This window comes from Sminthopsis crassicaudata, chromosome 2 (assembly GCF_048593235.1).
Source record: "Sminthopsis crassicaudata isolate SCR6 chromosome 2, ASM4859323v1, whole genome shotgun sequence".
NCBI lineage: Eukaryota > Metazoa > Chordata > Mammalia > Dasyuromorphia > Dasyuridae > Sminthopsis > Sminthopsis crassicaudata.
This window is the reverse complement of record NC_133618.1, coordinates 45,567,004-45,711,182: the sequence shown is the minus strand read 5'-3', so window position 1 is coordinate 45,711,182 and position 144,179 is coordinate 45,567,004.

Below are 144,179 nucleotides of genomic sequence, written 5' to 3'. Positions count from 1 at the left end.
AAAAGTCAAATAAAGATAAAAAGAACAGGTAAAGTTAGATATTTGATCTTGGAGGTGATAGGGAGCCACTAGACTTTACTGAATAATCAGATCCACACTTTTTAAAAAAACAATTTTACTTTGGCAATTGATAATGATGATGATGAGAGCTTGCACAAGTTAAGATTTTTTAAAAACATTTTTCCAAGGGACTTTCCAAATATCTCATTTAATACTAACAACAACCATCTTACAGATGTAGAAATGGAGGATGAGAAAATTTAAGCAACTTCTCCAGGCAGGCAGTTAATGAATATCTCAAGTGATGCTTGGATGAAGTTTTCGTAGGTCGAGGATTTCTTAACTTCAAGTTCACCACTCTAACCACTGGCCAAAACTGCCTCTCCTATGAACAAGGACTCCTTTTGAGACACGGTCCTTTGGCTAACCTCAGATGAGAATAAATTGGAAGAAGCGGAGTGTGACATTCAGTAGAGAGGTAGCCCCAGTAGAGAGAGTCTTATACTTGGAGTCAGTGCACAGGTTTGCCTCGAATACTTACTATCTGTGTGACCACGGGCGAGTCAAACTCTTTGAGGCTCATTTTGAAAAAAAAATCTATAAAATGAGAGAAATGATAGTTGTATCTGCCTCACAGAGATACTGTGAGAATGAGAAATACTTAGGAAATATTAAAGTGCTATTTAGAAATATTAGAATATAGGCTCCTTGTGAGCAGGAGCTATTAGATTTTTATTCTTGTGGGCTTAGTCTCAGGTGCAATTTATGCTACAGAGGTGATTAATAACTGTTTATTGTTATTCAATTGATTGTTATTTTTAATTATTAGTGCATCCACTTAAATTTCACATTTGATTCACATGCCTATATGTATTCATTAGTATTTTTGGATTTCCATAAGAGGAAACACAGCATAGGAAAGGGCTGGCTGTAAGATTTGGGTTCAAATTCTGCCTCTCTGGTTTATATTGGATGTGTAATGATGAGTTAGTCATTTACACCCTCAGTGCTCCAGGCAACCTTCTAACACCATTAATTACAAATGAGTAGCCCATCAATCTGCTTCATTGGAGGGGATTTCCACTCCAATAGTTCCCTTCAGGGATGAAATCACAGATCTGGACCCTTCCTTCTCATCTACCTCCCACTTCTCACCCCTCATAAAGGAATAGTCCTTAAGCCTTTAAGGCTCCGAAAGGTTCTTTCCTAAAGACAGTGTATCTCCAATGCCTTTGTTAGGATCCTATAAGTTTATTTAAGAGATGTCACCAGCTATCTATTATTATTCTCAAGAAAGGCAGGAAACAAGGAGACGTTTGCTGACTGTAGTTGTTCATCATTGCCATGGAGGGTGATCTATTTAGAGTCCAAACAAACAGAAAAGGGATTCTCCATGGATGATATGGTCTTTGTGTGCTCCTGGTTGAAAATGAGATTGTTTTGATTGCATCAAGTCCCAGAATACCACAGTGTCTCCTCAATGACATCCATAGTCACTCAAAAGAGATCTGATTAACAACTCTCTCAGGAAGGGCCAAGTGACTGAAAAAGACCCAGAATGTGATTTGTAGTTAGGGAGTCAGTGTACTGAATAAGTCCACCACCTCACATACTTTGGGACAATGAATTGAATAGGTGGAATAATAATTGCCAACATTTCTATAATGCTTAAGAGTCTGTAAAATATTTTACAAATATTATCTCATTTGATCCTCACAACAATCCTAGGACATCAGTGCTATTTTTATCCCCATTTTACAGATGAGGAAACTGAGGCAGATAGCTGTTTGATGACTTGCCCAGAGTCACAGAGTTAGTAAATAGCTGAGGCAGAATTTGAACTCAGGTCTTCTAGACTCCAATTGTAGCAGTCTAATTACAATACCATCTAGCTGCCTGGGCAAGCAGGACTGCATGTTAGAAATTGTATGATAATTTTTAGTGATCCCAAGCTTCCTGTGACTCCAAAACTCATCTAAACACCAATATTATCCTGATGATACCAAATGTCTGTGAATCATAGAATGCTACAGATTCTATAGAATCAAAATCTTTCCTACCACTTAGGACAGTGCCTGGCACATAGTAGGTGCTTTAAAAACACTTATTGACTGATTGCCTGGCAACATAGTAGATTTTAATGAATGATTGTGGATTGGCGTGGATTGGACTGACTAAAAGTTGTGGGTGACACCAAGGGCAATGGAGAGAGGCATAACGGGTATGAGTAGTCTGCCAGTGATGACTTGAATGCAAAAGGAGGCACTAAGTATATTCAAGAACTCTGTGACTGGAAAATGAAGTGGGTTGGTCATATGATGAGGGAATAGGATAACTGCATGGGAAGCTTAAGTAAAAGACCTAGGAGAATACCACCAGCATGTTGGCTAGATCCCATGGGAATATCAGAATCATTCAGTATGGAAAGATATGTCCTGTGGAAAGGCATATCCACAATAATGAGATCACAAATATGATGATCAATGATGATAGTCTTGGTTCTTCTCAGCAATTCAGTGATCCAGGGCAATCTCAGTAAACTTTGGATAGAAAATGACATCTGTATCCAGAGAGAGATTCTTATGGAGACTTAATGTGGATCAATGTACATGTTTTCACCCTTTTTTATTTCTCATGATTCTGATTTTTCTCTCCCAACCTAACTCATATAGAAATATGTAAAAAAATAAATGTACATATATAACATAAAAATAAATTAAATTAAAATTTTAAAATGAGATCACAAATACAGTGAAGGCTGGAGATACATTCTCTTAAATTCTGCTCCAATTCCTCATTATCATATGCATCCTTGGTTCTTGAAAGCTAGACCAATGGATCTTAAGGTTTGGGACATGATACAAGGTTGGAAGAAAGTATCGCCTGCTTTTCAAAAGCAAGCCTGCTCCAAAGAATTGCCTCACTAAGTTTAGAGAGAATTATCACTAATCTGGCTTCCCAGTGATCAATTTTTTGACCATTGCCATTCTGTTCTGCCACTATCAGCATTGCCATCACAACCACCGTGACCACTGTTGTTGTTCATCCTTTGTTCTTGAAGAGAGCCAATGGCACACTGAAGGTGGTGTCTTGGCTTATGAGTAAGTTTGTATTAAGGGAGGCAGAGCTGCTGAAAGTCATCAGTCTCACTCTCTCCTCCAGCATCATCAAAGTCCAATGGTGAGACAAAAATCAAGATGGCTGGCTATGGCTGACATGACCAGTATTCATTTTCAGGGCCCCTCAGCATGGAAATGGAAGTAACATTTTTAAGTTCATGTAGCATAGGCCATGATTGAGTTTGGATTCTTCTTTGAGCAAATCATATAATTATATTGGTACTACTACTCAATGGATATGGGTCCAAATATGCTGCTATAGCGTCTACAGTATTTAGAGCTGGATAGATGACTAATGAAAATTAAAAGTTTGAGCACTTCTGGAGGGCTAGGTATTGTGGAAGATATTTCAATGCTTTAAGGACCTGTGATCAATTCACTGTGTAAACTCCCTCTGTTGATGCAAATCATTCTCCCTCCTCCCTCCTTCCCTCCCACCCCAACCCTGGTCAATCTCTGTTACTTTCCATGGCCAAGAAAAATGATTCTATGAAAACAATTAGGATTATGTTCCTAGTTACTTAATGGTGCAAATACCATGACACAGCAATAGCACTACAGGGCCTAATCCTAAGGAGCTTAAAGAAAGAGGAAGATGATCCATATGTACAAAAATATTTTCTAATAGATCTTTTTTTGGTATCAAAGAACTGAAAACTAGGGTGGTACCCATCAATTAGGGAATGACTGTATAATGTAATAGAATAATATGCCATAAGAATTCATGAAAGAGATGATTTCAGAGAAATCTGGAAACAATTTTTGGGGTGATGCAGAATGAAGTAAACAGAACCAGGAGAACAATTTACATCAAAATGATAACACCATGAAAATACACAATTTAAAAAGATTTAAGAACTCTGACCAATGCATTGATAAATCCTGATTGTAGAGGGTTCACTATGAATCACTTCCTGCCAGAGAGATGATGCACTTAGGGTTTGGAATAAGACATATTTTTTTAAAAAGGCCAACATAGAACTTGTTTCTTTTTTGTGTGTATTTGTTAGAAGAATTTTGTTTTCCTTTGGCATTTCAATAGGGGATAGTGAAAATAAGAGTTTTGTTAATTAAAAAAAAAAAGAAAGAAAAGTCATCCAATAATAGTAAACCTTTTGGTGAAAAGCATCCAACAACTTAGACAGGATCTCTGTTAAAATGGCATCTATCACAGAGCTGTCTTTGAATCCTTTATAGTTTCATAGGACATGATAGATTTGTGCTCTTTGGTTATACCCTTCAAGAATCTGGGACTGTATTCCTGCCCCATTGAGGAATTGAAGCAGAGGCCATGGAGTAGTAATGGACATGTTGTTGCTTTTAACAGCCTCTCCCTCAACCCCAATATTCACTCTTTTAGCAAACTGTTGGCTCTTCCTCCACAATAATTCTTTCAATTCTTTCAGTCCTCTATTGGCAGAGTCTGAGTTGTTTTTCATCTGTGTATCTCCAGCATCTATACCAGTGTCCTGCACAAAATAGATATCAAATAATGTCAATTTAATTGTCAAATAAACCAAACAATTAAATTGAAATGCTCCCTGCCCTTAAGGAATGGCACTCCAGTTATTTATGCCACAATAATAACAATAATAGCTAGCATTGATACAACTAAGGTTTGTAAAATTCTTTATACAAATTGTCTCCTTTTGTCCTCATAAAATTTCCTGACCGCCACTAATAGACAGGTAGGCTCAGGAAGCCCTCATCCTGCTTCAAACCAACCTTCTTAGTCATTACCTAAGGCTCCTTTGAAAGAGGGAAGCCATCCCTATCAACTGCATTCAACGGCTACTAATAGTCCAAGCAAGCCAGCAAGAAGGAACTCTGAAGGAGGGATAGAAGGCAATGTACGCCAGTCAGGTTAAACTATCATCTTGACCGTTATCTCCCTTCAGACCCTGATAGAGATAGCTCAGGAACCTGAACCCAAGATTCTTTGAAATAGTAATGTTTCCAGTTCAGTATCTATAGTCATCATCCTGGGAAGTGGTTCCTATGGCAACTACTCCTGCAGGTGCTCCATCCACATCTATTGAAAATTCAGAACAGAAAGTTCTTGCACCAAAGCAATCCCTTAGAGCTATCAAATGGTTCAACATAAAAACAATGATCTAATTCTATTAGTGGAAATGAAATTTAAAAAGAGGCATTAACATCAGCTTTCCCTCTGCATTCTAAGGATTGTGGGACCTTTTCAATATGACTTGTAGATGAAATCTTCTATATTTATTGTCTCCCTCATAAGAATGTGAGTCCCCTGCATTCCCACTCCTTGGCAGAGTGGTTTGTTTTATAGCAAGAGTATAATAACTGCTCCTTTCTTTCATTTATCTGTTCTATAACAAGTGATATTTGGTGGTGTTATCACTATTCCCATTTTACAGATGAAGAAAATGAAGATCTTAGAGATTAAATGACTTATCCAAACTCCAACAGCTAGTGTCTGAAACAGACTGCAAATTTATTTGCTAGACTCCAAATCCTGCCCTCTAATCATTGATTTTCTGACTCTGAGGCTAGTTCTCCATTCACTATTATACATGACTTTTTGAACAATTGTATATCATTATAAAATACTTCAAAAACAAGTCAAAAATTATATGTTCCATAATCTAATAGGGGAAATCAGAAAAGATAAAATTGGAGTAATCTAGGAAGACTTGATGGAGGAGGTGGAACTTCCCCTGGGCCTTGAAGGATGAATTATATTAGCCTTTTAACTGCTGAATTCAGAGATGTTCCCATAATACTCATTGCCATTAACTCTCTTCAAAATTAATTATGCAGTGAAGTTTAAAGCCCTTTCCACTCTTAAAGTACAATTTTCCCTCGGGCCTTTCTTTCTTTTTTTCTAATCTAGGAATAATCTAAGCCTGGCAAAAGTTCAGGAGCAATCTGCCTCCCCCAACCCCAAGTCTCTTCTCTGCTATTATAGCACTAATAGATGATTTTTCAAAAATTCATGATTAGGGACTTTCCTGATAATGTTCCAGCAGTGAGTGAGAAGCGGGAATAGCCATCAGGGAGGCGAGCAGAAGGATGGCCTCCAGACATATACCAGCTGGGCAACTGGGGACCAGCCACCTAACCTCGGAGTGTCCCCAGGTGAAGGCTCTCTTCTTGAGGGCAGGGGCTGCCTCACTCTGGGGTTTATATACCCAGCCCTCAGCTCAGTGAGAGTGCTTAGGATAGATTCTCAAGCCAAGGCAAGATGCAGCTCTCAAGCATTTGTTGTGATCAAGTGTTGGAGCCACAAAGAAAGGCGAACCAGCCAAAGCCAAGACACTAACATGCAAACAACTACATAGAAGCAAGATATAAGATAACCATGCAAACTATATAGAAGCAAGGTATAAGATAAGTAAGACATAAGTGAAGACAATCACAGACAGAAGGTCCAAGGGTTACCTGGGACTCGGAAAGTCCCAGGTATAGGAGATAGGATTTTACCTAGGACCAAAAGGAGGCTCCACGAGTGGAAGGGGTTTCTGGTCAGTTCATTGACTATTTTTAAGTATTTATAATGCTCCCAAGCCCTATGGTAAGCACTGGAGACATAAAGAAAGGCCGAAGCATCATCCTTACTGCCAGCAGTAGTTTCCTACATCAGTGACATCATAAGTCATGATCAAAACTAAGAGAGCATCCATGTGCTTGTAAGCCTGATGTCCTACTACTCGAATGGATTTATACTATATATGTGTGTATACATATGTGTGTATAAACGCACGTACATACGCTTACACACAGTCACATATATATATATATGTATATATATATATACATATATATATATGTATGTATATACACATATTGCTTTTGTTCAGTTTTTCTGACTCTTTGTGACACTGGGGTTTTCTTGGCAAAGATATTGGAATAGCTTTCCTTTTTTTTTTCTGCTTATTTTACATGAGAAAACTGAGGCAAATAGGGTTAAATGATTGCCCAAGTGTCACACAGTTAGGAAGTGGCTGAAGCTGAACTCAGGAAGAGGAATCCTGATTCTAGGCCCCGATGCATATCTCTGTAATATTTCTATGCATCTCTATATAATAGATGGGTTTACATATACATGTATCTATGTGTCTCTGTATCCCTATCCATATGTTACATATACATGCAGATCTATCTTTTTACCACATCTCTCTGGTCCTATGGGATCATACCGAACCACAGATGGGATGAATCATCAAATGTTGTGATGCGTTGGAGAGCTGAAGAATTTACGGCCGTCCCTTTGACCAAGTGCAGGGAGGCCGGGGTGATTAGCCCAGGTGAGACTGGGTGTCCTGCATGATGCACATGTTTGTCAATTACTGGCTCCTCTCTGCTGGGATTTTGAAAGCTTTTAATGGGCCTGGGAGAGCTGCAAATCTTGTCAAATGCTTTTCCAGTTGCTGAGCTTTCTGATGTGGTCCCAAGGTCAGAATCATTTTCCTGTCTCACCTTGTCACATGAGCAAGTCTTTGGAAGTGGGGGGAGGTGAGGGTCCTTTTGGGGGCTGAATCCTTGTTACGGTTCAGATTTAGGGTCTGATGCCCCTTTGTACCTCAGAAATCTCTCACATTGTCCCTCGTCTTTTTTCTCTCTTTTCTCTGACCGATTTTCCTTGAAACTTGCAGGCCAGATACAGAGCCCCGTTTCCTATGACCTGGCTGCTCCTGCTAGAGATAATACTAGAGATAAGTCCCTGGGTGCAGGAGGTGAAACCCTTGAGGACAATGGTCATTAAAAAAGTAAAGGAGCCTTCCCTTAAAGCCCAGGCCTCTTCCTGGCCGTGGGAAACAACTCTGTGCCTCCTTGTTCAAAACCTGACCCTGCTCTCAGCTCCTTTTTGGATTGTCCGAGGCCCCTCTCACTGTCAGGAGCCTCCTGAAAAGGGGCCATCAGGAATGACTCTAGGTGACTGTATTCCCATGATCGTGATAGTTTGGATTTTAGAAAATAAAATCAATTTAATTAAAGTAGGACATATGTTTTAAAGGCCAGACACTGATAATGTTTGAATGTTCTATCCCTCTTGGCGTTGAGGAGTTTAGAGTATCACCAAGGTAACTGATTCATTCATCCCCTGCAGTACTCTGGCTAATGCATTGTCCTTCATATTGTGTACAAGAATGGCTTTAGCAGGGCATGCACTCTGGACTGTTTATCTAACAATGGGGATTGATTTGTGTGGAGCCTCGATCTTCAGTCTCTTTTTCCCCCCGGACTTCTTGTGGCCAATGGTACATTTTTGCCGGATGACTGATAAGGGGGTAAGGGTGCAGCTGCGGGAGGGTGGGGGCACTAGAAAAATGAAAAAAGCATACCGGTCTGATTGGATGCCAAACCTATGTGCTTCTCCTTTTTGCTAGGATGCCCTTACCAGATTAGCTACCCAACTGTGGTAAGAGGTGAAAAGCAAATCTCCATTGATTAGAATACTAATTACTGATATTCAAATACTACTTTGAAGTTTCTACATTTTCTCATGCACAAGCCCCCTGTAAAGTAGGCCAGTGGATCAAAAAGCATGTATTAAGCTCTTTCCCTGTGTAGGACATTGTGCTAAATCCTAGGAATATAAACAAATGGAAACAAGTCCTTACTTTCCAGGAGTTAACAGTCTAATGGGAGAAAAAACATTCACATAACTAAGTGCAAACAGGATAACTATAAATACAGATTATAGATGGATGTGTTTCTATATTTCTACATATTGAGATAATAAATAAAAGGTAGTCTCAGCAGGAAGGCATTAGCTTCCTGGAGGACTAGAAAAGACTTCCTGCATTTGGTGGGATTTGAAAGGTGAGAATTTTAAGCTAGGCCAGAAACTAGAAGACTAGAAGGAAGGAATGAGAGTGGCAAGTCTTAGAATGGGGGGAATAGAGTGAAGAGCAAGGAAGAAAAAGGAAGTCGTAGCTGAATTTGTAGAGTAGTGAAAGATAGGAAGGAGCCAGGATGTGAAGGATTTTAAAGGCCGAGTTTTGCTTAACTTTCCAAGCGGTTTCTTAATTGTGGCTGGGGATAAGGGAGAGAACCTAGAATTCAAAAATTTTAAAGACAAATGTAAAAAAGAAAATGTTGTTTTGAATGTAACTGGGAGAAAATATTAAATAAATAAAATAAAACAGATTTTAAGGGCCAAACAAAGCACTTTGTGTTTGATCCTGGAAGTAATAAGGAGCCAGTGGAGTTTATTGAAAGGGGCAAAAGGCGGGAAAGGGAGGAAACCCAAACTTTAAGGAAATCACATTAATAGCAGAGTGAGATGTAGATGGGAGTGTAAAGGCTTGAAGCAGGGGAACTAATTAGAGGCTCTTGCAATGGACCAGGTGAGAAGTGATAAGAGTCTGCTCCTGGGCTTTGTAAAGAGAGAGGGAGATGTAAAATTGGTTGTCAAAGTGAAAGAGACAAGATTTGACCTCAGATTGGACATGGAGGGGGATGAGAGAGAGTGAAGAATCAAGGATGAAACCAAGATTGGGAACCTGGAGAAAAGGATGGTGGCCCTCAAAAGTAATAGGAAGAAGGGGAACTGGGGAGGTTTTAGAGGGAAAGATGAATCCTGTTTTGGATGAGTTAAATTTCAAATATCAATGGCACATCAGAGGGAGATGTTCAAAAGCCATTTGATTATGTGGACTAGTGCTTTAGAGAGAGGTCAGGGCTGGATATATAGATCTGGGAATTATTTGCACAGAGAGGTTAACTGAATATATGAGAGCTGGAAAAGACAGTCCAACAAAATTATGTAAAGGGAATTGAGAAGAGAGGATGGGGTACACTCATAGTTATTAGATGTGACATAGATGGATATCCAGCAAGGAAGACAAAGGGTGAATGGTCAAATCAGTTAAAAAAAAAAAAAAAAAAAAAAAAAAAAAGAAGCAGAAGAAGCAGAAAAATACAGTGTAATTTCTGAATAACGGCAAGATCATGGGGTATATACCTGAGACAAAGCTGAGGTCATAGGGACTGAGTATATTGAGAGATTGGGAATTTGGGTATTTGAAAAAAATATTAGTATTTAAGCTGATGTCCCCAGTCAGGGAGCAGGAGTTGGGAGTGGGGAAAAAGACTGAGATAGAAATGGAACTCACCAAGGAGAATGCCCTGGAGGTTGTATATAAAAGCTGGGCGAATCTGGATTGAGCAATTAATTTGTATCCTGTAATAGACTTTCTGGCAAGGCTGGGTTGACTGTCTCTGAAGAGACTTAAGTTGCTAAGAACATGGGAGTGACCAGGGACCCCAAGCTATTGAAATATTTTATTTGGTAGCACTCCACTTCCTATAATGACTTTCAAAGACTTTACCCACTTGGTTTGAATCACAGCTAGTATGGATGTAGCATTTTAAGGTTTACAAAGTACTTAATATATTATGTTGGTTCATTTGTTTCTCACAACCGTCCTATGAGGAGGGTGCTATTTACAAATGAGGACGCAGGCACAAAAAATGTAATGTCTTGCAGGACCAGGCCTTCCTGATTCTGAGTATCCCATCCTATCTTTTACATCACCTCACGGTAACGTTCTTATCCAGTTAAGATATCAGAGCAGAAATGAAGTGGATTGGTTTCAATCATACCTTTAAATACGCATGAGGATGGGTTTTTTGCCCCTTTTGTTCTGATTTTTTTTTGTACTACATGACAAATATGGAAATATATTTAAAAGAATTGCACAATCTGGGTGGGGGAGGGAAGAAGGAGGAAAATTGGAAAAAAGGTTTGAAAATTGTCAACGTTATAAAATTACCCATGCAAATATCTGGTAAATAAAAACTATTATTATTTAAAAAAAAAGAATTGCACCTATCTTAACATATCATTGCACATATCAGATTACTTGCTGTTTTGGGGGAAGGGAGAAGTAAGGAAAGGAAGGAGAAAAATTTGGAACACAAAGCCCTACAAAAAATGAATGCTGAACACTATCTTTACATGTATTTGGAAAAATAAAATATTATTGAATTTTTTTTTAATGGAAAAAATAAATATATGAGGAAACTAAGTTCTAGATAGGTTCATATATCCAGAGCTGGAAGAGACTCCAGAAGCTGTCCTTTGTCCAATTGCTCCATTTTACAGATGAGAAAAATGAGGCAAAGTCAGGGTCAGCAGCTTGCCCAAGAATACAGGGATAGGTTTAAGTAACAAAGCCTCTGCCTCTAATTCCAGTATCCTTTCTCTGGCCTCTCCTGCATTTGCTCCTGTGGGTGCCGTTCAATTCGTTATGAGTCAGAGGAAAGAAACTTGCTTGTGATATGTGTGTTATGAAAACAAACAAATCTGCCCTTACACTTCAGCTAAAAACACATACTGTATAATTGGATGCAAATGCAAAAAGCACACATTTGCCCCTGCCTGTTTATCCCAGCTTTAATCTTCATCTAAACTGTGACATTAATTTCTAGTCAGAATTTCACAACATTCAGGGATTTTTTTTTTGTTATGGAGGAGGGGGAGTGAGGAGGGTGGAACATATAGTTCATTATTAAGATGCCACTAAAGCAGAGGTTCTAACCTTTTATGTGTCCTGGCCCTCTTTAGTGGTCTGGGGAAGCCTTGGACCCCTGCTCAGAATAAGACTTAAAAATTAATAATTGAAGTAAAAGCTAAATTCTACTTAGAGGTCAGTGAAAATAAAGATGTAATTTTTCCCCCATACAAGTTCATGGCCCCCCTGAAATCTATCCATGGGCCCAAGGTTAAGAACTTATGTATTTGAAAGTGAGAATCTCTATACTTATGGCTATGGAGGTTGGCTAGGGGCCAAAGAGCTAAGCCACCTTAGAGGATTGGCCTTTAATAGTTAGCGTCTTTAGAAAATGGTGTGGTCCTTCTCTGTTAGATTGGATAAACGACTTGGTCACTTTCTCTGCTTCTTTTCTTTTCTTTCTTTCTTTTTTTCTTTCTTTCTGTCTGTCTCTCTCTTCCTTCCTTCCTTCCTTTTTCTTCACCCTCCCTTTCTTCCTCCCTTTTTCCTTCTTTCCCTCCCTTTCTTCCTTTCTCCTTCTCTCCCTCCCTTTCTTCCTTTCTCCTTCTCTCCCTCCCTTTCTTCCTTTCTCGTTCCCTTCCTTTTTCTTTCCCTTTTTCTTTCTTTCTTTTTCTCTCTCTCTTTCTTTCTTTCTTTTTTTCTTTCTTTCTTTCTTTCTTTCTCTCTCTCTCTCTTTCTTTTCTTTCTTTTCTTTCCTTCTTTCTTTCCTTCTTTCTTTCTTTCTTTCTTTCTTTCTTTCTTTCTTTCTTTCTTTCTTTCTTTCTTTCTTTCTTTCTTTCTTTCTTTCTTTCTTTCTTTCTTTCTTTCTTTCTTCTCTCTCTCTCTCTCTCTCTCTCTCTTTCTTTCTTCCTTTCTTTCTTTCTTTCTTTCTTTCTTTCTTTCTTTCTTTCTTTCTTTCTTTCTTTCTTTCTTTCTTTCTTTCTTATTTTTCTCTCTCTTCCACCCTCCCTCCCTCTCTTCTTTTATTCTTCACTTTCTTTCTTTTTTCCTTCCTTCCTTCCTTCCTTCCTTCCTTCCTTCCTTCCTTCCTTCCTTTTTCTTCACCCTCCCTTTCTTCTTCCCTCCCTTTCTTTTTCTTTCTTTTTTCTATCTTTCTCTCTCTTTCTTTCTTTCTCTCTCTTTCTTTCTGTCTTTCTCTCTCTTTCTGTCTCTCGCTGTCTCTCTCTTTTTCTTTCTTTCTTTCTTTCTTTCTTTCTTTCTTTCTTTCTTTCTTTCTTTCTTTCTTTCTTTCTTTCTTTCTCTCTTTCTTTTTTTCTCTCTCTTTCTCTTCTATTCTCCCTCCCTCCCTTCTTTTATTCCTCCCCTTCTTTCTCTTTCTTTTTCTTCCTTCCTTCTTTCCTTCTTCCCTTCCTCCCTCCCTTCCTTCTTCCCTCCCTTTCTGCTTCTCTCCCTTTCTCCTTCCCTTTCTTTCTTCCTTTCTGCCTCTCCCTCCCTCCTTTCCCCCTTCTCTCACTCTGTCTCTTCTCTCTGTGTGTGTCTTTATCTCTCTTCATTTCCTCCTTCTTTTCTTTCTCTCCTCTTTCTCTCTCTCTCTCTCTCTCTCTCTCTCTCTCTCTCTCTCTCTCTCTCTCTCTCTCTCTCTCTCTCTCTCTCTCTCCCCCTCTTCCTGTTTCCCTCCCCCTCCTTCACCTCTCTCTCTCTGGAACCTTCTTTCTCCCTTGACAATCCTCCTAGACACAGAGCTGACTTCAGGCCAGAAGAGATTCCTGGATTCTGGTTTGGTACCTAAAGGGACCTTGAGGCAGGGCAGCTTGGGGGACAGTGGGACCTGGATTGTCTCAATCAGTGAAGGGGAAGCGACATCCAGGGAATGACATCTTTGTGGCGCAACCCGGAAAGTGTGCTGGCGTTTCATTATGTCGATCTTAACTGGCATGAGTAAAACTTGTGGACAGGCCCCAGCAGAATGGAAGAGGGGGGAGGAGAAATGGAAGAGGGGGGAGAGGCAAGCCACAAATTAGGATAATAACTGTATGGACCACCAAACAGTGCACACTTGTATCACAATCCCAGACCCCTTAATAAATAAATCTCCTCACTCACTGTGACTTATGAGGTTGTAAGAATCCTTATAGTCATGATTTCTGTACCAGGGTGTTATCCTGTGTGTGTGTATCTTTGGTAATGAAGGGCAAAAATCAATATTGAGCCTTTTGATTCTTTTAATAAGCAGAATCAAATGCTGTTCCTCATTCCCCATCTTTCAGTGCTCAGCTGGAAGTAGTTTCAAAACCTATAGATGGTGGTACTGCCTTTGGGGCTGATTCTTCCCTCTTCCCTGTCCTGTTTTTGAGGTCTAGAGAGCAGAAATGTGGTAGTTCTAATTTAGCCATTTTTCCCTGTGATCTCTTTTCTTCCTGAAAGGAGCAACAAGGAGACTCTTTCCCTCACTCTCTCAAGGTATGTGGAACAGCGGTGTTGCCTCCCTCATGTTAGCTGCCTAGGGCCTGTGTGAAAGGGGTAGGGGTGGGGGGGCAGAATAACTAACTGGTTACTTGGGATAAGGAACTCCTGGTGGAGGCGAGCTCAAAAGCTCATAAACAGGAAGGGGGCTGCTTTAATAGACAAGAGCTCATGTTTGAGGAGAGTAGCCTTTTGTCCTTCACTGCCCTGGAAGGAAGCTCAGATCCAGGAATGCTATAGAGTAAGAAGAACTCTAAGAAACCCAATAGCCAAGTTTGGAGGGCAATGGAGGGAATAATGTGTCTGAGTGAAGTTCTTTGGGTCTACTGGGGCCCAGGGCTGTGCTGGTTGAACAAGTGAAAGGGTTAACCCAAATGGTCTTTCCCTCCAACAAAGTGAAATCTCTGAAGGAATCCATTTTCGGGAATTCTTTTAAGTTAAGAAGTCCCTAGTTTAGACATTGTATTTATAGAACTTGGCATCTTGGAAAGCTCTGGATGAGTTTTCTCTCTTTATCCCAGGAATATTGTTTTTGTTTTGCATAAATAGTAGTAATAATTACACCTAGCATTTATTTAATACTTTCAAATTTGCAAAGCCCTTTGCAAATATCTCATTTATTCTCACAGCAACTCTGGGATAGAAATGCTATTCTTACCCCCATTTTACAGTTGAGGAAGCCGAGACAGATAAAATAAGTTACTTGCCCAGGGTCACACAGTTAGTAATGTCTGATTTAAGATTTAAACTTAAGTTTTCCTGATTGTAAATCCATGGCTCTCTGTACTATGCCACTTAAGTTGTCTATCTCACTGCTCAACTGCTATGGATACAGAGAATGAATATGAAAAGGACAAGGAAAGGAAAAATCCAGAGGGAATGAGCTTTGGCTACTTCATCATCACCATCATCATCAGTAATACTTCACAATTCTTAGAGGAGTGAAGAGAGGGAGAGAGAGACAGGAGGGATGGAAGATGTGTTGATGGAGGACAGTACCACATTGTGAATTTCTTGTACCAAGAAAATCAAAGGTCTAGACCAAATAAAATACTTCACAGTTTCCATATACTTTCGGGCAGCTAGGTGGTGCATAGTGTGCTGGGCCTGGAGTCAGGGAGACACACCTTCATCGGTTTAAATCTGGCTTCCAACACTTCCTAGCTGTATGACCCTGGACAAGTCACTTAATCCTGTCTGCCTCAGTTTCTTCATTTGGAAAATGAGCTGGAGAAGGAAAGGGCAAACCCCTCCAGTATCTTTTCTAAGAAACCCCCAAATGCAGTCACAAAGAGTCTGACACACTTGAAATCATTGAGCAACAAATAACTTTTATGCACATGGTTTCAATGATATCATGGAGTAGTCAGGGAAGCTATGCCCACATTTTATTGATGAGGAAACCCAGATGGAGAGAATCATGGGTTGCCCAAGGTGTTTCCAGAAATGCAACTCCTGCCATAGCCCTCTGTGCCAGCACGACATCCAGTCCATTCCCCAGAATTGATTGTCCGATGTATTTCCCCGAGCACCACAATCAGACGGCAGGCTGGCTCATTCGCACTGAGACTTGAGAACTCTAGCCATCTTCCAATACAGGACCCTGTAGACAATTTCCATTTCAAATAAGCTCTGGATTTTGTTTTTTCCTCTCTTTTCAGCAACCCAGACACATGAATATTGTACCCAACCAGCCGAACTCCACATAGGAACCATACTGCCTGCCCCTGGTGGATACCTTAAATTGAAAAATGTCCCCAACCTTCTGCCATGAATTTGGATGATACATTTGAAGGGTGAAAACATTGATACCCAACAGAAGTACTGAATGCCCATTACTTTGGCCCACATCTGACTCTTTTTTTTAAAGACAGGAACTTATTGCTTCATTTTTGTTTTCTTATTCCTGGGCTAGTGCTTTCTTAAATTGTTTCTGTCTTACCCCTACTATTTCCTGAAACTGTTTTTATTCTGTTTGTTGATTCTCCAAGGGATGCTCTGCCTCTCTCTTCATGTAACTGGGAAGCTCTGGGGTAGGTTCCCATCAGAGCAGCAGGGCAGGGGTTAAAATCATTTCACCCAAAGGATTTCACAGAGGAGCTATGATCCATTTTTTCTGGTTCCCCTCCCCATTCTTTTTATGTAGTTTCCTGTTCTCTCCATCCCCCCCCCCCCTCCAGCTTTCCTCCAAGAATGCATTAGCTGGGACCATTCCCTAACCAATCAGCAGAAGGGCCATGACCCTCCAGCTAAGCTCACGTATGCTGATGCCCTGTCACCAGCTCCAATTACGAGAGCCAGCTATGGCAACTCCAGGTCTGCCCGCCTTTCTCCTGTGCACGCTGCTGCTCCATCCCAGCTCCTTTCAAAGGCACTGGCCAACTTCTCAGTCCTGTCGACATCTTTTTCCCTCTGTGACATGTGTACTCACTCTGAAATGAAATCTCCAAAGCTATTCTTGGGCTCCCTTAACCGCAAGCTGGGGTTTTCCACTGCCCATTCTGATCTCTTTAGGAGATGGGATCTGAGAGGGATTCCTATGGAGATTGGGCTGTTTCCTTGATGCATTGGCAACTTGGCTCCCATATATTGCTGGTCGCTCCTTGTCAGAGTGTCCCTGCTTCCATCTTCATTCCCAAATTAGCCATGGCTATGGAAGTATTCCAAAAATGGTGGTGTTATCTGTGTGTGTACGTGTAGACACATATGTGCATGCAGTATTAATATGTGCTTGCATACAGTAAATCCATGCGTCACATGTCATGTATCTGTGTCCACATATATGTCTATAATCACTGCATAACATATGCACAATATATGCATATATAACCAGATATGTTTGTATAGATATATAATCACATGTGTGTATATAACTAGATATTTTATGTTAAATAAAAGACACCAAATTTTGATTCATGTATACATAAGCATATCCCCCCAAAGATTTTGGAAGAATATATAAATGTATGCAGGTATGGAAAGAAAGAGAGACAGAGAGAAAAAGAGAGAGAGAAAGGGAAAGAAAGAGGGAGAGATGAAAGACAGACAGAGAGAGAGAGAGAGAGAGAGAGAGAGAGAGAGAGAGAGAGAGAGAGAGAGAGAGAGAGAAAATGAAAATTGGGTTAAGTGACTTGTCCAGGTCACACAGCTAGGAAGTATGAAGTGTCTCAGATTTGAACTCAGGTCCTCCAGACTCCAGAGCTGGTGCTCTCTCCACTGTGTCACCCAGCTGTGTGCATACACATATGTATTGATGCTTATATAAACAAAGATTTATGTGCATACATACATATATGTGCATTTGTGCATATGCATAGATATATCTTTATGGTATTTTAGTCAAATATTTCTTTCTAAATAAAAGTATTAAGAATGAAGAAAATCCCTTTCCAACTTCTTATCTTAACTGTAACAGTAGCCATCATCATAGCTGGCATTTACACACCGTTTTAAGTTTTTTTTTAAAGCCTTAATTTATGTGTTATTTCATTTGATTCCCCAAACAAGAAGGCAGCGAAAGGAATCAAGGGAAGTTACTCAGGGTCACCCAGTGCTATCTGCAGCCAGATTTGAGTTTATCTGGGCAGCGCTCCTGGCACTGCGGGGCCATCTTGCTGCTGGCTATGTAGGGAACATTTTGCTACTATGTAGATCATTATTTCAGGTGCTCGGAAGGATACAGTTAAAAGATGTAGTCTTTGTTCTCAGGAAGCTTCTTGTCTAGTACAGAGAACAGGTCCCACAAGGAGCTGAGATACGAGTGTGATACACATACTGTAGGAGGCCAGCTTCTGTGGAGGAAAAAGTATCGTGGTTATTTTCTCTTACAAATGATGCTCTCCTCTCTCCAGATTCTCGGTAAGTGGTCATATATTTTCTAGAATCAGACATCAGTGTGCAGAAAATGGCAAAAAAAAAAAACAAAACAAAAAAACAAACAAACAAACAAACAAAAAAAAAACCACAGTGGGATAAGACGCTTTGAACGCCACTGAGTCCATTCCCTTGTCTCAAGATATACTTAAATCATTCCGGGAAGGTACTGATCAGCATTTGTCTGGAGAACTTTCAGAGAAGGAGATTCTGAATTCCCTAGTACAATTAGAGAAACTATCCAAAAATTATTAATGAAATAAAATTAACAAAATCCAAAAATCCAACTATGGTGGGAGAAGTAGTTCCTGCTTCTATCAGTAAACAAGGTTAGCCAAATGAGAAGAGCCCTTTCCATTGCAGCTAGGAAAACGTAGGGAGATCCAATCTCAAAACAAACAAAACAAACAAAACAAAACAAAAAACCCTCAAACATCATTTTTTTCTCTAAGGTTTCTTCACCTCTAAACTGTTATTATTTCTTTTTGTTGTAGTTGTAGTTGATGGCAGCTGGAATTAATGACTTGCCCAGGGTCACACAGCTAGTAAGTATCAAGTGTATGTGGCTTAATTTGAACCTCAGGTCCTCCTGACTCTAGGGCTGATGCTCTATCCACTGCACCCCCTAGCTTCCCCTGTTATGATTTCTTAATTTAAAAAATATCCAGTATTTCCCTGTGACCTATATTAGCATGGACCAGCCTCCCTGAAGTTAATTTCCCCCCTACAGCTAAGTATGTGTATTTGTTGCCTTTCTGCTCTGCACACAATAAGACACAACTTTATATAGCAGGAACTTAATACAGTGTTCACTGGATTCAACCAAAGGTGAAGAAAAGTTTTCATTCTTTTATTTAACCTTATTTTTTAAAAGGTTATTTACCATAAATATTCTGCTCTTCAAATATATTAAATCAAAAATTTGGAAAGACTTTTGCATTCTCTATCAGGTTCATGATGAGGATAGTTTTCACAGAGTTCCTTCTAAAAATCAGAACAAATCTATTCAAAACAGGTCATTGATAGCAAGTCTTCCTACAAATGTGGATTAATCCTCCACATGAACATAAGATGGACCAGTAGCCAGTAGTGACTACAGGAACTGGCAGCTCCTTAAATTGTATGACAATAGGTGGATTTTGTTCTAATCAAAGTGTCCTCAGAGAAGGCAGACCAATAATAAAAAGACCCCATCAAGACCAGATGCTTTGAGTACTTGCTCTTATTTAATAAATTACACATCTTGCTCCCAGCTGGATCTACATCAGAATGGGTCACTTCTTTCAGTTTCCCTTTGGTTCTCCATAAAGCCAACGGATTCTGGTTTGGAGATCTCATCTGAGCACATAGATGAATTTCAAATCTGAGATTGTGTTTAAAAGGTTGTGCTGGGGCAGCTAGATGGTGTAGTGTATAGAGCACCAGCTCTGAAGTCAGGAGGACCTGAGTTCAAATCTGGCCTAGACATGTAATATTTCCTACTTATGTGACCCTGGGCAAGTCATTTAACTCCAATTACCTAAGCAAAATAATAATAATAATAAAATAAAAGGGTTGTGCTGTATTGTTAACCAGGCAAACTAAGAGAAATGTGGAGATATAGTTTGATTAATAGGAAATCTCAACTTTGGGTACACAACTTAGATGTGGAGAAATTGTGGAGGCATGTTCTTTTATCCATTTTACTAGGAACAAAAGAGGCAAGCGGCCTTAAAATCAGCAAAAGCCAGATTCAAGGTCTTCTTCTGACTTATTTTAGAATGTGACACTGGACAAGTCATTTTCCTGGATAACTTTCTAAGTCTGCAAGTTAGCTGTGGATTGCTGCTCTGGGTCAGGGATGTGTGTGTGTGTGTGTGTGATTGTGTATGTTTCTATCCAGAGATTTCTATACATGCATGAGTTGTAGACCAAAAAGATGAATACAATATTTAACTCCTTTTGCATTTTGAATGTTATCCAAAGCAGAAAATATCTATTTTTGTAGTGAGAGAAGTTGTGTGTGCATATAAAGGACACTTTAAAAAGTATCCAATTATTTAACCTTTTCCCCATTAGGATGTAAGTTGTAAGCTCTTTGTGAGTAAAGATTTCTTCCTTTATCTTTTTTTTTTTTTCCATCTTGGTACCCAATACACAATAGGAGCTTAGCAAATGCTTGTTAATTCACTAATTGATTGGCTAGGGAATTGTGCTTTATAGATGAACCCCATAACAACCTAATTTTATGTCCAAGTCAAGAATATAAAATGATATTCTCCTTCCCATCCTAATGGGATAGAAGGTAAATATTTTACATATTTTTCTGTTCCCTTTGCCTTGAACAGGGACCTCACTTAACTTACCTTTGATAAACTATGTTCCAGAAGATCTTGTTCTGATTGTTGAGACCTATTAAATTTCTTCTAAACTTAGATTAGCAAATTTCTAAGAATTTGAAGATAATAAAAAAAACAATATGCTCGACACAAGTCTACTGAGTATAATTCAGCATAGACTTTAACCTCTCCTTGATGATTCAGTATCCTCAATATAAACATCAGTTATCATCATTCTGGTAAATCCTGGATGCTAGTAAATGGATGGAGCACAATACCATGGGGGCTCATGTGCTGACCTCTTATCCAGTGAAAATTTCCACGGTTGATGGTAGCGGTTTTTGACATGAAGGAAAGCAATACATGGTACCTCTGATTCTGGGTTCATTGCAGAACCCCACTGGCTCTATGTTTCCCAGGATGCATTGCTCTCACTCCAACTGCATCCTCCTCTCCACATATATTTGCTTTTCTCCCTTCCTTTTACTTTGTGACATCTAGCTAGGTGAAAAAAAAAATTCATTCAGTTACTACTTTCTGAGACTTTTCCACTCCCCAGATAGATGTGGAGGAACACCAAGCAGAGAAAGAGAGAGACTGATCTCATCTTTTGGTCTCTGAGCTTAATTTTCCTTCGAAGGCTAGGGACCAGGCAAAGGGAGGGACTAATAGATGTATTTTAAAACTGAAGGAGTGTCTCTGAGCCCCCTCTATGTTACAAAGCATCATGGGATGAATAGCTCTGGTGGCAAAAAGGTGACCACTGTCCATGTGCTGGGAGGACAATGTCCCAGAAGAAATTTCTGATCCCCCAAAGGCTACCCCTGCCCCTCCATCTCTTTGTTATTATTGAAGGATCTCAATTCAGACCCAGTTTTCCAGTGCTTGATGAAAGCTGTAGCCTGTTTAAATCACTTTCCTGTGGCCTTTAACCTAAAAAGATTACATTTTGGGGGGAAACTGCAGAGGACAAGCCTGCTGTCAGAGAAGAAAATCAAATTTTTTTTGATGTGATGTTGCTGCATTAAAAGGGCCAATCTTGTGTCATGTAACACGTGAATAATGGCTCTACCATGTGATGTCAAAATTTTCCACCCGCCTCATAAATAAATCCAGTCCTGCCCCTCCCCCCCAACTACCACCAAAAGGTCATCCATTTTTGAACCTCAGCTTGCATCCCAAATTAAGAATGTGTTCAGAGTCAAGGTTAAAGGTACAGTATCCCCTTTCAAAAGGCGCATGTCAGTGTCTCTGCTGAGAATGATAAATAACATTTGAAACAGGCTATCAATTTCCAAGACTCTTCTATTTTTTTTTTCTTTAACCTAACTTTGCTGAAGGTCTGATCCTCAGGAAAGAATAGATACTGCATTAGACCAGGACTGGATGAGATTTCTTTAATGCAAACCATTTGAGTGAAGTCTTCATGAAAATAAAAATTATAGTATAGAAGATTTGGCTAGTGCCTGTGCCAGGATACTGTTGAATGGATGAGTGGGCTGACAGCAATAGGACTCAGTAGAGGCCAGCCGGATAGCTGGACAAATGCAGTGCCTCTTAAGAAGAGAATTTCCTGCATTTTGAGTAAGTTGAGGTAACATGTACCATGTGCTGACAGTAGCCAGAAAGTCTCAGCATTGACATTTTTCCTCCCTCCCTTCCTTCCTTCCTTCCTTCCTTCCTTCCTTCCTTCCTTCCTTCCTTCCTTCCTTCCTTCTTCTTTACCTCCCTCCCTCCTTTCCTTCCTCCCTCCTTCCTTCCTTCTTCTCTTCCTCCCTTCCTTCTTTCCTCCCTTCTGTCCTTCCTTTCTTCCTTTCTTCCTTCCTTCGTTCATTCCTTCCTTCCTCCCTTCCTTCTTTCCTCCCTTTCGTCCTTCCTTCCTTCGTTCCTTCCTTTCTCCCTTCTTTTCTTCCTCCCTTCCTTCTTTCCTCCCTCCTTCCTTCCTTCCTTCATTCCTTCCTTCCTTCCTCCCTTCTTCTCTTCCTTCCTTCCTTCCTTGCTTCCTTCCTTCCTTCCTTCTTTCCTCCCTTCCGTCCTTCCTTTCTTCCTTTCTTCCTTGCTTCCTTCCTTCCCTTCTTTTTCTTGCTTTCCTTCTTTCTCAAATGAAATTTTATCCATTCAGCATCTGCCTAAACCTATCTTGGGCAAACGTCTCACTTTTAGAGAGAATAATTATTTTTCAATTAATCCCTCATGTTTGTATGATGCTTATTTAGATTTTACAAGATACTTTTCTGTTAATCATCATCTCATTTTATCTTCACCATGACCCAAAAGACACTTATTATTTTTCCCTTTCTTTATGGGTCAGTTGTATTTTTGTTCTTCCATGTTGCTTTGGGTCTAGAGAAGGGAAAGAAGCCGAAGCATAACAACGGGGAGCCAGAGCAAAGATCCAAGATGAGGTAGGAGGAATTTGGCTGAATTTTCATATAGGCTTAACATCCTCCCGTCTGTCCTCAATCCTGCCTTCTCCTGCCTCTCCCCTGTCTCCCTACCTCCCAAACAAAAGCAGCATCTCCCTCAGATAATGCCGGCATGTGTCAGAAGCTAACATTCTGGGAATGCGCATGGCGACCTGTTCTGTGTAACAGACGTCAACCCCAAACTATACAGAAGTAGCTACATCTGTTTTGGCTTTGTTCGCAGCACAGAGGGGAGGGGGGGTGCACTCTATGGTCAAGGGCCAAACTACATGTCATATTTCATTACCTTCATTAGCTACCACAGAAAGCTGCATTAAAAGAAAAGGTTGGAGTTAACTCTTGAGCCCCCAGCCTTTTCCAATATGCATCTCTCTCTCTTTTAAACCTTTATTTGTCTGGCTTCTTTCCACTTATACATGCCCTGGTCCTCAGTTTAGCAAAACTGTAAATCAGCCTCCATGCCCATGGTTTTGCCCTCTCTGTATATAGTAAGTAGGCTACTGTTCCATCCTAGGTAGCTACTTCCAGAATGCCTGCACATCTGGAACCCATTAGAGAAAAACGTTATTGTAAACCCAAAAAGGAAAGCGTTATTTAGCATTAATAAAACTTTCCTTTCTTGTTTTGTCCACAGTTGTCTTTTCCTTTCTTCCTTCACATTATTTCTGTGATTTAGTATTGCTCATTCTTCTGGAAATGCCTTTGTGCCTCCTGCATGAGGTGGGCTCCCACTTATTAACAAGGCTCATTGTTCTTTAGGGCTCTTTTTGAGCATCTTTGGTCAAATGGAATTTTCTTGATTTCTTCATTTTGCATCAAGAAAACTTGCTTTCTCATATTTGGGGAAATGTGTTTATTGAAATATGTCTTAAAATATGAAAATATGTGCAGCTGTCTACACAAAGTGTGCCTTTATTGAGAATGTTAATGAATGTGGTCATTTTCAATACTTCATAGTTAAGGCTTCTTAATCTCATTTGAGATTCTTTCTGTCTACATCCTATCATAACTTCTTTATAGATGAGACTATTATAAAGAATAAACAGATAAGAAATATTTAATAGGTTTAAACTTTATTTTGATTGTGGGAATTAGAAATCTAAAATAACGATACCTCATATTGGACCTACTATTGATATTTTTCCTTTCTCTTCCTTCCCTTCCTTCCTTTTTCTTTACACAAATAGTTTAGTAACACAATTTTTTTAATTTTCAAAAAAATATTGATACTTTTTTATAAAACAAAATGATGCCTTCATTTCCCAACATTCCTCTCCTCATTAACACCTAGACAACCATTCCTTATAATAAAAAAGAAGAAAGGAAGAAATGTAAGAAGGAAGGAAGGAAAGAAGAAAGAGAAGGAGGGAGAGAGAGGGGGGTGAGAAAAAGAAAGGAAAGTAGGAGCAAGGGATGGAGGGAGGAAGGAAAGAAGGAAGGAAGGAAGACAGAGAGAAAGGAAAAAAGAAAGAAAGAAAAAGAGGAGAGAGAGAAAAAGGAAGGAAGGAAGGAAGGAAGGAAGGAAGGAAGGAAGGAAGGAAGGAAGGAAGGAAGGAAGGAAGGAAGGAAGGAAGGAAGGAAGGAAAGAAGGAAGGAAGGAAGGAAGGAAGGAAGGAAGGAAGGAAGGAAGGAAGGAAGGAGGGAGGGAGAGAGGAAGGAAAGAAGAAGGAAGGAAAGAAGAAGGAAGGAAAAAGAAAAGGTACTTTAGCAAAACAAACCCACTCATCAATCATGTCTAATAGTATTGTAATTTTTGACACTTATAAAGCCCTGTCTTGGAGGAATTAGAGGTGCAAGAGAGAAAAAAAAATGATTTTAAGAGCACTTCTGAATCCTCACAAGATATCTTTGAGTTTACTGACTAGATTTATTTTCTTAAGGACCAGGCCTTAAACCAAAACCAATCTGATTCTAATTGACCTTCGATAGATCCTAGGCCAAGCCCCACTTGATCATTGTGTGGGTCCTGATTGAATATAAACAGTAGTCATTTCTGCTTTGGCCAGAACTGAAGGTCTTTCCTTCCCAGATTCATTCATTCATCCATTCTTTTATTTATTATTTTGCGGACCAGGCTAAAGAGGAGATTCTTTGCCTTGATTGCCTTCTAGTTTTAATCACTGAATGGCTGTGACCTCAGTCAAAATGAGATCTGTTGAAGATCTTAGCTTAAGACATGAATGTCTCTCACTGCATCCAGGGCATTTAGAGTTTTATAGTTTCTTTTTGAGATGAAGAGAGACACCGTTTAAAGAGCAGCTGCTTTTTCCTGTGACCTTCTACCTTGTGTGATGTTGGGCAAAATACTTAAACTCTCTGAGTCTTGGTTTCCTTGTCTGTAAAATGGGAGGAGATGGAGGTAGATATATGGCTTCTAACATCCCCTCTAATTCTAAATTTATGATCCTCTGATCTTTACTTCTCTGTGACTCTCCCTTCACCACATCCTCCTGTCTCAAAGTCATTGGAAACAAAATAAATCAACACATTGGCAAAGGATAACATTCTGCCACCATCGTCCAACATGGGTCTGTCCAGCAGTAGGATCTTCTATTGGCTTTTCATTACTATCATCTTCATCACGATCACTGGAATACATCCTATTTCTAAAAGGGAACATTGCTTTGAAAAACACATTTGCAGCCATCATGTGATTTGACACATAATGACCTCATGAGGTAGGCAGTGTAGATAGCATAGCCCATTTTTTAAAGAGAAAGCTAAGAACAAGAGATATTAAGTCACTTAATAATAAGTGATTAATAATAATAATAATAATAATAGGCAGGGCTGGAATGTCAATCAAGGCTTTCTGATGTCTTGTTAGTTTTGTAGTTCCATGAGATATCTGTAACTCTGAAGATGGGAAAATGAAGTGAAGAACACTGTTTAAATCATAAAGTAACTGTATTAACACAGGAAGGACTTTATAAGGCAGAATAATAGTTTGCATATATTTATATACATATATGTAAATATAAGTATAAATGTATCTTTTTATCTATATGTATGTATATGTAGCTAGGTGGCTCCATAGTGGATAGACATGTTGAGTCAAGCTGATTCATCTTCCTGAGTTCAAATGTGGCCTTAGACACTTACTAGCTGTGTGATCCTGAGCAAGTCACTGAACCTTATTTGCCTCAGTTTACTCATCTGTAAAATGAGTTGGAGAAAGAAATGGCAAACCACTCTGTTATCTCTGCCAAGAAAATATTATCTTTTTTTTTTCTTAACTATTCTGAGAAATAGTATTATTATCCTTTTTTCAAAGATGAAGAAACTGAAGTAGATAGAGGTTAATGACTTGGGGTGTTCAGGAAGACCGGCATCTCTGTTGTGAAGGCCCGTAGTTCCAAGAAGCTGTACATAAACCATCTTGACAGATGGATGAATCTAGGTAGAGGACAGCTGACCGGCTTCAAACCTGCTTCACTTAAATCCAATTCACCTGCAAGTCAAGACATCATCCCAGGATGTCATTGGTCCGCTACAAAAAATGAAGGATGAGAAACCCATATAGTAATTATCTTGATACAGAATTAGAACTCAGATCTTCCTGACTTCGGGTCCACAGCTCTATCTATTCAACCAACTGCCTCTAGTGGAATTATTTCATTTTAAAGTGATTTGAAAGTTTCTGTTAAGTGTTACAGATTAGTGCTGAAATGAAACTATTTTCTTTTCATCAACATACAGCCACAACACTTAGCTTTTTATGCCTAGAGTCCAAGAGACCGAGCCACAAAGCTCCATCAATCAGATTGACCATGGTTAATTGAAATTTCAGCATATGACAGCATTGGCCTTAAAGTTCTGTTATCCAAGGAAAGCTCTTAGACTTGCCAGGAATATAGCTACATCTACCTGCTTACCTGTAAAATCTAATCAAATATCTAGATTCTAATCTACTCCTCTTATTTTATAGATGAGATAACAGGTCCCAAGAGATCAAGTGAATTTCCCAAAGTAACATAAGTATTGATATTTGCTTTGGATCTACATAAAAATGACCTATTTGGTGTTATTAGCACATTTAAAAATAGGTATATGTAAAATGGTATCAAATACTTGCTTTTAGCAGGGTTCTAGAACATTATAATTGTATCATCAATTGAGAATCATTAAAATGAAGCTAGCAAAGTTTATATTTGCATATACAAATGAGCACCACAGTGGTGCAAGAACTGTCATAAGTTCTAGCACACTTCTCTATTGATTTGGAGAAGCCATGAAAAGTTGTTATTTTGACAAGTGGACTCTACAAGGATGAGAGAAGGAAATTAAAGGAAAAAGAATACAATATGTAAGTCCAAAGTTACTGAAATTGATTTATCCAGACATGTTATTCTACTGAATTTTTCCTGAAATTCTCTAAAATGAAGAATACTCTCTCAATGGCGAGAGTACCGATGGCCAACCCCGTTCCTCCAATTATACGGATCAGTCACAATGTGTGAAAATTGAAAATGTAGGAAAATATGCTGTGATTTGGCCTTTCATATAAATTGGTATTTCATGTTACTAGGAGCCCATGATATATATTTCCACTAAGGCTCTATGGGAAGTTTGCTCTTCTTTAATCTCCATAAGATCCAAGACATATTCTGGGTTTAAAGGAGGGACAAACACATACAATGGCTTTTTCATTCCAATTTATAACTGTAGAATGGCCAATCCATTTCTCCTCCTCCACACCCCCACCCCCACCCAAATTTGTCCCCAAGTTTGATCCCACAACGAGACCTTTTGCATGGCAAGTTCCAGCCTGGAGCAAATTTTTATGGCTAAATTATAAACCCTTGAAAATAGGGGTTTATAATGGAAACGCTGACACAACCTTAACTCTAGCGGCGAGAGTGCAGTGTGATAATAAATGAGGCAGAACAGCAAAGTGCTGCTTTTAATTTATCATTTAGTAGTAGAAAAAAGCTTGTTTACTTCTTCTTTTTCATCTTCTTCTCTGCTTCCAAGACTTTCAACCATTATTTTGAAATGTATTTTATAATAAAACCTCAGTGGTTATGTTGCCTAGGGCTTGAGTGTCCATTTTCAGGGAAAAGGGAGAGGGAAGGAGAGAGGAAGGGTTGTTTTTTTATTTTTTTAGACTTTAAAAGAAGCATATTCTGTTGACTGATTGTATTTCAGCTGTACAGTTGCTGCTTTGCAATGTATTTATTATGGCAGGGATTTTTAAAAATGCTGTTGGCTCCATTGAACCAAAGAGATCCAGAAGTACCTACAGAAGAAATCCAATTTTGACAGATTTACAACAGCAGGCATTAGGGCAGCAGCCTTAATGATGATAGTGATGATGATGATGATGATGACAATTATGATGATGATGATGATATTTGACAAGTCTCCTAACACCTTCATTTGAGATGCTCGGAGCACCTTTATGGTTGCTGATTAGAATTTTCCAAGTCAATTATCCATTCCATGATGCAGGTTAGTTCTTCTCAAGCAAATATTCTTCTTCTCTCCTCCTTCCCTCCTCCTTATTTTCTCTTTATTTCAGAGAAACCGGGGCTAGGGTAATCTCTCCTAAGTCACTTAGAATACTTCCCTTCACAAATTCCAGGGTTAAGGCCAATCTGGCTTTCTTAGTGTTCCTCACATCAGTATTCCATTTCCCACCACCATGTCTTTGCAGAGGATTCTGCTGTGTTTGGGATGTATTTCCTCCACATTTCTACCTCGTTAGAATCCTGAATTTCCTTTAGGATTCAGCTGAAATGTCATCTCACATATGAACATTTTTTTTTTGATCTGCTTATGTCTCCTCCCACAATTGCCTTGGATTTATACAAGTATATAAATTTATATGTACATATATGTGTATATAGGCATGTATATGTATATACACATATTATAATACATTTATTATATAACATACATGCACATACATGTTGACCCTCTATCTCCTGCCCCAGTAGAATATACATTCTTAAAGGTTAGGGATTAATTCATTTTTTTCTTTAGATGTCAAATCCAGTATTTTTCCTACTTCATCAGGATGCCATTAAGGAGTTAAATCTCCTTTGTGCCTAATTTTCTTTCTTTCTTTTTCTCTATGAAGCTTTGTACAAGCCTTTATTTGTTAGTAGATATGTAAGTGTTCAAGTTCCCTATGAATACATGGAAAATGAGGGCACACATTTATACCTACATAAGAATACTCTTTAATGAGACAGTGCCTGTCATCTGACAGAGGATTTAGTAGCCATTCCCTAATAAGAAGTGGTCCAAAGTTTTCAAAAAACAGTTTTCAAAAGAATTATTGTTTTCAGTCATTTTCAGTTGTGTTCAACTCTTTGAGACCTTATTTGAGCTTTTCTTTACCAAGAATGAGTTTTACAACAGATGAAGAACTGAGGCAAAAGAGTTAAGTGACTTGCTTAGGCTCACATAGCTAGTAAGTGTCAGAAGCCAGATTTGAACTCAGGAAGCTGAGTTGGTTTGCCTCCAAATCCAATACTCTACCCTCTATATTGGGATATACTCTATACTACCTACTATCCCACAAAAAAAGAATTACCATTACCAAAAACCATATGAAAACATGCTTCAAATCAATAATGGTGATAGTTAATGGTGTTAAGTATTAATAATAAGTATTAGTATTAAGTATTAATAAGAATAGCATTAACATTATTGATTACTATTAAATAACAGTATCAATGCTATTATCAATTGATTATTGGGAAATAAGAGTATTGGTGTTATTAATTATTAATGAATACTATTGATGATTATTAATAGTATTAATAGTATCTCTTAATAGTGAGAGGTGAATACTGAAACATGCAAAATGACACAAAAATGATAAGAGATCAGAATAGTGAATGTTAGTTGAGTTGTGGGAAAACAAGCATGGTGATATGGTTGATAGGACTGTGATGTGGTCCAATTGTCCTGGATTTAAATTTGGAATTATGCAAAAAATAATGACTAACCCGATCTCACTGTTGGGTATATCCCCCAAAGAGGTCAAAGACAGAAACAAAAGTCCAAAAAATTCATAGCAGCTTTCTTATTGTGGTAGCCAATATCTGGAAACAAAGTTGATGCTCAGAGACTGGGGAACCAATGAAAAACATTAGCTGTGAATATAATGAAATATTATTATCTAATATGAAATGATGAATTTAAAGAATTCAAAAAACAAGGGAAAAATTATGAATCACTGCCAAGTGAATTAAGCAGGCCTGATAATGCCATATATTGTTAACTGCCACAATGGATGTGTAAAGAGAACAGGTCATGAAACAGTTTTCTTCCTTTATGGAAGAGAGGTAATGGACCACCAGGCCAGCATTTTGTATACTATGTCAGATATGGCCACCACCATATCAGGCATTTTTGTGCAATTATTTTTCACTGTTGAAAATGAAGATTCAGGGCAGCTAGGTGGTACAGTGGATAGAGTACCTGAAGTCAGGAGGACTTGAGTTCAACTCTGGCCTCAGACACTTAACATTTCCTAGCTGTGTGACCCTGGTCAAGTCACTTAACCCCAATTGCCTCAGTTAAAAAAAAAAAGAAAAGAAAGAAAGAAAGAAAGGAAGGAAGGAAGGAAGGAAGGAAGGAAGGAAGGAAGGAAGGAAGGAAGGAAGGAAGGAAGGAAGGAAGGAAGGAAGGAAGGAAGAAAGGAAGAAAGGAAGAAAGGAAGAAAGAGAGAAAATGAGGATTCATTTACTATAATGTAAAGCTAAAAAACATCCAAAAAGTTGTATGTTTCAATCATACATATCCAACTATTCATAACCCCATTTGGGACTTTCTTGGCAAAGATATTTGCTATTTTTTTTCTCCAACTCATTTTACAGATGATGAAATTGGAGTAAACAAGATTAAGTGGGTTGCGCTGGGTCCTATAGTTAGTAAGCATCTAAACCTGGAACTTGGGTCCTTCTGACTGAGACTTTTTGACTGTAGACTATCCAGGATTCTCAAACTAGGGCCTGCGGGCCACATGCAGCCTGCTGAGGATGGTTATGGGCCCGCTGGGTTATGGCAAATGGGCTGAGGGGCAGAGACAGAGTGTGAGCTTTTGTTTTTACTTTAGTCTGGCCCTCAACAGTCTGAGGGACAGTGAGCTGGCCCCCTATTTAAAAAGTTTGAGGACCACTGCATAGACCCAACATTTTGTTCATTATTTGCTATTTCACCTAACTGCCCTAAATTTAAAAATAAAACAAACAAACAAACAAATCAAGATAAACGTAGAGGTCCAGTTAGTGTAAATGTGATATTTTTGGGTAAGTCATATCTGAAGACACTGAGAGTCCCAAACTAAATATTCCATCTATCACAGAAAGCCCAAGTTCCTGAAATTTCATCAGGTTTACATCATAATAAGCTTTCATTAAAATGAAACTGTATGAAAACTTATTCTTCTTATTTCCCAGAGCTAACAAGATACTGATTGAATATGAGATGAATTGAGTAAGACCCCAGCTCAGTAATGCTGGCATGAAGAGAACTGTCAATTAACTTGGAATGTATTTTCACATCACGGCTAAGGAGTTGAGAGAGATTTATTGTAGGGGGGGTTGGTTTTGTTTTGTTTTGTTGGTCGGTGTATCCAAAATGGGGCTTGTGACAGTGACAGGACATGGTCCATTCTTCACATGCTGATGAATAAATAGGTGTACCCTGGGATCTTCCATACTGATTCCAAAGGGTCTCTAATTGCTCTCAACCATCTGTACTGGAGAAGGATTCACACATTCAGGTTTCTTTTTTCCTCTCTAACAACTATCTGTTGTTTCATGGATGCAGGGCGATTATTTCTTTTGCATTTCAGAGGGCAAAGGCCATTTGTCCTTTGTGGATATGTACATTAAGCATAGGAATGGGGTAGCTGGTCAGAGAGAGCTTCTTCCTATGAAAACAAATGTTGGAAAAGAGATAACATGAGATTTTTTTCTTGTGGAGGAAACAAAAGATCCTTCTGGCCTTTCTCTCTGCAGTCTTATCTTTTTATTTTGAGATTTCATACAAGGAAACTCTCTTTTCCCCAACTCTGTCTTTGAATCTTTGTACATGACATTTCTTCTCCTAGAATGCCTTTCCAGTCTCTCCTCTGTCAACTTGTATCTCTCGGTTTGCTTCAAAACTCAGTTCAAAACAAGATTTAAACACGAATGACTTATTTTGTAATGGAAAATCTGTCCCTCTAATTTTGTCTTAGTGATATGATACAAGTCAATAAGCATTTATTAAATGCTTACTAGTTGCTAGTCATCCAAATAGAATAAAAGAATTCAATAACATTATTAAGCACTTAATATATTAAGAATACTTTGACATGAATTGGGAGAGCTATAAAATTTAGAGGAACTCCAATATATTCAAAAAAAGGAAAAATAAGATATTCTATATAGCATGTGATGTTTTGGATAGGTACAAAATGAAGTGATATACATAAAATATAAATATAAGTAAATAAAAGCTTTGCAAATGAACAAATAACTAAATAGATGGATGAATAAACAAACAAACAAATAAATAAAAAGCTATATAAGATCTAAGTGACGGAAACTTTCCTAGAGGAGTAGCTTTTGAATTATACTATAAAGCAGAAGATCTTACTATTTTTGTGTTTATGGCAAATCAGTAAAGCATACCATGGATCTCTTCTTAGAATGTTGTTTTTAAATGCATAAAATAAAATGTATGGGTTGACAAAGGAAATAGATTATATTGAAATACAGTTATAAAACTAATAAAAAGAAGCATGTTTATCAAGGGTAACTTAAGAATTCCAGTTAAAGAAAGGGAGGGAAGACATTTCAGACACAGGACACAGCTGGAACAAAAGGAAGGAGATGAGAGAGTATGGTATGTGTTTACGGAGGAAAAATTATATGGTTAGGAAACTCATGTGATTTGTTTGAATATCTGTTGGATAATAATATGAAATAAAATTAGAAAATTAGGGTATTCTCAGCTTGTGCAGTGTCTCCAACACCAGGCAGCAGGGAGCTATTGAATATTTTTGAGCGGAAGAGATTCAGGAGCAGCTCCAGGTCTAAGAAAGTTTGTTCTGACAGCAGCAGAATACATGATGGATTGAAGGGGAGGCAGGAAGAGCGATAAAGAGACGAAGAGACATATATACTTTACACTCTAATACTCTGAACTACTTCTATGTTCCTGCTATTATCATTTATGTCTTATTCATGTGCCCTGATCTTTCCCTCCACTTAAATTATAAGCTACTAGGGGTCAGAGGCTCTCTTCTCTTGCTCCTCTGGGCAGCCTACTCACACACAGCTTCACTCAATAAATACTGTTGCTGCCTACCTGCCTGCCTTCCTTCTGCTGGGTCATGGGACCCAGGGCACAATTCATCAGTATTAGCAGCCCTGAAATCAAATATTTCGTGAGGAACAAGAGAAAGCAGTTTGTTAAAGTCCTCCAAACATTGCAGGCCCAGCTCAGCAAGAAGCAGACCTCCTCCACCCTGTTCTGGCCCCAGGCAAAATTGTAAAATTGACAAAGTTTTCTTTGGAACCTTCCTGCCTCCTGGTGTGTGCCTTTTATCCACTTTCAGCTGCCTGGGCATTCTAAAACTTTTCCTCCCTCCTTAACCTCCATCCCCCCACTCCAGCCTCCACCCCATCCTTGATGCTTTCCCCAATGGCCCAGCTTCTCCCAGCTAAGAGGAAAATCACCTGATAAATTCATCCACATTGAGGAGTTGGGGAATCACAGGTTTCTCCTCTCAGCAATAGTGTTATTTTCAAAGACTTCTATCAGGAGGGTTCAGTTTCCAAATCATTTGTTTATATATAGCATAGTTTATTTTTCTGTCTATATCTCATTTTTATTATAACCATCTTTGAACATTATCTATGTACCAGGTATTCTTCTAAGTCCTAGGGATATATAATCAAAGATTAAAAACAATTCTGGTCCTCAGGAAATTTGCATTTTAATGAGGGGAATAGTATGTAAATCACACAAATCTATATCTATATATCTTATCTATAGATAAGAGAAAGTATATCTGAGACTGGGAAGGCTTTAGGAGTAGGGAGTTGGGGGGAATCAGGAAAGAGCCTTTCAGGAGCCCAGGGAAGCCAGAAATAGAGGTGTCAGACAAGCCAGGAGGTAGAGGTGGGCATCCTAGGAGACAACTGGTAGTCCAATATAGCTAGATTGCAAAGTGAGTGGAAGAGAATAATATTTGTAAATACAAAGTAAGGTAGAAAGGGGCAATGTTGAAAAGAATTTTAAATGACAGAGCTCTTGTGCTTGGAGATGTTAGAATAGTTGGGAAATATTAGGATAGATAGGAGATATTAGAAAATATTAAACAGTAGAGTGTATTGACTAACGGGAGAAGACATGACTAGATGTGCCCTTTAGAAGCCAAGTGAAGGGTAAATTGGAGTGGAGAGAGACTTGAGATAGGAAAACCCATTAAAAATCTATCTTAATAGCTTCTCTAAATAAGGAGTGATGAGCATCCATTCTAGGGGTATATGAGGAGAGAAATAATGTTATGAAGATTTAAAAGAAACAATAAGAGTTGGCAGAGGATTAAATGTAGGAGCTAGTGAGGGTGAGCAAGTGAGCATGACCCAAAAAAGAAGTTCACCTGAGTGAATAGAAAAATGGCAGTGACCTCAGTGGAAGAAGGAAGAATTTTGGGGGAAAAATTATGAGCTCTGTTTTGGATGTGGAGAACTTGAGATGTCTTTGAGACATTCAATTCAAGATGTCCAAAAGGTAGTTGGTAATGTGAGATTGGAGCTCAGGAGAAAGACTAGGGCTGGATATACAGGTCTGAGAAACATCTATATAAAGATTACAGTTGAACCCAACTGATGAGATCACCTACTAAGGCAGCACAGAGGGATAAGGGGACCTCGGTTAGAACTTTGGAGACTTGGAGAAGTGACATCTATGATGAATCAGTATGGGGGACTTTGTATAAAGCAGGCAGGTAATAAGAGAATCAGTGGAAAGCAATGTCACAAAAACCCAGAAAGTGTGACTAGGAGTAGAAGCTGATCAATAGTGTTAAAGTCTCCAGAGAGATGTAAAAGAATAATAGAGAAAATACATTAGAATTGACAATTAAGAGATCATTGGTAACTTTGGAGAGGTTATATCTATTTGAGACATGTAACTGTGAGATTGCAATGAGTTTAAAAGAAACTGAGAGGAGAGGAAGTGGCAGCTAAATTAAAAATAAAGGTCAAAAGGGGAGAAAAGATGCAGAATAATAGCTTGTGGGAATGGCTCAATCAAATGAGAGTGTTTTGAGGGTGGGGAAGATATATTTGCAAGCATTAGGGAAGGAGCTAGTAGATAAGAAACAGCTAAAGATCAGAGAAAGAATTAAAAGTTTACAAATAATAATAGGTTCAATCCACTAAAGAAGACAGAAGGGGATGGGAAAATATTACATGAAGAAGAGTTTGCTTTGTGCAATGAAGGGCTACCTCTTCACATGAGACTCTAATGAAGGAGTTAGCGAGTAAAGCTGTTTGAGTGATATGAGGAAAGAAGGAGGAGGAAAAGTGAGCTCTGTGAATTACTTAAATGTCCTTGGTGAAGTTTGAAGGGAGATCTTCAGAGAAAGGTAGGTTTAGGTAGAAGGGAAATGAAAAGTTTTGGGATGATTGCTGTGCAGAACAGAATAGCAATTAATTAGGGAGGAGTAGTAGGTTTGTTTTGTTGAAGGGTGGGCCCACTGAAGATAAGATAATATGAATTTATAGTTGAAACAGTCTTCATGGTTCCATTTAGCAAAATTGAACTTGAAGGAGGTGGCTGGTGGGAATAATCCAGATTAGGATTTAGCTAGGCAATGATTGGTGATGTTACAAGGAAATAAGAGATTTGAGAGAAGAAAATAATATGGAGTTGACCTGGATTACACATTGGTAGAGATGAGGCAAGAGGAAGGGTATAACCATTGATGGAATGATGGCCAGGAAAGAATTAAGGAGGAAAATATATGGTCATCATAAAGATGAAGAAGGTTAAGAGTTGTAAAGCAAAGGGAAAAATAGGATGATAACATTATGATCAGATAAAGAAATTTCCTGAGTTCATGAGCATGGAAGTTGAATAATTGTGGATGATGACACGATCAACGTTGTGTTTACTTCTGAGTGTGGGTAAAGTTAATAGGTGACTATGGTAGAAGAGTAGATCATGGAAATTTAATAAATTGAGGAACTGGAAGGTCAGGGTGCTTGAGGAGACATTCCGATGTCTCTTGAAATTCCCTAATATGAAGACGTGGGTTGAGATGGAAATATTGTGTATTATTGAAGAAGGAAAGAGAGTAGTACAGAGTTCAATAGATAAAAATCACTGGAAACTGAATTGAGTTGTTAATTTGAATCATGTTAGGGGAGAAAATTTAGAACAAAAGGGAAAAAACATGGGAGAGAGAAAAAAACAGAAAAAAGAAGGGAACATAGCCTGTGTTGATTTACATTCAGTCTCCTTAGTTCTTTTTTTGGATGTGGATGGAATCTTCTATCCCAAGTCTATTGGGATTGCTTTGGCTTAATGAACCATTGAGAAGAATCTAATTTTCATAATTGATCATAGCACATTCCTGCTGTTATTGTGTACAATGTATTCCTGGTTCTGCTTGTTTCACTCAGCATCAGTTTGTGTAAATCTTCCCAGGCTTTTCTAAAATCAGCTTGTTCGTCATTTTTAGAACAAAAATATTCCATTACCTTCATGTACCACAACTTGTTCAGCCATTCCCCAGTTGATAGGAATCTACTCATTTTCCAATTCTTGAGATAGCATAAATCTAAAAAAAGGAGAGATTGAGCAGTCAAGGGAGACTCTGGAACTAACATTGGGGAGCAAATAATATTTTGACTTTTGTATTGTGACCAGTGAGTTGAAAATATGAAAAAAAAAATGTAGCCTGTAGGGGAGAAGGTCAAAAGGGCTATAGTGTCATTAGGAGAGATTCAGATAAGTCACAGTGGATACCAGCTAGAAGAAGAGAAAAATGCTAGAGGTTTAGGATGAAAGAATATTGGGGGTTTGTTAATTATAGAGTAGTTTTTCCAAAAAGAGACAAATTTCTTATTTGACAGATGGCAAAATTGAGCAATAACTTGCCCAATGGACACCTTGATTCTTTTTCCATTGCACCACAAGATGGAACTCTATTTTCTTGGGTGTATGAATAAAAGAATGGCAAAACATTTCTTAAACATTTTCTTAAGATCTTTCTATTTGCCAAATTCTATGCTAAACACTAAGGGAAATAATAATAACAAACAAAAGTGAAGATGATTCTCGGGCTCAAAAAGCTATTTTCTAATATGAAAGACATCATATTTAAGGAAGTCATCATTGATGGAGGGCGGAGCTAAATGAGAGTAGACTGAAATACCCTTTTTAGGGTTTGTTGGATTATGGTTTTGGAACTGAAAATCAGGGTTAAGTGAAGGTATTTCTGGTTTTGGTTTTAGATACTAGTAGTTGCTCAATTCTTCAGTCTTTGATATTCTCTGGGAAGGATAAATGAGCTGGCTGATATCTTTGCCTCCCCAGAAGGACACTGCATTGTTAAGTATTTAGCTCTCCATGTCCCTTTGCATTGGGCTTGCAAATCCCTCAAACAAAATAAGTATGAGACCTAAGAGAGGAAGAGGCAGGGCGTAGGAAGAATGTTTTTTAACTTAGGTTAATTACTATGCAGCTGGATAGAACTGAACCTGGAATCAGGAAAATCTGAGTTCAAATCCAATCTCAGACACTTAGGTGTATGATCTCAGGCAAACCACTTTATCTCTGTTTGCCCAGAGAAGAAAATGGCAAAGCACTACCAATATCCTTGCAAAGAAAATCCCATAGACATCATTGGTGTTCTATGAGCCTTGGAATCATGAAGAATCAAATACAACTAGATGACCAAACTGGTTCCTCGATGCCTGTGTGTTAGGGAAATTGTTTTAAAATAAAGGGACTGGACAAAATAATCACTGAGGTTGGTGTAGTCATGTGACGAGGTTGGAGAGCAAAGATGAGGTGCAAGGAGTGTGAAGAATCCCAATGATGCTTTCTCACTTTTATTAATGAATAAAGGGCTTAGAAGAAATCCAATTATGATTTTGTGTCATACTTTGGGAAGGGGTGATTTTTATAGACAAAAGGCCCCTTTCCAGGAGAAATCAGAAGAGTTGTTTTGGTTGAAGGATAAGATTAGGGAGGAGTGGGGAAAGATGCTTGAAGGATAAGCTCAAGGATGAGTGATTATGGATACAAAGGAGGGCAAAAACACAGTTTGGGAAAACAAAGTCAGGGGAGATTTGGAGGAACAATTTCAGAATGGATTAAGGAATTTTGGTCTTAGGTAGAGAGCATGGCAGGCTTGAATTCTCATCAAGATAACTTCCTGCTTAAAACTCATTTTCTAAATAGTGTCTGTGGACATAAGGACATGTTTCCAAGGGCTTTTGCTCTGAATAATCAATTAAAGAGAAATTAAGATTGAAACAGTGATTAAAATAAATATATGTTATGGTAATCAGGTATACATATGACATCTAACAGTTGCTCAACCAGCATTTATTAAGTGTTTATTATCCAAACACTATGCTTCTAAGTAGAAAAAAAAGGTAATTCCCTCCTCTCAAGGAGTTTACATTTCAATACAAAAAGCAACAAATTAAAGGAATAAGAAAAGGGGATAGGGATGTAAAGATTTACTGGGAAAGATCCTGAATTCCATGAAATGTGGCTGTCCTTAAATGAGAAGAGTGTTGTAATCAGAGGGAGAGGCTACAGGGGTAAAGGGATCTTTCAATATATGAATTCCTGAATGGGAATGAGACTTCTGGTTGGAGACTTGGGGTGTGATGAAGGAAGTCTGAAACCCAGCCTGAAGAGGAATGAGGAATATTCTATATGCTTATAATCTATTCTGCAGAAAGAGAGTAAGATCAGGAATAGGGTGGGTTTATGCAGGGATCTCCTTTACATTAATGGCAGAGGATAAAGAATGATCCCAGTTCCAGAACTCGGCTTGTCTGCCAGCAGTTGAGGATTGGCCCAGTTCAGTCGAGTGAGGTACAAGGATGTAAATCCGATAATGTCATGCCTTAAAGTAAATGAATGAATAAATAAATAAATAAAGCCATACTGATTGCCTATATGGACAGCTGGCACACCTTAAGAAGTAAGAAAGGTTCTGTCAGGAATATAATAAGGCCCAGAAAAGTGGCAGCATGAAAGGGATGACCTTTATTTGCAATCATAGCTGAGATTTACAGTTTATTACTGATAGCTTTTATAAAGAGCCATTCAGTTCAGAGGTGAGAGGTTTGTCATCTGGAAATGCAATTAACTTTAGCCTTATCCCAATCCCCCTGGTCTTAGTGTGAGAGCTGCACTTCAGCACTTCAGCAATATCATGATTTTCCCCTCTAATTTCATTTTTGTCTATTGCATCCCCAGCTTCCCAGGCTTCACGCTGTTGCATATTTTTACTGTTATTATTTTATTATTATTGCCATTCCCTGTCATCAGTAGCTAAAAGGCACTTGTGATATTTTTTATTAGGTTTAAATTATTTGATTTTTGAATGAAGAGACCTCAAAGTGCGAAGACTTTTAAACCTAGGGAGAACTAGGGCACGTGAGGAAGCAAGCCCAGCTGTCATAGGTCTTGGGGAAATTAATTACAGGGATAGAGGGGCTGAAATAAAGGTGGGGTAGGGCTTTTTTTTTTTTTGGTTTGGTTTATTTTGTTTTACATAAATTATGAAACACCCAGAGACTGAGCATCTCACACAGTCTCCCTGCCCACAGAGACACATCTCTTCCATACTGGTTCAGGGAGAGACTCATTCTCCCGACGTGCACCCGCAGACTCACTGGGGTACTGAAGAAGCAAACACAGTTTGAAACAAGAAAAAATGAAAGAGAACTCAGCATCCCTGCTGTGTGTGTATGAGAAGTCCCAGAAGGTCTATTTTTGTTTTGCAGGTTCCGTTTTATGGCCCTCTCTTGTCTGCTAAGTCAGGTCTGTAGGAATTTAAGAGCCAGACACAAAAGCAAAAATTTAGTACTTTTTGCCAGTTGGTTTAGGGTTTTTGAAATATAGCCTAGTATATAGCCTAGTATATTTTCCACAGTAGGCTGCTGCCAGATATATCAGAGGAGAGAAGGGGATCCAGAGCCCATGGCTTCAGATTTTAACCTCTTCAGCCTGGAGGAAAAGAAAGCAGATCCTTCTTAGAATCTCATCACTAACTATGGTTGATGGTAGGTTTGGCAGGCTGGCTTTGCCTCTATGCAGTTTGGATACTTGTGCTACAAGCTGGAAAGATTTAAAAAGAAATTCATCTAGGTCCTAAATATTACTTAGAGTGTGTGTGGGGTGGGAGAAAGGAAAGTAGACCATAATTCTTATGATCACCTGTGTTTTTGTCCCAATTTTTATTGTGGCAGTTATTTTCTCCCAGTGTTAGAAGTAAATATCCCTAGTTTTCTCCTCCAGAGCCTAAATCCAATGGGGACTCAGTTCACACTTAAATGATATTGAGGGAAATAATGTACCTTCCCAGAATGACTTGGATTTGTCCAAGTGAAATGGAGGGACACTGGTCTTTTTTTCGCTCCACCATTTTGGCTCCAGGATAGGAATTACCCTGTTGAAGTTTACCCATATCAGAGAGTTTTAGACTTGAGTTGTTTCTTTGGTCAGTGGATGAGGACCAAGGGAAAAGATCCAGAAGGTGAGAAGAACAGGAAAAGATGGACTAATGTATGGCCCACTCAGTTCAAAAAACAAAATCCCCAATATTTTTTCATAGAAAAGGAGGAAAAGTGAAGACAAACCTGTTTAGCTAATCTGGGTAGGCAATCCCAGAGTCACCTTGTAGGCTAAAATGTTAGATTTCAAGAAATCAAACTTGCCAAAAGAATAAGCCTTTCTTTGAGAATCCCTCCTAAGAGATTCTCTCTTTAATTATTCTCTTTCTGATATATTCTCAGCTTATTGTTACCCAGTAGATTACTGAAACAGTTGCCTAGATGATTTTTTTGGGGGAGGGAAAAGGTGAGAAACCAAGATTTACATCAGTAATTTATATACATAAAATGTAAGGTATTTTGAAAGCAACTTACACTGTATAAGCAATTATCAACTCTAAGCAATTACCTGAATGATTTTAGGCTTCTAATCATTGACTTAGAATTAGGGAAGATCTATTCCCAAATGCCAAGATTTGGAGGCAACTCTCCCATTAGAATGTAAGCTCCTTGAGGGCAAAGACTGAATGATCAGGGGGAGAGAGGGATATGTATGGATAGGAAATCTTTTCTCTTTGTTTAACCTTTGTTTCCCTAGAGCCTGATGCAACGTCTAGACTGCAGGAATCTCTTGATTGATGCTTCTGGAATTGAATCTGTTGCCATCTCCGATCATTCTGATCTATATCTTTGCCACTGGACCCAATGGCTCTGGAGAAGAGTGAGACTGGTAGTTTTGTACAGCCCTCCCTCACTGAACCATCCAATTCATTTGCTAAACATAACATCAGCTTCCTGTTGTCACAGTGCTCTTGGAGCCTGAAGGGCAAACAACTACAATTTGACCAACATCTCTTTTGGTCTGACTTAAATGACAACTCCAGCGCTTGCCTGGGCAGATGTGGCCACTGGAGAAATATAGAAGGGCCTTTTATGGCCTAGAGAATGATGTTTTATATGGCTAGGTTTTATGGTTCCTTGGTAGGAAGTTAGGGAAAGTCTGCAATTGGCAGAGATCGTTACTGTGTTGGACAGCGACCAGCACTGGCCAGCCCTTTTCCAGTCCTTAATCTTTGTCCTTTTCCTTTGACAATCCCCTTTTAGTCACTTCTATAGTTTGTACCTAGTTGTTTGCATTTGTTTTTTTCCTATTATGTTGTGAACTTCTTGAAAATATCAACTATTTTTTTCTTTAGCTTTTCCTCCAATCCCCAGTACTTAAAATACCTGGTACATAGTAGGAGCTTAATAAATGCTAGTGGATTAACTGACTTTAGAGGAAAGGGAAAGGAGAAGAAAATAAACATGTATATAGCTCCTATTCTATGTCAAGAACACACACACATATATATTTTTTACAAATATTATTTATTTCAATCTCACAAATATCCTGTGAGGTAAATGCTAATATTTCTCCCATTTTTACAATTAAGGAAATTAAGGCAAATTAGAACTTGGGTGACTTGCTCACTCAGCTACTAAATGATGGAGATCAGATTGCACTCCAGATCCAATACTCTATCCAATGTGTCACCAGTTCAATAAACACTTTGTTGTTGTTGTACAGTAATTTTTTTTCAGTCATGTCCAATTCTTTACTTCTCCATTGGAGATTTTCTTGGTAAAGATACTGAAGTGGTTTGCCATTTTCTTCTTCAGTTCATTTTACAGATGAGGAACTCATTAAGTACTGTTAGAAATGATTATTAAAAACCAGTGATTTAGGGAAAGAGAGTTTTTCCCTTCTTCTTAAATCCTGTAAGAGTTCAATCTGAAGAAAATTACTGATACTGAAATGGCATTAACTCTCCTCCATCTAGATCATATCCTACCCAGCCTTGCAAGAAATCTAGGGTGGGGAACCTTTTTGTGATCTATTCAAGTCTGGGTGGAGACAAAATACTTTTGTCCTGATTGTTGTGAGTGTTTTGAGCAGATATAATTTCTCATCAAACTGCCACTTTCAGCTTCCCCACTGAAAAAAGAGATAGATACTCTAAAACTATGGGTGGTTTGGTGTGGAGACATTTTCCCTATCCAAGAGATAATTAACCCTTCATTTTAATATAGACTACCCCCAGTCCTGTTAACCAATTAGATTTGATTGCTATTTGATGTAGTATTTACTGTTTTGAAGAGTATATAAATTGTGCGTCCATTGCCATGATTGTCTTTGGTTTGAGAGATGGCCAAACACCATTCTTTTATTAATAGCCTGCTGGCAAATGATTAAAGTATCCAGAAATTATGTTTCTATCACAGTACCTCTTCTAGATGACAGACCTTGTACTAAGTGCTAGGGATACGAAAAGAGGCAAAGTCAGTCCCTGCTCTCAAGGAGCTTCTGATCTAATGGGAAAGTTGCTTCCTAATATTGGGGATAGATCTTCTTTGAGTTTGGGTTAATTATTAGAAGCCCAAGACAACTGAACAAAGCAGAATGATAAAATGGAGAGAAGGCTAGATTTGGAGAGAGAGGATTGGTTTGAAGAGTTTCAAATTTTGACTATGACTTTGGGCAAATCTTTTCAAGAAAAAATCTAGGTGGTAGAGTAGGTAGAATGCTGGCCTTGGAGCTGGAAATACGTATTCAAATCCCATATCAACTACTTAATAATTGTGTATCCCTAGGCAGATCACTTCCCTGCTGTCTGCCTCAGTTTCCTCATTTCAAAAATTGGGACAAAAACAGCACCTATTTCACCACTGTTCTGAAGACCAAATGAGATAACAAAAGTAAAGCTCTTTGCAAATGTTGAAGCTCTCTATAAATACTAATATTATGGAGATTATTAATTATAAAGCTGAAAACTACAAAAAATGGGCATGTCAAAAGCACAATTTCTGACCAGAGGCAAAAAATAATCTTTTTTTTTTCTTGAGAAACTATTCAGCTTATTATTATTATTGTTGTTGTTATTATTTAGCACTTAGAAACATCTAAAAGAGAGAACCCAATTTTCCATAGGTCATCTTTGAATATTTATTCAGTCTGCACCATGAATCTCAGCTGTCATGAGCCCCATGGAAAGGCGTGAATTAATTCAGGTTGAAAAATGTTGCCTCCATTTGTGATCAGAAATCATTTCTGTTTGGGGTCTTGAAAGTGATAAAAAGAAAAACTGTTTCCAGCATCAGGTGAGTCCTTAGTTTAATGTGCTGCTTACCTGGAATCCTGAGCATTGTAGATAGATTCCAAAGTCCAATCTTTCCCTTTGGGAAGCACTAGCCCTGTAGGGATTTGCTGCAACTCTGGAATTAGCTTTGGGTTTGTGGGAGCCTAATAATGAACAAGTGATGCTCCCTGGGTATTCTTTATCCCCATCAATCACTCAGATGACAAATTCACAAATGGTTCCTTTTGGAATGAATTGGGGTCTTACCATAATCCTCCAACAAAGAATTAGAAACCCAGATAGACTCATGGAATGGAGATATATTCTGAATTAAGTTCACTAGAAGTAAGACTCAAGAATAGTTGTTGTTTGTTTTTTTTTAATTATATTTTATTGAAATTTTAACTTCCATACTTCTGGATAGCCTCCTTTCCTTGAACAACCCATGAACCCTCTGCTGTCAAAAACTGACACAGTAATCATATCAGATAACATGTGCATCTGTCAGCTCCCATAATCCTCTTTAAGGAATGATGAGGGACAGCTGGCTGGTACAGTGGATAGAGTGCCAGGCCTGGAGTTAGGAAGACCTGGCTCACTGTGTGATCCTGGGCAAGTACCTTAACCTGTTTGCCTCATTTTCCTCATCTGTGACATGAGTTGGAGAAGGAAATGGTAAACCACTCCAGGATCATTGCCAAGAAAACCCTAAGAGAATTGGAAAATTGGAAATGAATGAACAGTAACAAAAAGAAAAGATGAAGGCACATGTGGAATACAAACATATACAAACATAGGCTTGTCAATTCTAATGTTATATATCTGGAAATGACCTCAAAGCCCATATAACCCAGCTTTCCCATTATATAGATGAGAGGCTGTGATTTTTCCAAGGTCACACAAGATGCCTGAAGAAACAACAAATGACATAGAAAATAGAGAATGGCTTATATGTGTAACCATGTTGCAGAACCTAATGGTCATAGTGGGTGACAAACAATAGCTTACATTTATACAGCATTGTATATGCAGGAGAACTAGGGGATACAGTCAATGAGTGCTGCTGTGGGGCTTAAATTCTACCACAGACACTCACTATCTCTGTGAGTCTTGGCAAAAAAGTCACTTAATCTCTCTCAACCTCAATTTTCTCCACTTAAAAATGGGATGGTAATATTATTACTTCACAGGACTGTCATGAGCATTGGATGAGATAATATTAGTGAAGTGCTTTGTAAACTTTAATGGCTACATAAATGTGAGCTGGAATTATATAGGGCTTTTTACACAGGGCTATCATCCTACTTCTATGAGGTGAATAATGCAAGAGTTATAATCTCTATTTTAAGTTTGAAAAAACCAAGTCTTTAAGAAGTTCTTGTGACTTCCCCCAAATCACAGAATTGGTAAGTAACAGGATTGGGACTTTATTTAGGCATCTATTACTGATTTTTATTATGTATTAATCATTTATTATTTATTATGATTTATCAGTAATTTATTATTAATATGTATAAATATACATGTGTATATCAATATGTATACATATACATGCATTCATACATTTATTATGTTCACAGTACACAGGGTGTCCCAAATGGCACTAAACTTTATGGGAAACTTTGTATTTCTTTGGATTGGAGCTGCATTTCATTGATGAAGGTGGCTGTCACGGAGTAACTTCTACCAATGGAGATCTGTTGATCTGTTTCTGCTCCATAATGTTAATGTTAGAGACATTTGGGGACTCTGAGAGCTCATGACTTGCTAAGGGTCACACAGTCAGAAGTGATTCTTGAATGGGGATCTTCATGACTTTGACGTTGATTCTTCACCCTTTATGCATTGGCTCTTATTTATATAAATACTTTCTGAGTCTACATGGAAGAACTGTAAGGAAATGTTTGTGACATATGAAATGTGAGTCATGTGTTACATGAGTTAGAAGAGCCATAGAAAACCGTTGGAAAGGCAAAAATTGCTCTTCTTGTTGTTCAGTTGAGTCCAACTCTTCATGCCTTTATTTTGTGGGGTTTTCTTGCCAGAGAGACTGGATTGTTTTGTCATTTCCTTTTCCAGCTAATTTTTCAGATAAAAAAGCTGAGGCAAATAGGATTAAGTGACTTGCCCAGGATCACACAGCTAGGAAGTGTCTGAGGCCAGATTTGAACTCAGGAAGATGAGTTTTCCTGACTCCAGACCCAGCACTCTGTACCCTCTGCCACCCAGGGCAAGAATTAAAACTACTTAAACCATCTAATACATAAAAAGAAAGGCTAAATAAAGTCTCAACCATTTTTCTTTGAGTATTCCAAATTGAACCCAAGTTGAAAGTGATGAATGGCTGCTTTCTATCTCTACTAGGGTCAACAAAAGGAGATAATAATAATGATATTTTGCCTTAAATAGTACTCTATAATTTGCATAGTGCTTTGCTCACAACAGACCCATCATGTAGGTTTATAAAACTGCCTAGTCTCTAAGTGACTTCACTTTAATATTACTCAATGTTAATATTTGCTCCATCCCCATGAGCAAAATACTCATGAATATTTTGTGTCCTATTGGTTGGGTGATATTTCAACCAAGTGATATAGCTTGAATTGGTAATAAATTCCATTACTTCATTCGTTTTCATCCATTTTGTTTGTCATTTAATAGACAAGGAAACTGAGGCTCCAGAGATTAAATACTCATCAATACCAGGATGGAAACCTAGAACTTAAGACTGCAAACTGATTGCTCTTTTCATCACATAGTGTTGACATGTACTAATGGGCTAAAACTCCAATCCAAATAAGATCAGTCTATCCTTCCAGAGAATCAGTAGAATCAATCAATAAACATTAATTAAGCACCTACTATGTTATATGTTCATAGTAGCAAGCAGAATTGGCAGGATTGAATTTTGTAAAAGTGTTTGAAAAGGATGGAGAGGCTGCATAGTAAACTTGCTCAGAAATACAAGAAGTTGGGAACAGGTCTTGCTTCTGACTGGCAGGATGGCCAGCTAATCTCTCAGTGCCCTCCAACAAGGCTCTAATCCCATTAGGAGCTGGAGAGCAGATGCTTATCTGCATTGGGACAGGGAGCTTTCTCACTGAGATGCCTTTTACCAATAAAATCATGGGTTCCTTTAAAAAGATTATGTAGAATGAAAAAAGATCAGGCAGATAGATGAGAGATAGATAGAAGGTACTTATTAAGTGCTCATTGGTAGGCAAGCAGATTTCTAGATATGTCTGTCGGCCAATGGAGCAATAATTCTTTGTCTAGAAGTCAATACTGGGCAGCTACGTGGTGCAATGAGTAAAGTGCAGAGTCTAGAGTCAGGAATACCTGAGTTCAAATCTTCCCCATTTACCCAGACAGATGGAATAGTAGGAGATAGAATTCAGGCTTTATGGACAGAAAGTTTTAATTGTATTTTAGAGAATTACTATTTATATAGGTGATGCTATACATAAAGCACTGGGCCTCGAATCAGGAGCCTCGGACTCTGGCTAGTTGTGTGACGCAGGCAGGTCACTTTAACCCTGTTTGCCTCAGTTTATTCATCTGTCAAGCGAGCTGCAGAAATAAATGGCAAACTACTCCAGTGTCTGCCAAGAAAACCACAAAAAGGGTTTGACTGAATCACAAGGAAAATAAAAGAAACTATTTCAAGGATAATGTCTATAATTTAGAAATGATTGACAAAATTGGAACTTGTGAGTTAGGAAGTCCTGAGTTCAGAACTTGCCTGATGTCCTTACTCGCTATGTGACCTGAGGAAAGTCACTTAATTTCTGCCTGCCTCAGTTTCCTCGTCTATAAAATTGAGATAATAATAGCACCTACCTCATAGGGCTGTTCTGAGAAATCAATGAGACGTGTGTGTTTGTGTATAAACATGTATGTATATGTGAAGAATCTATGATTCATTATCATGGGAACTCCAATACAGACTGTGATCCATTTATGATTTAGATAAGTTCTAGAGAAAACTGGAGCATAACAAGGAGATTTCCCCAGAGTCACACATTGTAACCTCAGAAAACCAATTCGAATCCATGTTTTTCGATCTCTAAGCAGATCCTTCTGCCTTTAACCTTGCTTGTAGTAGCCTCAATGTTGAATTGCATTAAAGTTAAGAACTTCTGTGACTTAAGCATCAGACTGAGAACAATATTGTAGGGTAATATTTCACCAAATATGCAGAAAATGAGGAAAAAATCCTTCTTGACCCTTGTACTGAATGAACTCGATGATGGAAATTTCTCACCCTACACCTTGTTCCATATGATTTTCTATTGTATTTGACTTATTCTCTGCTGTTGCCGGGTTGAAGGTGAGAGTGTAATTTTTTGTAGTTCTTCCTCTGAAGGAATTGGATCATTTGGGGACCATCTAAATTCTTACTTATTTAAATATTCACTGGTCTTGCTGCAGCTAAGTGGATAAAGTTGTCTCTATACTAGCAAGTAGAGTGAGAGTGCTTTGATTTCCATTGGTAGTTGCTCCATCTCAGATGGGCCTCCCAGAATGATGTTTCAATAGGGAATATGTGTTATATCTCTGCTGAGCACTACATGGAAACTCATTAGTTATTTGACCTCTGCACACCACAGAATCATAGGATATTTGAGGGCATATTGTCCGGTATAGACCTGAAAGAGAATCCCTTTTAAAATATATATCCAGGTGATCCTCTGTCATTCACTTGGAAATCTCCAATGAAGGAAAACTTACTCTCTTCTATTAGTCCAACCTATTTTGAGAGAACTCTGCTTGGTAGTAAATTTTCCTTAGCCGAACCAAAATCTGATTCCTTGAGACTTCAATCAATGAATCACCAATCAACAAGTTAACAACATTTTGACAGCCAAAGAACCTATAGTAGATAGAGCTCTGGGCTCAAAAACAGGAAGACCTGAATTCAAATCCTGCCTCAGAAATTTAGAAGCTATGTGAGCTTGAGCAAGTCACAATTTTGCCTGTTTTTGTTTCCTCAATTGCAAAATAGGAATGGATATACCTCCAAAGGTGGGTGCAGAAATCTAATAAAAAATAGGTGTAATTTGCTATTTCCATCTCTCTCTCTCTCTCTCTCTCTCTCTCTCTCTCTCTCTCTCTCTCTCTCTCTCTCTCTCTCTCTCTCAATAGAATGAGTTTCCTTTGTGATCCTGAATATTTTGTTTTTTATCTTTAAGGGGAACTGTAAACTTCACCAGACTGCAAAAGGAGTCCTTGACACCAAGGATAAAAAGAATTCCTACTTTAATAACTTGCCATTCAGTTATTATCATAGGAGAGCATTTACATGATATGAACTGCAAACATTTTTTCTTTACATAAAGACATTATGTAGGTCTTATCAAAATGTTAAGGAACTGTAATTTACTTGGCAAAAGAATCCCACTTTGGGAACTACCTCCACTATGATAGATTGCAAACCATCTCAAATTGACTGTTTTAGAGCGTTCTTTGAAGCACAAAGATGTTGTCATTCATTGTCAGTTAAGTATTAAAGGTGACATTCGAACTGAGGTCTTCCTGAATATAAGACCAGAACTCTTCCAACAAACACTCCCAAATGTGGCTCAGACCAGATGAAAATACAATGGGAAAAAGAATGAATCAGTTTTCAATAGAGCACTGATAATGCTAGTATGTGGTTTTTCTAAGTCAATATGGGGCTTGCAGGGATCCTTATGTATGGATTAATGGCTTCTATTTCTACCTGAGTTTGACACTAATGCTCTCTAGCCACCTACCTCTCCTGGTCCCAGGATTAGGGGTCCCATGGGTTCCTTCCTGGACCCTCCTCTCTATGCTATTTCACTTGATGATCTCATCAGCTCTCATGGATTCTGTTATCATATCTAATCTACTAACCTCTCTCCTTATTTCTTGCCTGCTCTCTCCAATTACCTATTAGACCTCTTGAATTCAACTTGTCCAAAACTGAATTCATCATTTCCTCCCTGCTTCCTAATTTCCCCATTAGCATCACTCTTTCTTTGGGTTATTTGTTTGTTTGTTTTTAAGGCAGTTGAGTTTAAGTGACTTGCTTCACATAGCTAGTAAATGTCAAGTGTTCATGGTCACACTTGAACTCGGGTCCTCCTGACTCCATTCCTGGTGCTCTATCTCCATTGTGCCATCTACCTGCCCAGGGGTGCCACTATTTCTTCCAATCTCCCAGGGTCACAACTTAAATGTCATCCTTGACTCCACCTGCTCTCATTCCCCATGGCCATTCTTTGCAAAGACCCGGTGATTTCACCTTTCCAGTGTCCCTTAAATACATTCCCTTCTCACCTCTGACATTTCCATCTCTCTGCTGCAGACCTATCTCTTGCTTGGATTATTGCAATAGCCTGCCAGGGGGTCTGCCTCCCATAAGTCTCTTCCCACTCTAACCCATCCTCAACTAATCTTTCAAAGTGATATTCCTAAAGTACTGTCACTCCCCCCACTCAATAAATTTCAGGATCAAATCACTTCTAAAATGAAATATAAATCTTCTTTTTGACATTCAAAGAGCTTCATGACTTTCCCCCCACTCCTTCCACTTTTCTAGTCTCCTTACATCCCTCCTCTCACTATATACTTTGCAAAAAAGTGACATTGCTTCCTCATAATTCCTTGAACAAGATACTCCATCTCGTAGCTCTGGGCATGTTTAATGTCTGAAATCCTTTTCCTCTTTCTCTATACCACTTGAATTTCCTGGATTCCTACAAGTCCCAGCTAAAGTTCTATCAACTACAAAAAGCCTTTCCTAACCACCCTTAATTCCAATTCCTTCCCTCGGTGGATTATCTCCAATGTCTGTAGTTTATTTGTGGAAATTTGTTTATATGCTGTTACCCTCATTAGACTGTGAGCTCCTTGAGAACAGGAGAATGTTTTTTTACGTTCTTTGTATCCCTTACCCTTGGCACAGTGCCTGGCACATGGTAAATGCTTAATAAATGTTTATTGATTGACTGACGTCTCAACTACTCCAGAACTCAATATTTATTATACTATCCATATAACACATACTGTGAGCACCCACTATACCCATCCTCCTTATAACTAGTGTTTGGCTAGGATGTTTCAGTTGGAAATATTCACTGTTCATTTTTCCTATACTGACTCCATTATATCTCTGTATTCTGAGTATGCAGTTAATTTTTGCATGTATGTGTCAATTATCTCAGCCAATTGTTCTTCATTTGGGTCACTTGGTACAAGTGGGATTAATCATTTTAATAACTTGATTGAAGAATCAATTTGATCTGATATTGCTTTGAGCATTGTGGTATTGAGCAAGTATACCCAGTCTTTTCTAAACTTAGTAATTTTTTCTTCCCTACGGACTTACCTCTCATCCTTCTCACTTGTACAGGTCTATATTCTGGGAACGGATTTAATCCTGTTGTTCTTATTGTGGCATATTACCCACTGCAATATGGCGTTTCCTTTAAATATTACAAACTCATTTTGAAATCAGCTCACTTTTTGAGGTGTGCCTCTTTGAGGGAGGGTTTGTTGATCAGCCTTCCTAAATCCATTCATGGAAGCCTTCAAATATTTGGGACTCCATGGAACATTGGAAGAGCCTCTGACTGTCCATTCATAGCCGGTGCTAGTTCATCCTTTGTCATCTCCCTTTTTCATTCCGGACTCTCTCTCCATCTCCTGATACATCAGCAGCAGGAACCTCTCTATTCATTGGCTAAGTCACAATTCTCATTGCAGTCCTGTTTGATGGCATCAGTTTCAGTGTCAGTTAGCAGGCGTCCTTTCATAATGTTCCAACACCACTGATCTGCGACATTTTGTTCATTTAATCTAGTTGTCAACTCGGGATGTCTGGTGATCAGTTGCCAGGACTTTTCTTATCTGTCACATCATTCTCTAATTAGATAACTTCAGAAAGCCAGAGTATTAGTGTCTGAGTTATTTAAATACCTTGTTTTGGTCAACATCTTTCCTGTTTAAAGACAAATTTTAGCCATCAAAACACTTGATTCTTGTGGTTTGTCATTAATTTTCTCATACCTTGTTACCATATAAGTCATTACTTTTGCTATTATTTATAATGATCACTATATATCAGTAGACATTTTTAAACATATTATCCTATAATTAAACAGCATAATGGAGTTGAAATAATGATATAGAGGAATTAAATTCAAAATCTTCTCATTGTCATTTACTAGCTGTGTGACCTTGCACGAGACACTCAAACTCTCTGAGTCTCATTCACCTCAGCTGTACATTGAGAAAATTGAATTCAATGTTCTCCAAGGTTCCTCCCAGCTTTAAAACTAGAATGATAGGATAATGTATTGAGACAAATGTGTAATATATGATCCCAAATTCTTTGTAATAAAAGAGATGAGAATAGTTCCTTTGTGTGTCTCCATCTCTCATTTCCCCCTCCCCCCAACTTCTGATTTTCATGTTGATATTATATGCTAGGGAGCAGGCTTTATTGAGTTTTGACATGTGAGTGATGCTGCAGGCAGGAATGAGGTAAAAGATGGGGTTTGAGCACAATGACCTTACTGAAATCCTGCAATCCTCCCCACCAGGATCCTCAACTCTGAGATGCTGAGTATTTGATAATGTAATGTAAGAGCTTTGCCCACATGTTCATATCACATAGTTTGTTTATGTATTAGAAAACCCCAGGGAAAGTATTTTTAGGGAGAATACTAAATCCTCTTTTCAACAACGGAATGGTTGAATGAAAAAAAATTAGAGATCCTTATTTTAAAACATGTCACTATTCAATAATAATATTTTAGGGGAATCTCACTGAGTTTCTGTCTGAATAGAAAACCAAAATATAGACTTCCAAATGCAAGGTCCCCAGTCCTCCCTCAGATTCACATATTCATATATATAGATGATCCATTAAAATTTGAATTCTTATTCAAGACTAGCAGTATAAACTACAAAACACTTTCTACACAAAGAAAGTCAGATCTAATCAATTGAAAAACAAATTAGAAAAGTGCTCATGGGTAGGCCGAGCGAGTATAATAAAAATGACAATATTACCTAAATTAATCTACTTATTCAATGCCATACCAATCAAACTCCCAAGAAATTATTTCACAGATCTAGAAAAAAATAATAACAAAGTTCATCTGGAAGGACAAAAGGTCAAGAATTTCAAGTGAATTAGTGAAAAAAATTGCAAATGAAGGTGGCCCAGCTGTGCCAGACCTAAAACTATATTACAAAGCAGTGGTCATCAAAACCATTTGTTACTGCCTAAGAGAGAGAATAGTTAATCAGTGAAATAGGTTAGGTTCACAGGATAAAATAGTTAATGACTATAGCAATCTAGTGTTTGACAAACCCAAAGACCCCAGCTTCTGGGATAAAAACTCACTATTTGACAAAAACTGCTGGGAAAATTGGAAACTAATAAGGCAGAAACTAGGCACTGACCCACACCTAACGCTGTATACCAAAATAAGGTTGAAATGGGTTTATGATGTAGACATAAAGAGTAATATTAGAAACAAATTAGAAGAACAAAGGATACTTTACCTCTTATCTGTGGAGAAGGAAGGAATTTGTAGTAAAAGAAAAACTGAAATTATTGAACACAAAATAGATAATTTTGATTATATTAAAAGGATTTTACAAACAAAACCAATGCAGACAGGATTAGAAGGGAAGCAATAAGCTGGGAAAACATTTTTACATTTAAGTGTTCTGAAAAAGGCTTTATTTCTAAAATATATAGAGAATTGACTCAAATTTATAAGAATCCAAGCCATTCTCCAATTGATAAATGATATGAACAGAAAATTTTCAGATGAAGAAATTAAAACCATTTCTAGTCATATGAAAAGGTGCTCTAAATCACTATTGATCAGAGGAATGCAAATTAAGCCATCTCTGAGGTATCACTACATACCTCTCAGGTTGGCTAAGATCACAGGAAAAGATAATGATGAATGTTGGAGGGGATGTGGGAAAACTGGGACACTGATATATTGTTGGTGGAGTTGTGAAATGATCCAACCAATCTGGAGAGCAATTTGGAAGTATGGCCAAAGGGCTAGCAAACTGTGCATACCCTTTGATCCAGCAGTATTGCTACTGGGATATTATCCCAATGAGATCTTAAAGGAGGGAAAGGGACCCACATATGCAAAGATGTTTGTGGCAGCCCTCTTTGTAGTGGCCAGAAACTGGAAACTGAGTGATATCCATCAGTTGGAAAATGGCTAAATAAGTTATAGTATATGAATGTTATGGAATATAATTGTTCCATAAGAAATGATCAGCAGCATGATTTCAGAGAGGCCTGGACAGGAACTGATGCTGAGTGAAATGAGCAGGACCAGGAGATCACTATACATGGCAACAGCAAGATTATATGATGATCAGTTCTGATAGATGTGGCTCTTTTCAACAATGACATGATTCAGGCCAGTTCCAATAGTTTTGTGATGGAGAGAATCATCTGCATTCAGGGAGAGGACTGTAGGGACTGAATGTGGATCATAACATAGCATTTTCACTCTTTTTGTTGTTGTTTGCTTGCATTTTATTTTCTTTCTCATTTTTTTTTCCTTTTTAATTTTTCCTGTGCAGCATGATAATTGTGGAAATATGTATACATATATTAGATTTAACATAATTTTTTACCATGTTTAACATGGTACTTGCCATCTAGAGGAGAGGAGTTGAGGGAGGAGGGATAAAATTAAATTGCAGCATTTTGCAAGAGTTAATGTTGAAAAAGTATCCATGCATGTGTTTTGAAAAGAAAAAGTTTTAATAAAAAAAAAGAATAGTAGTGTAGTACTATTAATTCTGTCGTGAATTTGTATAATATGCTGTACATTATATTTTATTATGGTGTTATAATGAAATTTCATGATGCTGTTCTCCATGACTATTTTTAATTAGTCTGAAATGGAGTTGCTTCATGTGATACCAAGAGAATCTGTAATCTGTGCTAGGTGGTATACAGATTCAGTGAAACAGAAATAAACCTTTCCATTAAAAAACTTGTGGTCTAGCACATGGAAGCCCATTTTCCTTCCTTCCTTCCTTCCTTCCTTCCTTCCTTCCTTCCTTCCTTCCTTCCTTCCTTCCTTCCTTCCTTCCTTCCTTCCTTCCTTCCTTCCTTCCTTCCTTCCTTCCTTCCTTCCTTCCTTCCTTCCTTCCTTCCTTCCTTCCTTCCTATCTCTTTCACAATTGGGGTTAAGTGACTTGCCCAGGGTCACACAGCTAGGATATATTAAGTGTCTGAGATTTGAACTCAGGTCATCCTGACTTCAGGGCTGGTGCTCCATCCACTGTGCCACCTAGCTGCCCAGAAGCTCATTTTCTAAGAAGATTAAGAATAGCTACAGTGGGCAAACACAATCCCTGAGATACCATAACCAATCAATTAATCTCCAAATATTTACTGAGTACCTACCTGATTCTGCACTTAAGTGCTGTTAATATTAGTTATATATCAGCATGGATTTCCAAATTCAGGGCCACCAATCCTCCACTCAAATTCACATATTCTAAAGAATGAGCCCCCAGTGACCAATCCCCCACTTACAATCTTCAACTCTTACTTCAGACATATATTAGCTGGGTGACCCTGGAATAGTCACTTAGAATGCAGAGACTGTCCTTGATGGGCTCTGAGGTTCTTCCTAGCTTTAAATTTATGATCCTATAATCTGTGCATTAATTGAGTGCCTGAGGGCATAAGTTGAGAGTGGGATCTGAGGCAGGGTTGGGTTGGTGAGATTCAGAGATATTAGAAAGGAATCAAGAAACACAAGAAGTTCCAAATTCAGTGCTTTTCAGTCTATTCAACGAAAAATATTTTAAGAAAATACCCTGAAAATTATCCTCTGGAGAACGTTGCTGCCCAGAATGAATGTCTCTATTTTACATTTTTGGAGACTATAGAATAGAGAATGTAATGTCTGCTTAATGTCACTGCAGGATTGAGAAATAGAACAAAGCATAACCTCCACACTCTTATTCTTCCACATCAGTGCTTTCCAAAGTGAGGGTCCCAGCTTGGTGACATGATCCTAGGGGATGTGTGATAAACCAGAGTCCTACCATCCTGCTATCTAACCCACTTTCAGTAGGAGGAACTTGCTTCCAATATAACCACACCTCCCCTTCACCCATTGTCACCCACAGTCTCCTGTTCCACCCACTCCATTCATTGTGTAAACTCCCAAGCTCTCCTTTTTTTGCACAGAGCAATATAGCTCTCCAGGGGAGTAATGATCCATGCAAGGTAGCATCTATGAGACTGCTATTGGAAAAATTCCTCTTCCCTCCATCCTATAATGTATCCGTTCCATGATCCCCCTCAAAGTCATCCACATGACGTGGTTAAGCCCTTTGGGCTTGGTCCTCTGGGCCAATGATCCATGAATAAGAATCATAACCGTCTCACTTTTCATTTTGGGTGAGAGAGACTGAGTCTCACAGGATCAGCAGACATGGTCAGTTTGGGGAACCTCCATTGCAGTTCTCACAACATTTTTCCTCCTCCCAGCCAGCCTGTATTCCAAGCTTCTCTACTTCCATCATGAGCCCAAGTTTCCTTTCAGTTGCCCAAGTTTATGACCTTTTGTGTGATAATCGATTCCTTCTTTTCACACATCATTTATTTCCCTGTAGTTGCCAAATTTTATTTTTTTCTATCTTCACATTTCTCAATTCTCTTTTTTCCACTCTCATAGTCATCATGCTAGTTTGGTCTCATTCCTAGGACAGCCTATTGCCATAACTTTTTTTTAAATTATGATTTTCTTTTTTTTAAATAGAACTTTATTTTCCCAAATATATGTAACAATAATTTTCAACACTCATTTTTGTAAGACTTTGTATTCTAAATTTTTCTCTCTCCCCAAGACAGCAAACAATCTGATATGGGTTAAACATGTGCAATCCTTTTAAATATTTCCACATTTGTCATGTTGTAATGATTAAACCAAAATGAAGAAAAAAAAACATGAGAAAGGAAAAACAAACAAACAAATAAACAAAAAAGGTGAAAATACTATGCTTTGATCCATGTTTAGTCTCCATGGTTCTTGCTCTGGATGTCTACGGCATTTTCCTTCTCAAATCTTGATACTGTCCCAGATCTCTGCATTGCTGAGAAAAGCTAAATCTATCATGGCTGATCATCACACAATCTTGTTGTTACTTTATACAGTGTTCTTCTGATTCTGCTCACTTGCCTCAGCATTAGTTCATATAACTTTTTCCAGGGTTTTCTGAGGCTTGCTCATCATTTCTTATAGAATAATAATCCATTACATCCATATACCACAACTTATTCAGCCATTCCCCAATTAATGGCGATCCACTAAATTTCCAGTTCCTTGCCCACTACAAAAAGAGCTGCGACAAACATTTTTGTGCATGTGGGTCCTTTTCCCTTTTTATGACTCAATACTGAGACTGCTGGACCAAAGGGCATGCACAGTTTGATAGTTCAAATTGTTCCAAATTGTTCTCCAGAATGGTTGGATCATTTCACAACTCTACCAACAATGCATTAATGTTGCCATGACCTCTTAATTAGTCTATCTTGAGTCTCTCTCTACTACAATCCATACATAATTCCATATAAGAATCTTATGTACAATATGCAACTGCCAAAATGATTTTCCTAAAGTACAGATCTGATCACTTCACTTCTCTAATCAATAAATTTCAATGATATTCTCTACGAGCAAATATTATTCAACTTTCACTGACCCTTTTTAGTGACTATTTTTGTGTATATTTGTAAAGTACACTATTATTAGTAAAATAATTTCATTACTTTAATAATTATTTTTGTGACTTTTAATCTAATGACTTTTTGTGTATATTTGTAAAGTACACAATTATTGGTAAAATAATAAATTTGTAAAAAATAAATTTTTGAGGGCTCTCTGTCTTTCTGTCTCTTACTCTGTCTCTGTCTATCTTTGTCTCTGTCTTTGTCTCTCTCTCTCTCTGTCTCTCTGGCTTTTTCTCTCTCTCTCTTTCTCCCCCTTACAAATAAGGGTATGCAATGAAAAAAAAAACACTTGGTACCTCTGCTTGAGGTAATAGTAGTTCTCTTCCTTAGATTGCCTTTCTTGAAACTCAGTCAAGTTTTTCCTTTAAAAAGGAAGTTTACTCTATGCACCATGAAGAGAATCTTAGAAGGGCACTGCTTTCCTGACAAGTAGTATAGTTCATTTAGCAAGCAATCTGATAGGATATTTCATTCATTTATTCAATAAGCATTTATTAAGCTACTACTATTTGCCAGGGGCTTTGCCAGTTATTAAAGGATAAGAAAAAAAGAAAACAAAACAATCCTTCCCTTCAAGAGACTTACATTCTTTTGTGGTAAATAACATGCACACAGATAAATAAATACAAACTATATGAAAGCAAATAGAAAGTAATTGGGGAGTGGGAGAACACTAACATCTGGAGGAATCGAGAAAGAATCACTGATCGGTCATACGGTGAGTTCTAGTCCATTGCTTCCATCTCTGAGGTTTGGTTCCCTCAAATCCCTCTCATGTCATCTTGTTTCTTTCACAATGATTTTTCCAGTGATAAAAGAGAGAATTTCAGCTCTCAACTTATAACCTTGCCTGCAGACACTATGATAATGTGTTAATGCTGCAATTGCTTTTTCTTGCCTCCTGCAATGCATATGTCTGGTAATGTGTATGCATATGGGTTAACATGTTTGGATGACTGTCTACAAAAAACCTTTGTTCTAATTCCAGATTTTCAGCCTTTTTTCTCCCTGTTCTAGTCACCAGGGTGGGTTGATGGTGGAAATAGATATGCAATTCAGCACACATTTATTAAACTCTTCCTGTGATTATTATAATTACAGCAGCATCAAACATTTATAAAACAGTTTAAGATTTACAAAATGCTTTACAAATATCATACCCAGGTTCCAGGAACTGGAAGGCATGATAAAAGTGAATGGAGAAAGAGTTAAAGAGAGACATTTCCTCTCTTGTAGAATAGATAGATCAGTTTAAAAATATCTCAGAAATGTTCTTAGCCTTTTGGGTGTTACATACCCCTTGGGAGTCAAGTGGATGGATCCATTCTTAGAATCATATTTTTAAGTGCATAAAATAAAATCCCTAAGATTACAAGGGAAACTGGGCCACTAGAAGACAGTTGACATTTTTTTTTTAATTCGTGGGGTTCCTTGCTTTAGACCATTCCAAAAAGATTACCACTATTAAGATCATCTCATTTCAAGAAGACACACATTAAGAGAGAGGGACAGACAAACAGATACACAGAGAGATAGAGACAGAGAGATGGAAACAGAAAAAGAGACAGAGATAGATACATACAGATATATAAAAAAGAGGTAGAGAGAAGAGTTGTTTGAATAATGAATTTTCAACATTTAAAGTAAACCTAAATTCTAGAATTTATGCAACAAAGGATTATATTGGTCTATTTCTATCAATCAATTAACCAATCACTAAAATTTATTAAGTACCTAATGTATGTTTTTAAAAAAATACGGCAGCAAAAGGCAGCCCGTAAACCTCAACCAGCTTCCCATTTAATAAGGAAGACAAAATGCAAATAAATAGAAAATAATAAATAGAGGGAAGATATTGATATTAAGAAGGATTGAGGAAGATTTCCTGTAGAAGATGGGATTTTATTTAGGATTTTAATTAGCCAATAGCTACCAGGATTTTGATTTGGGGAGGGAGACATACAAATAGCATAAACCTTAAAGGAATTGAAATTCCTGAGTGACAACGAAAGGGAAAGAATCTGGAAGTAGCAATGGGGAATTGGGAGTGTTCCAACTCCCTTTCTTGACTAGCGAACTGAGGCAAATGAGTGAAGCTATAGCCAGTACAAGAAAGGGTGTCTAGAGAAGTTATGTCATTGAGGAAAAATAGATTTTAGTAGGTACTATAACAGGGAGGGGGAAAATTTACAGTAAAGGGAAATTTGTTACTTGTGAAATCGGTATTCCAGAGGGCAACTGGAAGGACTGATTAGAATGAAACTAATTACTTAATCACTAATGGTGATTAGCAGGACCACTGTTTTGAGCAGAAAGATTTCAATTGTTCTCTGTTTCAGAGTTATAAGTAATGTTAAGGTCATTTGGACTTTGCCCTGACATATGTCCCCCATAGTCTTTTAGCAGATAAGAACTGATCTTACTACCTACTTAGCAAAAATAATTCATTAAAGAAGTAGTTAGAGAATCTTCTGTCCTTCCCCTAACTTCCTTTAAAACCTATTCCCAGCCTTCCTTCTCCCGGGTTCATTCCCTTAGGGCATCCTAGCGTCCCTAATATCTTAAAGTCTTAAATCTAGGTCTATACCATTCCCTCAGGGTTTTGTTGGCTTTTGTTCTGAATCGATTTTGTCACACTTGTTCCAGGTTCTAGAATGGCTATTTTTGCTTGAAGATATAAAGAGTAGGTGTCTGCTTCACTGAGAGAAAGGAGCAGTTGATCCAAGATTTGGCTAATTTTATAAAGCTGGGTTTTGCATTTGGTGTGACAGTAGGCGACCAAAGTGACATTGAAAACATAGGCTTTTTTCATAAGGGAAGCTTTCTGGGAAGGGGTTGGAGTAATGTTGTGACAGTGCAATGTGTCTGCACAGAGAGATGTGTCAGAAATATAGGCAGTGTTCAGTCAATCTATTTTATTTCCAATTCTTAAACACTAAAAATATCATAGCAAAATTACCTTAAGAAGGGAATCATGGGCCTGTTTAGCTTAGGTTCCTCCCTTGGAGCAGCCTATTTTATGTGATCCTGTTTAACATGACCTCTGGAAGGAAGGAATAGAAGGGAATAAGCATTTATTAAGCACTTATTTTATGTCTAAATATAATTTGCTAAAAGCTTGGGAAGAAAACAGAAAAAGGAGCAGACCTGGCTAAATTAGCTTCCTGTAGCAAAACAATTTCCTTCAGTTTTGACCTTCTTTCCAAGGCAATGGGGACAAAACTTAAACCTGACATTTTTCATGAAACTCAAATGAAGCCTTTCATTTCCATGTCTTCATTGGGCAAACCATTTGGACAATCTTCTTCTGGTCCAATTTTTGAAATTGTTAACTGACCTTTAGTCAAAGTTGGACAGCATGATTTCAGTCGCCGATGCATTGGAACGGGATAGTCATTCAGTTCAAAGTCCAAGGTCCCAGAAATACTAATTTCACCTCCTTCCCTTCTCCCCCCATCCCATCCCTTCTCCCCATGAAACAGATGAAGAGAAAGTCTGAGAATTGAAGACAAAGAAATAACCTTTCTCAAAAACCATAGAAGGCACAGAGAAAATGAATGGGTGAAAGAAGGAATAAAGGAAGTGGAGAATAACACCCTGGAGAGAAATATTGAAGGAGTAGCTGAGTGGGGTCAGAGGGTGAGTCATGGAGAATGATGGCAGAGAAGAAGTTCTTAGAGAGGTAGAAGGGAAAGCAGAAGATCTGCTCACTCCCATCCCTTTATTATCACAGCTGATTTTAGCCATTCCCCCCCTACTCCCACCTCCCCTTGTCTGACTGGTAGAGTTATGCACTGTAGCTGGCCAGCCTTGGCTTTCAAGCTCTAAGCTTCTCATCTACATCTCGAATGGTTTCTTCTCCCCTGATCACTCCTCGACAACGGATCCCATGTGGGCTGAGAAGCCCGGGAGAATTCTGTTTTCTGTTTCTAACCTAAGACTGAGGGATCTTTTGTTTTGTGGAGGGAGTGTGAGACATTAGCGTTAATCAGTTTTGCCAGGCACCTGACCTAATTTTACTTCTGCAATAAGATCACTATAAATTCACTACTTTCCCATAGAGGATAAAGCTCTATCCCCACCTTCCCCCAAACTCCCCATCTTTCTTCATAATTGAAGTCAAAGGATCTGGCCGGGTCCTTTTTCTTCCACACTGCATCTCTACAAAAGCAAATTTATTTATACATTAAATTTTTTTTTAAATCCCTCACAGGGAGCCACAGATTGAATCACATGCAGAAACCTGATTTGAGGTTTACAGCTGAAAAAGCTGTGGCAGCAAGTGGAGGCAACAGAAGATGGTGGGTTTCTTGGGCCACAAAAGATGGTTTTTTGTTTAGGACAGCCGCCCTCTGCTCTCTTTCCCATGGCATGCTGATACATGTCAGGATTAGAATGGACTGTCCAATCTATTGATCCTTCAAGTTGGCTAGCATCCCACCCAGAGAAAGAGCCCCCTCCCCTCCTTTTTAAGCAACCAAGTGAGGATAACGGAACAGGAAAACAAATATCTTCGCTTTAGAATAATCCACATTTCCTTCCTGATTAAGAGAGTCATTTGTAAGTTCCATAAATGGGTTTATGTGCATAATAACCAGGGAGTGGGAGGGAATTAATTAGAATTTATTTATAATTACACACCTCACTCAAGCCCATTAGTTACAGTATCTGTTTTTTAATTGCTTTCTTTTTTTGTGATTTTCTTCAGACTTTTAAAGATTTGATAATGTTTGATTTAAACATTTGCTGAAGCCTTTAACACATGTAAAATCCACTTCCAAAGGGGGTAATTTTTTTTGTAATTAGGAAATTATATTTCAAAACATTAAGTGCACTGTTCATTAAACACTCCTACTTTATTTTGTGAAATCTCAAGGTCTTTAATTTGTGGGAGACCAGAACAAAGCAGGCAAAGGAGGAAAAGGCAGCATTTTATTCCTAATCTATAATTTGTTTTATTTTCACAATTTCCTCTGTGCTGTGTCCACCCATAGCTCCAGAAATTTCTTCAGGGAACATTCTCTCTCTAAGCAAGTGTTTGAGGGGTCCATGATACAGAAGACTCTCAGAACGACCAGATTCTGGAGATTTTTAGGGGACAAATCCAGAGAGTCTTCATAAGAAGGAATGAAAATATTAGTCCATCAGCATTCATTTATTAAAAATATAGACTTGTGCCAGTCACTTCCCTAATTTGGAGGAGCTAAAGGAGGGAGTTTATTTGGAGACTGAGGGTCTGAAGCATTCCTCACAAAAAACCTGGGAGGTAGGTCCTTTTATTATGCCCATTTTATAGATAAGAAAACTGAGGTTAATAGGCATCTATCTGGCACAGGAGATAAAGAGGTAGAACTGAGTTCAAATCCAGCCTTATGCATTTACTAGTGGTGTGACTCTGGACAAGTCACTTACCTTGGACTCCCTCAGTCATAACATCAACTTCTTGGATTATAGTGAGGATCAAATGAGATAATATTAGTAAAAAGTGCTTAGCTTAACCTTTGGAAAGTCACAAAATTCTATCCTCAATTTCCTTAGCTTCAGAATCGGGAGAGAAATGGTGATTCCTAATGTGTTTTGCAGTCCTCTGAAGCCTTTTCATTCTGCCTTTCATTGTATCTCTCCTTCGCCCCCTGCCCTTCCTATGAGAATTCTCATTCACTGGTACTCTCTCAGCTCTGATTAAAGCATTGATTCCAAGTTGTGAACAGCTAATAGGAGTTAACAGTGTGAGGTGGTGGCCCCCAAAGCTTGCATGGCTCTTAAGGATACGACTGCACCACTGGACTGTCTCCTGGGCAGACCACACTCTTATACAGTATGTTCAGTTCTAGGGGACATGTTTTAGGAAGGATCTTTAAAAGTAGGAATGGCTCAGAGGAAGATGATCTGGATAGTAAATCAATTCAAAATTAAGACATAAGAAGGATTGGCTGAAGTGACGGGGGATTTTTAACCCAGAAAAGGAGATATTTAAGGGGAAAGTATTTAAGTCTGCAAATACACAGCGTGTTGTTATATGGAATTGGGATTAGACCACAAAAGTCAGCACAGGGACCAGTAGGTGGGAATACCAGAAAGGTGGGTTTTGGCTCTCTCTAAAGAAAGTTTTTCTGTTAATGCAACCTAAAAAAGGAAGAGGATGATTTAAATGAGAACATCAGAGAATAGTCAGTCCTTTAGTCAATAAGCATTTATTAAGCATCTACTATATACTGGACACTAAGTAAGTACTGAAGTTACAAAAAAAGGTGAAAAACAATGTCTGCCCTCAAGAAGGTTCCAGTTAATGGGGCAGATAATATGCAAACAAGGATGAATAAACAAGATATTTACAGAATAACTTGGGAGCGGTATTAGAGGAAGTGGGAAAGACTGGATTTTCATTTAAACTTGAAAGAAGCTAGGAGTTAATATTTCTCTTAGTAAATAATTTTTTATTAATGTTTATAATTATAACATTTTCTTTGACAGTACATGTTCATAGGTATTTTTTTTTACATTATCCCTTGTACTCCCTTCTGTTCCAAATTTTTCCCCTCCTTCCCTCCACCCCCTCCCCTAGATGGCAGGCATTCCCATCCATATTAAATATCTTATAGTATATCCTAGGTTCTTAGTAAATAAATTAAAGAAAGCTGGCATGGTAGTGGCTAGTGGCTACAAGTCAAGTCTTGGAGTCAGAAAGACCTGAGTTCAAATTTTGCTCTCAATTGAGTGACCATAGATATGTCCCTTATCCTCTCAGGTGCAAAGACATTAAATTATACAATCTAGACTGATTTATATTGGTAGAGGCAGTTTTTTTCTTAGATTAATAAAATCTCAGATCCAGAAAATGCCCAGTTCCTACCCAATAGCAATAATAATGTCAATATTATTTAATGAATAATTATTAACTTATATTAACATGACAGATAATATTAAAATGATGTCTCCAATAATACCGTGGAAAGACAATGGGAGTTCTAGACTAAGTGACAAGAGAATCACATTATTCCAAGGTTCATGCCTCAGCTAGAAAAGGATTTCACTTTCCTCTTTGGTGAAATAAGAGATGATTTCTAAAAGTCTGGTATTCCAGTTCTAACAGTGTGGGGGGCTGAATTAACTAGCAAGATCTCAAGGCCTAACCTTCCATTGGGGAACTCTAGGGAGTAGCCATGGACGTTTAATAGTAGCCTTGAACGTGGATGTCATTTAATAATATTTCAGGGATCCTGCCCTTGGCCGTGAACATCACTTAACAATCAAGGCCAGATTTCAGGAGCAAAATGGATATTCTTCCACAGCCACAGAGACATAGTGTTTTGGAATCTCTCTTAAGGCTTAGATAACAGATCTGAACTAGATGTCCCTTAAAACCACATTCTTTGTAGTAGAAAAGGAAATAACCTTTATCATAGGCTAAGAGGAAGAGGCACCCCATCTCTACCCACCGCTTCCTCCAGTTACTAAGATACCTTGACGCTCTTAAATTTACTTGGAAAACATAAAAAAATGCTTTCTTTAGCACTACCTGGAAATTCAGTTTCAGTGATGTTCTCTAGCCTCACCCACGTTTCCTCATAATTGAATTTTAGAAACATGATGCCCCTGTCACTGCTGTTCTCAGAAGAGAAACTAGAGCAGCATCTGTACAGGAGTGTTTGTTCCCAAATTTCCTTGCAGTGACTAATGGGTAAACACCTGTCCTGTGCATTCCCTATTGCATTCTCACAATTAGATTTATAACTGCAGTCGTTTAACCGTAAGTGGGAAAAATGTTCCTTTCCAAAGTCCCCATCTCGTGGAGGCTCCTAATAGGGTTTAACTTGATCCTTACCTCAAAAATAAAGTAGATATCCCATAATGGACCCCTCTCCTCAATGTCCCCCTAAAAAAAGAGAGTCAGGGTCATCAATAATGCACCAAACATTTTTACTACGCCCGTGGAGTGGAAGTGATGCCTTGGGGTGGGAGTACGGAGGCGGGGGGCAGATGGGTATCAGGAGACAGCAGCACATGGGTTCCACAGAGACCGAGAATAACTGTTAATGTGTCTCTATCCAGAGCCTGGTGTAAGACGTTGTCACTGGGTGGCCTGGTTTTGAAAACCTGGATATTTCAGCTGACCTAATTGTGCAGTGAATAGGTTTAACCTCTCCGTTCAGTCCAGGGTGAGAGAGACCGGGCTCTGCTTAGTCAGGCTCCCAAGAGCAATGGATGGGGAAGAAGAATAACTATGTAGGGATGTTTTTCACTCTCTCACCCCATCCTCATTCATCTTTAGCTGAAGATACCAGCCAAAAGGTCAAGGGGAGAGGAAGCCAGGCTGTATCTTTTCAGGGGGATTCTGACTTCCAAGGTTGTGTACAGAAGGGAGGAGGCTGATGTAAATGTTAGGAAGTGATTTGAGACGAGCCAAATCATGTTAGTTAAAACACTAAGTTACAGTTAAATTACAATTCAGGAGATGGAAAGTAATTGCTTCTTAACCTTCTTACCTGCTTTTGTAATTCTGACATTGAAAAGGAGACTAGTGCTGCAGAGATGGGGGCAAAAACAATGATTTATCTTGGTTTCTTTGATGTCATTTAATAGCCTTGTTTAGATGGTATATCCCGGTTGTTTTCTTTCTGTGTTTTTTTCCTTTTGTTAGAAACCAGTATGGAAAATTTGTTGGCTTCTTTAGGAAGGTGAGAGATGAATGATCAAAGCAGAAGCCCCCACCCCCTACCCCCAGCCCAAACATATGCAGGCCAGGAACAAAACTCTTTTACAGACTGAACAAACACTCAGTGGTTTTTTCAATGGCACCCAAGAAAAATAACTGAGGGGAGGAAAGAGGAAATACTTGAGATCAAATGTGGTCCTCCCACTGACACAAGTGAATAGTCCATATCCTGGTAAATGGCGTCCTGGATGTATTTATATAAATTTAACTCAAAGTCCTTGGACAGCAGAACATCTGATTGGAAATGTTTGTCATGGGGCAGAGACATAAAGAATAAATAAAGACTCTTAAAGGATGTACCAGCTCAGTAAATAGAGGGTTAAACTTGGAGTCAGGATAGCCCCGAGTTCAAATCTTACTTCAGATACTTACTAGCTGGTCACTTACTTGGACAAATCATTCCTTAGAAATATAGAAAAATATTTCTCTTTTGGTGAGTCCTTTATTTGATCCTCCTGTCTGTTTTAAATAGGCAAAGTCTTCATACTGTTTCTAATCATCTTCTGAATTCAGATGCCCCCTAAATCTTGCCTCCCTAGATCGTGTCCTGCCTCTGGACCACCATCTATCAGTCAATCCATCAATAAACATTTATTAAGCCCCTGCTATGCGTTAGGCACTGTGCTAAATGCTGGGGATATAAATATGAAAAAGAAATTCAGTCCCTGCCCTCAAGGAGCTTACAATTTGATGGGGAAAGCGTGTGTGTGATGATGGTGGTGGAGGTGTAGTGGTGTGCAGGACAACTTTGGAGAGGTCAGAGAAATCACAGAATAGAAGCAAGGTAAAAAATGAGGAAGTGTCTGATATGGGCTCCCTCCTTCAGTGGAGGTTGGGAGGTTCATGGTCCCATCCTCCAATCAAAGGGATAGGAAAGTTCTTTTTATTTTTCTTTCTAGATCAGGGTTTTTAAACTCCACAAACACCTAAGGAATTCATAAATCAGGATATCAGGAGGGGATCTATGAACTTGGATGGGGAAAAATATAAATATATATATATATACATATGTGTGTGTATTTATATGAATATGTGTACACATATCTACATGTATGTGTATATATGTATATATCTTTATTTTTATACTTCTCACTGAAATTTAGCTTTCTCTTGAATTAGCAATTAAAAAACACAAACTATTTTGAGAAAGGAGCCTTAGGCTTCACCAAATTATCAAAGAAGTGTATGACTCAAAAAAAAAAAATTAAGGACCCCTGATCTAGGCCAGAAATTTTCAAAGTGTGGTCGCAGACTCCTGAGGGTCCCTGACATCTTTTCAAGGACTCTGTATGGTCAAAGACTTTATTTGTCTATTAAAATATTCCTCCTCTTTCAACTTCATATCTATATAAAGTTAGATTTTTCTTCATATGCTTCATCCAGATTACATGCAGAATGTAAATACAAGAATTCTGGCTGTCTTCCATTTCAGACACTTGCAAAAATCTGGGAAACAATGTTTCTCTTCTCACTAATTTTTAAAAAATATAACTGTTTAAAATAATTAAAAACGTTATTTATGGTAACATGTAATGTTCATTATTGCTATTTTAATATTAAAGGGAAAATAGATATTTTTAAAAATAATTCATTTTAATTTCTAATATAATAAATCTCAAGAGATATAACTTATATTAAGAAAAGCTCTTTGACATCCTCAAGAATTTTTAGGAGTATAAAGGGATCCTGGGGTCAAAAAGTTTGAGAACTCATGGAACAGATTGTAAAACTCTTCTTATTGTTGTTTCAGTCTCTTGTAGTATCTCACATAGTACTTTGCAACATTTAATATTCAGTGAATATTAGTAAAGGAAGGAAATAAGCATTTATAGATTTCTCCAATTATGTTCCAGGCATTGTGCAAAGTGCTTTTTACAAATATTATTTAATTTGATTCTAATAACAACTCTTCAAAGTGGGTGCTGTTATTATTCCCATTTTACAATTGAGGAAACTGAGTCAAAGAGTGAGTAAGTGAACTGCCCAGAGCCACTCAGACTGAATTTGAATTTGAACTCAGGTTTTTGTTAATCTTGGCTCAGCACTCTAACCTTTTCACTACCAACTGCCTCTTTAAATGTGTGGGTTGATGAATAAAGGGATAACTTTAAAAATACAGGATGTAAGGTCCCTTTCAGAGACTGAGGAAAGTAGAGGTGATAATAAAATATGATTTCTTTACTTATTTGTGTTGTTATAATATTGGAGAAATTTCATGTCAGGGGTAGGCTTTAAATTTAAGCTACTTTTTCAATCTCATAATGTTTTTTAATGTTTGGTATGTGTTAAAATGGAAAAGGTGACTCAGGTCTGGCTCCTGTTAATTTGGGTTTGATATTCATTGAAATGAGTCATTTGTAGGTCATCCAAGAGTTAACAAAAAGAAATTTATTTAGCCATAACACAGGAAAGATATTCACCAAGGATATTATAGCTCTGAGCTTAGGTAGATAAGGTTCCATTTCCTATTGAGTCTGGTCCACAGGGCAGGATATGATGATGTCTATACATATCTTGCATGTGTTCTTCTCCAAGTCTTACCTTTACTTGGATGGATCTTTTATCTCCTTAGGTGACCAAGAAGCCATATCAGTTTGGCCTGGAGCCCCCAGAATGGTGACCTCAATGGAAACAAATCACTTAACTTCTCAGGGCTCTAGTTGATCTTCCTAAGACCATTTCATTACATTAGCTGCTCTGCTTGGTTTGGACTCCACAACCTCCCCAGGAGAAGCTCATCACCTGAAATCTCGGCAATTTGGAGACTGATCTCACTATGATATTCAGTGTTACCCTCAGCACAACCCTTAGTACATGACCCCTTAATGGGAGGCAAGGAGCTCCTTACAAGACTTCTCCTTATAGAGGACTCAGACTTTTTCAACGACTTTCATTTACCGTCATCTGCACTGTTTGGTTTCCATTTCATGAGCATCTTCTTCCCCAGCCTATGTTAGTAACTTCCTGTAGCCTCCTCCTCTTGGGGACACAGTCTATCTTTTCTTTCTCTTACTGGCATCCCTGGTCCTCAGTATAACACCTGACACTAAGGAGATGCTTAATGAGAATTTATTGACTACTAGCTGTAAGTTGCAGGGAAGGTGACAATTTGTATTGGTGGAAGGAGTTTCCACACCTGAGAGTTCACAAGTCCAATGACTCTTCCTGCCCTTATAATTTTATAGGGTAAAGGATTCATGCTTCCCAAAAGATAGAAAATGCTATTCAGTCATTTAACAAAATGATTTTGACATCCACTCAAAGGTCAGCCTTTCTCTTTTGCTTTATGTGGTAGGTGTTATATCTTTTATTTTGGATTTCCATCTTAGGAGGAGAATAATTGGAGTCTTGTTTTGTTTTGTTTTGTTTTTTTCCTTCCTTCTAATATAACTCTTCATTTACTAAAAAGTAAAAACAAAAATAAACATTTCCTCCTTACGAGTTCTTAGGAAGAAGATAAGGTCACAAAAAGCTGATCTATCCTAAATTGGAGCCAGCTTAATTTTAGCATCTGGTAATCAGCTAAACATTGTCAGTGGTCAGAAGTAAAGCTTCTTGTCCATGGTCCCAAATAAGGAGAGCTTTATTTATTTATTTATTTATTTTAAAAATAGCCCACATGAGATTGCCAACAAACAGAATGATTGCTGAGCTCATGACTGGGAAATCAGGTGATATCAATTAGACACTCAGACTTAAATAACTTTTAGAAGTGATACAGTAAAGAGATTCAGTACAAAACATCCCCCACACAACTCATATATTCTCCCATAAATACATAGAATTTAGGGGAAAGTGAAAGCAAATTTAGCATTCATGTCACAAAAGGGGAAACTCATAGTTCCAGGAAGTTTTCTTGCTAGAATCCTCTAGATGTTCCTTGTAGGTAGGGTGTGTATAGTCAGTCAGTCCATCTCTTATTCTTCATCTTGCTATGTTTCTGTCCCATTTCCTCTTCTGGTTGTCCATTTCCACCTCTCATTTCTTAAATCTTTGAATTATTTATCTCATTTCCAGTAGAACAGAAGCTCCTTGAAAGCAGGCTCTATTTTTAGTTTGTTTTTTGTTAGCTTCTTCACAAAACCGTGCACAGTATAATTGCTTACTGATAGTTGGCTGGAAAAGTTGTATTGCCATCACTAGGTGAAAGGGAAAGGTCATGTACCACTTTGGTTTGCAAGTAAGCACCAAATTTCTTTTTTATATTCATTAGAGCTTTGCACCTGTGATGTTGGCTGAAATTGGAGCTTTCAGCCTTAAATGGGCAAAGGAGCATGGCTTTAGCAGGCAACAACTTACAATGTTTGACCAGTCTTCTCAATCCTTGCAGAGCAGAGCTTTAAATCTTGTTATTAAAATACTACATTATTAAAAACTGGCTTGCTTGATCTGTTCATGCTGATAAAATCTAGAAGTCCTTGTATGGCTTTTTTAAAAAGGCTTGTAGAAATAGCATAAAATTATTCCTACATTATTATATGTACTGTCTTGAAAAATAGTCTGGGACCTATCTGCTTATTGATATAATTAAAGCTGGATTAGTAGGATGGATTATAGAATTTTCTAAAACCATTAGGGAGTTTGGTCTCCAGATTTTTCTTACCTTTCCTTCTTTCCATTACTCCCTTTGCTCCAGTTTAAATTTATAGACATCAATATACTCAGGGCTTAAATTGGGCTGGATCTCAGATCAGGGGCTGATCTGTTGGCCATGGGGACTGATGTCAATAAATGTCGCTGAATCTTGGAATTTTATAGCTGGCAGAGAATTTAGAGATCATCTGATCCATTCTCCTCACCTGAGAGATGAAGATGCTGAGTTTCATTGACTTGTTTAAGGTTTCAAAAGGTTTATGTGATAGGGGTCCTGTATCCACTCAAAAATCCCCCAAATAATTGAAATACTGGGTCTGAAAACTTTAAAAAATTTATGGAATCACATTTAAGAAGGCTTCTTAGGATGTTTCTGTTTTTGAAATGTGCTGATATAATCATCTGTGTAAAGTTATAATACATTTTGAGTCCCTGGGACTCAAAAGTCAGAGTAGAATCAGTTAGTTGGTCAACAAGCATTTATTCAGTGCTTTCTCTGTGCACTGGCAATACAAATAAAGGGGAGGGAATTGATCCCAGCCCACAAGGAGTTTACATTCTAATGGGGGAGACAATAGGCGAAGAACTATACACAAACAAGGTAGATACAGTATAAAATAAATATGATTGCAAAGAGAAGGTGTAGAAATAATCAGGGCTGAGAGTTTTGGGGTTTGCTTACTTTCTTTTACAGAAGCTGAGATTTTAACTGACATTTGAAGGAATCAAGAGAACCTAGAAGATAAAGTTAAGGAGGACAAGTTTCAGCTATGGGGGACGTCAGTGGAAATGCACAATTAGGAGTTGGAATGTGATTTGTGAGGAATAAATGAAAAGAGACCATATTGCTGGATCTTAGCATATGTAGAGAGGAATAAAATGTAAAAAGACTAAAAAGACAGGAAGAAGCCAGTTGTGAAATGCTTTAAGAGACAAATACAGGATTTTATTTTGGAGCTAATGGAGTTTATTAAAGAGAAGGGATATGATCAGACTTGCTCTGATTGAGTAGAAATATAAACAGTCAGCATCTTCGCAGGATATAAAAGTCAAAGTTTGGTGTCTATTTCTTCCTCCAAATAGACTTCTGGATAGAGAGGTGATACCTCATATAGCAGGGTTTGCCAAAAGAGACCATAGGAACAAGAGACAGCCTGAAGACAATAGTAGTAGTCTTAGCTCAGAGGTTCTGTGGAGATGGGCTTGACACTGTAATCTGTGAATAGGAAGCCCTCAATAGATCCATTCTCCTTAGGTAATGCAGGCAGCAAATTTAGGACATGCTCTTCCATATCCTTTGTTTTCTTTTATCTTTAAGAGAAGGTTAAAAATGTCCTCTGGGTAATTCTAAATTTCAGGAAATTTGCAAATATATATACTGGACATATGCTTTTTATATATTTGTTTGCATATTCTTTCCCATTTGATTGTGAGTTCCTTGGGGATGGGACTATCATTTTTGTCTTTTTTGTTTGTTCGTTTGTTTGTTTTGTTTCCCTAGCTCTTAGCCCAGTGCTTTGCACTTAATAGGTGTTTAATAAATATTGACTGATTGAACTAGTAAAGATGGTTCCTGTGGTTGAGTATATTATAATCACATGTTTAATGTAAAAATATCAACTAACATAATTAATGTTAATAATATGAAGAGTAATGTACTTATATATGATATACATAAATATATCCACAGACATATAGATATATAATTATTATTAGCTAGGCAGCTAGGAAGATAGAGCTCTGAACCTAAATCTGCTTTTGACACTTACTGTGTGATCCTGAATCAGTCACTTAATATCTGTTTATCTCTATTTGTTCATCTACAAAATGGGAATAGCAATAGCACCTACCTCCCAGAGTTGTGAGTATCAAATGAAGTGATATTTGTGAGATACTTTGCAAATTTTAAAGCACTATGGATAATAGATATCATTATAATTGTTATTTCTGTTATTGCTTTCTTTTCCTCAAGTTATCAGCAACTACATGCTAAATCAATGCTAGATTTGACTGGGTATACCTTCCTAAGTGTGTGTAAGGAAGTGGGCGTGTATATGTTCAATCAGTTAGTCTTCCAGAAAATCCTTTTACCTTTTCATCTCTGTTATTTTTTAAAAATATATTTTTGTACACATGCATATTTTCCTTTTGATTTGGGGGATATATGCCTAGTGGTAGTATTATCAGGTCAGAGAATATGCAAAAATGTAGTAACTTTGGGAGTAAGTTTACAAACTGTTTCCCAGAATGACCAGGTCAATTTCTTGGTCCTATCCATAGCTCCCTCAACATTGTCTTTTTGTTGTTTTTGTTATCTTTGCCATTCTAATGAGTATGAGGTGAAAACTCAGATTTATTTTAATTTTCTATTACTTATTAATGATTTTGCCTATTAATCTTTTCATGATTTTTGGATTATTATCATAGGTCTTTAGGTTGTCATTTAGTCAAATTAATTTTATTTCATTTATCTTTCCTCAGGTTTTGCTCCCTTTGATTGCTTTTCATTGTCTTTCTAAATTCCCAATAAAGCATCCTTTAATTGCTTGTGATATTCCAAATCTGGACTGATCATCATCTTGGAGACCCTTTTCTTTGTATTTTTGCAATGCCTATTGCATGTCCAGTCTGTATCTGACCTGACCTTTTTTAAACCACATGATTGTATCATTTAGATATATCTGATGTGCTAGTAACTTAACTTCTCTCAGTTTTTACTACCTAGATCCCTGACATAAAGGATCCACATTATCCCTTAAGCTGTGACTCTCTGTTATCATCACAATCTGATTTTCACCTTAGTTGGTTTCTCTTCAGTGTCAGTCCTACATTTAGAACATCTCCTGAGTTAGTATCATCTGCATATATAATTATTGTCATATTAGTAATCTGGAGCTTTTTTCTCTGTTTGTTAAATTTTTCAATAAAGTTGAGGAAATGTGGGATTCTTGTAGAAAACATTTCTCAACCTCTGTTCCCCCAACCACATGTATCATTATTTTGTTTTTCTTCTTTAAGTCTGTTTTCAGTGAGTTCAACAAGAAGGGAAGGAGGAAAAGAAGGAAGGAAAGGAAGGAAGGAAGGAAGGAAGGAAGGAAGGAAGGAAGGAAGGAAGGAAGGAAGGAAGGAAGGAAGGAAGGAAGGAAGGATGGATGGAAGGATGGAAGGATGGAAGGATGGAAGGAAGGAAGGATGGATGGAAGGATGGAAGGATGGAAGGATGGAAGGAAGGAAGGATGGATGGAAGGATGGAAGGATGGAAGGAAGGAAGGAAGGAAGGATGAATGGAAGGAAGGATGGATGGAAGGATGGAAGGATGGAAGGAAGGAAGGAAGGAAGGAAGGAAGGAAGGAAGGAAGGAAGGAAGGAAGGAAGGAAGGAAGGAAAGAAGGAAAGAAGGAAAGAAGGAAGGAAGGAAGGAAGGAAGGAAGGAAGGAAGGAAGGAAGGAAGGAAGGAAGGAAAAGGAGGGAAGGAGAGAGGGAAAAAGAGAGGGAAGAAGGGAGGAAGGGAGGGAGGGAAGAAGGGAGAAAGGAAGTAGAGGAGAGAGGAAGAAAGAGGGAGGAAAGAAACAAGCATTTATTAAGCATCTCTTATATGCTGAGCACTTTAAATGTTTTCTCATCTCATTTGATCTGCATCTTCACAAGGACTTTAGGTAGTAGGTGCTATACCCTACTTTACATTTGAGGACACTAAGATAGACAGAAGTTACATGACTTATCCAAGATCACACAGCTAATAAGTGTCTGAGGCTGGGTACCTCTACAGCTTCTGCTTAAAAAATCTTTTTAGAATCTTAGGATCATATATACAGAGCACAAAAGAACTGGATGCCATCTTTCCCAACTCCATCACTTTACAAATGAAGGAAATGCAGCCCAGGGAAGTTAAGTAACCTGTGTCATCTATCTCCAGAAGCAAGGCTCTTTCTAGTATACATTGCTTCCTCTCTATTTTGGCTCTTTTATTTTAGTGGCTTTTTAATTCAAGCTTCAGTTCTTCCTAGCATTATAAAAAAATAATTCTCCAAGCTCTTTTACTTGCTCTTCTGATGTTCTTGCCCTGGTTAATTCTTGCTTAAATTCTTTCAATGTCTTTTATGCATGTTAATAAGACTCCATGTATTCCTTCTTATCATGTCTCGTTTGCTCTAACTAACTGCATTTAGGTGGATTATGATCCATCCTCCAAAACCCCACAGGAGTTGGACTGTTCTGGTATTTGGAATCCCAGTACCAGGACATGAACACCTTCATTTTCTTACTGGCTATAATTGTAGGGTTCTCCATCATGCCCTGAAGACCTCTTCATCCTGCAAGATTACTTCAGTCCTGGAGCTCACACCTGTCAGTATCTTCTGCCCTTGAAACTTCTCCCTACCTCTGCTTGGAGAGCAGAGGCTTGTCTTCTCAGAGCATCAATTTTAGGAGAGGGTCCAGATATGTCATCTCTATATTTCTCATCTGACTGTATCAATCTTGGCTTCTCTATCATGTTCACGGAGTACCTTTTCTCCATTCTTTTTATGTATTGTTCTCAGTTTTTATTACCTAGGTCCCTGACATTGAGAATCCACATTATCCCTTAAGCTGTGGCTCTTTATTATCTTCACAATTTATTTTTAACTTTAGTTGGTTCCCTTTCTGTGTCATTCCTAAGTTTAGAAAACAAAAGTCAAGATTAATAGAGATGGCCTGGGATGCAGCGGGTCATTCTAAATTAAGCTTTTTCCATAATCATAGATTTAAAGCTGTTAAAGAACTCAAGTTATTTACCAAAACCCACTAGATTGAATTTAATTAATTTCAAATAATTAATTTAAATTAATTCTAATTGAAATTGATTTCTACTTTAGGAAACTCTAATCAGCTCTCACCAATCCTTACTCAAAAGCCAGATTTTAAAACCTATCTTCCTCCTTTTAAAGGGGAACATATTATTTCATTCTGCATTTTAGAGTTCATGTAGGACCACTGCTTTTTAGTCTCTAAGCTTTTCCAATTGATTTTCATTGGATGGACATATAGTTACAAACAGTCCACCAAGTTACAGTGACAGGAAGTGTTCCAAATATTGGACCAGAATGACGGCAATCTGTAAGCCAACAAACCAACAATCATTCATTTAGCACCTCCTAGTAGCACCATATGTTGACATTCAGGACAAGATTTAACTCATTTGTTTTATCCAAGTGACTCATTGTTCTTAGGTTAGACAACCAGGCAAACTGCCAACACAGCCACTCTTTCTACCCTCTCACGCAAGGGAAGAGGGTCATTTTTTTCTCCTTTATAGTTTAACATTTTGTCTGTGTCTAAGAGTCTATGGAATAAGGCTCTTTTCAACATTATATACTTGAGACCTAGCTGGCATCATGCCATACTTATTTAGAGATGAGAAACCTTTTGATAACAGTGAATAGAAAAGGGCTTGAAATCTTTGATTCACATCCTGTTTCTCAAACTGACTTGCTGTGTAGCCATGGGCAGGTCACTTAATTGATTTAACTTAATTTCTTCATCTATAAAATCTAAATAAAAATATAAGGTTTCTCAAATGTTTAAGTGTAATTCTAAGCTGCTAAAACTTAGAAATGCATTTAGTCTTTTAGGACACCCTGTATATATCTCTATGCCCCAGCTTCTTATAATGAAATTATGTAAATAAAGTTCCGTAAGAGTTATATCAACATTAATTATTGTTATTATTACTACTACCACCATTATTTTAAAATTATTTTAATTAGTTTTGTTTTACCTTGGCTGCTAAACTCAGCACCATTCCCATTTGAAAATGATATCTCTGACACTGTTTTCTGGGAGAGTCCTCCTGTCTTTGTCAAGAAACCTGATAATCACAGTCAAATTCAAGAGCATTCATTCATTCATTCATTCATACTGGTGTGTAGTAAGTACCCAGCTATGGTTTCCAATGGGAGAATCATAGCACTGTTCCCACATGGCTTACTCCCTTATTAGGTCTTTCTATGTCAAGTGATTAGAGAGGAAGTAAAAACAAAAAACAAATACAAAAACCAATTGGCTTCCCACAAGTCATCTTAATTACCAAACCATTTCCTTCATTTGAATACAGTTTCTTACTAAATCAAGTGATTTTTCCATTTTGATCTTTTGATAATTGCCTATTCAGAATGCTGAGTTCCTTCAGCTAGGTTTGCTATTTGTCCACCCTTAGATTCAAGTCACCTCTCTGATCCTTCTCTGCCTGAAAGAAAGATGCTCTCCCAAAGATATTTCCCCTTGAAATGAGATAACATGGGGCATCTAGATGGTGCAATGGATAGAGCACCAGCCTTGAATTCAGGAGGACCCAAGTTCAAATCTGGCCTCAGACACTTAATACTTCCTAGCTGTGTGACCCTGGGCAAGTCACTTAACCCCAGCCTAAAAAAAAAAATGAGATAACATGTAAGCCTTTGTAAACCTTAAAGTGTTTATAAATGTTTACTATTCCTATTGCTGCTGTTGCTTGCTGTTACTACCATTACTACCATCACTACCACAACTATCACTTACCTACCTTCTCAAAAACAATGCATCTCTTTTTTGGTTTGTAAGTTCTTGGTTTTCCATACTGGATAGGTAGGTAGAGCATTAGATGGAGCCTAAAGTAAAGAAGATTTATTTTCTGAATTCAGATCTGATCTCCAACACTTACTAATTGTATGACCCTGAGCTAGTCATTGAGCTCCATTTGTCTCACCTTCCTTATCTGTAAAAAGAGCTGGAGAAGAAAATGGCAAAACACTCCAGTATTTTTGGCAAGAAAACCCCAAATGAGGTCCTTAGAGTCAGACATGACCAAAGCAAACAAACAACTTATATACTGCTAAATAAGTAGTAAAAAATTAAAATTGAGTTGCCAGAAAAATTTTATTTTCCAATCCATTCAATTTGACAGATAATAAGGACCTACTATGTGCCTAGTAATAAAGATGCAAAAAAAAATTAGTCCTTTCCCTCAAGGAGATTACATCCTACTGGAAGGACACAACATGGATCCATATTAATAACTACAAAGTATATGAGAGCCAGCATTTAGATAGCATTTTAAGAATTACAAAGCACTTTTCATATTTTATCTCAGTTGGTCCTCATTATGATTATATGATAGGCGCACTATTATTATTACCCTTATTTTATAGATAAGGAAACTAAAACTGAGAGAATGTAAATAACTTTCCCAGATCACATAGAGCCAGTAAATATCTGAGGGAGCATTCAAATTCACATCCTCCTAACACTCTATCCACTGTGCCACTTAGCCACTTCATTTAAATAAATTCAAAAGGCAATTATACAAGATTGTACCTGAGAAGAGTCTTAAAGGAAGCTAGGCATTCTAAGAGTCAGCGATGATCAGGAGAAGCATTCCGGACATGAAAGCTCAGCCTGGCCAAAAACAGGGAGTCTAGAGATGGAATGACACATATGGAGAATGACAAGTGGTTATTATGCCTGGAATGAAAAGAAGGAATAATTAAATAAATAAGAAAAAAATCTGGGAAGATAGATTAGAGCCAGACAGTGAAGGGTTTTAAATGTCTAATAGGAATTTGATTTTTATCCTAGAATCAGTAGGTGTGGCTTTTATGCAAAAGAGTGACCTAGTTAGACCCATGCTTTAAGGATATCCCATTAGCAAGTTGTGGTGGATGGTTTGGAGAAGGAGAGGTTAGGAAGTCAATGCAATGTTCCAAGAAAGAGGCAAAGGAGGGGAAGGTTGAATTGGGATGATAGGGACATGATTTTTGATACAGGAACAGAGTGAGAGATGCAGTATGAAAATTACAAATTTTGGCAACTGATTGGACATGGCTTGGGGGAGTTGATAGAGACTGAAGAATGGAGGATGACTCCTAGATTGTAAAGATGGATGATGAAAGAATGATGGTGCCCTTTACTACTCATAACTTAGGACCCATAATTTAAAATACAACCAAAATCTTAAAAAGTGTATGTTTTTGGGTCATACAAAAGGCTAACCTCTGAAGAGTAGGGCTTTTTGGAGTTAAGTTTATTAATTGAATCATTTTTCAACTTTTCATTTTCTTTTTTAGCCTAAAAACAGTCGCAGAAAACCAAATAATGGTGTAGTTAATCAGACTTCAGTTTTTGTGAAACACACACACACACACACACACACACACACACACACACACACACACACAGAAAAATCTCATGAGGCTGCTGACTGTCCCTCTCATAAAGTGTAAATGTGAGAGGATATGGTGCCTTTTTTTTAAGCCATTAAAATATCTAAGATGCCCACTCATCAAGTCAACTTTGGCCTTTGCATAGTGTTGCTATAACCCCCAGTAGAATAGAAAGAAGGTATTGTTCATGGTGAACGGGCCTCCTGAGTTTATTGGTAGATAAATGTATATTTAGTACTCTGTCAAGAGACTATAAAGGCATTGTCTTTATATATCATACCTGGGAACAGTTTGAGACTGAAGATTCTCAAGTCCACATTTTTTCCCCTATATGTAAGGAAGAGATTTATAACAAAATCATAAATAGGAGACAAAGGAGATGCTTTCTCTATTTTTTTTCCTTCCTCTGTCTCCCTGTTCAGCGATAGAACAATTTATGAATCTGAGAAATCCTACCCCAGATAATGGTAAGACTAACATAATGTTCAGCTGAGTAACCCTAGACCACTAAAGTTTATTAGACTGTGTAACAACAGAAGCAGTATTGGTGTGGTAATCAAATGAGATTCTTGGACAGTTTGGAAGCATGGAGTGGGAGGACCCCCCCCCCCTTCCTTTCCCCTTCCCAGCTCCTATCTCCCTCCAATCTCTTGTTTTGAGCCGTCGGGAGAGAACTAAATAGGGAAAGGATGGGAAAAATGAATGGGTCTGTGTGGATAGGTCCTCAAATTCCCACGACTGACACTAACACAGAGTGTGAGAAATCTGTGCCAAAAGGTTAAGTAAAAATTAGGAATGGTTATATAAACAGGATTGAACCAAATTCAGGTCTGAGAATTGATGTTCCAGTTAATTTGAGGGGCAAGCAAAAAGAGAAAATACCAGCTGTGTCAGTACTTGGCCAACTCCACAGCATTGTGAGAGGAGTCCATCTTTGGGGAGTGATAAGGAAGTATCAGTATCTTGAGTTAAGCCAAGTTAGAAGTGTTGGAGTTGGCAGGAAGATGGAGATGGAGGAAATGAATGCAAACGACGCTCTGTTCTTTAAGATTTTTGGATCCCCTCAGCAATGTTCATGGACAAACTGGAGGGCTTGAGAAGTCATCCACCGCTCCCTGCCTGCCATCTTTGACCAGAACTATCAAGTATCAGGCACTTAGTAGTGATTAGGTAATCTTGGTTGTGTTGAATTGGCTATAACCACAGAGAAAGAGAGAGACAGCTGGTGTCATGGATAGCAGACCAGTTTTGGGGTCATTAAATCTTGGCTTCAAGATCTGGCCCTGATGCATACTGGCTGTGCAATCTTGGACAAGTCCTTTAATTTCTCAGTGGTACTAGGCAACACTAAGACTCTTGAATGCCAGGCAATTTTTTTTCTTTTTTTCTTTTTTGGTTAGGAGGGAGGTTTTTATGCCCTTTCTATTGAGCCCCAGGTTCAGGGGAACAAAAGCCTGCAGAAAGGAGAAGTGGGAATCCCAAATAAATCTTATTCTTCTCTCTACATAAATGGATGAAATTCTTTAGCAAAAGGTACAGTAGCCCAACTATTCAGGGGACCCCGAAGAAATTCACACATTCCAAGGAGACTGTGTAGACTCACACTATGCTCAGGAGACCTTCAGTCTTTTCCAGACAGTGAAAGAAAAGGTCTCTCAAATATCAAGAAATGTACTTTATAACCAGAAAAGTCTATGATGAATGGGGTAATAATGTTCCACACTGCCTATAAAGAAAAGTGGTATGGACATTATTGCTTATTTGGACACTGGCGCAACTGAATCACTCATTTCTGAGAGGTTGTCAAAAAAAATTGAAGGGTTTAAATATATGACCTTTTACGGGAATTACTTCAACAAAAGCTTATTCTACAGAGTCAACCGCAGTTGGTGTTGTGACAATGAATTCCATTTGGGGAAATGCAAATTGTAGCCTAATTGCCAGATTTAATCCAATCTGGGCTGAGCAGTAATCTGAAAATTTGGTTCATACTCAACCTTCGCCCAGGTCAATACCAACGAGGGTATATTGAAGAAGGAACTCGAGGAAACAAAGAGATTTGAAAGCTGGGGTGTAAATGCAAAAACTCTCAGACCTAACTGACCGATCATGAAGTGAGTAGGTGGGTTTGGGGCCATGAATAGGGGTATAGGAAAATAAGGATGTGACATCATCTGATATGGAGAGCAAGCAAAGATTCCAGAAAAATGGGAGAGACTGGAATGGCTAGGCAGATATACCCTCCCCCGGGTCTCCTCCCCCAGGAATGCCAGTGCCAGATTGCAGTGCCAGACTGGCCTGTGTAAGCCCCGTGCGTCATCTTCTGGACAAGAGAATTTCAGAAATATTGGCATGAGGGCGTGAGAGAGAGTGTGTTTACTAAAATAGATAATTAAATGGTTCACTTATAGCCTGTCAGTTTTACCCAATGTCGAAAGCCCTGGGTAAACTGTGTGCTTGGACGAGTTGCTAGAATTAAGTGGTATCACCTGCAAGATAAGTAATCATTGACAACTCCTTGAATTTTCTCTGTCAAACGACATATGTGCACACTTTAGACTTATCTAAAGGCTACTGGCAAATGGCTTCAGCTAATGAGTGCAAATTAATAACTACTTTTGGACGTCACAAGGGATCATGACATTTTTATGTTATGCCCTTTGGGTTAACGAAAAGGACTGTGATGTTTTAGAGACTAATGAATAGTGTCTTACAGGGATTAATTTGCCTAACTTTCCATGGAGATGACATCACACTAAACATTGCTTGCTTTGCTGGGTCTGTGATTAGGGGACATCTGTTAGGGACAAAGAAAAGAAAAGAAAAATCCAAGTTTAAACACTAAGCATTAATTTTCTGAGCAAAAGGAGGGTTTTGTCAGTTTACAAGAGGACAAAATTTTAGAACCTCCTGAAGTTAATGCTGGCGTGAAGTGTCCTACCAACTTAAGAGGTATTTTGTGCTTTATGTCAAGTTTAAAAATTCAATCGGGTTGCATGAAAACACTTGAGAATGTATCCTTTGTAGAAATACAGAATTTTAGAGTTGCAGGGGCCAATTTCAACTGCGAGATCTTCTAGTCTAACCATTCTTGTGGAATGGAAAAGCTATGGTTTTGGAGTTAGAAGACTCCAGATTAAATCTCCTCTCTAATATTTCCTAACTGTGTGACTATGAATAAGTAATTTAATCTCTTTATAAAGGGAGAGAGCTGGAGCACCTTCCACTTATAGATCTAAAACTAGGATCCTATGATCTATACCAGAAAAAAAAAAGACTCATTATTAACATTTATCCAATAAGTGATAAATCTTCTCCTTCCTTCCTTCCTTCCTTCCTTCCTTCCTTCCTTCCTTCCTTCCTTCCTTCCTTCCTTCCTTCCTTCCTTCCTTCCTTCCTTCCTTCCTTCCTTCCTTCCTTCCTTCCTTCCTTCCTTCCTTCCTTCCTTCCTTCCTTCCCTCCTTCCTTCCTTCCCTCCTTCCTTCCTTCCATTCTTCCTCCCTTCCTTTCTTCTTTTCATCTCCTTAGGCTTTCAAAAGCACTTATCATCCTTTATTTCATTTGATCCTCATAACAATTCCATGAAATAATATCAATTTATGGACATAGCATTTTAAAATCTGCAAAGCATTTTCCTCTCAATACCCTGTGAAGAATTTTACAGGTGGGGAAACTATAGATCGAAGAGGCTGAGTCAATTTCCCTTAATCCCTCAGCTAAGTAACTATCTGAGATGGGGTATGAAACCAAGGTAATCTGTCTCCAAGTCCAGCCTTTTATACACTACGCCATTTTTCCTGGATGAAGGGAAACTTGATTCTCTCTGATAGAGATGACCAACTGCCACCCTCCAAATGTCAGTAGCTATTCAATGGAATCTTTGAGTAGATGGTAACAAAATTCAATGGGGTTTAAATTTCAAATGTCTGGTCAGTATCTTAGAAAGAAGTAAAGAAAAAAAACCAGTTATACTTGTAATTTTTGGTTGTCTTGCATGGATTAAAGTGGTAGTGTGTGGAGAATTTGACTTCCACCAGATTAACTATGCAGGGATGGTTGAGCTGATATGAAGACCTTGGATGACTTTAAAGAGAAAAGTTTGAATGATGTCCTTTAATCTCTTGGGCAACATTTTTGCCCTTCTTTAGGCATTGTAGGTGCCTAGAAGGGAAAGTGGTGATAAGCAGTATGGGAAATTTGCAGGATTCATCATTGCTGTATAGACTTAAAGAATGAGAATAACCTCCACAATCTATCAAAGTGCAGCTGATCCCTCATTTAGTCATGCTGGTTCCCTACCTTAAGCCCTTGAAGTCTCTGATAATTGGGCACAAGCCCTGGAAATATTGTCAACCTAGAAAGTCTTAAAGGACAGATCTGGTGATCCACTATATGTCTAAGCAAATACCAACCTGGAATGGGTCAAAAAGTCAAATTCACAATATGATGATTACCAGATCATTCGACTGAGCTCCTTGAGAGCATGACTATACTCATCTTTTCTTTGTCTTTTTTTTTCTTTTCTTTTTTGCTATTAATTTTATAATTATAAAAATTTTATGTACATATGCACGAGTAATTTTTTTTATAAAATTATCCCTTGTATTCATTTTTCCAATTTTCCCTCCCTCCCTCTACTCCCTACTCTAGATGACAGGCGATCTCATACATATTAAATGTGTTACGTATAACCTAGATATAATATATGTGTGTAAATCCAATTTTCTTGTTGCACGTTAAGAATTGGATTCTGAAGGTATAAGTAACCTGGGTAGATAGACAGTAGTGCTAACAATTTACATTCAATTCTCAGTGTTTCTTCTCTGGGTGTAGTTGTTTCTGTCCATCATTGATCAACTGGAAGTGAGTTGGATCTTCTTTATGTTGAAGATATCCACTTCCATCAGAATACCTCTTCATACAGCATTGAAGTGTATAGTGATCTTCTGGTTCTGTTCATTTCACTCAGCATCAGTTGATGTAAGTCTCTCCAAGCCTCTCTGTATTCCTCCTGCTGGTCATTTCTTACAGAGCAATAATATTCCATAACCTTCATATACCATAATTTACCCAACCATTCTCCAATTGATGGACATCTATTCATATTCCAGTTTCTAGCCGCTACGAAAAGAGCTGCCACAAACATTTTGGCACATACAGGTCCCTTTCTGCTCTTTAGTATTTCTTTGGGATATAAGCCCAATAGCAGCAATGCTGGATCAAAGGGTATGCACAGTTTGATAATTTTGGGGGCATAGTTCCAAATTGCTCTCCAGAATGGCTGGGATTCTTTCATAACTCCAATGCATCAGTGTCCCAGTTTTCCCACATCCCCTCCAACATTCATCATTATTTGTTCCTGTCATCTTAGCCAATCTGACAAGTGTGTAGTGGTATCTCAGAGTTGTCTTAATTTGCATTGTTCTGATCAGTAGTGATTTGGAACACTCATGAGTGGAAATAGTTTCAATTTCATCATCTGAGAATTGTCTGTTCATATCCTTTGGCCATTTATCAATTGGAGAATGGTTTGATTTCTTATAAATTAGGATCAATTCTCTATATATTTTGGAGATGAGACCTTTATCAGAACTTTTAACTGTAAAAATATTTTCCCAATTTGTTACTTCCCTTCTAATCTTCTTTGCATTAGTATTGTTTGTACAGAAACTTTTTAGTTTGATGTAATCAAAATCTTCTATTTTGTGATCAATAATGATCTCTAGTTCTCTGGTCATAAATTCCTTCTTCCTGCACAGGTCTGAGAGGTAGACTATTCTCTGTTCCTCTAATCTATTTATGATCTCGTCCTTTATGCCTAAACCATGGACCCATTTTGATCTTATCTTGGTATATGGTGTTAAGTGTGGGTCCATATCTAATTTCTGCCATACTAATTTCCAGTTTTCCCAACAGTTTTTTTAAATAATGAATTTTTATCCCTAATGTTGGTATCTTTGGGTTTGTCAAAGATTAGATTGCTATAGATGTACCCTTTTTTGTCCTGTGTACCTAATCTGTTCCACTGATCGACTGGTCTATTTCTTAGCCAATACCAAATGGTTTTGGTGACTGCTCCTATATAATATAGCTTTAGATCAGGTACACTTAGACCACCTTCATCTGACTTTTTTTTCATTAGTTCCCTTGCAATTCTTGACCTTTTATTCTTCCATATGAATTTTGTTGTTATATTTTCTAGGTCATTAAAATAGTTTCTTGGGAGTCTGATTGGTATAGCACTAAATAAATAGATTAGTTTGGGGAGTATTGTCATCTTTATTACATTCGCTCGGCCTATCCAAGAGCACTGAATGTCTTTCCAATTATTTAAATCTGACTTTATTTTTGTGGCAAGTGTTTTGTAATTTTTCTCATATAATTCCTGACTTTTCTTTGGTAGATGGATTCCCAAATACTTTATACCCTCAACATTTGTTTGGAATGGAATTTCTCTTTGTATCTCTTGCTGTTGCATTTTGTTGGTGGTATATAAAAATACTGAGGATTTATGTGGATTTATTTTGTATCCAGCCACTTTTCAGCTTTTCTTTGAATCCTGGCACATAGTGGGCACTTAATCAATGTGTATTAATTGACTGATTAATTACCAGGTAGTGAATTTAGTTTTGTCAACAATTCATGGAAGGGTTCCAGTTTGCCTCAGTGAAGGAAGTTTAGATTATTGAAATAATAACCTGCCATATTAGTGTGAATGTGGAAAAGGTGAGCTTCTGGCTTTTAAAGCTCTTCACAACTTGATTTGTATGTTAATAATGCAAATTAAATTTAAAAGTGCATCAAGAGTATTTTTCTTTACTGTGTGTATGTGCAGGCCTGCGCAGAGAGCTGGCTATTAAACATTTATCAGCACATCCTTGTAATGAAGAAAACAGTGATCAGAGAGAGGAAGTTAGAGACAATACTATTTTGGAGTCAGTAAATCGATTGATATTCCCTTTCTTGAAAAGACACTATGGATTTTATGACTGTTTCCAGATCCAGAGGTGGAAAGGGGAGTGGGAGTATAAGAATATGTCAGTAAGAAGACTTCCCTACCTTCTTATACTTTACTCCCTGTCACATATGCTAAAGTCCAGCTATACAGAGTTATCTCTAGTCATCCTCATCTGCATCTTCCCTTGGACCCAGATGGTTCTAGTGGAGAAATGGTCCTCTTGGAGAACAAAGGACACACAGCAACAACAATCCAGCCACAAGATACTACTTGTGTAATGGACTCATCTCTGGACTCCATTCATCTTCTCTCTACTCCCTTATCCTTTATGCCTTTATGTCCTTCCTCTTCATCTTTGCTTCATAAATGTTCTGACTTCCCTTAAGACAGCTCAAATCCTACCAACTACAAGAGACTTCTCCCCCAATCCCTTCCCCACTCCATTTTACCTCTCACCATTCCACCGGACACATGCACTGCTAAAGCTTTATCCTCTGAGATTGTCTTCCATTTATATTGTATATATCTTGCATGTACCTAGTTTTTTTTATTTCTTATCTCCTCCTTGAGGGAAGGGAGCACATTTTTATGTTTGGTACAATGCCTCCAATGCCTGGAGGAGACTCCTCTCATTTTCACTCAGGACATATTTAAGAGGTGAGTTGGAACTATGAGCAACACAGGATGAAACTAATTTCTTAGCAATATGCTAATTGCCACTTAAAGCCACTCTCATCCCAACTCATAGCTTCATCAGTTTGTGAAGTGGATTTCCCCCCAAGAGCCCATATTTATTTCATTCTTGGTGGCTTCCTAATTGCTTGGTCACTTCTTAAGTGATCCAATTAGGAAGTGGTTTGCTTCCCACCCTTCAAAGGCATGCCATTTTAATAGTGAGGGGGTTGGACAGCTTACTTGCTTAGAAAGCATATCCAGTCCAACCTTCACATTTTACAAAGAGGGAAACTGAGGACAAAAAAGGGGAAATGACCCAACCCAAATAAGAAGGGGAAGTTAAAGAATCATTTCTTCAATCCAGCACTCCTTCCATGACACCCTTATAATTATTGCAATGTCTAGACCAGCAGATAAATGTGTGTGCAACTTCTGATCAGTTGAGTCTCTGGAAACATTACTTCAGAGTATTGTTCCAGGTTGAATTTGTCCCCCAATTATTTGCCTTTTCATTTTCCTTGTGCTCCATAGTGGGGCACTGGACCAGAAGATGAGGAGGTGACTTTCTTGAAGGAAGTGTGAGTCTTTCAGATTTTTTTGGTCCTTCATCTGGCACAAATTCCATTACAATGGAACCTGGGGGAGGGGCAAGGAGGAGATTTGGTAATTTTTTAATCTTTAAAATAAGAAAATGTTTATAGCTTTTTATTGGCAAAATATATGCATGGGTAATTTTTCAACACTGACCCTTGCAAAAACTTCTGTTCCAACTTTTCCCTTCCTTCCCCCAACTCCCTTGCCTAGATGGCCGGTAGTCCCATATATGTTGAATATGTTAAAGTATATGTTAAATACAACACATATATATATATATATATATATATATATATATATATATATATACATACACTTGTTTTGCTACATAAGGAAAATCGGATTTGGAAAGAAAGTAAAAATTACCTGGGTAGAAAAATAAAAAAATGCAAGCAAACACTAACAGAAAGACTGCAAATGCTATGTCGTAATCCACACTCATTTTCCAATGTTCTCTTCTGGGTGTAACTGGTTCTCTTCATTACTGATCAATTGGAACTGATTTGGATCCTCTCATTGTTGAAGAGGCACTTCCATCAGAATACATCCTCATACAGTATCGTTGTTGAAGTGTATAATGATCTTCTGGTTCTGCTCATTTCACTCAGCATCAGTTCATGTAAGTCTCTCCAGGCCTCTCTGTATTCCTCCTGCTGGTCATTTCTTACAGAGCAATAAAATTCCATAACCTTCATATACCACAATTTACCCAACCATTCTCCAATTGATGGGCACCCATTCAATTTTCAGTAAGAAAATATGTTAATGCTTTACCTTGAGCTTTCTTCTGAAGGCTCCAAAGCCCACTATATTATTGCCTCATTAAGGAGCTTTGTATATTAAAGAGGAAGTCAGAGAAGTATCCTGACTGTAGGAGGTGGAGTATTGAATTTAGATTTGAAAAACTGAGTTTAAATCTGGTCCCAGATATTTATGCTCTGTGTGATCTTGGGCAATTCACTTAACTTGTCCCAGCCTCAGTTACATTCTTTTCAATTATAACTATGAATATGATTATCGTGACTCCTCATCCTTTTACTTAATCTCTTCCTTCTTTTCCTCCTAACATTTATATGTCACTTTAAAGTTTATAAAATGTTTTATCTCATTTTATCTTTGCAATAACCCTGAGAGGGAGGTGCCATTATTGCCTCTATTTTATAGATGAGGAAAATAAGACACGGAGATTAAGTGATTTACCCAAGAAGACAAAGCTAATAATAGTAACTTCCTCACAGAGTTGTGATTTTCACATGAGATAATGTCTATAAAAGACTTTACTAACTTAAAAATACTTGACAAATATCAGCTGTTATCATACCAATGTTTTCTATGTAGTGTGGTGCCTAATAGAACAACAGGTACTTAATAAATGCTTGTTGATTGACAAGTGGGGAAACCAAGGTAAAGATTGAAAGACTCATTGTCAAACACAACTTTCTCAGTGTCACAAAACACAGTGTCGGCTTTGGACCACACACTTCTCCCAAATTCTGGCTTTTCCCTATTAGCTCCCATTCAATCCATCAGTTGGCAAGTATTTGTTATAATTTAATATATGATAGCCACTGTGCTAATACAAAAAACCCCACGGAACATAGTAATAATATATGACATTTATATAGTACTTTAAGAGGAACCATTTTATATGTATGATAATAAAACCTAGCATTTATAGAACATTTTAAGATTTGCAAAGAGCTTTAAATATGCAAAAACATAAATATGTAACAAATATACACACATAAATATCTAAGTGCACATGCATATAGAATAGTTTGGTCTTATTTCTGTATTATCTTATTTGAGCCTTACAATCCTGTGAGGAAGAGATTTTTATTATCTCCATTTCACTTATGAGGAAACTGAGGTGGAAACAGGTTAAGTGACTAGCCCATGATCACGCTGTTGGTAAGTAGCTATTCCTCACTCCCTCTCCAACACTATTCATTACACCATATTGCCTTTCCTAAGAGGGTCCTATTCAAATGTGAGAAATTAATGATTTGTGGGTTGGAGTTGGGGTTTCACTGGACAAACTACCCGAAAGCAAGGCTTTTTAAGTGTGTCTGCCCCGTTCTCAGAAATTAAAGTGCCCTATTGTGTTTGTAAAGGGAAGCTGGTACTCTGCAGCACAGGAATGCACCCAGGAATGCTAATTCCAGGAGCAACCATAACTCGATTTTCTCCATTTCCTTGAGTTTAAATTCTCAACCCCAATATTGCATTACCAAAGTTATTTGCATTTGAAATATGATACCTAGGGGTTGACATTTAATTAAATTACAGTGCTACCTCCAGGCAGCAAGGAACCAGGCTGGCCTACTATGCATACAAGTGCAGGGGATGCCTTTGTGTGTCTCAGGAACACAATGACAGCTGGACAGCTCTGGCCCCTTGAGGGAAGAAGAGGAAGCTTGTAAGTCAGCCCAGAAATCAAGCTAACAGAACAGCAGTTTTGTTTTTGTTTTTGTTTTTGTTTTGTCATTTGTTTGTTTGTTTTTTGCTTAGCAATACCTAGTGGAAGGAGAACATCACAAAGTTTTTCCCAAGAGCCCAAGATGCCTCAGTTCACTTCTTTTTACAGTGCTTCCCATGTAAAGGAATTTTTCTATTGGATAAATTCTTGAGTTACTCATTGCATAATAGATAAGACAATACTTTCTTTGGTCAGACTTCTTGGTTTATGGTATGAATCTTCAAGAATATCCTAAGAAGTCAACCTCATATTGTTTATGCCCCTGAACAGCTAAATGAATTATAATCTTTAGCAGTCAAGGCAGGAAGCATTTATTAGTTACCTAGATTTGTAGGTCACTCTGCTGAGCTCTTTTTTGACACAAAGAAAAGCAAAAATAGTCCCTGCCCTTGGCAAGCTTATATTCTAAAATGATGGAGACAATAGGCAAACCACTGTGTGGAAACAAGATAAATATAGAAAAGGGAAAGCTCAGAGGAAAAGCTCTAGAATTAAGAAGAATTTGGGCAAGGCTTCTTATAGAAGATGGGATTTTAGCTGAAGCTTGAAGGACTCCAAGGAGGATAGGATAAAGTTTCTACAAGGTTATGTCCCTCACCCCCACCTCCTATCCGCAGTCACCACCACTAGGGGTGCCTTTTCTCCTTGCTTTCCTTTTGCTACTGTTCTCTTACTTTGCCTCTCCAGACTTCATTTGGATTGCTTAGTGATCAGTCTGTTCCTTCCTGTGAGATGCTTGGCCACAAAAGACCTTTTCTTTCCTGCTGGTATATCCTAAAGTCTTCCAGGTTTTTCTCTCTGCCTTACTAGCAAGTCACTTAACTTCTGCCTGCCTCAGTTTCCTCAACTGTAAAGTGAGGATAATAACAGTCCCTACCTTCCAGGGGATAGTAAGTATAAAGCCCTTAGCCCAGTGCCTGATATATAGTAACGTTTATATAAATGCTAGTTAATATCATTATACATAATATAGATATAGTATATATATATATATATATATTAGCTAATATCATTATCAATAAGGTCCATATAAATGTTAACTAATATCATGGTCTATATAAATATAATATTATTATCAAAGTCTAGAAAAATATTAGCTAATATCATCATCAAGGTCAACATAAATGTTAGCTAATATCATTACCATTGAGGTCTATAGAAATGGTAGCTAATATCATTATCATCAATATATATATATATATATATATATATATATATATATATATATATAAATGTTAGCTAATATTATTATCAAGGTCTAGAAAAATATGAGCTAATATCATCATCAGGGTCTACATAAATGTTAGCTAATATCATTATCATCAAGGTCTATAGAAATTTTGGCTAATATCATTACCATCATCTGATCTACAAAGGTAACCTGGGGACCTTCAACTTTGCCCTCAACTGTGCTGAAGTACTTTTCTGGTTCCCAGGTCTTTCAACAACCCTCTAGCTAAACTTTCTTTTATATGTTATCCCCCTGGATTAGAGTATGAACAGGAGAAAACAAGGAAAATCTCACTTTCTCTTTTTGAATTCCAATACTTAGTATACAAATTAGTCAAGTCACTGAGAATTTATTGAGCAAGTACTATGAGCCAGGCACTGTGCTAAGTGTTATTGTACAAGCAGTAGAAAGATAGTTGCTACCTTTATTATGATGATGGAAAGGAAATTGAAAAGAGGTTGTAGGTGAGAAGAAGGTATCCACATGGATATTGATAAATATATCCTCCCAGCAGTCTTTACACTCTGGATAATGTTTGATTAGCATATAGTAAGCACTTAATAAATGCCTTTTTCATCTATTCATTCATTAATTCATTCATTTATTCATTCATAGAGTTGGTCTTCTCCTTTCCAGTATTAGAAGCTAATAAAACATTCTAATATGGCCTTATAGATATTATCAAGCCCCTTACTGTCTCTGTGGTTAGGAAAGTCCAAGGAAATCCAGTTTAATGTGAAAACTACAGGTTTGTTAATTTAACTATGTTTATTCCAGATTCAATCCTGGGTTTTGTTTTTGTTTTTGTTTTTTTCATGTCAGAGATCTTGTTTCAGTTGGATATATTCTCTCCATGAGGAGTATCAGAAAGGGGACTTGAAAACGTGGGAAGCCTATTTTTTCAATTTTCTTTTTCTACTTTTATTTTCTCCAGCTACATGTAAAACATCCACTTTTTGTCATACTTGTACTTTCAATTTTTACATATTTCCTTATGAATCATGTTGAGAGAAAAAAAATCAGAACAAAAGGGAAAAACCACAAGAAAAAAAAAAAACAGAAGAAAAATGAACTTACATAGTATGTGCTGATTTACATTCAGTCTCCATAAGACTCTCTCTGGGTCTTGTTGGAGTTTTTTATCCAAAGTTTATTGGGATTGCCTTGGTTCACTGATTGAATCACAGGAAAACCATGTCTATCATAGTTGATCATTGCACAATCTTGCTATTACTGTATACAATGTATTTCTGTTTCTGCTTGTTTCACTCAGCATCAGTTCATATAAATCTTTCCAGACTTTTTAAACATCAGCCTGTTTATCATTTTTGATAGAACAATGAAGTTCCGTTACTTTCACATACCATTCTCCAACTTATGGGTATCTACTCATTTTCTAGTTTCTTACCACAAAAAGAGCAGCTACAAACATTTTTGCCCATGTGGGTTCTTTTTTCCCCTTTTATGATCTTTTTGAGATATGGATTCAATAGTGAGACTTCTGCATCAAAGGGTATGCACAGTATGATAGCCCTTTGGGCATAGTTTCAAATTGTTTTCCAGAATGATTGGATCAGTTCACAACTCTACCAACAATGCATTAGTATTCATGGTTTTTTTAAGACGGTACATTGAATAGCACCTTAAGCCTTGAAACAAGAAGATCTGCATTCAAATTTGAGCTTGGACACTTACAAACTGTATGATTCTAGGCCAGTCACTTAGCCTCTGTCTGCCTCAGTTTCCTCAGCTGTAAAATGGGAATAATCCTGTCACAACCTCCCAGGGTTGTGAAAACCAAATGAAATATTACTTGCAAAAATACACAGCAAAGTTTTTGGAACAGTGTGGATGCTTTCCTGCCAATCAAAACACACAATTTTTCCATTGCTTAAATTATCAAAGAAGTCTCTATTTACTCATTGATAATTGATAGGGTTTTGAAAGTTCCTTCTTTTGGGCATATTTTATAATTGTTTGGTTATTTTCCTCTAATTCCTGGTTTTTAGGTGGTAATAGAGAACAGAAAAATGGTAAAATAAAGTGCACTATAAACCGAAATCTGTCATTTTAGCCTTTTATTTTAGCTTCCATGTCCAGCAAACCCTAAAGGTTAGCTCAGGTTCCCTTTTCTCACCTTAAGAAATCAGAGTTCTTCACTGGGAAGATCATCCAATTTACCTCACATCTTCTGTCTTCTTCACTTATCCCTCTAGGGGAAAGTGCTAATGAGAAATGAAATGAGCAAAGTATTGGCAATGAGATGAAGGCTGAAGAAAACCCAAGATAATAATCCACTAACTAGATACTAGAGACTGAATCATGGAAACTCGCTATATAATATACATAGAAATCTATAGTAATTGTACAGTAATGAACATTTGCAAAATGTACAGTAAAATGTATGTCTTTGGGCAATTTTATTATCTAAAGTGACTTGAAATGAAGTTCCTTCTTATCTCTTAACAAAAGACATGGAGACCCCTTGGCTCAGTGCCATTTAGTTGGAGCACTTAGGAAACCAGCCATCCATTCAACAAGCATTTATTGAGGGCACACTGTCTGAATATCAACCATGCCAGGTGATAAGAGATGGAAAAATAGAAATAAAATAATTCTTGTCCTTGAGAGGCTTACATTTTACTGGGAAAGGGAAACTAAAATATCCCCAAATAAATACATGCAAAATATATGTTGTGTAAATGCAATTTTTTTTTTGCCAGGGTGGGGGGACTAGGGTGGGGTGTTGAGCAGGATACGAATGAAGTTGAAGATCGGGAAAGTATTATGTGGTGATGGCACCTGAGTTAGGCTTTGAAGTGAGCTAGGGAATTTAAAAGTCAGAGAGGTGAGGAGTGAGTGCATTACAGGCATAAAGGACAAAAATGTGGAATGGACTTTTATGTTTGGGAATGCAGAGCTTTGTTTCTTCTTATTGTTCTTCTGGAGGAAAGGAGAAAGGGAAGAAGGGAAGGAAGGAAGGAAGGAAGGAAGGAAGGAAGGAAGGAAGGAAGGAAGGAAGGAAGGAAGGAAGGAAGGAAGGAAGGAAGGAAGGAAGGAAGGAAGGAAGGAAGGAAGGAAGGAAAGGAAGAAGGGAAGGAAGTAAAGAAGTGAGGGAAGGAAGAAAAGAAAAAAGGTAAGAAGGGAGAGGGAAAGGGAAAAAAGGAAGGAAAGAATAGAGAGAGGTAGGAAGGAAAGAAGGAAGAAAGGAAGTAAAGGTTTCCATTTCATGAACTCCTCACTGTATCAGACCACACAGAGACACAAAAATCTGTTGTTACCTTTAATTACTGTGAGTATACATGCTCAGAGTTAATCTTCCTTTATTGAATAACAGATAATCCCAGGAGGAGCTTTAGACCTGAGTGAAGTCATCAGGACTGATCACTAGACAGAACATGCCTCCTTTATTCCTCAACCCCAGAGCTGAGGGCCTAGGGACAGGAAATGGTCCTAATATGGAATCCATCATCTCTACCATTTTCACTAAGAGTGGGTTCCCCTGTTGATGTTGTCATTATCAAACTTCAGCCTGTTTAAAGGTCCCCAGGTCCAGAAAGATTTCTTTCCTTATTTTCAAGTAAAGCAATCTAACTAATAAATAGTTTTTGGCACAAATTACAAAGTTGGAATTTGTAAAATTAGAATGTTTGCCTTAAATTTTTAAAAATCTGATTAATTTCAGCTAGAAATTGTCCCTTAAAATTGTCAATGAGCATTTAAAATACCAAATGACTTTTTTTTATCACTCCAGTCTGTTCTGTAAGCTTCTATGTCTATAAAATACCACATGATATATTCCTTCTCCCAAAGAGATGATCTTTGATGATGAAGGGACCCTGAGAAGAATCCTTCTATCTGCTTGACCCTTGAAACATACAGAATGCCTGCAGAGAAGCATATTTAGGGTTAAACTTCTCAGTTTGGTTGGTATTTTGAACATAATGCCTCCATTTGCATTTCCCTATTGCAGCCTGTCACTCCATATTTCAGAAAACTTTCCTTTAGGAGTTGGGGAGTGCCTTTTACCACTCCAAACATCTCTGGTAAGTGCATGAGCCACGATAAAGTGCAATGATGGCTTAAAAAAAAGAAAAGAAAAGAAAAGAAAAAAAAGAAAAACACTCTAGTTACTTAAAAAAAAAGATGACTTGGATTATGTGTTTTTTGTTCCCATCACAATAACACTTTGCAGGTGATTATTAAATTAGAGATTTTCTTTGTTTTTCTAACAAAAAAAAAAAGCCCTTTTCATGTCAGTGCCAATTATGAGTGGTAATTTTTTCACATTTTACAAAGGAATTTTCTGTCCTCCCTCCACGCCCCCCTTCCCCCCCCAGATAAAGAAGGGCTTTGACATTCTATGACAGGGAGGGTTTTTTTTTTTGCATACACAGTGCTTTTGACTTTTCTTTAAAAAATCTGTTGACTCTATTGAAATGTGACAGGACAATATTTAACCTGAATAGAAGCATGTTGACTCCTCTTATTAAAACTGACAGTTAAGGACGTTTCTCTCTTTATTCCTTCTGATACACGCAGACAAGTCTTCACTGCTAACTAGTATACAAAATCAAAAACAAAAAAATACGGAGCGAGGAGATGAGTACCTTATAAACAATATATGAATGACAATCGCAAGTTTAATCTAGCAAAGAAACCTTTTTTTATCCTTTAAGAAAATTAAAGCCCTTTCAGATTAACTTGATATATGAAGACAGACTGACATCATTAATTTTCAAGTGTTCATTCTTCTTTGCTGACTGCCTCTCCCTTCATAGATGAGTACCACGCTTCTGTACTCTTGATGGGGCCACAGCGACACCTACGGAAAATGGGGGGCTCCGTGGGAAGGAACTAAAGCCGCGTGTCCCCTTCTTTCACCCTTTTTGGAGAAAGAAATAAAAAGGTGGTCATTGAAAGTTACTTTAACCTCTCTGGGACTCAGTTTCCTCAGATGTGGAAAGGGGGATGATAGCACTTACCTCACCGGGTTGTTGTAGGGATGAAATGAAATCATATTTGTAAAAGTGTTTAGCACAGTGCCTGGTAAATAATGGGTGCCGTATAGATGCTTATTCTCTTATCTTTGAGACGAAATGTAGGTCATAATTTGTACAGGTGGTTTAAAAAAATGGTGAAACTAGAAATCTGAACCTTTGGGAGTCTGTCAGCCTGGTTGGACTGGACAGGGACTAATATTTTGAATCATCTTCAAATTTTAGTTCCATTTATCATTATCCCGAGGGGGACAGCACATATTTTTAAGAAGTAGAAAGGTAATAGAAGGAGTACCCATGTACAGAAAGCATTGTAAAGGACACAGGCTTTGGGGTCATAAAACCTGAGTTCAAATTCTTGCCCTGTCATTATGAGTTAACAGTACTTGGAGTATCTCACTGATGGTTGTGAGGATCAAATGAGATCAAGGACATTTAATTATCAGGACTTTTTCATTGTAAAGGATATTGGAGATATATATGATAACTTGGTTCTTGGTATTTTATGTGAGCAGAACACAAGTTCCACCAAAATTCTGCTAAGCAGATGGGTTTCATCCATGGGATTTACACTGGGCCATGTGCATCTCCTCTGAAGACCTCTCCTCATCTTCAAATCCCAGCTAAAATCCCTCTACCTTATTCTTTCCCGATTTCCCTTCATGCTAGGGCCGTTTCTCTGTGGATTAAATTGTTGTTGTTGACTCTAACTCTCAGTGACCCCATTTAGAGGTTTTCTTGGCAAAGATATTAGAGTGATTTGTATTTCCTTCTCTAGCTTATTTTGCAAATGAGGAAACTGAGGCAAACAGGAGTAAGTGACTTTGCCCAGAGTCACACAGTGTCGAAGTGTCTAAGTTACACAGTGTCTAAGTGTCGAAGCCAGGTTGGAACTCAGTAATATGAGTTTTTCTAGTTTCCAGCTCATGCTCTCTCTGTTAATATTTCCTGTTTATCTTGTTTGCACGCAGTTTTTTGCATGTTGTGTCTCATTAAATTGTGACTTTCTTGAGGGGCAAGGACTATCTGTCTTTTGCTTTTTGTTGTATCCCTAGTGCTTAGCGCAATGAGTAGCCTAGGAGAGGTACTTTATACTGAGCAGCCTTCATGAGTTCAGAGACATTCATTCATCCAAAGAAAGTTGGCAGCTAGATGACTGTGGCCTTTTTGACTATAGTCATTCATGGAAATTGCCTGTTCTATAAAGCATGTTAAGTAACTGCCCATAATGACAAAATCAAGGATTTTCTGGAGGACTGAAGGTATTGTTGTTTTTATTATATTTATTATTATTGCTGTTATTACTATTATTATATTTCCAGCTCTCTAGCTTGTATAGTAAACTGCAAAGAAGTAAACTTCAAAGAAACCACTCAAATTCATATATTCTAGAATTCTGTTGGCCAGAATGTTGTTTGAAATAAATGGACTGCTTATTAGAGCTTAGAATTATGCACATAGCTGTATTTTTTTTAGTTAAGCTTTTTGTTAACCTTTAAGAAGTTCAAGCTGTACTAAGACTTTTGGGGCACCCTATAGAGGGGGGAAATACATATATCTACATACTCACATATGTTTTCACTCCATACAATTCGACAAATATTTGTTGAGAACTTGCTGTATTATAGTCACTGTGGTAGAGTCTAATGGAGATGTAAAGATAGATAAGAAAAAGATTTATGCCTTTAAGGAGTTTAGAATATAGTAAAGGAGCAGCTAAATGATGTAATGGATAGAGCCCTGGACTTGGAATTAGGAATACTCGCTTACTCCATTTACCTCAGTTTCCTCATTTGTAAAATTATCTGGGGAAGCAAAGGGCAAACTGCTGAGACATTTTTGACAAGAAAATCTCAAATGGGATCATGAAGAGTCAGACATGATTGAAATGATTAAATAATAAAAAATAAATAACATGACATAGTATAATATAATGTGATGTAGTATAGCATAGCATAACATAGCATAGTATAGTATAATATAGTATGGTATAACATAGAGACTGTAGCCATTACTACTGTAGTCATTACATTACTAACTCCTCCTTCCCATTATTGTCACATCTCTAGCTTCTAGGAAAGATTTCTTTGTGGATTTTGACCAGAAAGGACCTAAGAAATTCAGCTTGGCTTTTTTTCCCTGGGGTCCAATATACCCTTTTGGCGGTTGTGGATAGATTTCAGGAAGCTTGTGAAATTATATGAGAGAAAAAAATTGCATCTTAATTTTTGCTAACCTTGAATTAAAATTTAGCATTTTCATCAATTATCAAAAAATAGTATCTGGGGAAGTTGCCCATAGATTTCATTAGATGCTAGTGGGGTTCAGGACATACCAAAAAATCATTAACTTTTGATCTGGTCCAATCCTTTTCATTTTACATAAGAGGAAACTGGGACCAGAAGTAATTCGGTTGCTTGTGTAAGGTCACACAGGTGAGTACATTAGAAAAGTCAGAATTTGAACTCAGATTCTCTGACTCCAAACCCAGCACTCATTCTACTTCATCACATAAGGGAAGTCACCAAATAAATCTAGAAATTCAGTCTGCTAGTCAGAAATTCAGTCTATGTAATGTTTCACCTTCCTCCCATCTTTTCCCCCTAGGAACATGTGCAGGGTTGCAGGGTAGCTAGAGACCTAGAAAGTCTGTCATCAACCACTCCTGCTGTTGCCTAGAGGAAACAACCTTTGCCTGGTTAGGATTTGAAAAAAAAAAAAAAAAAAAAAGCAGCCAGTCCCGCTGTAGAGCAATTGAAGTCAGGCCAGACCAAGAAATGCAGGTCTAATTTTCTTTTTATATATAAAAGGCTTTAAAAAAATCTTTAAATTTGTTCTTCAAGAAGAAATAAACGTTTATTACACCCTTTGTATTGCTGTAAATTTGATTGACCAGATGTTTGTCAGATTTAATATAAGTTTTTTTAAAAAGTTGCTTTCTACATCTTGACTGAGGCCCTTTCTGGTGAGGAAGGAGCCTTTACAGGAAACAATGAAATCATTTTTTACACCTTACAGATGCTGTAATTCCATTATGGATGGAGGTGTTTAAAATTCTTGGTGCTTTCTTGCTTTATTTTTTTATGATATAAGTCATTCAGGAAGGAGAAAGCTGAGGCTAGAAAATATTTAAATGAGCAAACCCCAGAGGGGAACATTGAGGAGAGAAGGCAGGAAAATATCAAAGCTTATTTAATATTCTTGGAAGCTTATTTTGAAGGGTTCCCCCATCTGGCGATTCTGCCATACCAAGGCACCGGCTGCAACAGAAGCTTGACCCAAAGGACGTTAAATGGCTCCAGTGGGGTCGGTATGAAACCCCAGGGAATTGCTAAGATGATGGATATAGGAACGGACCCTTTGTCATCCCACTGAGTAAAGTGTGCTCCTCTCACACATTACAGGTAGTTATTGCTTTCCACATTAGGAGTGTTCCAATTTTTTAAAGTATGTAAATTGAATCATATTCTGAATGTACTGTGGAAGCCACTATTTAAAGAAACCTGCAAATGAAATCCTTTGTAATGTACCTAATCATGGCCTAATCTAATTTTCAGCATCCACTCTGTATAAGTCATTGCCTGAGTATTTTTTCCTTGGTAATAGAAGGGGCAGCAATGGTTTTATACAAATCAGAAAGGTTTATTTATCAAGTAGAACATCCAGGAGCTCTTCAAAGTAGCTCTTTGGAAAACTACACTCAAGTTCATGCCCCTACCCGTGTCCCTCGTCAACCCTCACTCCCCATTCGTGAGCCCCCCTTTTCACCAAAACCCATCAGACCAAACCAGAATGAAGCTTAACTTCAAAATGAAATAATTGAATCAAGATAACAAGGGAAAATGAAGATACTGATTTAGGTAGTAAGCATTCTCAAAACCAATTCCTCTAAAGCTTTCAGCCCAGGTTGTCTCTAGGAGCCATCTATGTATGTAGCCTGGTTCCTAATAAACTATTGTTTCCTCAGCACAGAGAGGAGGAGATGTAACATTTACTTACAGGACCTGATAGGGAAAGCTCCTGCAGTTTTTGATGTCCCTATGCTTTTCCCGGGAACCTCCTGGTCCACATTGCTGCTTTACGGATCATGCCCCCCCCCCCCCAACTCAGTTACTTGGTCTTGTCTTTTTACCTTATCCAGCTATATCCCCAAGACTCATCTCACTCCAGTCTTCATTTTATTTTCTTGTTTAAAAAATAAATTTTAGTGACATTTCTTGCTTTTACATCATCTTCATTCCTACCATATCTCTTACTTAAGCTTTCCAGAAATCCATTCTTTATTCATCTCCTAACGAGCCATCATCCTCAATACTTGCCATTGTAGTAGTAGAATTAATATTCTTATTGATGCTTGCCCTAATTCTTCATCCTTCTGAGTCCTTTGACTTCCTAAATTTTATAATGCAATCTATCTTGCCACCCAAGACATACATAAGGATGATCACACAGTAGATATAGCCTTTACCCATAAGAATTCCATTTCCCTAATTGGTTATTGTAATACTTCATAGCATTCAATTATTATTGTTTCATTAACGTTGTTTCCATTGACATTATTATAGTTGTATAGTTAGATTTCTTGGTTCTATTTACTTTACTTTGCATGATCTCATAGAGGTTTTTCTGAATTTTTTTATATTCATCATATTAATGGCTTTTTATAGCAATAATATTTCATTATATTCATGTCACAATTTATTTTGCCATTCCCAGTTCATAGGTATCTGTTTTATTTCCAATTTTGATTTGTTTTCTGTTTGCTCCCATAAAATGTGTGGCTCCAAATATTTTTATGCATATGGGACTTCCTTTTTTGTCATTAATTTGGTTGGGTCACTTGCTTAGCAGTGACATTTTAGTAATTATATTTGAATTAATTCAAAATTATTTTCTAAAATTGTTGGATAAATTAATAGCTCTACTGACAATAGTGCCCCATCAATATTCAATCAATAATTAATTAATAAGCATTTATGAAATTCCTACTAAATGCCAGGTACTATGTTAAATGCTGGAGATGCAACAAAAGCCCTCAAAGAGTTTATAACTTAATGGAAGAGGTAACATGCAAACAAATATGGATGATAAATATATGCAATGTAAATAGGAAATATTTTTAAAAGGAAAGGCATTAGAATTAAGTGGGGTTAGAGAAAGCTTCCTGCAGAACATAAGATTCTGACTGAGCCTTAAAAGAAACCAGGGAATTCAGTAGTCAGAGCAGAGCTTTCCCTTTCCTGTTGTAGGTGTGGAGGAAAGATAGCCAGGAGCTAAGAGATGGGACGTCTTGTCCAGGGAATACCAAAAGACCAATGTCTCTGGAGTAAAGAATATGCAGCAAAAACTAGACTCAGACCAAAGTTTTCCACCCCATGTCAGAAGAAATTCATGTTAGACACGTAAACTGAATGTAATCGTATGAAGATTTTGTTTAATATTCAGTATATAGAGATATGGATGTAGATATCCAACTTGAATTTCTTATGGAATGCAGTATAAAACTTCGGTCTGAGCCTAATTTCTGCCAGATTGCTTTCCAGTTTTCCTAATAGTTCTTTTCAGATAGGGAATTCTTTCTTAACGTGTTTTTGGGGTTTACTGAACACTGGATTATTGAGCTTAGTTATTTCTGAATTTCCCTTGAATTATCGGTTTCACTGATATATTTTCCCAATATATATGCTATATATATATATATATATATATATATATATATATATATATATATATATATATATATATATATATATGCGTTTTTGTTGATTCCTGCTTCAGGACTACTTTTTTATTATTATTTTCATTGACATTCTAGAACTTCTGAACCTTCAAAAAATTTCATTACTATTTGTCTAAGATATAAAGTATTACTTTGGTAGTTTGATGGTAATTAAATTATGGCTCTGAGACCATACATTAATTTTGTAAGTTTTTTGATAGTATTGTTTACTGGCACAACTTAGTCTTGAGCACTGAATATTTGTCCAACTTAAGAAGTATTTGGTAATTTTATTTCTCTAAATATTTAGTGTGATTTAATACATTGACTCCCAGATATTTTACATAATTTGCACTTATAAATTTTAACTTATTATTTTTATTTTTTAAGTTATTTTTTAATTATAGCTTTTTATTTACAAGATATATGCATAGGTAATTTTTCAGCATTGACAATTGCAAAACCTTTTGTTCTAACTTCCCCCCCCACCCCTTCCCCTAGATTGCAGGTTGACCAATATATGTTAAATATGTTAAAGTATAAGTTAAATACAAGATATGTATACATGTCCATACAGTTATTTTGCTGTACAAAAAGAATTGGCCTTTGCAGTTACTTTACGTGGAATTTCCCTTTCTATGAATGCTTATACTATATGTCCATTTGGGGGCTACTATTTTGTAGCCTTTAATTTTATTAAAGATATTGGCTCAATTAGTTTCTTTGATGATTCTCTAGGGTTTTCTTTAAAGTATTTTAATTTTTTTCCAATTACATATAAAAACAAATGTGACTTTTTTTTTTTTTTTTTAGATTTTGAGTCCCAAATTTTCTCCTTCCCTTCATCCCTAAGATGGTAAACAACTTGATATAGGTTATACGGCCTAGTATTTTCTTTTTCTTCTTCTTTTTTCCCTGAGGCAATTGGGGTTAAGTGACTTGCCCAGGGTCACACAGCTAGGAAGTGTTAAGTGTCTGAGACCAAATTTGAACTCAGGTCCTCCTGACTTCAGGGTTAGTGTTCTATCCACTGCGCCACCTAGCTGCCTCCAGCCTAATATTTTTTCAGTAAACTGAATATCATCACCAAATGGTTTTATCTTCTCTTTGTATAGTTTTATGTCTTTAATTTATTTATCCTATTGTAATTTCTAGAATTATGCTAAAATAACAATAGGAAGGAAATTATCATTTATTAAGTACCTACTATATCTCAATCACTGTTCTAAGTCAATATTATTTTTATTTGATTTTCATAACAGCTGTGGGAAGAAGGTACTATTATTATCTTTATTTTACATTTAAGGACACTGAGGCAGAAAGAAGGCAAATAACTTGCCCAGTGTCACACAGATAGTCACTGCCCAAGATTGAATTTGTACCTGGAGTCTTTCTGACTCCAGGGTAGGTACCTTTTCCATTGCATTACCCGACTTCCTCTTAGGATTAAGGGAACACCCTTGCTTTTACTCTTTATTCTTACATTTATTGGGAAAGTTTCTAGTGTTTCTTTCCTATATGTAATGCTACCTTTTGGTTTTAAATTCATATATTTTATCATACCTTAAAAAAAAGACAGAGAGACAGATCACTCTGTGTGTCACTTTTTGAACTTACCCATTATTGTTAAAGAGGACACCAAAATCCTTCCAGGTACCCAAATTTAAAAGTTTCATGTCAGCTTTGAATCTTTTATTCATCCCACATATTCAAGCTGTTAACTATTCCTGTCATTTCTACCTTTACAACATTTATTCTATAGGTCTCCCTTCTGTCCACTCACACAACTATCCCTTTAGTACAGACGTTTATCATCTCTTATCAGAATTGTTGCAATAGCCTTCTAATTGATCTCTCTCCCCCAATTCTAATTTATTCTGCACTCAGATTATTTTTTTAAAGTGCAGGAGGTCTATGTCACCCCTCTAAATGGCAAACTTAAGTAATTTCCTATTTTAATCTGGTTTCATTCATACCTTTCCGGTATACTTAAATTCTATACTACTTCATATATTCTATGATCTAATCATACTAGTCCACTTGTTATTCCTTGCACATAACATTCCATCTGTAGACACTATATTTTTGTATTGCTAGTTTTGCATGACTGAAATGTTTTTCCTTCCAACCCATAGCTCTTAGAATTCCTGGTTCCCTTTAAAATTCAGCTGAATCCCTTTGTCATTTGTAAAGCTTTTCTGTAGATCTCCAGTTTATTAGTTCAATTCCTTCTAATTCACGAATCTTTCCTCAACTCTCTCTGAGAGTCACCATACAGGCATTTAAGCTTCGCTATTGTCTCCTCCATTAAAATGTGATTTCCTTAAGGGCAGGAACTATATTTTTGTTTCCTTAGTGTTGTAGAGTGTATGGGAGAGTAAATCCTTAATGAATAATTGTTGATTAATTATTGGTATTTTGAAATATTATTTTTGCTCTGTCTGATGGCATGATTTCAGCCTTTTTTTTTAGATTCATTATGATGCACATTAAGTTTTATTGTAGCCTATCATCTTAATTCTATGTATGTCTTTGCTTTTGAAATGTGTTTCTTGTAAGCAATAAATAGCAAGATTAAAAAAAATCATTGTTCTATTCTTTCATTTTATTGGATTATTTAATCTATTAAGGCTTAGTAATTCTACCATTTGTGTTTTTAATATTGCTTTAAAAAGGTTTTAAAATCCCTTCCCCTTTAAATTTTTTGTCCTTATAATTAATTTGGGTTAAATTAATATAGCTCTATTCTCCCAGATGTTCTTTCTTGTCAAACCTTTCCCTTATCTGGGAGTTATGCTTTGGCTGTTAATTTATTTTTCTTTCTTTTATTTAGATGTATATTTCTTTATCTTTTTTTTTTCTCTCCTTTCTCCCCTTTCAATTAAGTGGTCAGTTAAAAACTTTTTCTTCTTTCATCCCTTCCATTGTCTTTTGTTTGTTGGGGTTTTTTTTCTGTTTTTTTTTTTTTTTTTCCCCTAGGACGGGATTTAGTTATTTTGTTTTCTTCAGTAATTGTCTTTCCTCTTTGTTCTAAGATTTTATTCTCAGACTTGTGAGAGGTTTCAGTCAAGGATCTATGAACTTTTAAGAATATATTTCATTTATATTTATTGTATTTATATACATTTATTTACAAATATAATTATTTATATTTAAAATATTTTGATAACTACATTTCAATATAATTAGTTTCTTTTGTAATCGTATGTATTTCATTTTATTCATTTAAAAATAGGATTCTGAGAAGAGCTCCATAGGCTTCACCAGACTTGAGGGGTGGAGTTATGACCCCAAAATGATTAAATATTTCTTGTCTAGGTTTTCATTTATTTTTTTCCTTAATTATGTTAGATTCCTTATAGAATTAAAGCTTCTGAAGTACTAAATTTAAGCTCTTTTTCTATTGATTACCTTCTTTTTTTCCTTCCCTCCCTCTCCCTCCCTCCTTCCTGCTTCCTTCCTCTTTCTCTCTCTCTCCCTCTCCCTCTTCCTTTTTCTCTTCTCCTTCCCTCCCCTCATTTCCCTTCCTTCTCCTTCTCCCCCTGTCTCTTCCTCTCCCCTCTCTTTGTCTCCCTTTCATCTCTTCATCTTTTCCTACTACCTTTTTATACGTTCCAGCTGCCCCACAAGAACTAAAATTTCTCCTCTATAACAGAATGATGTTCATAGAGACACTGAATACACTGACATCCCTCAGATTAACCTCATAATTTTCAAGTTTTATTTTGATGTTTTTAATATTAGTATTTGAATGTAATATTTATAGAGTGTCCATTTAAAATTGTGTATTTAACACAATATTTTTCCATAAATAGGAGCCATTCATTCTCAGTAATAATATCAATAGTAATTCTTTCATTTTAAAACAATGCACCAGGCTGAATTTCCCAGTTAGAGCTACTATTAAAAAAAGGGGGCTATATATATTTTTGTATGTATATTTCCTTTTTTAAAAAATTCTGTGAGCTATAGGCTTAGCTGTTGTATGGCTGGGTCAAATCTGTGTACTTTACCTGGACCAATTTACAGCTCCACCAATAAAAGAGTGCCTATCATTCTCTTTTCTTATCTTTGCCAAATAGGGTGTGTGTGTGTGTGTGTGTGTGTGTGTGTGTGTGTGTGTGTGTGTGTGTATGTGTGTGTGTGTGTGTGTGTAGAGACCTTAAAGTTGCTTTATTTTGTGTTTCTTTAATAATTATTAGTGATTTCCAAATGGTTGTTGATAGCTTGGATTTATTCCTCTTCCTGTTCCTATTCTTTGACCATTTATCAATTGGGAAATGGCTCTTAGTCTTAAAAGTCTGCACCAGTTTTTTTGGATATGAGACGTTTAGCGAAGAAATTATTAAATTTATGTAAATATTTTTCTAGTTATCTGGTTACTTTCTAATTTTTAAATTAGACTTGTGCAAAAACTTTAGTTTTACATAATCACAATTGTCCATTTAATTTGTTTTATCTTCTCCAATGTTTAAATAGTTAGGAACTCTTCCCTTATCCATAAAAATGAAAGCCAATTGTTCCCTTGATATTTTAAATTATTTATGATGTGAATTTTTATGTTTAAATCATGTTTCAGTTAGTTTGGTGGAGTATGGTGAAAGTGTTTTAAACTTTATTTCAGCCAGACTAATACTCATTTTTACCAAATAAAATTTTACCAAATAAATTGAGGAATTTGGACTTATTGAAGAAAGTGCTACTGTTTTCTTTTGTATATTGTATACCTAATTCATCCACTGAGTCACCTCTTCTTTTTTTTAAACCAGTACCAAATAATTTTATTGATCATTGCTTTGCAAAACAATTTGAAATCTGGTCCTGATAAACCTCCTTTCTTTCCACTATCTTTTCCATCATTACCCTTGAGATTCTTAATCTTTTGTTACTCTATGTAAATTTCATTATTTTTCAAGCTCTATAAAATATTCCTTTGAGAGTTTGATTGGTACAAGAATGAACAGATAAATTCATTTTGGCATTATTGTCAGTTTTATTATATGGTATTGATTTCCCATAACTAGGATCAATTCATGTTTATCCAATTATCTAGACCTGTCTTTATTTCTATACAATGACATTTAATTGGATAATAACAATAATAGTGATAATAATAGGTAACATTAAATGGCAGTTATCATGTGCCAGACATTGTGCTAAGTACTTTATAATTATTATCTCATTTGATACTCACAACAACTCTGGGAGTAGGGTGCTATTATTATCCTCAGTTTTCAGAGGAAAAAACGGAAGCAAATAGGAGCTAGGTGACTTGCCCAAAGTCATACAACTAATGTATAAAGTCAAAACTGAACTCATCTTCCTGATTCTAACATTGTAGCCACTGAATAATCCAGCTGCCTCATTTAATTCTTAGGTGATTTTTTTTAGATATACCCAGCCTATAGCCCACCACCCCCCGCCTTTTTTTAGCTTCTGTAGTTATTTTGAAAGAAATTTCTAGCTCTTCCTTTGTTGATCATATGTAAGAAAGTTGATTATATGATTTCATATTCTGTACCTTTATTGAAGTTAAATTATTTCAGTTGTTTTTTAATTGACTCTCAGAGGTTCCTTACGTACAACATCGTATAATCTGTAGAAAATGATAATTTTGTTTCTTCTTGGCCTGTTCTAATTCCCTTTAATTTGCTTTTCTTATCTTATGATATTAAATAACAAGTAATGATGATGAGAGTTCTTGCTTTATACTTGTTCTTATTGGAAAAGCCTCTAAATTTTTATCATTGCACAAGTTTGTTCTTGAATTAGATAGATATTTACTTTACTAAGAAAAGGTCTATTTATCTATTCCTATGACTTGTAGGGTGTTTAATAGAAATAGGTTTTATATTTTGTAAATAACCCTTTCAATTTTTATTGATATAATCTAATCAGTTTAATTTTATGTGTCCTCCCACTTACAATTTTGTCCTACAAAACACCTTGATTCACAGATTTACATAGTAAGTTTATGATGTGAATTTTTACGTTTAAATCATGTTTTTGTTTCTATATTTTTTGCTTTTCTTATTTGTTTTAATTCTGCTTTTATTTTTATTCCCTTTGTTTGCTTTAAAACATTTCTTCATGAAATCTTTGTTGCTTATTTTGTCCTTTTTGTGACTCGCCTCTTCTCTCTCTCTTTCTTTCTCTCTCTCTCTTTTCCCCCCTAAAAGCCTCTAAACCTCTAATTTCATTGCTTAAACTTTCTTTAATAATTACACTTATTTAACTTGTGTTTCTGTTGTTTAGGGTGCTTGTGAATCAGATATGCTGCTTAAGCCTTTTTCGGAAGTAATTCAAATGCCTCCCTTTTATTTATTTGCTTATTTATTTAATCTATCTATTTAGCCATTTACTTATTCATTTATCTATTCATTCATTTATTTATTTACTCTATCCATCCAGCCATTTATTTATTTAATCTGTCTACCCATTCATTTATTTATTTAATCTATCTATTCTTTTTTTTTATGTATCTATTTTTTGTTGATGATTAGGATCAGGCTTTAAAAAGTGTGTTATTTTGGTTTGCAGATTGAGAACTTTTGCTTTTCAAAATATATAATTTCAATTTTTGTTTCATTTCTAATGGATATGGAATAATCTTACATTTTTTGAACTACTTTTCTTTTATATATGTTGGTCTTCTTTGCAGAACTTGTTTGTCATTGGAATTATTAAATTTGACAGCTATGTGTCTTGGAATTTAGGGATTTTTGTTACTGTTATTGTTGTTTTTAATCTTGGAGGCAATCTGAATTCTTTCAAATGATGATTTGGTTTCCATACTCAGATCTTCTAGCCATTTTTCTTTTATTATTTTCTGCATCATGATATTAACATTTTTTTAAATCACATTTTTCTGGGAGACATGTGCTTCTTAAGTTTCCATTGTACATCCTGTTTTTGAGGTAAGTGACCTTAAATTGTATAAAGGCTGTGGGTTTAATATTGCTGTCCTTTACTTCTTTTCTGCAAGACTTTCTTTTGTATTTTTGTATTTCAATTTTTTTCTCTCACTTTTTTTGAACAGATTTCACCATAGATTTATTTTTCTAGTCTATTAATTGACATTATTATTGCATTGAGAGTTATGAATCCTAAGATAAGTATTATAAATTTCTTCTCTATGGATTTTATTCTGGAGCCACCTTAAATAGGCTTGTGAAAACCCATTGTAGCAAAGCTACATGTCAGGGATTGATATGTTGTTTGCTGGTTATTTAGACTAAAAAAAGTAACAGAAAAAATGTTAATTATGTATTTTAAATTTAAAAGTTAAATTTAAAATTTTTTTAAAGGGGCAGCTAGGTGGCACAGTGGATAGAACACCAGCCCTGAAGTCAGGAGAACCTGAGACCTCAGACACTTAACACTTCCTAGTTGTGTTATCCTGGGCAAGTCACTTAACCCCAGTTGCCTCAGGGGGGAAAAATTAAAGACTGAAATATGGTAATTATATATTTGCCAATACATTTTTGTTTATCACTAATTATCTGAATACTCCCTCTTTCCTTAGGCACATTGACAATGCAATGCTGCCTCAGTTTTCCCCCATAGTGGAAGATTTGGGTTTTATAGGAGAGTACACTAAGTTTTAGTTTCCTATCTTGAGTTTCCATAAATAGTTAGACTTTTCCCAGTTTCTCCATTGACTCTTATTCTTTCCTCTTCTGGCTGGGCTGAATCAGCATCTGCTGCTTTTTGCAAGGTTGAGGAAGGGAGGATATGTTCCAAATAAGAGTTTCTAGAGTCCTTGGGATTCCTAACCTAGCACCTTTCCAAGCAGAAGGCAACATCTTTGTTCTCTTTCTTCTCCTCATAATTAGGAAGAATCAGCATTTGAAACTTGTGGGATGCAGGCAAGAAAAAGATGAGATATTCTGGGAAAATAAAATCTGGAGCAGAAAAGGATCTTAAAGTAGGCTCCAAACTTAATCCCATGAGTTGATTTGTGATAGATTAGGTATCTGCTGGTACTGTAGAAGCTGGAAAGGAAAGGGGTACCGAGTGAACAATTTTAATGTTCTCTGGTATTAATTTATAAAGATTCTATATTGTAGGGAGTTATCTATTTTTGACTTATGGATTCAGCTCTAATTGTTCTATATCTGGCGCATAATTCCTACAGAGAGTTGTTGAGAGTTAGTAGGGATTTACTGTTCTCCTTTATTCAATGGTAGATGAATAAAGTAGAGTTAGTGTGTCATTCACCTTCTGGTTGATCACATAACCTTGAAATCTATGTCCTATTGATAGCCCCTGTTTTTAAGATTGTGATCACTGAGCAGATGAGGTCATGATATTGAGCAGAGTTCAGGCACATGCTTGTGGCAAATGTATTCTGGAGAGAAAATTTGTAATCTGTGCCCACTTAGACATATTCCCTGATACAGGTAGGTTTTTCCCCTTTTTCTTCCTCCCTCCCTTCACCCCAGGCTTTCTTAAAAGACGGTGTTCCTATACAAAATGATTTCAGTAGCTTTTGTTGGCGCAACTCTAAAGAACAATACACTAGTCTTCTCACCCCCATTTCCACTTTTTACCTGAGCTTCCTCTCTTAATCGTTCAGGTATTCTTGGTTTTTATCCTCTTCTTCCAACCCTAAGCTGTCCTTTGGCTTCCTATTCTTTTCTTCCTTTACTGAATATTACCAGAAATGTAATAATCATGAGATTAATCAATTCTATTTGCCTGCCCATTTGGAAGTATTTGAAGTCGTAGTTTCTAGGGGTTAAGAGTAGAAAGTAATGCTATGATTGGTTGGTGATGCTCACTCTAAACCAATATTAACTATTTAAATTTTATTTATAAGACAGTTATTAATTACTTGGGATGTACCAGGAGTGGAGCTGAGTCTTAGAGATGTGAAGGTAAAAATAAACAATTTCTTCCATTGGTGAGCTTATATTCTACAAGGAGAAGGGGGAAGAAATAGCATGTGCAAAGATAAGTAGATATGTGAGCAAGTAAGACCTTGTGTAAGAGGCAGTCCTTGAATTGAGTCCTTAACAGAGTTAAAAGTTCACTTCTGTGATGTGGGTAAAAATTAGTGATCTCATCAAAGTATGGAGAAATCTACAATCTCAAATCTATTTTGTCTGATAAATCATTGGAATTATGGAGGATTCTGGTCCAGAGGGAGAAATTGAAATTTTAGGACAGAGTTTAAAATTGACCATAAATATATTAGAAAACCCATGGGTATCAGTCATTAGACACTCTATAATTCAGCTTCTACTTTCCATTATTAAAATGGATTTTGACATTTGCCAGTCAAAAATGAAAAAAATGAATATAGGAGAAACGTTAGTTAAATCTTTACTATGTACCAGACAATTCTAAATACTACAGATACAAAGAAGCCCTGTGTACAAGAAGCTTCTGAGAGGAAATTGTGTGTGTGAGACACATATACACATGTGTGTGTTTATATATAAATATACAAGTATATGTATATATGTATACATATACATATGTATATGTATATTTGTGTATATGTTGGCCAAGGTGGAAAGAAAGTTTTTTTTTTATTTGTAGCATCGCAAGAATAGTGAATCAAGGCAAAGATCAATTCACTGTGAAGCAAAGGTAGCATGAATCTGATAAATTTTATAGAGCAGGAGGTCTTAAGTAAATGAATGTGAAACATTGTTTGGGGGCCAACCAGATAATATATCTGTTCTAGCCTTAAATGAGATAACATTAGTAAAAATCACTTGTCCTGGGATGTGGCACATAGCAAGTGCTGTGTACTTACTGTATTCCCTTCCTTCTCTTTAGACAAGTTTGCATTTACTCACTAGCCAATCAAGCTCAGTCCTAGAGTGGAGTTTGGTCCAGATGGGCTTTTCCCTTTGGGAAGCAGGTGTAACATCAGGGTTGATGGTAAGGTATCCCAAAATGCCTGTGGTGGTATTGTCTGATGCCATTCTCCTAAGCACTTTTATACTTCCTCAATGGCAAGTCCAATTAAATCTATGTGGAAAGTTTGAGTCTCACTGAAACTTAATTCAATTTACTCCAACCATCATTTATTAAGTGCCCTCCATATGTCATATGAGAGCTCCAAGCAAGGTTTGGTAAGAAAACATTTAGAAGTGTGTTGGGGCAAGGGGCAAGGTGGGGCCTATACAAATAATCATAATATACCAGGACACAGGATAAACATAACATAAAATTTTTCAGGCAAAATGCTACATGACACCAGAGAAGCGTGTGTCACCTGGTAAATCTCTTTGGCTCCACCTGTCTTTGAACTAAGACCAGCTCTATTGGCCTGGGTGACCAACCAATTTCTCCCTAACTTTCCTTCAATTTCTCCATCTCCTCAATAATAATAAGAGAATAAGTGAGCTCTAGAGTTACTTCCAACTGGACTATCCTATAGGACTGTAGTTCTATGGTTTCTCCCAAGTCTTGTTCCTAACCCTGCTGTGTTCATTTGTTTTGTTTTGTTTCTGTGCTTCTCTTCCTATCGCCTGGGTCAGATCTGGTGGCCTACCAGCTGCTACTTTTGTGGTTATGATATCATAATATCCCAGAAGACCAGGTTGATCCTCCAAAGGAGAAACAGCCTAACATAGCAGAAAGAACATTGGCTTTGGAGCCAGGAATCTTGGGTTCAGATACTACTGATGTGGCTTTCAATCTCTGTGGGCCTCTGTTTCCTCATCTGTAATATGAGGAGCTTAGACAAGGTGGCCTTTGAAGGTCCTACTATGATTCTTTGGTACTATGTAAGTAGAGAAAGGGTCTAGTCAGCCCTTTACGAAATTTGGGAGTAAAGTTAGTGCTGTGTTTTTAACCAGAGGAAATAGACTCAAACTTAGTTTCAAGTGATGGATTCACTTCAACCCATGATGATACCATGAAGATCCTTAAGGAGATGAGGTGTTGATCACGACAGAGCTATTATATTGGGACTAAGGGTATGGTGATGGATTGTGTGATTGTTATGGGGACTTTCTGAAGGGGGGATTGTTGTTATGCCCATGGTCTGCCCAGTTCTGGGAATTTCACCAAAGCACAATTTTAGAAGTGATGGGCCTCTAGATGGGCCCTACTATCACAACAACAAACAAGGTTCATTTATCCTTTGCTTGGCGATCTTCAATGAGGGAGAACCCATTGCTCTGCTAAAGCAATATCACCTCTTCTTCGGGCTTGGACATCTTTAGCAAATTACTACCTCTTCCTTCCATTCTTCTTTCTTATTCTTGTCCATTCCAGGTTTGTACGCTATGTCTCATTCCCACAAACTCCTCCCATCTTCTGTGCTGAGTAATTCTTCCTAAACTAGGAGTATTTTATCTCCTACTTAGCATCAAAACTTCCTCTTCCCACCTCCCCCAATCTTCAAGAACATTTAATGGCATTAATAGTTTGAGACAAGAAGCAGTATCTGATGCTCATCAGATTCACTATTCGAGCTCACGAGGTGGGACTAGCCTCATTATAATACACACTTGTGCTACTTTTATAAATAACTTCACTTTACTATTTTAAAAAAAGAGCCAGAGAAATTAAGTGATTTTCCAGTGATAATAAATGAGCCTGCCTCCAGAGCATGTTTATATTGGCTAAGTAAGCTATATTATTCAAAAAACACCAGCAGTTAGAATTGCATTTGGACTTTGTACAGTGGTGGCAACAGGTGAAGAAGGTGAATTTTCCCTCCTTGTTGTTACTTTGGGTTTTACACATTGGTGACATGTATCATTTGCTCAATCCCTACTGAACACAAGGAGCTTTTATGGGGCAAATGGTTTTCTTTAAGGCTTGGTCCACAGTGCTAAATGTTTTACCATTGACTACTCATACCGAGTACATTTTGGCCCTCTGTTATAAAGCAGAATTGGGGAGTGGAAGCAGTGAAGTTGACCTTAGGTGAAATGATAAAGCCCAATAATAATTTCAGGACTACTCTCTATAGACATCCCAAACTCTCATTTTCACATTCCCTTTTCAGTCTTTATTCCCCACCTTGAACAATGCAAGGTCTTAGGGTGTTCTAGCTGCTGCTGCCACTGCTGCTGCTTAGGAGAAAAAATTGATCTGGAAAACTCATCTATCAAAATCATGACTAAGATACAAAGAACTTAATGTGTTACCCATTTGAGAAGTATTTGAATTTTAACATAGAGCCACAGGAAAAAGGGGATACTTGGCTCAAAGGGGATCTGTGATGGCAGACTTTTAAGCAACTACAAGGAAGATACTTAGGGCAGTGAATTTTTCTCAGTGTCTTTCAAATCACATAACTAGGCAATGGTAGAAAGCAGTCTCAGTGCCATTGGGGAGGGGGAAAATGGCAGACAAACCTGGCAAAAAAGGCTTTGGACAGAGCAAGGGAATAGAAAGAGAATTCCAAGCAATGCTTGGCTCTGTAGACATCTGTTACAACCACAAAGCAAATTGTTTTTATGTAGGCCAGTGAGAAGGTTAACGCTAGTGACATATTGGTCATTTTAGAAATACTACCAGATGGCAGCAAGGCTTGTGACTATGATGTTCACTATCACTCATCTCCAAGCTTGAAGATTTGGGGCTTCCAGGAAGGAGATGGAGATGATAGAATAAAGGTCCAAAGGTACTTCCAAGAGAGGCAAAGAAACTTAAATTCTGGCACTCTAAGGTTTTTACCTGTACTGTTCTTCACCTCAACTTTTCCTTTTCAGTTGTCTGTGGCTGGAGGCCCTTGCAAAATAATTGTATTTTTTATCTTGAATAATACAGTGGAATGAATTCAATATCTATTTACAAGATATATTACCTTGGACAAGTCATTTTCCTGTGGATCTCACTTTACCTCATCTGTAAAAAGAAGAGATGATACTAAATAACCTCTCAGGTCCTTTCTGGTCCTAAGTTTCTGAGCCCATGAATTTCAATGAAAGGCTGACCTGGCCCCTGGATATTATAAGGATTTCTTAGGGGTGACATCCTAGACAAACTGGATTTTTTTTTAGATGAGGAACTGATTTCCAAGGGATTAGTGATTTACCAAAGATCAAACAGGAATGGTCAGAAGAAGGAGAGTTGAGTTCTGTTTCTTTTGCCCTGGAGCCCTGCCCTACCATTCTTGGAAAAGGAGAGGCTCATGTTTGTAGAATTAAATGTATATTTTTATGTACATATTATACATGTGTGGGGTTTTATATATGTACGTACATATATATAGAGAGAGGTATAGAGGTATGTGTGAATGTGTGTATCCTCAGTGAGTATTTCTCTCTTGGTTTTCTGAACACTGCTCTCTTTCTCTCTGTCTTTCTGTCTCTGTCTCTCTCTTTCTCTCTGTCTTCTCTCTTTCTCTCTCTATCTCTTTTTTTCTATTAAAACCTTTTATTTACAAAACATATACATGGGTAATTTTTCAACATTGACCCTTGCAAAGCCTTCTGTTCCAAATTATCTCCTTCCCCTTCCCCGCCCCGACAGATAGTCCAATAAATGTTAAATCTCTCTCTCTCTCTCTCTCTCTCTCTCTCTCTCTCTCTCTCTCTCTCTCTCTCTCTCTCTCTCTTTATATATATATATATAGATATATATATGTCTATATATATATCTATATATATATATATCTATATCTTCTACTCTGTCTTCCTTCCCTCTCTCCCTTTTCACTTCTTTTTTCTGTTTCTCTCTGCCTCTGTTTCTCCCGGTTCTCCTCCTAATTCTCTGACTACTCCTTCTTTGTCTCCTGCACTGGATCCTCTTCCATACCATATTCTCTAACTACATGTGTCCCTCAGGGTTCTGCCCTAGCCCCTCTTCTTTTCTCACTCTATCTATACACCTTCATTTGGAGATATCATCAGCTCCCATGAACTTAATTATCATCTCTGGGCTGATGTTTTTCAAGCTTAATAACTGTCTGAGACTGGATTTGAAATCAGATCTTGTCTACAGGCTCAATGTTCTATCCATTTCTGTCATATTTATTTCACATTATATTCATTACCATTCATTAAAATTGAAATCTAAAATTCCTTGATGGAGAGAGCAAAGTCAGATGAAAGTTTTGTATTTCCTTCCTCTGAATAATAATAATATTCCACAGAATATTTTATAGTTTCCAAAGCATTTTTTTATTATTTCCAAAGAATTTTTATTTTATTATGTGACTTTCCTCATTTCCTTATTATTATACCCATTTTATGGAAAGAATTGTGAAGTGGAGAGAATTTAAATGATTTGTCCAAGGTTTCACAGCTGAGCAATATCTGAATTAGAATTAAAACTTAATAATAACAACAATCAGAAGAACAATAAGAATATTGATAAAGCAATTCAAGCTTTGCAAAGTGCTTCACATATGTTATTTTCATTTTATGGCCACTGTATAACACAACAAACCTAAGAGTAATTATTATTACTCTTTGATTATGATTATTATTTTTGTACCTGAAGAAAAAGAGGCTGAGTCTAAGTGACTCATCCAGAGTCACCTAGTTAATATGTATTAAAGAGAGGATTCAATTTGTATTTTTTCATACTACCAGCTCTGCCCTCTACTCATTCTATCACCCAGTCACTTTAGTGTCTTTCTGCCTTTAAATTCTATGAGCAGGTAGAATGGAAGGTTAGGCAGTTATCATGTGACTGAAAAATTCTACATTCTTATTTTTAGTTACCTGAAAGAGCAGGAGGAAAAGAATATGGGAAAGGAGAGGGTTTGGGGGAGAAGGAAGCAATGACAATCAAATGAAAATTCACCTAAAAAGAAGAAATTAATAATTAAATAGATTTGTGTTCTTGGACTTTACAAACACTGGGATAAGGTGACTGGTGAGCTGGACATTGTTGACTACCTTTGCCATAGTCAGTAAATATTTAAGTACCTACTATCTACCAGATACTTTGTTAAAAGCTGAAGATACAAAGAGACCAAAGAAGACAATAATCCCAGCTGCTGGGGAGACTGAAGCTGGTTGCATTGCTGAGCTCCAGAGTTCTGGGCTACAGTAGTGAGTTGGGTATCTGTCTTAAGTCTGGCCCCAATTTGGCCACCTCCCCAGGAGCAGAAGGCCACCAGGCTGGGGCAGACTGCTCCAGAAAACATAGCAGGTCACAGCTTCTGTGCTAATCAGTATTGAGATCAGACGGATGATTAGCTGATGTACTTCTAAGCAGAGCAAGAATAAGAGATACATCTAGTCTTAAGAGAAAAAGAAAAATAGCATGTCATAGCCCATAAGCCTTCTGAGTAAGTTGGTCTTGTTTCTATCTTATCTATGAATTTACTGACTTTCAATCCAACCCTTACCATGAGTTAAATGTGCTTTTCTTGAGGTTTAGTGATGAAAACAGAAAGACCCCCTTCTTGTTTATGTACATCTGGCTTTTGTTTTTATCACACTTCACCTCCAGAAAGGCCTGTTTCCAGACCGAATTCCAGGCCTCTAGATTTCATGCAGGGCTAACCCTGCTGAGACCCAGATGTGTGTGGGAGGGTTTGAAGTCGAGAGAGAATATAAGCAGGAACCCCAGTTTGGCTACTTATTGCCTCTGTGACAGTCCCTGAATTTCCCTCATTCGTGAGTCCATCTGCAAGTTGAGGAGAAGACAGAGACAATCTCTCTTCCATTTTTTAGTCAGACATTTCTATATCTGCAAGTGCAGCAAGAAAAGTCACCAAGGAACCAGGCACTCAGTGTGTACTGCTGGCTGGAGGAAAGGAAGGATGGAAGACTTGTGTGTCTTTAAATGTCAGCCTGGAAGGATGGGGGTGGGAGGTGTGTGGAAATGGGAATAGGATTAGGAAGGGCAAACGGTGAGTGTATTCAGCGCTGCAATTGATAACATCCCTAGTATCCTTTCCAAAGGCACTCATTGGAAACCAGCTACCTCCTAGCCTCTTATCTAGACAGAACTGACTGGCCCCTGCTCCAGGGGGGGTCAGTCCTTGATCTGGGGCTGCTTGTGTCTGCCTAGCCCAGAGTCTGGTCAGCTTTCTGCAAAGTGCTGTGTAATTATGCCCGTTTCTGTGGTCCGCCTTTGGAACACAGTCTCATAAAAAATCTTAAGCGGCTATCACTTTTCATGGCTAATGAACTGAGGATCTGGGAATGAGATCCAGAGCCAATTCTTGGATTAAACCTCAAACAAGGCTGTCTTTAGGAATTAGTGTGTGTGTGTGTGGGGGGGTTACTAAAAAAAAAAAAAAAAGAACCCAAAGCTCTTGGAGAGAGAACTTCCACATATGAGCCAAGTGACCAACATGAAGGGGTACCAAGGGCTAATCAAAGTGGAGGCATGAATACAAAAAGGCTTGTTTGAGAGTCAATAATACATGTAGGGTCTTGTCCCCCTCCCTTTCCTGTTTGTTTTAGATGGGAGTTCTAAAAGGCCCTTTCTGGGTTTCAGAAATATTTGAAGCAAGGAGGCCTTCACATTCACATGCTGATCAGCAACAGAATGAGTCAGTGGCCTCAGCTTAGCCTCTGGTGAACAGCAAAAGGAAAAAAAAACCAGGAAACTGGTGTGGGTACAAAGGAATGGAGTGGAATTGGTAATCTCTGTGGCGGTGGGGGTTGGTTTGCATTCAGAAAAGGCATTTCAAGGCAGATGCCATCCCCAAACCTAGTGATGCTCATTAATAAATACACCCCCTAATTCATCTTTCTTCTTCCTCATCTGATATTTAAAAAATGGCTTATAAAACCTAGGAGAAATGACAGCTTGGGGGGATGAGGGCTCCCCAAGATGCCTACATGTAGAAGAAACATCTCAAGGAGCCCCAAATAAATCCCCATGTTTTCATCTCATTTTTTATTATTATTATTATAGAAGAAAGATTGTGATATTTCCTTTCCCTTCTCTCTCTGGTCACTTGCGTTTGCACTCATTTCCAACAGAGGACGTGAACATTCTTTCCTATGGCAAGGTGAAAATAATTTTATTTTCATCACTTCCCCCTCTCCTCTGCCTCTCCTCCCCCCCCCCCAACCACTACCACCACCACCACTCTATCCTGTGATGGATTTACTCGAAAAAAAATAATGACGGGCTTCACAAACTGGCCTGACAGTTGTGATGTGGAGAGCGAGCCGACTGAGTAGGGACAGTGAGGCATCTCTGTACCTATTATGGCAAAAATCGATAATGCTTTCTGTAAATTGCTCCTCCCAAAGGAACTGAACAGATACGAGAGACAGGGGAAGCCATCATTCTGTGTGAAGGCTTCACATACTTGGACCAGTACAATTATGAACAGGAGGGTGGTTTGGGGCATTGTGTGTGTGTGTGTGTGTGTGTGTGTATTTGTGTTGTGTGTTTGTGTGTGTGCATGCGTGTGTGCTCATATCTGTTGGCTAACTAAGAAATTGGGGAGGGGGTGGAGTTCTTATTCATCATAAAATTTTAATTAAGGTTGTCTTATTTTGGAAAGACTGTAATATGTGTGTCTATCCATTTATCCATTTGCCTTTGGAGGGCTGGGTGAGAAAGACAGAATCAGGACTTTCTTCAATGTCCTCTTTGACAGTTGCAAAGACTGGAAAATCTGAGAATTTTACCATTGAATTTTTTAGTTTCTTGTCTAAAGATACTATAAGCTGCTGTTTCTTCAGCAAACTTCTATTAAGATGAGTGGGGATACCATTCTGGTTCTGGGGCAAAGAACAGCCTTGTGTATTTAGGCTATATTAAAATATATATATATATTTTTAAATTTCACACATGCATACACACACCTTCCCCCCCTGCCCAGTTACCTTTAGAAATATACCTTTCTTTTCTTTGATTCCTTTTGGGATTGTATCTAGAGGACTGTGACCAAAAATAAAAATAAAAAAATAAACAAAAAAATCCCAAATAAATAAAAAGGCAAACAAAAATCAGAGCATCTCTCTGACTTTTTCTATTCTTTTGCCTTTGTACTTCCCTCTTGCCTGTTCTAGCAGACAGATTTTGAAAATTAGTGAACTCTGATGAAACATGAGTTGATTAGCGCAGACAAAAGATGTCAGCAAAACCATTTTATGATCTGAATTCCTATCTTTCATTATGGGAGTTAGGAGATGTAAAATGCAGAAAAGCAGATGGGGGCAAGGGTGGTGTAGCCAAAATGAAGATTAATTGAAAAAAGGCAGAAGAAGCAGTTGCCGTAAAGGAAATAGTCTAAGGGAAGGGTCCAGTTAAGGTTGGACAAAGGATTTACAGGGCTTAGCCCTCTAGAAGAGCTCTGGATCACCAGGAGAAGCAAATGAATGAATGAATATGTAGAGGTAGAAGAAAAAACTCCTGAAAACCCAGAATTCTCTATGGGTTAGGTGAAAGGGACTCAGTCACTTGACATAGGTAAGTTGCCTGATATAGTGGAAAAGAGAATCAGGTTGGGAGTCAAGAAAAGTAGGAATCAAGTCTTACTTCTGATAAATGCTAGCTCTGGGTGACCTCTAAGCCTGATTGCTTTGATGACTTACTTCAGATTGCATTGGTGGATGGAGCTTCAGTAGGGACATTTTCTACAATGAAGGAATCACAGGTCTGGACCACGGGGGTATGAACATGGTGCAACTAGATGGTAGAATTGTGGACAGAAGCAGCTAGTGGTGCTTGGAAGCTCTGAGTTCAAATCTGGCTGTGTGATACTGGGCAATTCACTTGACCTCTATATGTCTCAGTTTTCTCAATTGTAAAAATGGGGATAATAAAATAGCACTTTTCTCCCAAGATTGTTGTGAAGATCAAAAGAGATAATATTTATAAAAGCACTCTGCACAGTGCTTGGCACATAGTAGGTGATAAATAAATGTTTATTTTCTCTTCCTCCCACCCCCAAGATAGAGTTAAGGAGAACTGAATTCAAATTCTCCCAGTAAGCTATATTACCCTTAGCAAGTCTCTCTAAATAATGGAATTTATGTCTCTTGGACCCATAGCATATTATCTTAGCAATGAGAAATATGGATAGGGCCTGAATCTGTCATTTCATGATTTTATAGGTAACTCAGATTAAAAAATCTTGAAGGCCATATCTTCTCTAAAATTTATAATCTTAGAGATTTGCCTACAGCAGTGGCAACAATCTTACATAGAAACAGGGGCCACCAATCTATATATAAGGATTCCTGTAGGCTACATATTGACTAAATTTTAAAATGTAGAGTTGCCTGTGATTTATTGTATTTTTATTTATTTTGTTAAATATTTCCAAGTTACATTTAAACTGATTCCAGGTAGTATAGCGGCCTGTAGCTCCATGTTTGATCCTTCTCCCTAGGCTGCTAAGGATCTGTGACCTGTGAAATCATATAGTCAAAATGTTCATGTCCCAAGCATAACTTGAACTCATACCTTTTTGGCTTTCAGGCTGGCTTTCTATCCACTGTGCCATGTTTAATAAACCCTAGGTTATAAAGATATGAAGAATATAAGGTTTGATCTGAGGACTTAGTATATAACTAAGGGAAATGTTGACCTTCTAGAAATTAGTTATCTGGCTAAATAATATAAACATTTGAGAGACAAAATTAGCTAAACATTGTTAGGCAAATAGATTAGTCAACTGACTCTCTTTTAGGGAGAGGGTCAAATGAAACTGTAGCTGGAGATCTAGAGAACATTGGAAATTCTTGGAGAACAGTCAAGGCAATTTCAGAAAAAGGATATGTATTTTTGTTTTTGTTTTCCTAAGGAGACGGATATCTGGCACCATGAAGGGAAGAACATGAGTCTCAAGGAGTCCAGGTAAAATAAAAAAGCAGATAGAAAGACAAGGAAGGGGAGCAGTTGAAGTTTTCCCATAGAATGTGTGTGTATATATATATATGCTCTACCAATTTTTAAATAGAAAAGGAAGGATATTTTAGAAATCATCATTATACTTAGAAAAAGAAGATGGAAGAACAGATTAGGAAGTTTATAAAAGAAATCTGTATGGGTGGAGATCTCATTATATTTTCCTGTGATGAATTTTAATGCACAGGTAAAAAGTGAGGTCAAGAAGGATAAGGCATAGTGTAATCCCCACTGGGATATTGAGGACTCAGAAACTGACCAATTAGTTCTGTCCTCGATCTTGTAAAGGTCAGCCAAATTTAATTCAATTCAGATTTATTAAGAACATATTATGATTGAATAAATAGATGAATAGATAAAGGAATAGAAAGATAAATGAAAAAGTTAAGCGACTTCTGGGGGGAAAAATACAATAGATAACATGGCAGTTAAGCCAAGTCAGTCAATTCTGAGAAGGAGCCCACAGGATCAACCAGCCATCAGAGGAAGCAGAAATTGAGGAAGCATCTTTCACAGAGGAAAAGTTCCCTCGCTCCCATGTTGGGGGTTCGGAGTGAGAACAGGATCGTTCTCAATATTAAAAATCAAAGAAGAGAAGGCATTGGGAGGGGGAACCTCAAAACTGTAGAAGCCATTCATCACCCTATTCTAATGTCTCCCTCCCACAGCTTTTCCCAAATGCCTTATTTTGCCTTTGAAAATCTTCTGGTGCTGGTTCCCCGTGTGCCATGCTGCTAATAATTAATCCTGAAGCTTTTGGTGAAGAATCCCCCCAATGACTGCAGAGCCTGAGTCCGGGTCTAGCAGCCCAATGTGCTCGGGGGTCAAGAAAGGGCAGCTGGGAAAGTATCATACATCAAGCCCGTGCCAGTGGCTGGGTATTGGTGATCGGCTTCCACTAGCAGGAGTTATTCTTCTGATGGGAAAGCCTTCTAAACAAGCCTGTGAATTGGTTTTCATGCTCGCATTGACAGATTGGGAAAGCAGTTTGTTCTACCAAATTTAACAATGATATATCATTATCACAACTTTGGGGGAAATCTATAAAATCAATAAGTTTGTAGCCTGAACAGGATTTGTATCGCTCGCTTGCTGTGCTGGTGTCAAAGCGTGAGCATATGGATTGAGTCACAGCCTGAGATCAATGGAATTTGTGGACAGTAAGCTCAATAACAAGCCCTTCTGAAAAGAAATAGATGTAAAAAGCAAATTTACTAGAGTATAAAAAAAAAAAAAAAGCTAATATCTTTTCCGCGCCTTGGCTGTAAAGTGCTGTTTGGCTGCTGCCGTTGGCTGCTGGTACTTTGAAAGCTGTCTAGGGTATGTGCCTGCAATGCTGAATGCTGTGGTTCGGGCTCCATGCGTCCTATGGATGTACAGTTGGGCGCTTCTCTATGCAGTGCTTGCACTAGGAAGCTAGCCAAGAATAGGAGGAGGGGGGAAAATCGCCCTTTATATTGTAAACTGAATAAAGAATAAAAACAGTCAGTGTGTCTGCTGGGGAAAGACCACGGTAGCTTTATTTACTTTGTGCTGGCAGGACTTGCTAATGGAGAAAAATAAAAAGCATAATTAAATAGTTTAATGAATTCGCAGCTCTTTTGTTTGAGTGGGACAGGGAATGCATGTTCCACAGAGGCCTCACAAAGAGCTTGGCTGGGAGTGAGTTAAAAGTAGGAAATCAGTCCTTTGAAGGCATTTTTATACTTCATTATCCCAGCATGTAAAATGACTTGTACTAAACGATTGAGGATTTTATTTTTTCACTCTTTCTCTTTCTCTCTTCTTCTTTTAAACAAAAGAGAGCATGGGGACGGCTGGTGTATAATTCTCCTCCGGGTCCTGGAGCCAATGGATCAGCCTGTCAGCAAGCTGGTGGGGTCTGTGCTTGAGCTGTGCTAAAGTGTGGGGAGCATCTCTGCCACTGGCCGTTCACCCACGCATGTGCACAGCGGTGCAAGATGGCAACCGGCGATAATCTCTCCTTTATCATTAAAGCCCGTTGCCTATCGCTTTGCCGGAAGCAGAGTGAGGCTTTTAGGGTGTCAATTTTGTTCTTAAGTGGGACAAGATTTTTGCAAACCAAACGGTCCACTGGGGACGATTGAGATCCAGTGGAGACTGGGAGTGGGGCTGCCGATTTCCAGCTTTGTTGCGGATGCTTTGGGAGGATGTGGTTGGGTAGTCAAGACCCAGTATGTCCAGGTCCAGTTGGGTCTCTTGCTTTGGTCTGAGATACTAATTCAAAGTCTAATGGGGGGCAGAGTAAAGGATGTAGCACAAGAAGAATGATCCCCAGGGGGAAGAGCTGAGCAAAGTCCTGGGGTGGCGTAGTGGAGAGGACCTCAAGATGGGTAGGCTCCAGTTGGGAGGAGAGAACAGCTTAATGTCCTCTTAAGATTTAATGAGGGGCTAGATGAGGAGGCACCCAGGAAAGGTCGACTACATCCTACAGAAAGGAGATCACCTTTGGCCATGAAGAGAGACCCAGAGTCTCCTGAGTTGTATCTCAAAATTAGATTCTCCAAAGGATCCCAGATCCAAGGTGCTTCAGAGTACGTCTCATTCACTTCACCCATTCTACAGATGAGAAAACAGGCCTATAGAGATACATCATCTATTCAATTGGGCAACAGATATTTATTAAGCACATAGTTTATGCTGTGTATATTTAGGGCAAAAGAGAAGGACAAAAACAGAGCCTGCCAAAGAACCCATATTCTATCAGGGAGGAACCATGCACATGGCAGGATACATACCAGATATATTCAGAGTAAGTGGATTAATCTCAGAGAGCCTGCCCTCAAAGCACCCATATTCTACTGGGGAGGAATCATTCACAGGACAGTGTAAGTACAAGATATATGCAGAGTAAATGGAATAATCTCAGAGAGAAGAACTTGGTGGAAAAGGCTTCCTGCAGAAGGTGGTAAGCATCGTAAGTCTTTCCAGCATTAGGAGCTGAATCTGGAAACAACTTTGGTGATATCTAGATTCTAGAAAGCATACATTTCCTACATCCACATAGTGAATAGAAACTCTTTTGCCCTCTTGAAACAAAGTGGGAACCTTTATAGGTAAACTGGGTTTGCTAGTGATTTCATTACTAGAAGGGAGTCAGGTCTTTCTAGGTGCCACAGGCAAGAGATTACTCCTTACATCTCTATAGCCAGAACAGGAAATATTTGGCTACTAAGATAGAATTGAAATGATCTTTTTTAAAAAATGGGAGAGGATTAAGGGGACTGACTTTCTGCTGTGGAATCCTCTCTGTGCCCACCTTTGGTTCCTCGGCTGTCTTCCTACTGCTTTATTTTAGGTTAGTCAGTGTTGTGTCTGGGGACTGACCTGAGACAGCTGTACTAGTTTTGAATCACTCTATAGATCTGTTAACACAACTCGCTCCCAAAGGCATCTCTGCTGTGGATGTGAGGTTCCTCTCTTGGGCCTCCTCTCATCTTGCCTTGAAGGCAACAGAAAAACAACAGAGATGTGGCAGTCCTAGGTGACCCGCCTAATCCATGGAGGGGGAAGAGGGGGAAGAAGGGTACCTCTTGGTGCTGGGAATAATCATGTCTCCTTCTCCTGGTTATTCCCCCCCTCCCCAACTCTTCCAATATTTTAATTTGGCTTCTGAATGGTTAGCCTGGTTTTCCGAACTCAGTCTTTCTCTGTGGCATTATTGTTTATGCCTTTACTATAGTCCAGGGCTCCTAGATGTCACTCCACCATATTATGACATGCTCAAGATGTAGAAACCAGCTGCCAACAGCTGGAGTGGGGGTAGGGTGCGCCTTTCTCCTCCAGGCTTTGCCTGGTTCAACATTTGCATTTTCAAAGCTTTTTCTCTGTGCCTTTACTGGTCACATTTGCTTATAAATAACACTAACTGTTTGTTTCTTGTTAAATTATATCTTATAAACAAATTTTACTATGAGTCTAAGCCAATGATTGCTTAATCCTGACTTTTTCAAATCTGCAATGCATCATCTATAAACTGAGGTTTGTGCTTTATAAGAAACATCTCTCCCAACCCCTCCCTATCTGGCCCCCCTCTACGTTGTGGCTACTTTTCAGAGAGGATTGCAGCCTGCATACCCCTGGGCAGAGAAGTCTGGCTAGGAGACTTGTGGGAAATGGTGGGCTCAGGCTGGGATTGAGGAGGACCAAGTAATTAAATCAGGGGCTCCTAACTCATGGTCCTTGAACTTTTTAAAACAAATATTTTGATAAGTATATTCCAATATAATTGTCTGTCTTTGTAACTCTATATATTTTATTTTATTCTTTCAAAAACACAGTTCTGAGAAGGGCTGTGAGTTTCCCCAGACTTCCCAAGAAATCCAGACCACACGAAAAAGTAAGAGCTCTAGGACAGAGAGAACAGTGGTTGAGGCCTGTGTTGCATCCTTCCATTGACAGGGTGGCTACACTGTGAAAAATTATCTTGGCAATTATTAGTCCTAAATTTTGAATTCTACCATTCTCTTCAAAATAATGACCGGGCTACGTGTTAATTTACTACCAGTCACCATCCTTGCTGAGTAGCAGGAAAAACACGGTGGAAGTGACTGTTAATATTGATCAGCAAAGGCTGGAGAGAGTTGGAGACCCTCAGCACTGCCACTTAAAGTGGGCAGGAAACCCAAATTGACCAGTAATAAAGTGTTTGAGGTTGTACAAGGCGGCTCCTGGGGAAACGGCCGGCGCTGAGTGGGGAGGCTGGGGAGAGGGAAGCTGTCAATTATGCTTGTGTGATGCACAATAACTAACATGGAACCAAAGTGGCCTGTGAGCCTGTTGCAGCGTTCGGAATGGGAATCTGCTCAGGGCTAGGAAGAAGTGTCTGCACTGCACTGGGTGGCGGGATTGGTGGCGGGCTGCTCTTGCCATGTGGTCTCTGCGATATTTGTCATAATCCCATGATATATAACTTTGGGTTGATATTTTTATTTTATTTTTTTATTTTTTGTTTTATATATTTTTCCCATCTTAACAAAAGAGGCAGGAGTAAAGGTAGAAGTCACTTGTGACTTATCCCCAGGTTACACTAGAGTGGACATTTTTTGTTTACTCTACTTGGCCATGGGCAGCTTTAGACTTCAGGGAGAAAAAGAATAGGGATATAACATTGATTAGGCAATGTATACTTGGCTGCATTGGATAAGTACCTTAGGCAATCTGGGCACAAGTAATAGAATATTGTGGCTGGCAGAGACCTGAGAGATCACGGAATACATTTCTTTTGTTATACAGAGGGGGAAATGGAGATACAAAGAAGTTAAGATGGTAGAAAAGACAGGATTTGAAACCAGATCTTCTGATTCTATGTGCAACATGATTTCCACTGTTCCTTGGCATAAAGAATAAAAAGAACCACTTTTTTTTATTCCAACCTCCCTTTTAAACATCTTGCTTGGATCATTTTATCAGTCTGGACCAATTTTGCATCAGTTTCCCTCACAAGCTCTGTGCTCTTTTCAAATTGGTTTTATTAGATGAGAGGACAGCACAGAGTTCTGGTTTTTGAGTCAAGAAGACTCATCTTCCTAAATTCAAATCCAGCCACAGACACTTACTAGCTGGATGAGTCACTTAATCCTGTTTGACTCAGTTTTCTCATCTGTAAAATGAACTGGGAAAGGCAAACTGCTCCAGTATCTGCCAAGAAAAGTGGTCACAGAGAGTCAGATATGACTGAACAACAATGGAGACCTTGGAGGTCATCTCATTATGTCTCCCATTGTATGAGTGAGGACGTTGGGGTCAAGCAACTTCTCTGAGAGGTACAACTAGTAGATGGCAGAAGCAAAATCATGCCCTTTTCTCTCTGACTTCAAGCCCAAAGCTCTTTGTCCTTTAGTTTTCTCTGTTTTTAAAATGTTAAACCTGCCTCAATACTTGTGTATTGGAAAGATTTTCCTCTCTGACTCTCAGAAGTCCTGTTTTCTTTAATGGCTACAATCTGATCTACTCAGTTAGTAAGCTCCCCTTTTGCTGTTTTGCATATAATTCACATTTATTTATTTGTGTTATTGTACCTCCTCACTTCTCATGAGTAGACTATATTCTCCTTGAGGGCAGAAAAAATATATATATATGTTTTGTTTTCATATCTTAATGTTTAGCATAGCACCTAGTAGCTACTTAATAAATGCTTATTGAACTGGCATTATCCATGAAAATTATCACTAATTTTCACAATATCCTTTGATATAAACTATAGAAGGGATTGTTTCTGGTTTCCATTTGAAGACTGTCAACAATGATGACAATGAGTAGTTACACTAAGTAGGAATGACATCCACTAAGTCCTTGCTATAACACTTTCCCTCACCTTCTAGGGGTGATGCTATTAGGAGAGCTTTCTTTCAGGTACTTTTCCTAGCAGACCTCTGCGGGCTGGGGTCCAGCTTTAAGCTTAGTAACATAGAACTTCATTCTGCAAAATTCTGTATTCACCGTGTTAGAGGGAAGTTATAACATAATCATAATTTGAAGTGGGTGACTAAAAGACAAAACAAAACCTGCCACGTAAGCACCATGCTCATTTCTTAGTTCTTTTCCCTAGTGCTATTTGAACTAGACAATAAGCTCTAAATGGAGAAGTGTAGGATATAGTTCAACAAAATATATGTAATTTGGGATAAATTAAATTCAATTAAAGGATCAAAGAAGCAAATGTTTCTTCTCAAAAATTAATAACCTCTATAGCAACCATTGCTTGTTTTGGGGCCATGTCCATAACACAAGAATCCTTTGTTATATTACATATTCCACATACAACTATTTGGAAACTGAAACTCCCCAAGTACAGAATGATTTCTCAAGTAAATTCATTGTCATTCTTTCCTATTCCAGAAAACAGCTGAACTCCTGTTTGCATTGGCTTTGAGAAAAATGCCTATGAAACATTTGGTGTTAGGAGTGAGGAAAAACAGTTTTCTGATGAAATCTCTCAGTTATTCAAAAAAAAATTAAGGAGACTGAAAACTTCACATAGTCTGGTTTTATTTCCCCTTCAATTATTGCAGGGTTCAGTATGAGAAGAGAAGCAAAAGTATAGGTCTCCTAATAAGTTGGCATCCTCTCAACACAGCACCAGTCAGTGATGGACATGATAGTTTAACATGGTGGAAAGTTTCCAGCCAAGGATTAAAAACGAGAAGATAAAAAGAGAAGCAGCTGCTGCAGAAAGGAGAGGTGTTACAGAAACCCACATAAATAACTCACCCAACACCAAGTTTGATGGTGAGGGAATATCTCAAGGCATTTTAAGAAAGATGTGTAGTCAGTGATTCAATAAACAGGAACCGTGCCTACCTGATGGGAAAGTGACAAGAGGGAAAAAAAGAGAGAAGTTTTAGTCATGATTCAGACTAAAGAGAGAAGTAGTAGCAGCATCCTAATATGTAGGATTAATTCCTGTCTGGATGACCCACTTGGGATAAATGCAAATAGTGAGGTTTCTTCTCACACTGAAGCTCAGTCACAATTGTTAGTCATTACACTTCACAGAACTGTTGTCTTCCCTCTACCCTTTATTTTTTAATCTTGTGTTTTCTTTCTTCCCCTACCTTGGGGAGCTCTTTGAAAACAGAATTTCTTTAGTGTACCTGGAGGAAGAGCAGTGTGGTGAATATATGGCTATCTGCTTCACAGTAACTGTGAACTCTAGTCCATCCAACTTGCCCTGAAGGAGGGCAAAAGTCATTCAGTTACTTTTGAATTTTTTTTTCTAATAGTACCTTTTTGGAAACATCAGGGATAGGGAATTTGCTGGCTTCAAAGAGGTCCATTTGTTCATTATTAAATTCTGCATTTTTTATTGTGTCTAAACTGGAGCTTTGAGAACCATTAGGGAGTGGTGGAGAGGAGAGAGCTGTCCTGAAACCCAGGAATATCTGATAGGTTTCAACTGTAGCCATACAGTATTATTGATCTATTATGTCTAATTATCTATTATCTTTATTATTGTCTATCATATATCTATATTCCTATAGTGCCATAGTAGCTTTACTACTTTGAGTGGGTCCCTTAACATTTCAGGATTTTCTGTGACTGTAAGTGTAGAGAAGATTTTGACCTGCATTGGATTAAGAGCTTCCTATATCAGTCAAATAACAGTTTTAGTCCCTATCTTTTATAGTCTTATATCATTATTATTATTATTTTACATTAATTTTTAAAAAGACATTTTAAATGAATGACTTCTTTTAGCAGAGATAGGTAATAAACTCCCCTGTTCCAATTTTCCATCATGGAATATTTTCTTATTTAACACATTGAAAAAATAGACAATAACCTTTGAAAGGTAGTTAGAAATGTAGACAAGAACAGTGCGTTGATATGGCTTCACTCTATTCCTTGCCCTTTGTTAATTTTTTTGCTTGTAATGGACCCATGTTTTCTTTGTTGCTACTGGGGAACCTTGGAAACCCACCACCTTGGGTATAGAATTTTAGTGCATCTTAAACCTGATGACTACCTGCCTGTAGTTTTCTACCCGCCTACCCAGGTACCCATCTTAATGTGCTTTTGTTTGGTTATTGGAAAGTCCAGTCCAGTGTCTGCCATGAACCTCCCAGGACTCTTAAATCTTTCTTACTCATGAAACGATTGAGGTAGGCACAGAACACCAATCTTTGCACCTCTCTTTATTACTAGTTCGTTATGGATACAATTTCATGTCTCTCTCTGCTAGTGCTGCTGGAAATTATAGACCTTCCTCCCACAGCCTCCTTTCCCACCCCAGTGCTCCCCACTTGCTCCTGACTTCTGTGTTTTGGCTTTCTTAAATAACAGAGAGCCTCTGTCTAAGAGTATTTGATGACACCCATGCCCATTTTGTAAGAATAGTCCCGTTTGTCACCATTGTTAATGTTAATGATGACTTGGAAGCTTGAGGTGCATATCCCTGTCTGGGGAGTCCCTTCCTGCCTTTTATAATGAGATACTTCTCATTTGCACTGGCCCAAGATTTATGAAGGGACAGGGAAACACACACACACACACACACACACACACACACACACACACACACACCATCCAATTTATTACATCTTAAATGAACTGCTCCCAAAGCAAAAACAGAAAAGGGCAGCAAACCTGTGCTGATGTCCTGTTTAGTTTGAAGTTTATTGAGCTATATAAAGGTTTGCTGACGGTTGTAAGATTGGTAAGTAGGAGTTATAATGATCTCCTGATAACCCTAGCTCTTCTTCTAGTGAGCTAGCTAGCCAGTTAAGATGTTTCAGTTCAGTGGTAGGTTGGCCATGGAAAAGAGAAGAGAAATTTCTTTATTTCATAGGCTTTGGACAATGGGATGTTTCTCAGATACATAATCTTTAGAATGAGGGTTCATAACTATTCTCGTTTCATGTCAGTGAAACCTCGGAACCCCTTCTCAGAATCATGTTTTCCAGTTAGAGGTTAGTGGAAATAAAGATGAATTTTCCCCCATTCAAGTTCATCAACCTCCAAATTTGGGCTCTATGTCCACTTTCAGATTCCATGTGTTAGGGTTCCTTTTACTTAAACTTAGTAGAAAGCTTCCATTGCTTCATCCTGATTCCTTAATCTTTTTGCCTTTCCTCAGTTGACTATATCTAATTATATATACACATATAGATATATTTTACAAAAATATTATTAGCATATTGTTACATGTATATTTTATTATTGATCTATTATATCAAATTATCTATTATCTCTATTATGTCTATTATTGTCTATTATATATACATAATCTAATTATATCTATATATAATTAGATATAATGTGTATATAATACATACACATATATACATATAGACCTAGTCATAATAGATATGTATATAACACACATACATATATATGCACATATATCTTGTCTTCACATTGTTTTCTATACTAGAATAATAGCTTCTTGAGGGCTTTTTGACTTTTTTTTGTATCTCTATCCCTTAACACAGAACATGGTGTATAGTAGGCAATCACTACATGTTTGTTGACTGGCTGACCTTCTGGCTAATTCTAGTTCTACTTTAATTCATTTCTTAGAAACATTTCCCTCCATTCATCTTTACCTAGTATATACAACATCTCATCTCCCGTCAATTTTTATCCATTGTTGAACCTTCTTAAAGAGAAAACCAGTAACCACAGGAATGAGTAATGCTAAATGATGGTTTTCAAAAGTTCTTTCTATCCCTCGAGCTTGTGGCTGGGCATGAACCCAAAATGATTTTGATTCCTGTTATTAGGAATATTTAAAAAGCAGAATAATGTTGAAGCAGACTCCCCAAACCAAAATATTCTGTGCTTTGCTTATCGATCCCCTGTTTGTTTGATGGATCTGAACCATCCCACTACTCTCCTCGGCTTTGAAAAGTAAGTGGACATTTTGGTTCCTGTTTTGCTTCAGCAGATACCTCCCACGTTTCAGTGGGATATTTTTGAGTAAAAATAAATTTAAGAAGAAGCTTTTATATTGTGTCTCACCTAATACCCTTCTTCACAGATGGAGATTTCAGTCTATCAGATGTAGTGAAATCTCTTCCTAAGAATTCTCCTACCTGACCAGGCCCCCTCATTTTAAATACAAATAAGAGATTGTGGTCTCTTTCACCTTCCTCATGGACATAGACTGAGCTCAGAGACTGTCACTCAGTGTAACACTGCTTGATTTTAGATGTAAGGGAGTTCATTTTTAACTATACAAAATACCAGCTATGAATGTATGAGCTCTCATATTTTTTTTCATTAAAAAAGCCCTCTTTTTTTCTTCTCACTTCTTTCTTTCGATACGTGCAAATGATGAGAAGCTCCCACCTACCCAAGATTTTTTTTTTTACTCAAACTTCAGAATATTTTCAATATCTGCAACATTATCTTTTGAATAATAATTACCTCTTATATTAAATTATAAGACAGCAGGATTCAGGATTAGATCTCTCCATATTATTCTAGTGAAGGAAATTATGACAGGGGTCATTTTTTAGAATTATGTAGCAGGGTAAAAGGTCCCAGGCAGCATTAGTAGGCAAAGGCGTTTATAATTAAATTGTAATTTAGGTCCATGATTTATCGTTTTCTCAATGAAAAATTTGGTGCTGCCGAGAGATCCTAGGAGGAACTTTAGTGAGATACAACTTAATGAAATAATAAAAAGAAAAATTATTCTGGAATAGATTGTATTATAGTGGAGACACATATTGTAGCTAGTGCTCTTTCAGAATTTTCCATTATAACCCTGTTTTTCAAGGGCTTCTAATATGGTCATAATTTTTTTTTTTTTTTTTTTTAAGACTGAAACTTGACTTGGGACATCTTAGACTTACAGCAAAAAATACAAAAGAATACAATTATAGGGAAAATATCATTAGTGTAGTTTCAGTCTTTTTTTTTTTTTTTAAACCCTACACATGATTTTAGAAACATGGATTTTTGTGATTTTATTGTTTATTTGAATTAAGGAGACATCCTTACCCACCCACCCACACCCATTTCTGTAACAAAAGACTGTTGTATAGTAGAAACAACTGGATTTCTCTGGCATTTTTCTCCCTCCTTTGTTCTTTATCAGGGGCACTCATGTGCATAAAATTTGATCTCTGTCCTTTTGTGTGCCTGAACCTTTCCTTCTTATCTGAAACTGGGTCATCTTTGGGAGCAAGTGAAAGAGTGCATTGGGCAGGATGTGAGGTCAGAAACCAAAGCTTATATATTCTTGATGATGGTCGCTATAAAGCAGTTACCCCCAGTGGTATCCTATCTGAAAACCAGTGTTGCCTTAATCTTTGCTGTGTCTTGGAAATCTTGAGAAATGTAGGCAAGCCTATGTATCTCTTCTCAGAATCATGTTTTCGAATGCATAAAATAAAATAAAATAAGACTACAAAGGATACCAGTTATTTTGAAAGAGTTATCCATTTTTAAAAGAGGATAATAGAACCCACGTTAAGCACTCTAGTCTAATAATGACATGAAAAAATATTTTACACACTGAAGGGCTTTCATTTTCTAAGGCCTTTTAAAATTATTATTATTACCAAAACTCTTCATGTAAAAGTCAGCAACTTTTACAAACTAAATTTAGGCAAATGATTGGTCCTTGATAAGGTCAATTCTGCTTCATACTCTGACCAGAAAATTTGAGACAACTGAATGATTTGAGCTAGCTAAGCAGAGACTCCCCAAGTAGTTTCATATCTGGACATGTTGTGATTCACATTTTTCCACTTGTTATATTTTATTTGTCTCAGTAGATCTTGATTGTCTTAATGGTCTTGGTATAGGATCTTTAAAATAATCACACTAATAAACTTATAATGGCATATACTTTAAATAATTGATTTAAATGGTCTAAATATCTATTTATTCACTATCCTGTAATGACTTCTTCATGAAATACCTAATCTGTTGGGTAAATAATATGTGTTTCAAAAAATAAAATGTTCTATCTATTTACATAATGACTTTTGGGGTATATTAAGTAAACCACATATGTTTTTACAAATTCTTTAAATACTTTTTCTTAGAGAATTGAAATCTATTTTCTATTGAGTAAATAATTAGTTGTTGTAAAGTTGCTTGCAAGATCACACTACTTCCCAGAGGCCCATTAAGACTCATTTGATTGGTTTCCTTTATATAAGGGACATGGGGTGGTGGAGGAGAGATGGACTGAAGGAGAAGAGAAGAAAAAAGAAGGAGAAGAAAGAGAAGAAGGAGGAAGAGGAGAAAAAGGAGAAGCAGAAGGAAGAGGAGGAAGAGAAGAAGAAGAAGAAGAAGAAGAAGAAGAAGAAGAAGAAGAAGAAGAAGAAGAAGAAGAAGAAGAAGAAGAAGAAGAAGAAGAAGAAGAACAAGAAGAAGAAGGAGGAGGAGGAGGAGGAGGAGGAGGAGGAGGAGGAGGAGGAGGAGGAGGAGGAGGAGGAGGAGGAGGAGGAGAAAAAAGGAGGGGAAAGAACAGGAGGAGGAAGAGAAGAAGAAGGAGAAAAACAAGAGGAAAAGAAGAGGAGAGGAAGAAAAGTAGGAGAAAAAGGAGAAGGAGAAAGAGAAGAAGAAAAAAAGGAGGAGGAGAGAAGGAGAGGAGGAGGTTATTGTGTATTTGTATGAATGTGATGGGTGATTGGGCAGCCTCTGGAGCATGTCCCAATATAGGCTGCCCACTGGCACTCTGCCCAGAAGATGGGTGAGCCTGCTTCTGGAAATGTGTAATGTGAAGATGGGGGTCCTCTGAGATTCAGAACATGTGCAGGTATTTGTTGACTACTCTTTATTGGCTTACTGGACAATGCCAAAAACAACAGTAGTAACCTTTTAATTAGCTGCTGAACCAGAATTAAGCAAGCACACAAGAGGTCAAGTCAGACAAAAGCTGGCTTGCTCTCTCCCTGGTGGCTTTTGAGTGAGGGTGAGGAGCCATTTGAAGGCTCTGAGTGGGGATATGAAGCAGCTGAAGAAGTTCTGTCCATTTGTGTCATTTGTGCATGCCCTCAATACCTGCTCATTAAAAGGTTTTTCGTCACCGCTCGGGAAGCCTGCTAGTCACCAAATGCTGTGCATCCTCTGGAGGGGGGATGCCCCTCCATCACATCTCACATCACTAGAAACAGGCTCATACACCTCCTTCCAGGTTGCCAACAGGCAGTGCATCCTGTTATGTGCTCCAAGACCCGGGCCGCCAGTGACCCATCCTCCCTTACCCTTAAATGATAATACTTGCTCTGTCTACTCTCACAGAGGCTATTGTGAGAATCATTTGAGGTCCTGATATAAGAAAACTCTTGGAAAACCATGAAACCCCTTGTACAAAGCAAGTCATCCAAAGTCGTGCAATAGCTATTGATTAGGGGGGCGTGCTGATGTCCTGCTGAGGGCCCTGGACCCCAGACCTCTGTGCGTCTTTTAGTTATTCATGTAAACTGTTTGTTTGCTCACTAGGTAGAATCTACATAGCTCCACTATTTGGTCCTTTTAGAAATCCTTGTGTAAAAATCTCTCTGGTAACGAGGGAGCAGTGGGTTTGAGGTGCTGTTCTGCTTCTTGGCCTTAGCCACACTCTATGGAGCTGGACCGGCTGGGCCCTCTTAGAGAAGCGTTTGGCCTTTCAAGGGTTTGGGTCAATTGTGCCTCTTTTTTCAACTGGTCAGTAAATGGCTTAATCATAATGTGGCCTTTCATTTCATATTTGTCACTGTTGGCCTGGCTTTATATTTTGGAAAGCCTCCAATGTTCATTACCATAATGAGAAAAAAAAAGGGAGAGGTCTGTAGTGGCTGAGGAGAGCTCAGAAGCTGTTGCCTTTGAGAAAAGTCCATATGCTCAACAGGAGGGCTTAAAATCTATCGGGCATGACTTATTGTGACGATATTCAAAGGGGACATCCTGTCTCTCTTATTCCCCTTTCCCCCACTCAATGGAGAAAACCTGCAAGTGATATTTTAGAAGAAGAAAACAACTGGTTATTGGAGTCAATGGGGATTGCACATAAGAAGTTTCCAACAGAATTGGTCCATTATATGGATGGGTTCAACATTTGTGCTCATTTTGATGATAACTGAACCCCAATTTCCCTCCTTAAATTTGAAGCCATTTGTGAGTGTTTTCTAATCCTCCCTCAAGTGAGAAAACTAAGAGAAGGCTCCTCTGGAAAACAGTGAAAGAAATAGACTTCTTTGGGCCATGCGTGATTACTCTGAGCAGCACGATTAGGGCACACATGGACAAGAACTCTTTTGAATGTGCTAGACTCTCAATAATTTTTTTTTCCTCATTGGAACTCTAAGAACTTGGTCTCTTCATTTTACTTAGGTCAGTGTATTAGTTATTCTCCCCCTTCCTCTTTCAGGTGGCCTTTGGAGATGGAGGGGAAACGCAAAAAGAAGCCTTTGGTGTTTCCTTCTGTTGTGAGTATAGTGTATACGCTGACTTGTAGAGAAGTCATTTGGTCTTCAGTTTCGGTCGTGGAGGTTAACTGGTAAAGACTCAGTACTGCCACTCGAACACATATGCTTGTAGAAACCCTAATCTGAAGTGAATCTTCCATAAATAATAAACAGCAAATAGATTCCATTTAGTTATATTAACCCCCAAATAGGTCAGGTACAACACTTAAAAATGCAAACCCAACAATAAAGTGGATTCCCCAGATAGAACATTTGATGTGTCTGTGAACATTTTTTGGACATAGTCCTTGGGAGGACTGGTGGGGATGAGGGGGGACGGAGAGGGCCAACACCCTATATCTTCCTGTTTTAAATATTTAGATATTTTAAAAGTGCTACTTTTGAAATGCTGTTTATTATGTCAGTTTTACTCAAGGGCTCCTTGTATGAATCTAAGTGTCTCTCCTTTTTCTTTATTGCTCTGTAGTGTTTGCTTACTGAGGTTTAACCCGTACTCTGAGAGATCCATGGCATCCTTAAAAGTGGAAGAGAAGTCTTGTTGCCATTGCCAACTGTGTGTGTGTGTGTGTGTGTGTGTGTGTATGTATGTGTGTGTGTGAGAGAGACTTCTTACTAAATAGCTTGGCATTCTTCTGGAATCTTCTTGAATTTCTTCAATTGTTCTCATTTCAGATGCTGAGAGTTTCATTGTTTGCCAGCCAAAAAATGACAGCACTTTTCAAAACTATTTATATGATTCAAAACATATTTGTACTTGGTGTGCGGTTGACTTGCCATCCTGCTTCTTTCTATCCCAAGTTCACTTCATTTCTTTCACGTTGAGATTAATTAGACAAATTAAATGCTGAAGCTCTAGAAATGAGATGACATTTTCTAAGGAAATTCTCATATACAAAGATCTCGGTTCAGTCCCCATTAAAAAGTGAGCATTGCGATATAATGGGAGGAATGATGAATTTAGAATCCGTGGTTCAGCCATTTTAATCGTGTCTTACACTCCATGAACTTATCTGGGGTTTTCTTGGCGAAGATATTGGAATAGTTTGTCGGGTCCTCTCCCAGCTCATTTTACAGATGAGAAAACTGGGGCAAATGGGGAGAAGTGGCTCCTTCAGGATCATAGAGCTCAGAAGTCTTGAAACCAGATTAAACTCAGGAGGATGAGCTTTCCTGACTCTAGGTCCAGCGCTCCATCCGCTGCATCATAGTCATCACCAGACCTGAGTTTAAAGCCTAGTTCTCCACCTTAATCTGCCTGATCTGGGGCACGGTTTTTAACCTCACAGGGTCTCCATATTCTCACTTGTAAAATGAAGAAGCCGGACTTGATGGCTTTTAATTTCTTTCTGGAGCTAAGATTGATCCCCACTCTTCACTTCTCCCCAGCACTCTGGCACACGATCACCTCATCCCTGGACTACTGTAAGAGTCTCTGGGTTGGTCTTTCTGCCTCTGACTCCTCCTCCATTTAGTCATCTATGACATCTTCCTAAAATGCATGACCATATCAATCCTCCCCCCTCCCCCTGCAATAAACTCCACTCTCCCCTATTTGCTCCAGAATAAAACAAGAAATCTTCTGTTTGACTTTAAAGCCCTTCATAACCTGACTTCCTCCCACTTTTCCCATCTTATAACTTGCTTCCCTCCATACCCCATGCAGTGCTCTATCTGCTGTGCCACCTGGCTACCTGAGAAGAGACTCTTGTAGAAGTCTTCCAGGCTAAGTTAGCCACCCCGTGGAAGTTGTGTAAAGTCAGCTCTTCATTACTAAGGAAATTCTCTGTAGTCTGGTGTGGGTAGTCCCTTCGCTCTTGCAGAGCACAGACCATTCATGCCTGCCTCTTCTATGCAATTTTTGTCCTAGTCCTTTCTTATGTTTGCCAAGCAGATTCTATGAAAAAGAGAAAGGAATAAGACTCCAAATCATGTGATTACTATTGTAAAGCTATTTAAAATGTTTTTTATAATAATGATTTCTCTTTCCCTCCCTCCATTCCCCCTCCCTCTTTCTCTCTCTCAATCTCTATTTTTCCTCTATCCCTCTCTGTTTTTCCTCTCTCCCTTTCTCTTTCTGTCTCTCTGTTTTTCTCCTCTCTCTCTCTCCCTTTCCCCTCTCTTCCTTTCCCCTCATTCTTGCTCTGTCTGTCTGTCTGTCTCTTTCTGTTTCTCCTCTATTTCTGTCTCTCTTTTTTTCTGTGTCTGTCTCTCATCTCTCCGTCTCTTTTCTCTGTCTCCTTTTTATCTCTCTTTTCTCTTTCTGTTTATCTCTCTGTCTCTCTGTCTGTCTCTGTCTCTCCCTTGCTCTCCCTTTCTATCTCTGACTTTCTGTTTCTCCTCTATTTCTATGTCTCTCTCTCCTTTCTTCTCTTCTCTCTCTCCTTCCTTCCTTCCCTCTCTCTTCCTCCCTCTCTCTTTCTCTTTCTTCCTTCCTCCTCTCTCTCTCTCTCTCTCTCTCTTCTCTCCTCTTTCCCCCCCTATTACATTGGAACTGCCCTAACTGGTTTCTTTGGTCAATATTGGCCAATTGGAAACTATGTTATGTATTTGCTTTTCACTGGATGACTTCATTTACTTTAAAGAAAGAGGCAGGATTTTGGACCACATCTATGGATCAGAAAAATTCTGACAATGCCAAGCCATCTCACTGAATTTAACATTGCTTCTTCTTTTCCTTTTGCTTCCTGTAAAATTATAATTTTTTTTTTGCTACATGTCTCAGATTAAAGTCCAATTGCTTTTGAATTCTCTTCCTCTTTCATTGGAATTCTGCTTCATTCTTCAAGGCCCAGCTCACCTGCTGTCTCCAACATGAAACTTTCTCCAGTCTACATCCCTCCTTAAAAAAAATAATTATCTTTTAAATTTGTATAGAGCACTGGATGTTTGTTATTTTCTATTTTTGTATTATTTATGTGAATTTTGTAAGCTCTGAAGAGAAAAAGAATCATTCTTTATCCATCTTTGTATCCTCTTGGTCCCTAGAACACAGTTCATTTCATATACAAAGTTATTAGATTTATGTCTTTAATGACTAATGTCTACATAGTATAAAGTCAACTCTGTGGAGTACAGTAGAAGGAGGGCTGATCTTGAAATCACAGAATCTAAGTTCAAAGTTCCATCCACATCTCCCTGTTTCTATCTCTATGACTTTATGAAAATCACTTAAACTCTTAGTTTTCTGTAAAGTATGGGCTAGCTCCCTGGAGGGCCTCAGGATCAGTCAGAATCAGGATCAATCAAAGTCTTTGGTCTTTAGGGGGAGAAGTGAAGGAGGCAGGCAAGCCACGTGTATCCTGGATTCTGGAGTCCAAAGTCTCTAGCCCCTCTCCTCCTCATACCCTGAGTTCTCTCCTTCCACCCTCCAATCCTTGCCTATGTTTACTCACCACCAAACATTCAGCAAGTCCCAATCAGGAGGAGAGCCATCATCTAAACATATGCTTATAGAGCCATTATCTCACATCAAATAGGTAAGTAGCCTTACGTGCTCTGCGGTCTCAGATTCCAGTACACCTTTTCAGAGTTTCACCTCTCTACAGTTTTCCATATGTAACATTGAGAAAGTTGAACAAGTGACTTCTAAGGCTCTTTCTAGTTTTAATCCTTTGGTCTTAATTCTTCACTTTACTTTTTTAACTCTGCATTTGGAATAAGATAAAGCAATGGAAGCCAATTATGATATGATGTACCTTTTCCTTGAGAAGAATAATCTTTACTATTACACAGAGACTACTTTAATAACCCATCTTAAATGCTCTGGACTCTTTTCCACATTTTTTGTGAGCTTTTATTATTTTCCATCACTCTTCCAAACAATGGTTTGGATAGTTACTTGAAGAAATTCCCATATACAAAGCCACCACTTCTAGGTCCACTTCCTGAGTTAAAAGGTGATGAGAGAAGAGAACAAAACAATAATCAACAAAGAAGCAAAGATGGACAGTTGTCACTATATGTTCTTTTCTATTGTTACATATGCTTTTTTGAAATGAAGTTCTACCATTACATATTTTGAATTCTCCCAATGTTCTTCTAGGCAAATAATAATAAAAAAAATAAATTAAATAATAATGGGGAAAAAAGCTGATGGGATGAGTATTATTTCCCCTTTGTAGAATGTAAGCTTCTTGAAGGTAGGTTCAATTTTGTTTTGTTTTCATACCTCTAGTTCCCACTGCGATATTTGAGTGTAATAAATATTTGTGGAATAAATAATACAAGCATGTAGCATATTAGGTTTGCAAAGTACTTTGCAAATATTATCTCACCTAATCAGGAGATGGGTGCTATAATTATCCTCAATTTATAGTTGAGGAAATAGAGATAAGCAAAGGTTAAGTGACTTGACTTGTAAGTGTCAAAGATAAGTTTGATTTTGGTTCAGACCAGTATTTTATTCCCCTGTAAGGCTGCAAGTAACTAGAAATTCTTCCATTTATAAAATTACAAGGAATTGAATTAAGGTTCTAGTATCCTGAAGACTAGTAGTATTTATTTCAGATCCTTTCATCCAGACAGATAAAAGAATAGCCATTATATGAAGTTCTAGGTTATTTAGTTGCTGATGTATGAACTCTTTGGAAGGTTGTTAACCTGGTAGCATTTTGTAGCAGCAAGTGGGTCCAAGTCCATTCTGTAAAAGTTGGGATTCTTAATCTTTCTGTGTGTGTGATGGAGCCCTTTGGCACTATGAAGAAGTTCCTTCTTAGAGCTTAAATATGTAAAATAAAATACACAGAATTACAAAAGAAATCAGTTAGATTGACATGCATTTTTCAAAAAAAAAATTAAACTTCAGTTCATAGACAATCCTTAATTAATAATTCCTGGTAATAAATGGTGGTAGAGAAATAGCAAGAACAGCAGCAGTTTATGTTTGGTAAACTGAGGTATCCCCATGAAAGCTATGTTTGTATGCAATTAAGAAGTCTCTGAATGCTTATGGTCATCATTTTCATTTGTGGCTTTCTTGGGGGTGACAGTATAAGAGAGAGGGGAGAACAAAATAACATAGGTGTGCAAGATTTTTGCAAGTTTGGTTCTGCAGGTTGCAAAACAAATCCTGAACTTCTCTGAGTAACTTAACAGAGCATTTCCTTTGGGACCAACATCTTACCAATATGTATAGTCACCATAATGCTTTAATCATGCTATAAAGTGACTATTAGTTGCACTTGATCATAATGAGAACCTTGAAACCCGTTCTCTCTACTGCCTCCTTCCCCCCTCCCCAACATACACACAGCTGTTGAACTGCAGACAGATTGATAATCCTCAAAGTTATCTGTAAGCTGTTAAAGTGGCTGCAACAGCCTTATTTCTGCTCCTTAACTACCGTGTCATTAGAGCAAGTTTGGGGAATGAAATCTAATATCAGTCATTTTCTCCTTGATTCCTCCCCTCCTCTTTCTCCTTCTCTTCTTTCTTCTTTTACTCCTTCTTCCTTCTCCAATAATTTTTTTCAAGTTTATCCAAGTTCATCTAATCTTTGCTGTATTTTAGAAATTTCATTTTTCGTGAACTCAAGGGGAGAACTATATTATCCTATCTAGCCCCTTTGTGATGCTTCCTTACTGCTCTAGCAGTACTATAAGTGGCGATCTAGGAACCTAATCCTGCTTCCTAACATGGAAAACTAATTATTTGAGCAGGAATCTCTTTGTTTTTTTAGCTCTTAGATCAGAGATTCTGGCAGTGCCACTGATATCCAACCTTGACTTTCACTTGTAATAATAAAGTGTCTCCTCTTCCTTCTCCTCTTAATTTTTTTTCTTCTTCTTCTTCTTCTTCTTCTTCTTCTTCTTCTTCTTCTTCTTCTTCTTCTTCTTCTTCTTCTTCTTCTTCTTCTTCTTCTTCTTCTTCTTCTTCTTCTTCTTCTTCTTCTTCTTCTTCTTCTTCTTCTTCTTCTTCTTCTTCTTCTTCTTCTTCTTCTTCTTCTTCTTCTTCTTCTTCTTCTTCTTCTTCTTCTTCTTCCTGTTCTTCTTCTTGTTCTTGTTCTTCTTGTTCTTGTTGTTCTTGTTTTTCTTCTTGTTGTTCTTGTTCTTGTTCTTTCTTTTCTTCTTCTTCTTCTTTCTTCTTCTTCTTTCTTCTTCTTCTTCTTCTTCTTTCTTTCTTCTTCTTCTTCTTCTTTCTTCTTCTTCTTCTTCTTCTTCTTCTTCTTCTTCTTCTTCTTCTTCTTCTTCTTCTTCTTCTTCTTCTTCTTCTTCTTCTTCTTCTTCTTCTTCTTCTTCTTCTTCTTCTTCTTCCTCTTCTTCCTCTTCTTCCTCTTCTCCTTCTCTTGCTTCTGCTTCTTTTGTTTCTGCTTTTGTTTCTTCTGCTTCTACTTCTGCTTATTATACTTCATCATTATTTTCATCACCACTATGGATAGTATATAATGCCTTAAGGTTAACAAAGTTTTTTACAAACATTATCTCATATTATCCTCACATCAGTTCTGGGAATAGTTGCTAACATTATCCACATTTTTACAAATGAGAAGACTGCGACACATACTAGCTAAGTAACTTGCCCAGGTCATATAGCTAGTAAGCATCTAAGTTAGAATTTGAATCCAGGTTTTCTGACTTCAGGTTCAGCTCTCTAGTGACTGTTTTGCATAGCTGCCTCAAAGAAATTATCCTGGGCCAGAGGTAAACATTGATATGGTTTGAAAGTTTTAAGTTGGTTTTAGAAAAATTTTATTTCCTTTACTCATCAGACTATTGATTTAGACCTTAAAAGGTATTTAATCTTCCTTTGTAGATGAATAAGTTAAGGTCAGTTAGTCTCTCTCATGTGGCACACACTCAAGATAGCATGTTCAATAAATGTAAGCCAGGACTCTGAAGGTTTTCTTGACTGTGATTTCATAGATCTAGATTAATTTTGTTGATTTGGGATCAAAAACTAAGACCTTTAAAGCTCCTTTTCAGCTACTCAGAATTTGTAAGTGACCTAGATCAGCAGAATTTGGTAAATAATGGGAAGGGAGTTTGAAAAGGACCCTACTTAATGTAACTTTGGATAGAATATACTTAAATGAATCTACTCAGCAATATATCAAGTTTTAAGAGTTGAGAAAAGAAGCTAGGTGGTGGACCACGAGGCTCCCAAACTATTGATTAGTGTGCTTCACTAACTTGTGTTTGGTATGATGCTACACATCTTCTGAAATAATCAAATTCTATTAGAATTCATAGTATTTAAATAAAAAAAAACCCTCATTGTTCTAATGTCATAAAACTGAGATACTGTGGGATTTTTCCTGGGAAAGAAAAAACAAAGTGATTCTGAATATATTAATACTCACTAAATCTTTAAGAGGATTCTAATAACAATAATGCCATTCATGGGAGATGCCTGGAGCAGAAAATAAACCTGTAGGATCCTTATGTAGTTTTATCTTCTATTTTAGACATTTAGATTTCTATCCCAGATTATTTGCGGATAAAGCTCAGTAGGAGGAATGTCGCTGGAAATATAAAAGAGAGAGGATTTAGGATTATGGATTTAGAAGACAACTAAATTGAACCCTCACATTCTATAGAAGAGGAAACTGTGTCCTTGAGAGATTGTGACTTGTCCAAAGTCAATTAGAATGGAATAAAGGAAAAAATTGAATCCAGGTCTTCTGGTTCATCACTCTTTTCATTGTGTCCTTGAAAAATGGTTGAGTAATGGATGATGTCTATTTGACCTATTATCTCTTTGAAAGAGCAAGAAATATATGCACATTTTTAAAAAATACTACACAAAGAGGAGAAAGATAGAAATTTCCCATAGAATAATTACTACAGAAGATAAAATATACCAAAAAAAAAAAAAAAAGACATTACTGGACCACTGATTCTATTTGTCTTCCTCAATCTTCCACTCAATGTTAATTTTCTAAGCCCCATATACTATGTCCTAAATTCTACAAAACTGATAGTATCTTTTGTTGCCTCTTGTATTCTTCCCTTGTAAATGATATAGCCATATTTTGTCATCTCTCATCTGGTGGAGGTTCATGAATCTGTCCAAGTCTGGCAAGTTGGGCAGGAAAGAGTGTATGGTCTTGAAAAAAAAAAGTTCTACTATTATCTAAAATAGGAGGTAAGAGGTAAAGTTCAAGAGATCATACC